The sequence below is a fragment of the Copadichromis virginalis genome, linkage group LG7, assembly GCF_057382275.1.
Source record: "Copadichromis virginalis isolate Kocher_CV1m ecotype Utaka linkage group LG7, C_Virginalis_male_GT1.1, whole genome shotgun sequence".
Lineage (NCBI taxonomy): Eukaryota > Metazoa > Chordata > Actinopteri > Cichliformes > Cichlidae > Copadichromis > Copadichromis virginalis.
The window spans coordinates 40,789,513-40,933,691 of record NC_140624.1 but is presented as its reverse complement, the minus strand read 5'-3'; the positions used below and the strand labels follow the sequence as shown (position 1 = coordinate 40,933,691).

The window sequence follows — 144,179 nt, the reverse complement described above, 5'->3', positions numbered from 1 at the left end:
GACTACTGGTGCTAGATTTACTCTTACTTCTATAAACAACAATTATGTATTATCATAAAGAACAAGATAAAGGTTCATAAACAATAAAAGGAGTGTGTAAAAGTCTGTCAGAAGTGCCTATCTTGGTGCAACATAAAGACATTATCAAGTCAGTGTAAAATCTGAAATCAGGGTAATATATAAGGTGTTATTTCAATTAATCACCTCTAGGAGCTGCTCTAATATCATGTCGATTATGTTTACCATTGTATTACATGAAACTTGTTTTTATGAGATAAAAACACCACATAAAAAACTTTGTGAATTACAGTTAGAATATTTTAGGGGTATGTTGAAAACAGAATGAGTTACAAATCCAATAATCCACTTTTCTCCATATGATAGAAAATTGTCACCATCTCTGCTGCATGCTTTGATTAAAACTTAATCACTTTGTATCCTTAGTCTTAAATAGAAAAAGGCCTGGCGCTCCACCAAAGTGAACCTATGACATATGCTACTGAGACAACATTTTTAGTATTTTTCATTAAATTTAATGCTGGGAAGAGAAAATACACTGACAGACAAAGAGCTGACAAAGCAGGGGCATTGAGCTGCAGAGCTAACAGGAAAAGTAGATGCCTTGTGTCCTGAACAATCAAATTTATGATCCAGAGGAAATACAATAATCCAAAAATAGAATATTAATGGAACTCCAGGCATGAAGCCAACCTGCATCATGTGATCATGACATTGAGATTTTCTTCTATACAGAATATAAACTAATGAGAAGGACTGTGACAAGGAAGAAGAAAAGTCACTATTTTTTTTTTTCATTTTTATGGCTAGTACAAGATGTTTAACAGAGAATGATGAGTAGTCTTTCAACGAAAAATTCTCTGTGTGCTGCCTACCATCAAAAAACTGTCTGACAAGTCTTGCAGAATGGGAAAAGTTAAGTTGGAAAATAAATATAATATAAATACTTGCATTTAACAAATACACAATTGGTTATTATGTTAATTTAAGTTGTGTCTGGTGGTGGCTGGATAGATGAATGGATGGTATTTTTGGCCCTCTGGTGGTCAAGCTGGACTAATGCATCTTATTAGTTTATTTCACCAAGACAGCAGATGCTATCATGGATCACAAAATTGTTGCTCTAATCAGAAGTATGATGCTGGCATCGTTTTTTGTAAAATGCTAGCAATGTTGAGTGCGATAATACTGTCGTCTTCACATGTAGGCCGAGCTTTTATGTTAGTCAGCATCGTGAAGGCAAGAAGTACCAACCTGGAAATTAGCGCTGTAAGTGATCTAATGTGCTTGGGAAGAGAAGTTAATGATCTACTTTCTCTGTTTTATTTCCCCAGGTCCTGTAAGCGCCTTGTCTGCCAGAAATCGCCCCGATGCAGATTGTCATACTGCTGTTACGGTGGGAAAAAAAAGTGTACACAAGGGAGTTTATGTGATCACAACTGTTACGATGACTCAGCCAGCAGCGCAGCCTATGCAGCTCCCACAGAAGCCCCCCCACCTCCCACCACCTACCTCCTTTTTATTTGGGCACAGCACTGCCTATAGGCACCAGGGGCATTTGCTGCAAAGGCAAAGAACACCAGCCATACATGCTGTAGAGCTTTCCCATATACGACAATAGACAACTACACAAAACTGCACAATTCATGCTGCAAAACACTGCAATGCACTTCACTTATTCATAAAGCTGGAAAGAAAAATGAATCTTTGAACGGAAACTCTTTACTTCACACGCACACACGCACGCACGCACACACACACACACGCCATATATAGCAGTATGGATATGTTTTCTCCTGTTTCAAATCATGAGGGCAACACAATATGTAACTAGTCACTGAATATTTTAAATATCTTGTGTCGCTGTTATGGGCAATATGATGCTCTTGAGAATATTTGTTCTATATATATATAGCAGAAGGGGTATTTGGGTGAACACACAATTTTCAACTTCTGCAGAAAATGAAATCACAGTAAATATTCTTTAACTAAAGGATCAAAGAAGAGTATTAAACACACCCTGCATGTAAAAATTAATAACCTTTAACAGCAGACAGTTGAGAAACCTGTTGAGAAAAATGAAAATCAATTATGGTATTTTTGCAAGCTTTGCTATACCTGTTGATACCATTGATACATGTTGTATTTATTTATAGTTCAGACATTGTTTTAGCTGCACATTAACCCACTCTAAGTCATGCCTTTAATAGTGTTATGCCATCTGTTTGGGTGGGATTTTTATCATTGCAGGTGTTGAGGCCATGGCTGTAGTTCTGCTCCCCACCACACACAGAGATGCTGTGTCATGATTGTAAAATGAGGACACCCCGGCCCCACCCTCACCCTTTTTTCTGCAGTGAGTGAGGAGACAGAAAATGTGTTTGAGTGATATTTTGTCATTTTTACAACATAAAATTACTGTAAAAACTGTACAGTTTCTTAAAAAGATCAGGTTATGTGTTTAAAATGTGATAGACCATGTGATAGACTTTTTTAAAGTTTTGCTGTAGTCTTAAAAATTACTGTAAAAAGCTGTTTTTATATTCTAGTTTATTTAGAAACTGTTTTTCTTCCTCTCTGCTTTTAACCCTTGCTCATTTCCCTCCTCCGTGTATTCCCATGGCTCATATCTTTCTCATTTCTTGCCATTGCAGTGTAAACCTATCAAGCCTTCATTGTCAGAGGGTGCAGAAAGTGCTTGCGTCAGCCCCCACCTTCCAGCTATAAAAGCGCAGGCTGCTGCAGCAGCAAGCAAGCAGTCAAGACTTAAACCCAAGCCCTTCGCACTCCTCCACACGCACACATACAGCAAGAGGAGAGGAAGAGCAACTTTTCCTCCCAACACTCAACCATGAGTAGCATCGGATATGACCCTTACTACTCCACCTCATCATACAGACGCTATTTTGCCGAGCCTCCTGCACGTGTGGTGGTGACTAGAGGGAGGACCCTCTCTGGCTTCTCTACTCATGCATCCCCACTGTCTTCCTCCCGTCTGCAGTACTCCTCCCCTGGCCGTGTGCTCTACTCTTCTTCCTCACCAGCTTCTTCCCTGGAGCTGGAACTCAGCCAAGCGGCCCAGATCAGCTCCGAGTTTCGGGCTGTACGCACACAAGAGCGCAGCCAGCTGCAGGACCTTAATGACCGTTTTGCCGGTTTCATCGAGAGAGTGCGTGAGCTGGAGCAGCAGAACCGTGCCTTGGAGGCAGAACTGCTGCTGCTGAGGCAAAGGCACTCTGAGCCGTCCCGCCTGAGAGCTCTGTATGAGCAAGAGGCCCGGTCCCTGAGAGCAGCTGTGGATGAAGCTAGGGCAGAACAACAGGCTGTCCTAAGTCAGAGAGAGAGGCTGGAGCAAACCCTGAGTGCTCTGCAGGGTCGATATGAGCAGGAGGTGTTGGCTCGTGAAGAAGCTGAGGGCAAGCTGATGGAGGCTCGTCGGGAGGCCGACGAGGTTACCTTAGCAAAGGCTGAGCTGGAGAAAAGTGTGGAAATCCTGCTGGACGAGCTGACCTTCCTCAAGAGGATTCATGAGGGTGAAGTGGTTGAACTTCAGGCCCAAGTCCAGCTGGGTGTGCAGGTGGCTGTGGAATCTGAGGCTGCCGCTCCAGACCTCTCTGGGGCTCTCAGGGATATCCGGTCCCAGTATGAAAGGCTGGCTGCCAGGAACATGCAGGCAGCTGAGGAGTGGTTCAGAAGCAAGGTAGGCTCCCTGACTGAAACTGTGGCCCAGCACACTGATGCTGTGAGAAATTCCAAGGACGAAGCAGGAGAGTACCGACGCCAGCTACAAGCCCGCATACTGGAAATCGATGCATGCAGAGGCCTCAATGGATCCCTGGAAAAACAGCTGCATGACATGGAGGAGAAACAGAGTGCAGAGATAGCAGCTATGCAGGTCTGTAAATGTCGTCCAGATCTTTGAAGTATGTTACTTATGGTTTTCATTTGATCCTGCAGTATGTTATTTCCCTTTGTCTCATTGTATAAAATAACACTTAACTTTGATTTTTCTTTAGGATACCATTGCAGAACTGGAGAGTGAGCTGAGGGGCACTAAACAGGAAATGGCCCGCTACCTGAAGGAGTACCAGGACCTTCTGAATGTCAAGATGGCTCTGGACATCGAGATTGCTGCATACAGGTAATGGGTGAAACAGGGAGTGAGTCTGATAAATGATAAAGGGTTTATTTTTAGCGTTGCAAAATTATATAGAAACTCCTATTTAGAGGCACCTAGGAAACTGATGCTTTTGGATTTGTATCAGAGTCAGTGAAGTTTTTTTTTACATTTAATGTCTGAGACATGCAGGGGCGTAATTTCCAGGGGGGTTATGACCCCCCAATAATCAGACCCAACCAAAAACCCCTCCCAATAAAATTATGAATTGTCTTGCATAAATAGGCTGTTGATTTTCTTTACTCATTTCAGTTATTACCAGCAAAATAGTTTAATCATCTCAGAATTTGCCCAGATTTATTTATTTATTTAGACAGAGATCCTGACAATATAATTCTAAGAGTAAATAAATGACCACTTACTGTTACATTTAAGACCCATGCTTTTAACTGATCTCCCATCCTTTCTTTTCATTGTTTGACGCAGGAAGCTCCTGGAAGGGGAGGAGTCTCGCTTCAGTGTAGGTATGGCTGGGGGAGTGTCTCCGTTGTACAGCCACAGTTTGTCAGCACCCTCTTTCGCTAGGCCCGTCTTCTCCAGCCTGAGCTCTGGCACCTCCTACCTGATGACCTCACGCCTGCTCAGCTCCAGTGTCAGCACCACTGAAGGCATCATCTCTGCCAGCCACGCCCAGCAAGCAGAGGCCAGCCCACCTGGTGAGGAGGAGGTGGAAGAGGAGGAAAAGGAGGAAGAGGAAGCTAATGAAGAAGAGGTGGGAGAAGAAACAGAGGAGAAAAAGGATGAAGAGGAAGAGGAAGGTGAGGAGGAGGGTGAGAAAGAAGATGAAGCTAAGGAAGTAGAGGAAGAGGATAAGGAAGAAGGCGAGGGTTGGTTTAACTTGCTCAGTCATGTTCTATCAGTCAAATAAATATCAATTATTAGTGTCATGGTAACTAAATTGTCATCTCTTGATTCAGGTGGTGATGAAGAGGAGCAAAAGGAAGATGCAGCAGAAGCTGCCGAAGATGAAGGAGAGAAAGAGGGAAAAGATGAAGGGGAGGAAACTGAAGCACAAGAGGAGGCAAAAGCAGAAGGAGCTGATGACAAAGAAGATGATACAAAAGATGAAGCACAAGAGCAGGAGGAAGTTCAAAAGAGTGAGGAGAAAGAAGATAAAGCTGATGACAAAGACGTGAAAGCTGTTCCAAAAAAAGATGACAAAGCCGAAGTAAAAAAGGAGAAAGTTGAAGAGAAAGCTGCCCAACCTGAGCCAGCTGAAGAGAAGAGCACAAAGGATAAAAAGTAAACCGTTATGGTCAAGACTGTCCACAAAAAAACTGCAGCTTAAAGACAGGTAGAGGCAACAGTGCTGTCCTCTTAGATCTGCTTGTTAACATGGTGCTCAATAACACAGTCCAACAGCCATTTAAAGCAACAAATCAAGGTTAAATGCTTACCAATGTTCCGAATAGCCCATAAAGGTCTTGTTGCACAGTTCTGAGTGAATGTAATAGTGTATGTGTGTGAGAGTTCTGGTGGGTAAATAAATTATTCTTAAAGCCGTGCATCTCACTGATTTTGAGCCCTGATTTAAAGATTATGCTGACATGCATACAGATTTATGATATAGTCCTCATAGGCACTTGGAAATGTAGAGACATGTGTTGATTTATTATTTCCTTAACAGGCAGAGAGGTGAGCAGCCCAATCACTTACCACACTCACACTGACAAATGCAGACATTTAGAGTCACAACATTGCCTCTAAGATAATTGCTATCCTGCTGTGTTATAAACACTGTCACAAAAGATCCTGCTGTAGTTCAAGATTGATTTTGAACATCAAAGAATGTGGCTTAAAAAACCATAATCTTCATCTTACAAATAAAAAACTGTTTAGTAGTAAAATCAGATTAAAACTTTCATCTTCTATACTGTCTGAGATCACTTGCTGCTCACCATATACTGGGTTACAGAGCAAGTTTGTAACTTTTGAATGTTGCCAGGATCTATAGTGAGTATCTAAACTCATTGTGTAGTTTACTCAAAGTATCACATATTGCCTCTTTAAGAATAACATCCAATGATAGTCACTAGCCTAGTCCTTCAAAGATCTGAGATCATTATGCATTGGAATGAAGGGGAAATGACAAATGAATATGAGGAAGAAAAGAAGCATCAACGGGTGCGAAGTATTCATCTTTATTAAGCTAAGGTAATATGCTCAGTATGTTATGTATGTATCAGAAATATCACAGAAATATATGCTGGCATTTACACATAGCTAAATTTCATTTACCACATTACAACTGTTTAACAGCAATGAAGAACTGAAAAGAAAATCATCCCAATAACATCAAAAACGTGTTCCTCATGTCACCAATTACATTAAAGCATTGTGATCTAATTGAATTCCCTACAGAAGGAATTGAGAGTAGTGAAGTTCAGAGCATTAAAAGGCATGTTTTCAGACTATAACAGAGATATTTTTGGTGTTTATGGATAGTTACCACCTTCACCTGCTGAATCATTTGAATTGTGATTTAAGGGGTGGAGTTTGCTGACACAGGCTGCTGTTGTTGGTAGACTGGGAGTCACTGAACTGGAAATGTCGCCAATGTTTGTGATGTGAGTGCCTTGTAGGGCATTTTAGGTTTATTAGCATTGATTACTACCATTGATTAGCAGCAGGAGTGACAAAAGTACTGACTTTCTTTATTTAAGTAGAAGTACAGATGCCTTTACTCCAGTAAAAGTTGTAGTACTGAAGTGACTTTTTTACTCAAGTAAAAGCAAAAAAAAAGTACAGGCTCTGAATTTACTAACAATGGAAAAAGTAGCTACACAATTCTACTAGCCATTTTTGTACAAATGTAACTGAACCTTGTGCTATATTAATATAATAATAATTAAATATTAGTATATGAGAATATAGAAATTATTAACATTTTAACGTTCTAATTTCAATCAAACTGCTGTGTTTGAATCTATTATACAGGGCACATGCAGTGAAAGAAAATTTAAAACAAAAATGCTATTTTCTGTCACCTACGTTGCAGATGAGGACTTTCCCTCCACACCTAAACAGTAAAACAAGGCAGGGGTTAAAGTGGGTGGGATTCAGCAGGTCGGGAAACCCCGTGTAGTGATCTGTGTACTGGATCAGCATGGGGAAAATAATCACAACTCACAATAATTTCTAATATAAGCTTCAGTAGATATTCTTGGTGTACATGATGTGAACAGCTGACCTGTTGCTCTTTGTGGATTTATGCAACTGAACTGGCTGATGTCCATCCCCTACAGTGACACTACTTTGTTTATACTGTCTTTACACTAGACTGTATAAAGTTGGAAGTCAGTGAATGAATCTAAACATCATCAGCTTAAATGCAAAATTCATCTTTGCTTCGCTTGATGTAACATCCCTTCAGGCTTCCTCCTCTTCTGTAGTGCTAGTCACATTCTGAAGTACTGCAAACACAATTTAATATAAATATAATATAATAAAAACACTACAAGAAAGTGCAGATATTTGTTTAAAAATGAAGGGGAAATGTAGTTGAAAGTTGTCAGAAAAATAAATACTCATGTAAAAGTTCAGATACCTGAAAATTCTACTTAAGCACAGTAAAGAAGTATTTGTACGTAGTTACTTCCCACCTCTGATTAGCAGGTATTGTATGTATGCATCCATCTTTTATTTACAGTCTATAGCCATACTATAGTCTATAAGCGCAGTAGTGATATGCGGATCGATACTGAAATATCGATTCCTCCGATACCAGTCATTCATGTTCTTGAATCGATTCTCATATTAAAATATTGATATTTTAGTAATTTAGGGTAAATTTGTAGTTTATCATTAACAGGAACACAGTGGAAAGAAACTATAACATTCGGATTGTCTACATTCGAAGGAACTACTTCCTCTTCCGCCTTTCATAGTCATATGCGAAATATGGCTGTATAAATGTGTTGCAGCCCCTTGGCGTGCGCACTCACAACAATGGCTGAGCGTAAATGGAGTCATGTGTGGCCGTATTTTACCTCCACAAACAGCCGAGACTTGTGATACATGTGGCAAGAAAGTGAGGTGTTGTGGCCACACCACTAACCTCGTCAAACACCTCAGAGTAAATCATATCACAGAATATGACGTCTCTCGCGGAGTCCTTTAGTGCTGCAGGCAGGCAGCGTGTTCAAATAGCGCACAACTTCAGTTTTTTTATTTCTATGAATTCTGCATTATTAAGTGATAAGAACGAGTACTCTGATATCCTGTAATCATGTTGACGCTATAATTTGAGATACAATAAAAGATACAAACTCGCTTGTCCAGGACTTAATGTTTCTAAACTGGTGCAATGCGGAGAAGTGCGAGTACACTACGAGATACTTTATTTCCATGCATTTATTTTTAAATGAAATTCATGCTGATACTAATGATTAACCAGTGACACCCAACCAAGATCGCCCATGGCATTGTTTTCCCAATTATCTCAAATAGCTCCCTGTAGTTAATATTCTGTTATCTCTCCTAATGTGATTTTTTTTTGTTGTTGTTGTTGTTTAAAAATGCCATTTACACACAAACACACACTGGTCCACGTCATTAAATTAGGCTTTTGGAACCCTTGTGGTGGGTTTATAAAAAGACACTGATGCTATTTAATACTGATTTTCTGCACCCAGCCTGTTAGTGATCACATCTGTCGTCACTGCTGGGTTTATGTTGCTGTTGACAGGAAACAAACCACAGTAACTACATTCAATTGCTAATAAACTATGTAATATTCCGTAGCTGTAATGCTGTATTGCTGCAGTGCTGTATACAGTTGCAAAAAATATGATTAAAAGAATAATAAAGTGACAACAGACAGTTGGCGTTTTGAAGATCTTTATGACATTTATTGAGCAAATGCTGCTGGGAAATTGTTCATGATGAGTAAAGTCATGGGATTGCAAACAGTAGCACCTCATTAAATTCTGTATTTAAATTCAAGTCCATCCTATGCATACAGGAATGCATGTTTCTATCATTTACAGTATATATTTTTTTCAGTTGCAGTCAGGTAAACATAACAGACACTGATAAAAAGCATGTTTAAGGCTAGGAGTTTCTTTAGGTTTCTTAAGCTTTATCTGCTTCGGTAAATGGATGTATATGGTATTGTGTTTATCATATCACCGTCCATTTCTTCCGTCACTGTTGGCTGTGTATTTGTTGTTGTTAGTTTCTTTTTGGCTCAGTTGGTATCTTCACGTGTCAAGTAAGGCTTCGTCAGTAGAATACATATGTCTGCATCGAGGACCCTCCATCCGCCAGTCCCCCACTTTTGCTTCAACTCCAAAACCCTCTCCGCAGTAATATTGTTTATTGATTGCTTTCTAGTATTTACTCTTTTTAAGGTGTATTTCTACCATACAGAGAGGAAAGTATTCCGCTCCCCTGAGCTAACATGCAGAGACACCCCACCCACCCAAGCACCCACCCATTCGTGAGCTCACCCACTAACTGCAGAAAGGAAAAAAATATAAGGAAGAATAAAATATCTCAGTCACTTGCTCCTGTCCGCGTCTGCTGTGAAGCCCGTTTGAAGCTTTCACTCAACATGCATTTTTGAAATTTGTAGCGTTTAACTTTTGTCTTCTCGCTCTGACTTGTTTTGTATGTTTGAGAGTGGTTATCTTTATTACATCGCTCTAGCTGTATGATTTTCTTTGTTATGTTAGTTCTGGATTGATTGCTTGTGTTGTTCTCTCCCCTTCCTCCCCTCCTTCTCTGCTCGCTCACTCACTCTCCGTCACCTGCTTGATGGACTGAGTGGAGTGTTTCTCGGTCTTCTTAGTAGAGACCAGTTTCTCCTGCAGCATCTCTTCCGCCTCCTTCACTGTTTCGGTCACAGTGACGGACTTGATGACATGCTTTGACCCATCCTCTCCGGTGGTGATTGTCTCCACGGTCTTGGTGATCACAACCTTCTGGCTGCCGTCTTCCTTGACAGGACTCTCGTCTACGCCGTTGGTGATCACATCAGCTTCTTTTCCTTCATCCTTCTTCTCTTTCTCCTCAGGGCTACTCTTGTCTATGTCACCGTTCATGGCAACATCTTTCTTTTCAACTTTCTTCTCTTCTGTTGGCTCGCTCTTTTTCTCAGTCTTGTCTTCAGTGCTTTTAGGAGCCTCAGGCTTTGCGGTCTCGGTCTTTGGGGATTCAGCTTTTGGGGAGCTAGATTTTGGGGATGCTTCTTTTGGAGACTCTGCTTTAGGAGAAGCAGGCTTGGGAGATTCAGATTTAGGAGACTCTGGTTTTGGTGATTCAGACTTGGGGGAGGCAGGCTTAGGGGATTCAGATTTGGGGGAGGCAGGTCTAGGAGATTCAGACTTGGGGGAGGCAGGCTTAGGGGATTCAGACTTGGGGGAGGCAGGCCTAGGGGATTCAGATTTGGGAGACGCAGGCTTTGGGGAATCTGACTTTGGAGAGTCAGGTTTTGATCCCTCTGTTTTGGGAGCTTCTTCTTTCTTTGGAAATTCAGGTTTTGTTTCCTCAGATTTAGGAGCATCTTCTTTCTTGGCCTCGGCCTTTGTAGCTTCAGTTTTTGGAGCCTCTGTCTGGGTTACAGCTGGTTCTGAGTCTGGCTCATCTTTTCCCTTCTTCTCATCTCCCTTTTTGCCTGCATCCTCTTTTTCCTCCTTCTCATCTCCACTTTTGGATGCTTTGTCACTACCTGCATCTTCATCCTGATCTCCACTCTCTTCTTCAGCACCTGCTCCCTCCTCTTCTCCACTGCCCTCTTTGTCTCCAGCCTTCTCTTTGTCAGGAGAGGCTTTAGACTCTGGAGCTTTGGTGCACAACATTGTCTCCTCAACTTCTTCCTCCTCTCCTCCTCCCTCTCCTTCTTCATCACCTCCCTCTGCATCATCCCCCTTTTCTCCCTCATCCTCACCCTCACCACCTTCTCCCTCTGCTTCTTCTTCCTTCTCATCCTCACCACCTTCTCCCTCTCCCTCTTCTCCCTCATCACCACCTTTTTCATCCTCCTCTTCCTCCTTGCTGGGCGCACTTGAGCTAACTTTGGCTTCAGTGACAGCTACGACTTCTTCTTCTGCTTCTCCTCCCTCCTCTCCTTCTCCCTCTTCCACCTCACCCTCTGCTTCCTCTCCCTCTGCCTTCTCCTCCCCTTCTTCCTCTTCACCCTCCTCTCCTTCCTGTGTGGCAGAGAGCTCTTGCGCTAGCTCTGCCAGGGCCTCATCCATTTCAGCCTTCTCATCCTCAACCCTTGTCTCCTCAATGATCTCCTCCACAAACTTGTGCTGCACCTTAAGCTTTGTGGGCTCCGACTTAGGCTTAGAGATTTTAGTGGTGGTGACAGTCTGGCGGTAAGGAAAAGTGCTGAAGTGGGTCTCCTCACCCTCTAGGAGTTTCCTAGTGTAACAAATGCATAAATCAGATATTTAAAGTATGCTTCTATATGAAAAGGACTGCAAATATTGTTTCAAAATTAAATTTCAATTGTGCATGAGTGTATCCTGTACCTGTATGCAGCTATTTCAATGTCTAAGGCCATCTTGACATTGAGCAGGTCCTGGTACTCGCGCAGGTGACGAGCCATCTCCCATTTGGTGCTCTTGAGCTCATTATCCAGCTGGTGAATTGTTTCCTGAGTGAAATACACAAAAATCAGCTGTTGTTATAGGGTTGAATATGTTGAATAATTTAAATGCAATACGAGGTCCAGTGCTCAAAACCAGTCTTCATGTATTATGCAAATTTTTTTTGAAGCCTTAATAGTTTTTCCAAATTATCTGTTGCAGTGCTGCCCATGTCTTTCTGTAAACTCTGCAGACTCTGCGCAACAAGGCTGCTTGCTTTTTAATACATTCTGACGCAATACAGTATTCTAGAGATGTTGAATGCCTCTGTTTCAAGGGCAGCCTCCGCACTCTTTCAATACACCCCCACCCTCGCCCTAAAATCTCAGTGGTGTGATGCAAGGACAGAGCCAATCAAGGCATCGACCCATTGCCTCTGACTCAGCAAGAGAGAGAGAGAGAGCGGGAGAGAGAGAGTCTGCTGCAGCGATTCCCTTTTAACCATTTCGTGACTCTTGGAAATCTCTCCAGCTTGTGAATACAACCAGCCTGCTTAAGAGAAAAGTGTTTGTGCTGAACAGTCACAGTTAGGCAGAAGGGGACAAATGTTACAGAACCTGTCAAAGATAATAGAAACTAATATTTTATATTTGTGAATCTTTTTTTTATTTGATTTTAAAGGCTCACGCTTAAATGCTGCGTCAGTAAAACGTAAATGTGTCCTATTAAGAACATCAACTCTTTTATCAAGTTTTAAAAACAGGCTACACAATTCTTTAAGAATAATCTATGACATTTCAAAACAGAATTGCCTTGTTTTAGAGTTGAACGTCTGTTCTCAGCCCACTCACCGCTCTTACCGGGCTGCCTTCTTACCTGCAGGCTAACCAGGTCGCTGTTGTGGCGGTCCTCGATGTCATTAAGCTGTCTCTCCAGTGAGTCTCTTGTACCGCGGACGGACTCCAGCTCCACCGTCTTGGACTGCAGCTGACGGCGATAGTCGGCTATCTCGTCACGGGCGGACTTTATGGCGTCCTTGTTTTGCTCTGCAGCCTCGGTCAGCTTGACGTAGCGGCACATGAACCAGTTTTCCACCTGCTGCAGGTTCTGGTTGGAGTGGCCCTCCAGTTCGCTTCGAATCTCCCGGAGAGCCTCGGTGATGTCAGCCTTCTGGAGGTCTTTCCTTTCCACTGTCACCTGAGACGCCTGAATCTGGGCGATGAGGTCGCTGACTTCTTCCTCGTGATTGTTGCGGATGAAGGCGATTTCATCCTGCAGCGACTGAACTTTCTTCTCCAACTCAGACTTTACCAACTCCGAGTCGCTCATGTCCTTCTTCAGGACACGGATTATGGCCTCTGTCTCCTCTCGGATGCGAGCTTCTTCTTCAAAGCGGTCTCTGATCCGCTGGATGTCCTCGTCGATGTGGTCCGTGTCGAGCTGAATTTGTGCCTTGTCATGGTGGATTTGCTCCAGCAGCTCCCGTAGCTCCCGCAGCTCCTGGTCATAGAGGTCGTCCATCTGGGAGCGCGACACCTGTTTGTGCCGCAGTGCCTGGATCTCCGCCTCGATCTGCTTGTTCTGCTGCTCCAGGTAGTGCACCTTGTCAATGTAAACAACAAACCGGTCATTGAGCCCTTGAAGTTGCTCTTTCTCGTTAGAACGCTTGTAGTCTCCGTTCAGGATAGAGGTTTGACTATAATCAACGCTGTCGGCGGAGCTCAGCACAGCTGAGCTGTATGCCCGGGTTGCCGGCATATTCACGCTCCTCTTGTAAGACGTGGTCACGGTGGAGCCGGGACTGGCCCGGGACCAGGACTGGGACCGAAAGCCGCTGGAGGGGGTGCCGCTGGAGCGGCTGTAGCCATAGCTGGTCGTTCTGGTATCCATAGTTCTCCTGAAGGGACTCCCTACAGTGTCCACCGGGTAACTCATCCGGTTAGACCACAGAAGGGGATGTGCGCAAGAATGAAGGAGGACGGTGCAGGACGTGCAGGAGTGTGGCGAACGTTTATGTGGGTGTATGTGTGCGTGCAGGTGAGGGGTGTGTGGCTCTCACAGCGACTGAGACCTCCTCTGCGTGCTCCTTATATATCCGAGGCTCTGCAGTTGCCAAAGCAAGTATGAGGCAATTTTATTCCATCCACTGAAATAGGGGGAGGGGAGGGCGCATCCCTCTCGGGCCGTCTGCTAATGGTCCGGGGTCCCGTTCAGCCTGAACCACGTGGGCTATACGGGTTACGTGGGTGTCCGGCTTAAAGTAACCTGACAAAGTAGATAGATAGATAGATAGATAGATAGATAGATAGATAGATAGATAGATGTAGCCCCCTCTTAGTTCAGCACCATGGACAGCAACATGCAGTTCAACAGCAGTATCAGTTGCATTTATTCTCGGTTGAAAAAATAAACATTCTTATCCTTCTTGTCAATAATACGGTATAAAGAAGGTAAAAGGGAGTGCCCACCCAGTGATCCACAGCGTGTGTGTGTGTGTGTGTGTGTGTGTGTGTGTGTGTGTGTGTGTGTGTGTGTGTGTGTGCGTGCGTTCCTGTCTGCATGCTGTATTTTTGTGTTTACATTAATATTGTCCATAGTTTGTCTTTTTGGATCACTGCTGCACAGGGTAGTCAAAAACAAGCCATTTTTTGAGGGGGTGGGATTTTTAGTCTTTGTTGGACAGAGCAGTAAAGAGCTTATATTAAAGTAGGAGGAGATCAAGGTGGAATGACTTGCAGGAAATGGCCCAGGGTGGAATAAAGCCTGTGCCTTCCTTAGAAGCCTTTTGGCATATAGGCAACCTGCTCAACCAAGTGAGTTATAGTGGCACTCCATCCCAAATAAATAGCTTACCTTATCAAACATCTATGGCCACACATACAGATAATTCAAACTTTAAAGTTGAGTGTTTTTTCTGTTTACCAACACTTCTAACCATTAATTGATTTCCAAACTTCCGTGAAAAGAAAAATATCATCATAAAGAAGCTGGATTAATTTTCATGAAGAGAAGTCTGTTTAGGTTAAGGCACAGCTACAAAGTACACTGAATTTTCCAACTCCTGACACAGTCTGTTCTTACAATTGAATGTCTAAACATCAGGTATTCATTCAATAACTTGGTTAACCGACTTTTGTTTTCTTTTTAATCTCCATCATGACAAAATATAATCTTTGTTAATTTACAGAACTGTTTAGAAATTAGTCTGTACAACCTACACGGAAATGTGTTTTAGCTACAACACTGTAATAGTCAGTGTTTATATTTGTACATGCTGCACGTAAACTTTCTTCCAAGTTAGTAGGATTTTTGCATGGGATTTGTGAGTTATCGAAGCATTTGATAAGGACATTTCACCCTCAACAAATGAAGCCTCACTGTGTAGGTTGGCTGCATTGTGGCTTGGGCCATCAGGGTATTGATCTTCTGTCAATCTTGAAGCTTCACTCAAATATCGTGTGACTTTGATCAATGTGAAAATGATTGTTGAAGGTAATGCACCACAAACAGCTGCATCCGCCTTTTTTCCCCTCCACTGCTTATTTAATTCTGTCAAAATTCTCAAACCTCTCCTCTGCAAGTGCAACCATATTTAAAATCCTGCAAAGCCAGTGCGGACATAAGGAGCAAGACAGATACTTTATTGCACATCTGGAGATTGCACTTTAAATTTAAAGCTTTTCAAATAATAATAATAATAATTATCACCTTGATCTACAGTTTATGTCCCCCCCCCCCCCCCCCCTCATTTCCTTCTGCTGAAAGGTTTAGTCAGGCAGTACAAATGCATCAAGCTTGGCCAATTTTAGATTGCTCCAGAGACAGAAAGGCAGACAGCGAGAGAAGAAGACAGAGAGGGATACAGAGAAAGTCACAATGACTTTCTCGCCCTGTTTATGCATGTCTGCCTATTCTAAGCGCCATCGTGTATTGTAAGTAATTATACTCCAGGAGCCACACCCCAGTCTCTCTGTATGCAGACTTTACTGTGCCCTTGATCACTGTCCCATGACGTTCTCTTCGGGCCCTGATACTGGCTGCAGGATTTCAGACAGATATATTTGCTGTAGGGCTGTCGACTCAGAACCTTGAGGTGCTTTTGGATGCCCTATGAGGGCGGTGGTGGTGTGATGTACAACTTAGAGTGAGTGTGGGTGGGTTGGGCAGAAAAAGGGGAGTCATTCAACATCAGTTTTGGGCTCCAGCGCACTGCAGAAGGGTTGGAGTGTTTTCAAATAGCACTGCAGTAGAAACAGGCTCTAACAAGGAGACAAGCCCATCCCAGTCAGCCCCAGTCTGTCCCAGCCTGCAACCTGCAGTGAGCCCTCCACAGTATTGAAGTGTACCCGCGTGGGGTCAAGGTGTGGACAACCTTAAGTTGCATAGTGTAGAGGTGTACTGTTACATATTCACAGTAAGCTGCAAGGTCAGCGTGACCTTTTATTAAACCGATACGAGTGGATCATAAAAATGAGCAGCAGCATAGCAATCTTTTGTAATAACAGAATAACACAAATATGTAAGACATTCACCTGTAAACTTAACACATAAACATCCTTGCATCAACTGACTAATAATGAAACTAGTCGTTCAACTACAGTTTATAATACCTTGACTGTGTTTGCTTCACATTCATGTGTAAACTATATACACATGAACATACATGCAGTTCATTTGTTTTGCCATTTTGTGTAGAGCCAGAGGTGGTCATTTGCAAAAGTAGTTCACTAATGAAAAAAAAATTGTGCTTAAAGGTGTATTACTGTTGATCAACAAATATCAACAGATGTTGCTGCATCCTGTATCAGAGGTTACCTGAATAATCTTACTTTCTTCAATACTCCCATCTAAAAGTGTCATGAAATACAAAACTAAGATGAAAGTTTCATCTTTCCCATGGGTAGTGGGTCATAATTATTTATTTATTATTTATTTATGTGTTTATGGTTTATATGATTGGTGAACACACGCTCACTTTCTGCATTACATTCAGTTGAGTGATATTTTATGCTTAAAAATGTCCTATGAAATAATTTCATACTCCATATTCTACACGCTAAGTGTGTATTGAAAATGATATATTTGCACTAATGATGACTCTGTAGACTTCCATGTAGTTATAGCTATAGACTTTCAAAGTTATACATACATTTCACTAATAGAAATATTGCCTTTACCTTTAAAATAAAATCTATCTATCTATCTATCTATCTATCTATCTATCTATCTATCTATCTGTATGCATATCTATACATACGTATGCATATCTATATATATATGTATATATCAGTTTTGTACTTTGGTACAACTACACTGAATAAAAAATGAGAGAGTCAATAGCTTCAAGCACAGAGCACATATACCAAAGTCCAAACAACCGTTTAATTGTCAAATCTAAACCTGGTTCTCCCAGAGGTTTCTTCCTGTTACAGTTTTTCTCCATTAGTTTGGCTCATTTCTTGAAACAGAAATTACATTCTCAAAACTCTAAGATCATTTGGCAAAACACTCTTACAGTTTAGCACAACACTATAGCTCACCCGCAAAAGCTCATATCTCTTCCAAAACTGTTCACACAGGCTTCAATCTAAATCCCTTTCGCATTTAAACAGTCAGTGTCTCCAAAATGGCAAAGATCCTTCTCAATAGCTTTGGCTCATTTCTCGACACAGATGGGACATTCTCATCATTCTTGGTGCTTTTGTCAAAATAAACCTGGATGGTTGATCACAAGAACATGGTCCACCTGCAAAAGCTCATATCTCTCCTAAAACTGTTCACTCATGTGTCAAAACTACATTTCTTTCTAATCTGAATAGTCAGTGCCCCCAAAATGCATCATCCCTTTGGCATTGTGTGAGTACTGCCATACAAAATGTTTAGATGTTTTGTCACTATGGCAGAGGACCAACAATATACGACAGAAAAGAGTAGCCTCCAAGGTTTGACATCACAGATTGCACTCACACTACCAAGGAAGTTATAACCATTTTTTATTCACACGCAAAGAAAGTTTCATACATATGTAAAAAGAAAATGTACATTACAGTAGTAAATTGTATGAACACAAAATCAAAAAACAAGGACTTATTCAGTGGTCGCTGTACTCATTCTCCCGCTCTTGTCCACTGTCTTCACCCTCCTGATTATTTACACGCTGTTGTCCGTCTGGCCACAGATTCTCGTCCACATCACAGCGGATACTTTCTCTAGCAATGCAACGAGGGAAGACACTGCGTGCATGCCGCAACCATCCCCTGCATTGATCTCCTGTAATGTCGTCACACGCTGCGTCCATAGCATGGAGCAGGAACGGCTGATCCTGAGCATGATGCTCATACACTCTCCAGCTCCAAGCAGAGAAAAACTCCTCTATCGGATTGAGGAAAGGAGAGTAAGGTGGTAGGAACCCCATGACCATCCTTGGATGCGTTGCAAACCAGCCCCTAATGAGTGGGCTATGGTGGAAATTGACATTGTCCCACACAATTACATGAATGGGTAGGTGAGGCCCTATGAGACCTCTCTCATTTTCAGGGATAAAATCGGTATAAAGGCGATCCAAGAAGATGAGGAGCTTGTGTGTGTTGTATGGGCCAAGACTGGGGATGTGAGTGGCCACACCATTCTCAGAAATGGCAGCACACATAGTTATATTGCCCCCTCGCTGACCTGGGACATCCACTGTGGCCCGGTGGCCAATAATATTACGGCCACGTCTTCGGCCCTTGGCCAGGTTGAAGCCAGCTTCATCCACGAACACCAGGATGTGAGGGGTCTCATGTCCTTCCAATGCCATTATTCTCTAAAATAGAGTAAAGAACATAAAATCAGTCATACAGAAGAGTCATATACTACAGTTAGACAATTACATGTTCTCCCCCACAGGTTCAATATACTACAGGCCACTGCTCCAGTGGTTCTAAACTAGTGATAGGCCTATGAGGAAGTACTGCAGGGTATTTGATAGAAAGGGGAGTGGGAAATACTGATGACTTACTGAGATGTTACAGTAAAACCTACAGTATTAGATAGATTTGATTGGGAGACAACAAAATAAGGATTATAATGAGAATCGTATCATACAGTAAACTGCAGTTTTCTGTTGAAATTCTTAAAGTCAGATGAAGAAAATACTTATTCTGAAATCAGGTAAAGGAGGTATTGAAACCAAATAAGTGAACTACTGCTTACTGTGATTACAGGTAAGGTTATAATGAGAGACAACCAGTAACTGACTTACATTTACATACTGGTAGCGCAGATCCTTCACTCGGTCAGAGTTCCTCTCAAATGGTACCCTGTAGATTTGTTTCATTGTCATCTGATGCTTCTTGAAAACCCAGTCTATTGTGGAGATGCTTAATGTGTTTATATTCTGGAATATGATTGTCCTGAAGGATGGCATCACAGATCTGTCTCAATGTGATGGCATTATTTGCGGCCTCTTTCCCCTATTCCTCCACCACGCATTCTCAGTCCTCCTCCTCTTCTTCTTCCTCCTCTTCCTTGAGGAAGAACTTCCCCTTGTCCGTTTGCTTGGCCTTGTCTATCCATGTTCAAAGATCGGACTGGCTCTGGTCAAGCTCTATATATCTGTGTTTGGCAGCACACAATCATGGAACACACCTGTGTGTGACACTACCCCTTCGTTAGTCTAGTTTCACCTGACTGTCAATGACTGTCATCAATTTATCAAATATTCAAAGAAGTTCATATATGGTATTCATGGTATTATGTTCTTGACCAATTTTGACAATTGAACAGACAGTTGTGCATGCGAGTACTTATACAATGAAATCATGCTGACATGTTTTGGAGGGAATGATCATTAGACTGAGAATCAACTAATCAGTTTAGATCTACAAGATCTATTCATTTGGAAAATGTGCTAAATGTGGGCTAACTGTATAACTGTAGGCTACTTGTACTTAATCATTTGCAAAGATGCACTGAGACAATTGAGACATGTACTAAGGCATTTTCCATTTGATAAAATGAATGAGAAATGCCATTCTGTTGTGAACATTTGCCAAGAGGTTTGGAGGTTTGTCCATGTTATTTTGAGAATGTAATTTCTGTTTCAAGAAATGAGCCAAACCAATGGAGAAAAACTGTAAAATGGAGTTTCTCCTTCCCACTGTCGCTTGCTCATAGGTGGTCATCTGATTCTTGGGGTTTTGTCTTTTTTCTCTGTATTATTTTAGGATTATCTACAACATAAAGCTCCTTGAGGCAACTGTGTTTTGTGATTTGTTGCTATACAAATAAAACTGAATTGAATTAAATAACTGGATAATGACAAATGCTTCGTGTTTGTGAAGTCAATAAGTCAGACTACTTCCAGATTCAACCATGGCATAGTATTAAAATTTACAATTTATTAGTACATTTGTCAAACTAAAGCCCAGTTTCTGGTTGAAAATAGGTAACCATCAATTAGCAGGAGTTAAGACTGCTTTTTACAAAATACATATATTTTGATTCAAAGTGAGACTTTACGAGTGTTAGTTGGTGTAGTCACCAAGTTTAGTCATCTCTAATTGTAGTATTATATTTAGAGCTTAATCTACCTAATGTTAGGGTTCCTGGGTCGGTGACCCAGTGTTTTGTGTTTTTGGTTATTTGATTTTGTTATTTCTTTATATTCTAGCTTTGCTTTACGGGTTTTTCTTAAGTTAAGGTCCTCTGGGTGGGGTTTGGTTAGAGTTTTAGTGTTTTGGTTTTCTGTCTGTGTTCCTTTGTTGCTGTCTTCCCTGTCTGCTGTATTTCCACGTCCAGTCAGTGTCTGTGTCTGCCCTGGTCCCACGTCTCTGTTCCCTTTGTTTTAGTGCTTGCCTGTGAGTCTGTGTTATGTTTCCTGTTTTACTTTGGAAGTCTATGTCTGATGTTAATGTGTCTGGTTTTGCTTCCCCTGGTCTCGTTAGGCCTGATTTGCCCCAGCTGTTTTTCCCTCCTGTTACTCATTCCCTGATTGCTCCCTCTGTGTATTTAAGCCCTGTGTTTCTCTGTGTCCATGTCGCGATCTACTGTTTAGTTTGCTGTGTGTTTTGCCAGTCCACCGGTGTTAGTTTATTTTGAGTTTTTTCCAGTTGTGTTATGTTTGCGTTCAGCATTAAAGCTGTTTTGGTTTAAGTTTGTCTCTGGAGTCTGCATCTTGGGTCCTATCCCTGTCCGCACACAGCCGTCACCTAACACCTAAAGGTTTGAATGTAGCCTTCTTGTAATAGTATTCAAGAGGACTGGGAATCTATAGTTTAACTAAATAATTGTAATACTTACCACAATGATGCTTCGATCTTTCATGCAATTAACAAGGCTGCCTGTTGCCTTTCTGTCACTTATTTATTCATGAGGTGAAGCAGTATGTCATGAGCCAGAGGAGAGAAAGAATGACACTGAGACATAAACAGACAGACATAAACACAGGGAGATTAATTAAGACGTCTGCTGATAATTCTCAGCTCCTCAGTACAGAGAGACTTCACAGGTACACTTATATTACATTGTAGGTCCATATATGAAAATAGGACATTTGATTAACCCTTTCATGCATGAATTATGACCAGTGTTGGTCAAGTTACTTGAAAAAAGTCATCAGTAACTAATTACTGATTACTTCCCCAAAAAAGTAATCCCGTTACTTTATTGATTACTTATTTTCAAAAGTAATTAATTACTTAGTTACTTAGTCACTTAGTTACTTTTTAAAAACACAATTTACAACCTGAATAGGTGATAAAGCGATAGATCTTTCAGCCCAATTCTACTTTTTCTGCATAATCCATCATACAAAATGTAATCAAATGGAAAAGTCTCTTTTTTTAACTTGTTTTATCAGTTTTATTCTTTTAACTTTATGCATCAAGCAAAAATTAAACTATAAGCAACATTCTCTGACTTGAATAAATTAGTTTAACATTTAAACCTATTTTCTGCACATTCCAGCACATAAAATAAAATATTTTTTGTGTTTACACTCAGTCTTTCAAATAGATGCAAGTAAAACACAGCAGAAAATAAATAAAGTCAAAGACTCAGCGGTCCTGTTGCTCTATTTTCACCTGTAAAGCAGGACTGCGGTAGGCGGAGGTTTACCCTGGTGCAGGTGTGCTGCGGTCAGTGGAAGAATCCGCGAGTTTCTCTGTGAATTTCCCATTACGTGGTAGCGCACTCGGTGCTTGCTTGGAAGTTTAGGGGTTTTTTTTCGCTGTAAAAAGAAGTTTTCTTCCCACGCACAACGGACACTAATGTTTTTGTCACTTTTTATGGAATCAAACTCAAAGTAAGGTCAGTACTTCCACGCTGCACGCTCATACTCTCTCCTGCACTCGATATGTGATCCATTGTTGATCTGCACACAGCTGTTGTCACTAACGGCGCACTCGCTTACGTCACTGTCGTGAGACATTCTTGCAAAAAATCACGGTTTTAGTAACGCAGTAACGCAGCGTTCCTACGTGAAAGTAACAGTAAACTAATTACCGTTTTTGCAATAGTAATCCCTTACTTTACTCGTTACTTGAAAAAAGTAATCAGATTACAGTAACGCGTTACTTGTAACGCGTTACTGCCCATCTCTGATTATGACAACTTCAATCAGGACTTTTTTAAAAGTATTTTTATTCATCTTTAGGCATGAAAAAAAAGATTTTTGAACTTCATTTTCTTTTTAAGCATGCACTTTTCAAAGAATTGTTTACATGTCCACTTAGGTGGACAACTGATGTGTATGGAGTGACACATCAGTGGTTTATGTGCAAGTATACCATCAACACTGACACAAATACAAGAAAACGGCCTTTGAATAGCTGTTCACTGTAGTGACCTCTATGTGTGAAAGGGTCAATGATCAAATGTCACATCTTTGACTGTCTTCTTTCTGTTAGGAGACCTCGGTCATCAACCCAGAGTTTTGGGTTTTCATTATTATTGTACTTTGATTTTGCCTTAATTTATCATTTCTAGTGTTTTGGTTTCTTTGTTCGTGTTCTACTTTCTGGTTTCTGTCTGTGTTTCTTAGTTGCAGTATCCCCTTGTCAAGTCCGCGTCTCTGTGTTATGTTTCCTGTTTTACTTTGAAGTCTGTGTCTCAGGTTATTGTATCAAGTTTTGCTTCCCCTGTCTCGTTAGCCCTGATTTGCCCCAGCTGTGTTTCCCTTCTGTCTCTCATTCACTGATTGCTCCTCTGTGTATTTAAGCTCTGTGTTTTCCTTTGTCTGATCGCCATCGTCCCATGCTGTGTAGTCTGTCCATCTGCTTGCCAGTATAAGTTTCCTGTATTTCCAGTCAGCCATCCACCAGTAAAGTTGCATTTGAGTTTATCTTTTTGCTCCTTGTGTCTGCGCTTTGGGTCCACCACTCCTGCCTGCACACAGCCACACATGACACTTTCATCCACCTTGGTAACCTTGTCAAATTCATCTACAGTACTAGCAGTTGTAACACTGGTGTCCTTCAAAGCACCAGACTGTAAAAATGTCATACATAGGTTAAAACTCTGTACTGATGCATATATATGCGTGCTTGTTTTTCTGAAGTGATGCATTAAAGACTGTGTTACAGTTATTTTATTTTAAACCTTTGGTTTAAAATGAATAACATAATTTCTATAACAATGTCAAAATATTTGACCGTATCACTTGTTTTCTTCATTTGAATTTGTGTACGTGTGTGCATACATTGCACTTCACAGGCACATGGTCTGTCAGTGATGAATTTACATTATTGCTTCATCAGCTCCCCTTCGAGGTGCCCTGTACATTGATTAACATATTTTTTCCCCGGTGGGTTTCAAAGCTGCTCTGATGCACGCACCAGGGAAGAAAATCTATTTGTACATTGTCTTTTAGGTTGAGTGAAAATAATTGAGAAAAATACAAAACAATTTCAGTTCTGTGTAAATTTTTTAGGGTTTTGATGATATTCTGCAACTAAAATCATTTGAATCCACTCCTATAACTTACCAGACTTCACTGTCCTGGTGGTGGCGGCGACAAATCGTCAATTTTCATATAAATGAACACCTTAATTACACTTCCAGAACATTTTATTTGTCCACAGATTTCTTAGGTGGGGTAACAATTCACTTTTAAAATAACAAGAGCCAGAGTCTGCATAACCATGGATTTTTGGCTCAAGGCCAAATCAATAATGATTTGTTAAACAATCTTATGTTGTAGTGGATCTGAAAACTTTCGTCTTCAGTGTTCTGCAAAGGTCAAAGATTGGCTGTACGCCTCCTGAGATGGATGGTTGAGAGGTGGAAGGGTAAGAGCATCTTGTGGGGAGGTAAGCAGGGTGTGACAGCTTGTAGATAGCTGGACTGGGTGGTGCTGGTGGGAGGTGGGGAGCAAGTGATGTCATGGATACTGCGAGGGCAAAAAAAAAAGAAAGATGAACAACAGTAGAAGGGGTTTGCAAAGGAGAACAGAAAGGGAGGGGTGACACAAGGATCTGCAGTTTATCTGCAATGCATCAGTAGCTCTCTCTCTCTCTCTCTCTCTCTCTCTCTCTCTCTCTCTCTCTCTCTCTCTCTCTCTCTCTCTCTCTCTCTCTCTCTGTGTGTGTGTGTGTATGTCCATGTTAACATCGAGCAGAGTTTTTTTTCTCATAGGCGATCCTCTGTGGATGGCTAAGTAGCCACAGACAGAAATAAAACTGTTCCACATCTTCCTCACACAGGGAAAAGGATTGGCAAAAGCCCAAGACAGGCCTGTCACTTCACACACACACACACACACACACACACACACACACACACACACCGATCGTATGGAGCAGGCATCAGCAGGGAAAATGCTAATATTCAGTCCTTCGAGTTTCTAAATCAGTTTGATTTTTTCCACAAATCAGTAGGGGAAAACGGGTATATGTGAAATGCACAAATACGCAAATCACTTGTTCCGCTAGAAAATGTTTGAAAAGCAACCTGAAAAAAGTGATTCCCTTCAACATACTTCTTCAGCAGGGAAGCCATCAAACCTTTAATAAATTCAACATGAGATTCAATCACTCACCTAAAGTTACATAACAAAATATATGACAAACAAACTGGGGAGTGTTGTATCAATCTGTCAGCTCGCTGAGAAAATTGCAAAACTAATCTGAAGCATAAATACACACATACAAACACGTTATATCCCACTAAGCATGTTTTCTCGTTTCCCTGTGATGAAGGGAAATTCACAGTGTTGCCTAGGCAGTGATTTATTTTGTTGTTGCCATTTATCTGTAGCATTTGGTGCTCCAGATAAATTATTTAGAGCTCAGACTAATGATGAGATTGCCTATTTATGCTATATATTATGATAATATTTGCCTAGACCGCCTGTCAGACCACCATTAGTCACTGAAAGTGTTGGACTCCAGATATAGAATAGAATAGAATAGAATTCAACTTTATTGTCATTGCACATGCACAGGTACAGGGCAACGAAATGCAGTTTGCATCCATCCAGAAGTGCTTTAGTGATATAGATATATTACAATATATATTAGCAATAATATAGATATGTGAGTATATTACAGAAATGGGTCTATTATGGTATGTTATAATGTACACGGTATGAAGTATGTTGTGAATATTCTATAACTATAAGTATGTACAGTAACTGGCTGTAGTGAGTACAAGCTATGTAAATGGTAAATGGCCTGTATTTATATAGCGCTTTACTAGTCCCTAAGGACCCCAAGGTGCTTTACATATCCAGTCATCCACCCATTCACACACTGGTGATGGCAAGCTACATTGTAGCCACAGCCACCCTGGGGCACACTGACAGAGGCGAGGCTGCCGGGCACTGGCGCCACCGGGCCCTCTGACCACCACCAGTAGGCAACGGGTGAAGTGTCTTGCCCAAGGACACAACGACCGAGACTGTCCGAGCCGGGGCTCGAACCGGCAACCTTCTGATTACAAGGCGAACTCCCAACTCTTGAGCCACGATCGCCCCAGGCTATGAACAGGATATAAATATGAAAAACTCTACAGAATATGAAATAAATAACTTTACAGAATCTGAGATATACAGTTATACAGAAATGGGAACTATGCAAGTTGTAAACAGTTGTAAGATTAAAAATTATCAAATGTACAGAATGATTATTTACACAGAACTATACAGTAGTGCAGTTAAGATAAGTGAGATATAATTCCTACAGAGGCTATATAAAGTGCTAGTGGTTGTGAGTGGTGGTTCACTCCATGTTATTATTGTGTGTTTGAGGGTACAGTTGTCCATTGTGGGTGTGTGTATGTTCAGTCCATGTGTTAACGTGGGTCAGATGTCAGGAGGCAGAGTTCAGGAGTCTGACGGCTGTGGGGAAGAAGCTGTTCCGGTACCTGGTGGTCTTAGTCCGGAGGCTCCTGTAGCGCCTCCCAGAGGGCAGGAGGGTGAAGAGTCCATGTGATGGGTGACTGGGGTCTTTGATGATTTTCCCAGCCCTTTTCAGACACCGCTTCCTGTAGATGTCTTTCATGGCAGGAAGTGGTGCTCCGGCGATGCGCTGGGCAGTTTTCACGACCCTCTGCAACGCCTTCCGGTCCGAGGCAGAGCAGTTCCCGTACCAGACTGTTATACAGTTGGTCAGGATGCTCTCGATGGTGCAGCGATAGAAGTTCACCAGGATGTCTGAGGACAGGTGGTTCTTCCTCAGAGTCCTCAAGAAGAAGAGGCGCTGGTGAGCCTTCTTGACCAGCTTGGAGCAGTTGGTCGTCCAGGTGAGATCCTCGGAGATGTGGACTCCCAGGAACTTGAAGCTGCTCACACGCTCCACAGCCGTCCCCTTAATGTGGATGGGTGGATGTGGGTCAGCATTCCTCCTGTAGTCCACGATGAGCTCCTTGGTCTTCTCAGTGTTAAGCAGCAGGTTGTTTGTGTCGCACCACTCAGCCAGATGATCCACCTTCTCCCTGTAGGCGGCCTCAGATAATATCCAGATATTACACTCTTAATACTCACACTACAGCAAGCAGTATGATTAGTGAAAGTGAAAACCTTACAATTACTATGAGAAAACAACGCTGAATAATTATTTGCTGTTGCTGATAGAAGTGTCACTATTACTTGTCTTCCAGTATTAGAAGTACAAAGAGCCATGCAACTTATGGTGTACAACAACCACTCAGCATGTGATGGTGTCATACTGGGTTGTGTGCTTTAAATGATTCATTACTTTTTTTTAGGCATAGGGATACAATAATGATTGTGCTGGGAAAAATCAGTACTCACATTCACCTTCATTATAAAAGGGAAAAGGGAAGAAAGGAAACATAAAAAAATAAAGAAGAGCAAAATAAGAAAAACAGCAAATAAAAAATTAAATTACAAGTAAAACAAAGTATTTGAAAAGTATTCAGAACTAATTGTTATGTTTATTTTTAATTGTTGCAATTGTGTTTGTGTGTTTAATTATAAGTAAAAAACTAATTATTCTACATGAGTCTTTTATTCATTAACATTAATCCAGTTTCTTTTTGTTTTTTACAGTCTTTGGTCAATACCCGAACAGTGTTTGTGAAACAAGAAATCAATTATTGTGCTGCTGACTCACTATCACACCGTCATCCTCAAAGGACACTTGATTAGAACAGAGCCATTGATACTGCGATTAATTCCACTCCAGCAATGACAAATCAAAAGTTTATGCTGTGAAGACAGCCTATGTCTATGAGGCCACTCCTGATTTCTTTATATTTTGCTCCCAAGGAATCACAATTTCTTGGAATTTTTTTAATGTGGTCTCCAGTAACAGTTCTCCAGGCTTTTGAATGTTTTCTTTTATTTAACACTGACATGAAAAATTGACAAAAAAAATTGGAGCTAAATCAAGGGATGAACCAGTGTTGTGTCTACACAGAACGAACAACTCTGACTGACGAATGTGAAATTTTGGTTTAAATTATGATTATCTGGAGGAGTCCAGGACAGAGGTACAACGGTGAGTCTCTACAGGCATCTGGAAAACATGGTGGAGACTTTGTCACAGTCTGGGGCTTTATTAAAAAAAAAAAAAAACAGAAAAAGAAAAGAAAAGAAACAAGAAATCAAGTTAGATTAGTGGTAAAATAAATAAATAAATAATAATAATAATAATAATGATAATAATAAAAGATGATGATGATGATGACAATACATACAAATTCAGCTTTGTATTACAAAATGTCATATGATAAAAAAGTACTTTAGTACAATAAAGTGTTACTTTATTGTACTAAATAGTATTTTAGGGTGGTTATTTCAACAAATTCTTTGACTGACAGAACAAACCTATTCACAACCATATTTCTGAGAACTATTTAAAGTATCAGAAGCTTTGCTTACTACCACAGTATTTTAGTAAAATCCATTAAAATATTCTAAATATACCATAGCAGGAATAGCGTGATCTCAGTTACTTATGAACTGCCATTTGAAGTCACAAGCAAAGTAGAATTAAACTAAAATGTCATATTCATCTAATAAACTTCACAGATAGCTAAATAAATTTCAATCAAATTAAATTAAATCAGATTTTTGAATTTTATTAATTTAATATTGATCCTGACTCTTATGTCACGGTACTGGGTCCGTGACCCAGTCTTGTGTTTCTTTAACTTATATCCCTTGATTGTTTGTTATTCATGGCTTTGGTTTTCTGTTTATATTATATCTGTAGTTCTAGCTCCTAGTTTCAGTCACTTCATGTCTTCCCTGTGTTCCATGTTGCATATCCAGTCAGTCATGTCTCAGCGTCAAGTCTGTTTCTCAGTCTTCATCTTTGCAAATGTCTCGTGCTTCCTGTTTTACTTTGATAGTCCTTGTCTTATGTCAGCGTATTCTGCTTTGCTTCCTTTGTCTTGTTATGTCTATTTAAGCCCTGTGTTTACCTTTGCCCTTTGTCATGTCGTGCACCCTCACAGCTGTGTGTTTCCCTTGTCCTTGTGCGCCTGTTTAGTTTCTTAGCTTCTCAGTTCCAGGTTTGTTTTCTTGTGCTCCTGCTTAAGTTCCAGTTTTCCGGTGTTTCAGGCCTTAGTTCCCACGTTCCCGTGTTGTTTATTTGGGTTTTTTTTGTAAGGTAATGTTATTGTGGATTTCCCAGCAATAAAGCTGCCATTTTCAGTTAAACTCCCATGCCCAAACGAGTCCTGCATTTGGGCCCTCATCCTGCCTGCCACACAGCAACATTACAGCTATGACAGCTGGGATCAGTGTGCATTGACCCAAAATGAGCTATGCTTGTTACAATATTTAAATCAATTACTATCTTACTATAATACTGTCAAAATAACTAATTTGATTAATATTTCATATGTTTGTAACAATTGTTCTTTCATTTTATTGTATGATAGCATTGTGACCCCAGGAAGAATAGCTGCTGCACTGCTAAACTTAATGTGGACCTTGATAAGCTAAAAGGTCTATGCATAAAAACTACCTTCAGGATGTATAGAACATTTATTGCTGAAGATCTTTCCTCTGCCTTCAGCAGTGTTGCTCCTGGATATGTGAGCCCTTGTTGTCCCTGAACCATGTGTGTCAGCATGTACTGGCTGTGCCAGTTGTCGATGTGTCCCGGCACCAATGTCATTGAGACAAATTCGTTTACACATGTTGCAGTTTGCTAATAGGTCCACAGAGTCCCCCACAGACCCGATGTCTGTAGAGGATGCCATTCTTCAGGGTCAAGGCAGTCACGGAGAGCACATCTTTTCCTGCCTCGATGCATCACACACGCTGATGGGGCAATGCCTCATATTGAGTCTTTAAAGGTATTTAAAGCTGAAGTCAGCAGCTTTGGATGTCTAGAGGAGGAAGTGAACGATCAGCTGAAGCAGAGCAGACTAAACCCAATTACCCCACTGAGGGAAAATGCTCTGAGACCCTTACTTAATTGTTTCATCAGTGTCAGTTTTTCCTTCCCTTCTCTCCTTCTCTTATCTTGTCACAAAATCAGCCTCTTACATTCATAATACATTAGGCTTCATTCTGAAATGCCTTTGATCTGACAGCTTTTTAGCAGTTATAAACAAAGAAGAAACATTCATCCAAAAGAACAATCTAGTAACCAGGTGCGTCCCTAAGGTCCCAAAGACCTGACTCATGCTCACGATCTGCAGAGGCTATAAAAATACCAGTGCACAAGATGAAAGAGGAAAATGTTAATACTTCCTTCTCTGTGTAAAGTCACTGATATTATCAATCCCGTTAATCTGTGTTGATGTTTTTATTCCATTCTATTTTAATCTACAAAAGTTAATTGTGTTTGTCTTAAAGTGCATTCCCGTTAATTTTTTTTCTCTGTTCAGGGCTCTCAGCAAAGCAAGCAGATATTATTTTCTAAAAATGTCAGTTGCTTGCAAACAGCATGGCTCCATGCAGTTCTAGCCATCTACCTCCAATATCCTGGATCATCTGTAGTGCTCTGACATTATGGTTTTAATCTGCAGAGTCACTCATCAGCCTCCTTCACTGCAGCCCTCCTCCCTCCTCTGTTGTCTCCACCTACACAGTAGCAGATTCACTGTCTCTCTTTTTATGTCTCCATCCTCCACCTCCATCATTTTTGAGACATTTTAGTGTTATGCCCTCTGTGGATTGTCTATTCAGTACCCATGCATGAGGAAATTACCTCAGTGCGTATTTTCTGTTGCGGCAAATGAAGAAACCAGAAAAGTTTAAAAAAAAATAAGACAATGTAGTTGTTAATTAACTCACATTGAAGTTCTCTTTTGAAAGGAAGACTTGAGAATAGATTACAGTATGTGTACTCACAATAATGGAAATGAAAATGACGCCCACACATGACCACGCTGAATTAAACGGTCAGAAATATTAGACATAAAAGGTAATGAGACTTAAAGGTTTCTTGGGGGTAAATGTCTTTAATGTTTTTGCTTTAATGTTTTTTGCTGTGATGAACTTTCAATGCCATTTTCTCCTATAAAATAATGTTGTAGCTCTTTAGCTTTTTATAATTAGGTTATAGTACTTAGTATAGCTGATGCTCATGAACTAACTGGATATAACTGTGCAAATAGCATCTCAACAGCATCATGACGATGCATAATATATTCTTTATGAAATGTACACAGCATGGGGGATTGTATAATGTGTTTTCTGGTACATTTTTCTGGTCAACTCAAATGTCCACTGTGTATGAAGGCGTGACTTCACTCATACCCATTAGATTGTATCCATGTCCGCACCTGGCAGCAAAACAGGCAGATCAGGTTGGGACGAGATTGCCCTGAGGTGCTGAGGACTGTAGACACTGTTGGTTGTCTTAAAGTGGGTTTGTGGCTCTCATTTGTAAGCAAAAAAAAAGACTTGAGGGTGTGTTGACAGGTGCTAACAGGGTGCTAGAAGGCACTGTCAAATCCACAAACTGTACATAAAAGATGAACATAGCCACAGTGACTTCACAGATTGGTTTGAGAGGCTCTGTTTTGAAACTTCATAGTTAGCATTTTAGCTGCAGTCATGTTTTCTTTGCGAGTACAGTGGGACAATAAGGCAATAAGAAATAAGTCCCAAGGTATCAGCAAATGCAAGTATGTTTGAATAACATGCAAACTTATTGCATGGGTTGTATGCACAAAAGCATGTACCCACAAATAAGTGCAAAGTAACATAGTAATAACATAAGCGCAATCTGATATCCCCGTGTCAGTGAATGGTCAACATTGCAACTGACCAGTTACGTTATTTGAGTATTCAGTTAGCATTAGCCAAGAAGTTACTGTACCTAATGTTATCAAAAACTATCACAAGCAAACAAAAATAGCTAACAGCAAATCCAACCTTACAAACCTTATTTGTTGTATTGCTTTAAAAACAAACAAACAAAAAAAATCACCATAAATTATGATGAACGACAACAACACAAGATAATTAGATATTCCGATGACATGCTATAACCCAGTAAGACAAACATTTTTAGTACAAATTAACATGGCCAGTCAAATTATTTGTCTGAAAAATCCCCTCAAAAAGTTGATTTGGGAAAATATATGCAGATTTGAGTTCACGCAGAACAGTCAACCACATCTTTACAAATCACAAGATTATGGGAGTTCCTGTCCTGTTTACAGATGGGGAACCAAAACTCTTAAAACTTCTAGAGACAAAATGTTTAAAATATGTCACACTTCCTGTGATATCGCATTACAAACACTTGATGTCAGATATAAAATTACATTTTCTGAAAATTTTGCAACTATAAGATTAGGGAAAAAAATAGAAAACTGCAGATACCTGAAGATTTCTTACAAACAAATAAAAACAAAGTTTTTTATTTTTAGGAAATAATGGTTTAAAAATGTGTTCAAAAACTTTTTAATGCTTTAACTGTATTAAAAAACTGTTCAAATCTGTACTTTTTCCTTTGCTTTCATGCCAAAAATGAATAGAATTCAGCTTTTGTGTCATAAGGGGTTTGTCTCTGTGTAAAGAATACAGACAAAGGTGGAGGTTTTTCTCCTCTAAATAAGAGCTGCAGGGAGGATGGAGCTCTTTATGTAGTGTTGAAGGATTATTATTATAAGGTCTACATTATAAGTACATTATAGACCTACATTACATAGCTATGTATTGTTATATCTCAGTCTGCCGATAACCACATTAGGAAAGATTAAAGTGTCTGTGAAGCTTAAAGTAACACTCAGTATGACGTGTGCTGTCTGTGATGTTTGTGTGTATACAAGAATTTGTGGTCATGCTGCAAGTCTGCAGTATGAGTGCTTGTATGTACGACAAAGAGAGGACAGTGATATTTGTGTGTAAGTGTGAAAGTACTATAGTTCTACCTCCAGTTATTTTAAGCCATTTCTGTTTCTCCTGGACTCGTCAACAAATAGAGGGGGGCTGAGGTGCAGAGAGGAAAGTGGAGTCATGCTGCAGAGGTTGAGCTGCAGAATCATGATACAGCTGAATGAGGGAGGAGGGAGAAGGGGCGGGTGCAAGGAAGGGGTGGGGGGGGGTGATAACCGAGGTGCTGAGGTTTAACAAAGTCGGATTTGGTGTCTGTGTGTGCGTGTGTGTGCGCTCGAGTGTGTGTGTGTGTGTTAGGAATGTTAACTATTGCTTTGAAACTCATTACGTAACTGTATCTGTTGCTGCAGCAGAGCAGAACACTGTTGCAGTGGAGAGGACCTGTCTACACTGTTGAGCTGTTGCATTCAACAAGCTCGCTTCTCTAAATGGCGACATTTGTCACAGCCTTGTTAAAAACTCATAAGACCATTTTTTTTCTTCTGCCACCTCCCTAGATAATGATAGCTGGCAGTTAAAACTAGTTTACCAGAGTTAGAGAAAGCTCAAGGTCAACACTGAGAGTCATAAATTAGCTTGTCCCCTGTGACACTAGAGAAAACAATGAGCATAAATGTGACATGAACTTGCAATCTTGTTGCCTTTGAAATGGCTACTTCAGCAAGGGACCAGGTCTTGTCTTCAAAGTGACTTTGGTGCATCAAGATGGAAATAAAGCTCCAATAAGACAGAGTCCGTTTGCTGCCAGTTCGTTATCAGTTTGTGACTGAATGGGATCAAGTTGACAATTAAATGCAATCTGTCTTTGGTAATACAGCCATTAACTGTGATAATTCTGGAAAAATCTCAGCAACCAAATGCAAAAAATAATGTAGTAGCTAATATCAACATTAGTAAAAATAAAATGATTGTGAATATGACACCACAATAAAAATCTAATTGATTATCTTATCTACTTGAATATAAATTTATCAGAACAAAGAATATTAGAAAAATCACAGGCACATCACAATCACAGTCAATGGCAAAAGTCAAAAAATTCATACATTAATATCATATTATCTAAAGTATATCCAATAAATATATAAATTATATTTATTATTACTACAAGGTATAACGTTAGTTAGATTATGTTAGCTTGCTAACAGTTTAGCCTACAGAACATGGTTTATTTCAAAATAGCGTGTATTTGAGGATGACATAAGAAGGCTGACACTTTGGATGTTGATAATATTAACTGAGACTTACTCAATTTAAATTTTGTTAATAGATCTTGAGCCCGGTCTTTTAGGCACTTCAGTAAATTGGACTGCCTTCCTTATGATGAGTTGTGACAGAGTTATTGCATCAGCTGAACTGGTCACCGTCTTCCATGTGTAGTTTTCTGTAATTTTGTCTTTCTTCTTCAGCAGATAGACTAGAACACTTACAGTTGTATGCTGTTACCCTCATTTCCACACAATTTGCAGCCTTGGTACATATGCTACATACCTAAAAAAAAAATCAAATACCACTGAATTTTGAGAATTTAGTAATTGAAAAATATATTGGCTTGCAAAAGTATTCGGCCCGCTTGAACCTTTCCACATTTTGTCACATTACAGCCACAAACATGAATCAATTTTATTGGAATTCCACGTGAAAGACCAACACAAAGTGGTGTACACGTGAGAAGTGGAACGAAAATCATACATGATTCCAAACATTTTTTACAAATAAATAACTGCAAAGTGGGGTGTGCGTAATTATTCAGCCCCCTGAGTCAATACTTTGTAGAACCTCCTTTTGCTGCAATTACAGCTGCCAGTCTTTTAGGGTATGTCTCTACCAGCTTTGCACATATAGCGACTGAAATTCTTGCCCATTATTCTTTGCAAAACAGCTCCAGCTCAGTCAGATTAGATGGACAGTAGTTGTGAACAGCAGTTTTCAGATCTTGCCACAGATTCTCGATTGGATTTAGATCTGGACTTTGACTGGGCCAGATCGGATGGCCCATTTGACTGGGCCATCTGCACACTGATCCGAAACAGATCAAGACTTATACTAATCTGAAGCTAGGGCAAGTTTGCAAAACCTAAAGAGCTCAAGATTATTAACTAAATACTTCAAACTACCAAGACAACTCATAAAAACATATGACTTAGTCAGCTAAGCAAGCAACACCAGTAACACTAAAAAGATGTGTCGAAAAAGAATGTACGGTTACTGTGTAACCTTGGTTCTCTTAGTCTCTTATATTGAGACTATCTCTCCACACCGTTACATATTCCATATGTACGGGGTACGACCCCCCTTTGTCGTGGCGCGTGGATACTTCTTTAAGACACTCAGGCACGCCCTACAGCTCACGTATAAAACAGCTGTGCAGACATGACACCGGTGATAGTTTGATTGGAAAGCATCTCTGAGCGGCCTGACGGTTGAGAGATAGTCTCTCAGTAAGAGAACCAAGGTTACACAGTAACCGTACATTCTCTAGCATATCGAGGCTATCTCTCCACACCGTTATATATTCAATATGTACGGGTAACTCTGTAAGACACCCCACGAGGAGACAATGCAACTGAACCACCAAGAGTGAAGGTGCCAATGAACCATTGACCATTGAAGTACACATAAGTAGACCACCCCGGTCAGGGCTTCACCAGACGCGAAGGCCAAGCCGGGGGGGTGGAGGCAGCAGTCTGCAGATGCCAGACTGGCCCGAACCGGTCATGCAGGACCGCAAGTGATCGGCCGCTCAAGGTCAGCCCAGGAACCGCGAGACAGACCACCAAGGAGTGCAGCACACCGAGCTGCTAAGTAGTATCCCGCTGGTCGCATAGGCCTATGACATGCGGGCAATGCCAGACAGAGAGTCGGCACTACAGGCTGGAGAACTCTCACTCACCACAGCGAGGTCCAAATGGTGTGTAAGCTAGCGAAGCAGGCAGTATGCCAGGGGAGCACAGCCTACAGTAGCAGGTCAAGCTAGGGATGAGACCTGTCTATCCACAGAGCCGAAGCTGCCCCATGCTGTCGACAGACAGGGAGGGGGACTGGCAGCTTAACCTACTAAAGTGGAGGGCTGAGCAAGGCGACGACCCGAAGGTCCACCCCCAGCACCATCACTACGTGCTGTCCACAGACAGATGAGCCTCAAGAGTGAAATCGAATGAGACACTTGAGGTCAGTCATAAAGTCCCAGCTCACTGAGCGGGCCTGTGCTGGCCTTGTAAGCCCGTGACACACAGCCAATGCACGAGACAGGGAGCCAGCGTTGCAGACTGGAGAGCTCTCACTCACTGGCTGAAGAGCCAGACACAGCGAGGTCTGACAAGCGTGTAAACCCGCAGAATGCGTGAAGAGGAGGAGAAGAAGGGTAGCTCGCCGAGCCGCTGAGTGGGGACCCTATTGGCCGCACAACCCTGCAAGAAGCGGGCAACGCCAGGCAGGGAGCCAGCGCTGCGGGCTGGAGAACACTCATTCGCTGGCCGAGGTACCAGACACAGTGAGGTCCGACTGGCATGTAAGCCAGCGAAGCTCAGAAAATACGCCAGTGGAGAACAGCCTGCAATGTCAGCACGGCCGCTGAAAGCGGAGGACCGAGGCCGCAACACCACCCCGTGCCATCCACAGACTGGCAAGGGTGCTGGGGGTCCAGCGAGCTGAAAGGCTAAGTGGGGACACAACCGGAAGGTGTGCCCCAACGCCAGTCGGCCACTAAGTGCTGTCACAGCAGGGGAGCCACAAGGGCGAACTTGCTACTTGTGCACAGTTGGCGCTGCAGGCTGGAGAACACTCACTCACTGGCTGACGTATCCGGAACTGGCGAAGCTTGGGCAAGACGCCACACCTGCAGCTGCAGTAGCAACAGTAGCAGCAGCAGCTCAAGCTGCAGTCAGAGCCGAGAAGCCTCCCCGTTCAAGCAATGACAGGAACCCCGCTGGTCGTGTGAACCGCGCACGGCGGGCAACATGCCAGAAAGAAAACTGGCTACACTAGCCTGAAGAATTTGCACTCCGTGCAGCGAGGTCCAACTGGCGTATGAGCCAGCGAACGCGGGCAATACGCCAGGGGAGCGTAGCCACCAAGCCACTCGAGCACAGCAGCTGGCTATCGCCATGACAGAAACCCAGGGCATAGCAGCCACTTTGCGCCGTCCGTACGTAGGCCAGCAATAGTGGGCCCAACGAGACACTTGCAGACAGTCGGAAAGTGTCAGCACACTGAGCGGGCACCTGCTGGCCATGTGACCCGTAACACAGGGGCAATGCACTAGACAGAGAGCCAGCGCTGTGTGCTGGAGAACACTCACTCGCTGGCTGACGAATCATACACAGCGAACCGCGGGCAATACGCCAGGGGAACACAGTCCGCAGCAGTAGTACAACTGCGAAGATGAAGGGCCAAGGCAGGGATGCGACCCGAAGGGTCCATCCCCACAGCCGTGAAGCCGCCCAGCCATCCGCAGATGGGGGGGCACTGGCAGTCTAGGCCACTGAAAGCCAAGTGGGGACTTAACCCGAAGGTCTGCCCCAGGGCCAAGCAGTCGCTATCGCTGTCTGCATACAGGGGGGCAGCAAAAGTGAACTCGAGAAGGAGACACTCGTGCACAGCGCTGCAGGCTGGAGAATCAGACACAGCGAGGTCCAGCTGGCGCATAAATCGGCGAATGCGGGCAGTACGCCAGGGGAACACGGCTAAAATAGGCTGGAGAATGCTTACTCGCCGCAGCGAGGTCCAACTGGCCTGTAAGCTGGTGAAATGCGGGCAACACGCCAGGAAAGGGATGTGAGGAGCCCTTTCCTGTGGCGACTGCTTATCGGGGCCTGGAGCCTGGGGCTCGCTTGGGCCACTTTGGAGGTGGGGTGCCCTCAGCCTCTCGGCCTGGGGCTCGGTCACTCAGGCACAGCTGGCTGCCGGCGGAGCTCACGGGCGCGTCACTGCAACTCCCCCTGGCTTCTGCTCCACGGCTGCTGAGTGAGCCCTCATCTGGGACTCTCCTCAGCTCTTTCTGGGACAGTGGCGCGGCTGCCCCTCTGTTGGTCTTCCTTGGTCTCTTGTGTTCTGGGGGCCTCTGGATGTCTGGAGTTTTGATCTCCTCCATACCTGCTTCATGCCCTGGAGGACGGGGCAGTGGCTCCCCCACACCCTCTAGCAGATCATTACATGAAGGAACCTTTTAAATACAAGCGCGTCCATGCTCACAGGTGTACACACGGATGATCACACCCACAAACTACACCCTTTTTGGCTCCTACCTCAAAGCACACTGTGCTCTGTTGATCTTATGTGCTGCACAATAATGTTTAATATTTAGTATTTACTGTCATATTCCCATATATCATTGTGATGCTGTTTATTCTATTACTCTTGTTTTCTTCTGCTTGTTTTCTTTTTTCTTTCTCAACAGGTGATCCAGGTGATCGATATATGTATTTTTTTTTTTCTCTGCTTATTCTGTTGGTTTTTGTTTTTTGCCCTTCTCCCCGTCCCTCTTCTAAGCTGTTTTTCTTTCCCTCTTTCTTTCTCCCCTTCTTTCCCCCAGTCAAGTCTGTCCCGTATTCAGCAAGTGAAAATAAAATAAACAATAAAAGGTGAATCAAATGGACCATTACGGCAAGGCTGGGATGGTCAGTTTGGTAAAGTAAATCCGTTGGGCATCTTTCTTCGCCTTTAGACAATAATTCTGATGGCAAAAGAGCCAAACGGGACAGGCAAAAAAAAAAAAAAAAAAAAGGAAAGGGATGTGACTTGCCGGGGGTGTCAGCTCACTGAACGGGCCCTGCTGGCCACGTAAGCCACAACATGTGGGCAATCTGCCAGACAGAGAGCCAGTGCCACAGGCTGGAGAACTCTCAACTGCTGGCCCAGGCACCAGATGCAGCGAAGCCCAACTGGGGTTTAAACGGTCGAAGCGCGGGCAATATGCCAGGGGAACACAGCCTGCAGCAGTGCTGGCCACTAGGCCCAACTTAAAGGATGTCAGTTGGGCCTAGACAAACGCCAGACAGGCTAACAGACCGGAGAATGATCACTCGCCGGCCGTGGCACAGCAAAGTCCCAGCGGCGTGAAGCCTGCAAAGCGGGCAAGACGCCGAGGGAACACAGCCCGATACACACAGACTCTAGCTCGATCGGCGAGGGAACCGGGCCACGGGAGACCGGGGCCGAGGGAAAGCTAAGGGGAACCAAGCTAAGGGGAACCGGGGCTGAGGAAAACCAGCTAAGGGAGACCAAGCTAAGGGATACCAGAGCATACCAGGGGAATACCAGGGGAGAGGCAGTGCCCATGGAGGCTGCCGAAACAGGCTCCAACAGATGCAACACACACACACAGAACTCTCAAGGTAAACACACACACAACCCAAGTGGAGATCAAACGATCACCAGTGTCACGCCTGCACAGCTGTTTTATACGTGAGCTGTGGGGCGTAGCCGGGCGTGCCTGAGTGTCTTAAAGAAGTATCCACGCGCCACGACCAAGGGGGGTCGTACCCCGTACATATGGAATATGTAACGGTGTGGAGACATAGTCTCGATATACTAGAGAACTGCCCATAAGGATGATAACCTAATACAATCTATTGTCAGGTGCAGAGTAGAGATGGTGGATAGATGGGAGACAGAGGAGGTGGAGGCTTCTTCCTTTTAATCGTGATGACTCATGGCTGTAAGAGTAGGGGGCAGGGATAGCTCAGTAGGTAGAGTGGTGGCCCCATGATCGGAAGGTCGGGGGTTCGACTCCACTGAACGGCTACCCTGAGGTACCCCTGAGCAAGGTACCGTCCCTACACACTGCTCCCCGGGCGCTGCACTGGTGGCTGCCCACTGCTTCACTGGGTGAATGGGTTAAATGCAGAGGAACTATTTCCCTATGGGGACTAACAAGCTCACTTTACACACTTTAAGAGTCATACATCAGCTTTATGCCTCAGCTTTGCTTTTACATCAAAATCATTGACTCTGCTGCTTTCTTCTTCTTCAGCAGTTCCTCTTTACAATGTGAACTAAGCATTGCATGTGTAATTTACATTTACTCTTAAATGTTTAAATGATTGTCAGATTGGCCCTAACTTGTTTGCATAATCAAAGCAGATCTTCTACTTTACTGTAGGTGCAGAAATATTATATACAGTTTGGCAGAAAATGTAATATGCCTGTTATAGTACTACCTACTAGTCTGTGACACAAGCACTCTATTCACAGTAAGAGTAGTATCATGGCTGAGTAAGCCGTCTCTTTGGTTTGGATCATGGAACTCAGAGTCACGCAACCCTAACTGGTGAATGGCTTAACTCTGCATATTTCATGAGACTTAGGCTGCAGAAAACCAGTGCACATCAGCAAAATGTGAGTGTTTGTTGATGTGTAGCACATCTATGCCAAAAATAAATAAATTCTTCCCAGGTCAAATATCCCATATCCCGTTTTCAAATGTGTTTTCTTTCCAAAAAGGTCTTTGATTCACTTCTTGTCCAATTAGTTATTTGCCTAATGCAGTCTCACAAATCATTTTGGCTTTAAGCAATACATTTAGTAGCTAAAATTAATTTGATAACACTGATGTCTGCTGTAATATTTACAATAAAAATTATGCAGACACAATAATTATAGTTACACTAATTCATCAAAAACAATGCTTATACGGAAAAACTCAGGGAATGGGCATCTTAAAAAGTATTATGTAGGCTCAGAGACAAAAGATTTAGACAAGCCATTAAGAGATACATCACAAGATTTTTAAGAGGATGCACTGCAAGAAAGAGCGCAACAAGAAGACTGACAAAGATTAGAGATCTTAGACCCCTCTTCCCCCAAATCCCGGGGCAGGCTGACTCACTCTGATGGCTCTGAAGTGCTAAAATGCTTTGTCTTAGCCATGAGAGACCCTTCATCAGCATATTTCATTCCCTCTGAACAAGAAGAGAGGAACGATAGGATGTGTTGTGCGCGTTGTTGGATGTTTTGAATTTTGAATGTAGCAAGTTTTCCCTTGTGCCTGACAAGCAAGTCTCTTCTCTGCAGAGTACCCGAAACTCTTTCTTCTTTTTTTGCATCTTTGTTAACTCTGTTCCATCCTCAAATCCTCAAATTGGTGTTTTCTTTGAAATAACTCTTTAAATTCAAACAGAAGCTTCAACTAGAATAGGATGCTCAAAAATAATTTGTATTAATATATATAACCAAAAAGGTTGAAACATGAAACCAAAAGCCTTTTCCTTCATTATGTTTCTCTAGGAACAAACGTATGTGATTGTGTATGTTTTATGTACTCTGACAATATGTAGGCACAGGTGTGTACATTCACACACATGCACTGACATTTTTGTTATAATTCTAACCTGAGGCCACTGAGTTCACGAGAGTAGCCAAGAAGATGTCATTAATAATTAATAAGCACGTTCAGTGTAGTAAAGCAGGTCTGACAGAGTCATTCACTCGAGCTACAAATCCTGAATTGCAAATGACGCTGCCAGCTACGGCAGTGCCACACCTTTAATAAGGTTGTTTAAAAAATAAATAAATAAAAAACATGCTGAATTTAAAAGTCTTATTTAATGTGTCTGACACTGCCGGCTTTTATCGATATAAAGTTAAAAATAACTGGCAAGATGTACAAATGAATCTGTGCTCTTTTTCACTGCTGGATCAGATTTAGTGTCATATATCAGACTTCCTTTTGTTTGCCATTGCTGCATTGATTTTTTTTCCTGTTTTACATCTGAAATGCAACAGTCATGGGAACAGTGTCAGTATTACTGTAACACACTGTGTGCAAGTGTTCTGAAGGCTATTCAAGTCTGCATAACCCCAGAATCGGGGAGGGAAATGGGGGCATACAGTGTGGGTATTTTATATAATATATATACTGACCACATGATTTTTTTTCAAAGGGCTTGTCTGATATAGTCACTTAAAATGGGCAGTGAGACAGACAAGAAGTGGGCTGACTTCATCTAAAGTAGACTTACCTACACCGAAGTTATAATATGCCAAAGAATGACATCCAAAAAGTGCCTCTTAAATACTTCACTACGTGCTGTTTTTTTATGTGTTGTTTTATGCAGACATCTACATGAGAAGAATGCAAGAGTCATTAAGCAGGATTACAGTTTACCAGTTAAAACAACAAAATGAAATGGTTTCTGTCACGGGTAGGGAGAGGACTCAGGCGCAGACTGGAATTCAAAGTTAAATACCACAGTTTATTTACACAACACCAAGTGCATGATATATACATGTGGGGGCAGTGGTGATCCCCTAACTCAGGGATCACCACAACATAACCTAATAAACCTACACCTTAGTTCACTTCAGGGGCGATTTTAGCCCATTTTTGGGGGTGCTTAAGCAAAAATGAATCAAAGCACCCCCAAAGATTTCTTACTTTTTTTTTGACAATATTTGCTGTTTGTGTGACACACTACTAAAAATATAAAAACCATACAGTACTGTACTTGTTTGAGACGTAACATTTTAACAACAAAATTATAGATAACCTCCCCCCTTCCCAAAATGGTTTGTTCCAGCTCGCCTCTCCCCTGCTCTGGCTCTAGCGCTCTTGCTGCCAGAGCGATGGTGGCTGAGACGCAGCAGAGCGGAGGTGTAAGTGCCTGACTTAAAACAGGACATATTAGCTGCATTTAACCTTCAGTTACTCTTATATAGTTAGGTAGGAGTCATACCATGTTTCTTTTTAGCTGAAAAGCATTACACCAGGTAGCCTGCAGTGTTAAAAACGTGTTTTCCGACAATGTTTGCTACCCTACAATCTGTCCTGCTCTGTAGTAAATTCAGCGACATTTGACCGTCCTGTTGCTCCCATCGAAATGTATACAGCCTATTTAAAATCTAAAACTTAAAATTGTCCGTAGCCCGCTGCTGTTACCACTGTCCTGTTTGAAATGGATACTAACTAGCTAACTGACTGAATGCCCATTAACCTTATAATCTATTTGTGTATGATTGTCAGTCTAAAGAGGGAGAGAGGAAAGAGGGGAACGTGAGGAGAAAGTACAAGGTCAGGAAGAACCAGGTAAGAAAACAGAGAGGGAACAGTGACAGGCAAAACAGAAACTGTTAAACTGACAAAGAGAAAAAAACCCTGATTTTACTCACACAATCTGGAAGTTGTGTTCTCCCTATATTAATGCTGCTATACAGAATCTGCTAAACAAACTGGGTTGAAACATTTTTGACCCTCTTTAACAACATTCCAACATACCATTATAATGGATCGCGGAGATTAAAATTACTGATATATTTTTTAGGGGTGTCAAATTATCGCGTTAATTGCGATTAATTAATTACAATGCTATTTAGCGCGTTATGGTTTTTAATCTCGTTAATCTAATTTTTAATCTCTTGACGTCATTGATTTTGTATGAGAGTTGCTATGTTATAAAATCCGTTTTTATGTGCTGGGCTCCTTGTGCTTGACTTGTTGGGGGTGGAGTCACGTCGTGAGGTCAAGGTGAGAAGTGGTGATTAGCTTACAGTGTGGATATGGAGGCGCATCTGAGAGTTGTTGGCCCAATGAACGGGAAATTTGTATTTCATAAACGCCCCGACGGCACCATTGACAAAGGTAAAGTGGTCTGCCTAGAGTGTAAGAAGGAGTTTGCTTACCACCGAAGCAGCTCAAGTTTGGCCTATCACCTCAACGCAAAGCACCCAGCCGCGAGTGCAGCAACAGCTAGCAGTGAAGACGTTAGCAATATAGCAAGCCAGAGCAAAGCTTTTCGCCAAACAAAACTAGAGAATACCCCTCGTATGAGCAAGTCTGCAACCGACAGGCTGACTAATGTTATTGCCAAGTGGATAGCGATGAACTGTAGGCCGATAAATATAGTAGAGGACGAAGGATTGACAGAGGTGTTGCAAATTGCGTCCAGTGACCCGTCATACAAGCCGCCGTGCAGGACTACAGTAACGACCAAAATCAGCAAAATGTACGACGGCGAAAAGAAAAACAAACTTGAGATTTTGGCGGAGGATTCTCCCAACTGTGTTGCTATAACCGGAGATCACTGGACCTCAGCTGGCAACCACAGCTATTTTGGGGTGACTGGACACTTTATTGATAGTGAGTGGAACCTCAACTCATTTGCACTGACCGTCATGAGAACAGAAACCAGGCACTTTGCTGATAAATGCGCCGAACAGTTCCTCAAGGTAGCAAATGACTGGGGTATTGAAAACAAGATATCCACCATTGGCACAGACAGTGCAGCAAACATGCTGGCTGCTATGAGAGCACTTCCATATGAGCACATCGCCTGCAATGCTCACATTCTCCAGAGGACCATCACGGTATGTCTCGATAGCAGTGGTTTTGTCGGTGTACTGGCAAAGTGCCGCAAGATTGTTGGTCATTTTAAACAAAGCCCTGCGAGTACCACAGAACTTAACCAACAACAAGTAGCACTCGGAAAGAAGAGCGATCAACTTATACAGGATGTACCCACCAGGTGGAACTCGACTCTCGCAATGGTCTCACGCCTCCTATGTAACCGAGAGGCTGTCCAGGCTACGTTGGACCAACAGAACCACAGGTTGGTCTTGCCAACCGAAGCTGAGTGGGCGAAACTGCAGAGGCTGGAGCTCCTGCTTGAACCATGCAAGTAAGTTCAAATAAACACCTTCCCATTTTAATTATATAAACTACTGTTACATGTGTAAAATCAAAATTAATGAACATAACAAGGAACTTTTAAGGACAATTAAATTGGAAATCAGTTACACTTTGATTTAAATGAATCCAGCTAGGTTTATTTAGCAAACCTCTCCACCTCTGCAGGTATGTGACAGAGCTGCTGGGTGGTGAGGCCTACGTCTCTTGCTCTGTAGTGCTGCCTGCTTTTCGCCATCTGTACCGTGTCATGGACATTACTGATGATGATCCTGCCTACGTGGTGAAGTTCAAGAATGCCTTCCAGAAGGATCTGGCAGCACGACGAGCTAATGGCAACGAGATATGGTTCGAGGTGGCCACAGCATTGGATCCACGGTTTAAGGATTTGAAATGTCTTCCAAGAGAAAAGAGGGAACAGGTAGGACAATAAGGTTAAGCTGGACTAATGAGTCCAATTCATTATCAAATCAAACTTTTATTTATTATATGGAACACAAAGTTCTTTACAAGATTAAATAAAATAAAAAAAAAGCACTTAGTTTTAATCACAATCATTCATTCATTCATTCAGGTGTGGACCATTCTGGAGAATATGCTCCAGGCAGCAGAGCCCAGAAGAGCAGATAGTCTCCAGCCCTCCACAGAGGATGATGGACCAGCTCAGAAGAAGAGGAGGAGCGAACTCCTTCTGGGGTCTGACTCTGACTCAGAAGATGGAATTGAGTCTGGAGAGCTGCAGCGCTACAGAGCAGAACCCAGCATCAGTATTGATGACTGTCCCCTGCAGTGGTGGTATGCTCACTCAGGAGTCTATGAAAAGCTGTCAGTCCTAGCACAAAAGTACCTGGCCTCCCCAGCTACCTCTGTACCCTGTGAGAGACTCTTTAGCCTTGCAGGCCACATAGTGCAAAAGAAAAGGGCAGCCTTGCTTCCAGAAAATGTTACCAGGCTGGTGTGTCTTAGCGACTGGCTGAGGAAGAAGAAATGAGACACATGTGGTCAGCATAGCTGCTGTGTCATTTGTAGCCTACTAGAATAGATTGCTTGATGTTCAGCACTTTTTTTTGTGATGGAAGAATACTTTGATGTGCTAACTTGCAGCACTGCAATGTCAGTTTTATTTTTCATTATCTGAAGCAGAGGAATTTCAGTGCTGTATTGCTCAGAAAAGAGCAACTCTGATGTGCTAACTTGCAGCACTTAATTTATTTGATTTTATTTGTATTTATTTTTCCACTTATTTTACAAAAGAATACAACAGTATGTAAATGGTTGCATCTGTTTAACGTTTGTTAAACAATAAATGACTTTATAAAGTCACTTTCTTTGTTATATCAGTCTTTTGGTCTGCCACAATAAGTTGAGGGCTTTCCTCAGCTATTTTTAGGTGAGATTAAAAAAGAGATTAATTAGATCAATTAATTAAAAATCATAATTAATTAATCTCTATTTTTTTTTAATCTCTTGACAGCACTAATATTTTTATGTGGTTCAGCCACAACTGTACTAAAACCTCAGTCGCAGGACGTACATCACATTTGCACACTATCAGAAAGTGCCAAACAGCCCTGGTGGAGTGAGGAGCTGTAAAGAGAAGCAGAGTTCTCTGTTTATATTCTAAAAATGTTTTAAGCTTGTTTCAAAGATTCTGTACAGCAGCTTTAAATGTTTTCCAATAGCACACATACTACTTATCAGTGTTTCTTAAACTTTTTACAGTGTGTACCATCTGATAAAAATGTCAAGCTCTCCTAAGCACCACTATGAATGCATGAAAGTCATAAATCTTACAACGCAAAATTATTATTATTAAATTAGTAAAATTAGTATCTGCAATAAAGGTTTTTTCATACATTGTATACATTCTACCACAGGCAAAGTTGCCTCCATTTTTATAGTTTTTATTAATATTTTGTAATAATTTATTTGTAATAATTTATTCTGTTTTGGGAGTGTTTTTTATGTATCTGTATTATATTATACATACACTTTAAAAGTGAATCTCTGTCCAAAAAATGCACTCAGTTTACTTTTTACTCACTATGAGCATCACTCATTATTCTCCCGCAGTAATTAAGGTTAGTATATGTATTTTTTCTATTCCAATCCATTCTTCTTTTGCAGCATTTAAGACAACAGACGATGAGGACAGGGAGGAACAGGGGGTTAAATGCACCAAAGTGACAGTCAGAGAGAACTCGGGACAACATTTAAGGATGCAGGGACTGACAGAGACAGGTTTATCTTGCCTGGCTGGGCAGCTCTCTGGGTGCTCAGCACCCCCAAAGCTCTGATCCTAGAATCGCCCCTGGTTCACTTTGTCTAGGGTTTATTTCGAGGATTTCACACAACCCAGGATTCAAATCATGAATACATAATGAGCTTGGATTTACAACATTATGAATGAAATGTGGTCTACTTGGAAGCAGCAGGGCTCTCCTCCCCTTTCGATGGTTTGTGTGTGAGACTTTAAATCATCAAACTGTAAATTAGGAATTTTAAATTGTTATTGATCCCTGTACCCCTGGTCCTAAAGTGTATATTTATTTTCTTACTCTTCTTATATATATTGTTTGTTTAATTGCACTGCTGTAACTGGAGCCTCGTCGTCTCGTCTCTCTATATACTCTACTGCAGGGGTGCCCAATCCCGGTCCTCGAGAGCTACCGTCCTGCAGCTTTTAGATGCATCCTTGTTCCCACACACCCGAATCAAATGAATGGCTTGTTATCAGGCCTTTGCCAAACATGATGGCATGCTGAAGAGGTAATCAAACCATTTGATTCAGCTGTGTTGGAGTAGGGATGCATCTAAAAGCTGCAGGATAGTAGCTCTTGAGGACTGGGATTGGGCAGCCCTGCTCTACTGTATGTAGCGGAGATGACAATAAAGTTTACTTTGACTTCAGCCGCGAGCAGGCGCACCGAGGGCTCTCGCGCTCACTTTTCGCGTATAGAATTTCGAAAAAAACATCAGTGCAAATTATAAGTCTGTATCATGATGTCTGGTGTTTTCATGTTTGTTAGTTTGTTTTTATTTTGTTTTATTTTGCAAGTTGGTTATTAGACGCTGCTCCAGCCAGCCAGAGAATCCCGCCTCGCCCTCTCCTCCCTGTGCCGCAAGCAGCAGGCGCACCTCACAAACGGAGGGCGCCCTTACTCCCAGCAAATGGGCGGCAGAAAACTGATTGGTGCCTATGCCATTCCCAATATGCGCTGTCATGACATCGGGGCAGCATGGCGTGATGCCGCCCCGCTACTGTGTGGGGGGAAAGATCCAGGGGTCCAGGGAGTCCAGGGGTGATTCGGGAAAGGTCCTCTCACACACTTGAACTCCACCACATGAATCCACACACCAACACGCTTGTAATCCAAAGCAGAGACAGGGACCATGACAGTTACCTTGAATTCTGTGGGTGACTTTATGGGTGGGTGACAGACTTCATCCAACATTTATTGTGGCTGTAACAAAGACACATTTGCATCGCTTAACTCAGGAAGGCAAAGTAGTAAGGTAACTAATTAGAGCTTCTGGTTATAAAAACAAACAAACAAACACAAAAACAATGGGACAAAAAACAACTTGCAAACATGGAAATACCAAAATCAAATTTAGAAAAACTGTCTGTATCTTCTTTTATTCGTAACCTCACTGCCTTCTTCTCTAACTTTTCTAAATCTCTGTCTTTTTCCTCATTTTTTTCAGCATTATTTTTCCCTGTTTTTTTACACTTTCCTTCTTCAGTCTTATTTCCTTTGAATGCAAACACAGCTCTCCTGATGGCAAAAGCAGCACCGTTATCAATTACTCCCCGTCTCCTGCAGCAAAAACCTCTCTGCAGACACAGCACATTTCCCTGGCCTAGAGAGAGAATGAAAGTGGGAAGAGGAGTTGAAAAAAAAGAGGGGCAAAGTTAAGAGACAGAGAGACTGAGTAAAAAGAGAAGGAGCACAGGGGAAAAGAGGAGGTAGGTGGGCACATACCGTGAAGGGGTAAAAATGATCTGGACAGCACAAAACATTCGAAGATTATGGTAGGCTGGGAGATGAAGGGAGCACTTGCACCTTATGGCTTAATATATCATGACAGCCTGCTGTGTGTACGTGTGTGTGTGTGTTGGATGGCCTAATATGACCTGTGTAGCTAGTACACTCAAAGATACACAGTATGAAAGAAGATAGCAGCAGGATATCAGGATATGCAGGTTTCTAAGCAATAATATTGGCATAGAAATCAAAACACTGCAGAGTAAATAAAAAATAATAAACATCGACAGTAACATATACTGGAATTGTTTGCTTTGCGACAATCCCACTAACTGCATCACCTGACATACCCAAGTGCAAATTAAAAGAGTAATGTCCCATTCTTTTCCGATATAGGATTCTAGCTGCTCAACAGTCCAGGGTCTGCTTTCATCTTCAAATGTTTTTAATTAGTGAAAGTCTGGAAAGGCAGGCAGGTTCAGCACCCGGATTCTTCTACTATGAAGCCATGCTGTTGTAATAGATGCCGTATGTAGTTTAACATGGTCTTGCTGACAAATACAAGGCTTTCCCTGAAAAAGACATCTGGATTGGAGCATATGTTGCTCTCAAACCTGTATATACAATTTATCACTGATGGGGCCTTTCCAGATGTGCAAACTACCAATGCACTCCCATATCAGATGCAGGCTTTTGAATTTAGAAATGATAACAGGCTGGATGGTTCCTCTACTCTTTAGTCCAGAGGATATGGCCTCCATATCCACAGAACAGTTTTCCACTTAGCTTAAGTCCATTTTAAATGAGCATTGGCCCAAAGAAGACATCTGCATTTCTAGATCATGTAGAAAGCTGCGTTAGTAGATGGCATGGTTCACAATAATTTCTGGAAGTGTTCCTGAGCCCATGCAGTGATTTCCATGATGAATCATTCCTGCTTTTAGTGCAGTTCTAGCTGATCACATACAAATACCAAGCAGCCAGTATTGATTTTTGGCTTTGTCCACTAAGCAAAAAGATTTCTCTAGATTATCTGAATCTTTAGATGATGAGATACTCAAAAATCTTTGCAGTTTTATTTTGAGAAACACAATATGCAGATTGGTGAACATCCGCCCATATTTACTTCTGAGAAACTCTGCTTTTCTAAGAGCCTCTTTTTATTCCCAGTCTTGTTACTGACTTGTTATTACCACATACTTTCCCAGCCTTTTATTTCCCCTTATTTGCATTCTGTTTTCATTTACATTTAACACAGGATCCTAACTTTTTTGGAACTGGGCTTGTACATTTAGCCATTGTAGGAAAATAATTCAGGGTAGTCATGGGGAGAAAATAGTAATTGTTATATATTTTAGTAACAGTATAAAATAGTTTAAAACTATTAAGAGTAGAAATGACACACTGAAAAAGGTACTAAAACAAAACGTGTGCTGTGTAATTCAAATTCAAATTCAAATTTTATTTGTCACACACACACAACCATACACAGTATGACATGGGGGTGAAATGCTTGTAGCTGTACAATGCCCGACCATTAAATGACAGAAGAAAAGTTTTACAATATTTACAATTTACTACAAAAATGTACAAATTAACTTAGGAATTTACAGTAAAGAATGTGCAAATAGCAGAAGAGATTATAAAGATAAGGATTATAAATTATAGGAATTATAGGATTATAGGAAATGTGTGGTGGTGCGTGTGGTGACATGTGTGAGAGTCCAGTCCTACACCGTGTGTACGTGCTGTATGCTTAATAGCCCATAGCTCTGACTCCATTAATAAGTATTGATATTATTTGCATTATTTCCAAGTTTTATGTGATGATGGATCCTCGTTTATTAGCTTTTTTAATGTTTTGCATGAAAAATCTGAAACCAAAGAGTAGCCACGAAGTTTAGCTGGCAAGTGGAGCTGGAGAGTTTAACAAAGTTATCTAAGAAAAACGTTCACACGTTGAAGGAAATTCTGTCTGGATAAAGACTACGTCTTGCTGCTGCACATAGCAATGCAATACACCTCCTCCAGACCTCTCATCTCTCTTCTGCCTTTTTCTGTCTCCTCCCGTGGGCTGAGCCAACGCCCAGTTGCTGCAGTGCAGCTCACTTTCCCATTTCAAAAAACTCTCCCCCCTCCCTCTCCTGATCTCTCCCTCACTCTACATCTTTGCCTGTGTCTCTCTGCAGTGAGGCAGCGAGCAACACAAACTGACAGTACAAAAAAGTGTTTTTTGTACGACTAATCAGCTTAGAATTGCACTATCCTACGAGCAAAAGTAAAAATTAGTGCACATCTACATTTTGCATAAATGGTGACTCGGTTTATTTTCAAGAAATTCTCAATAAGTTTATTTGAAGGATGTTTGATTGCTCCTTGGATATTGTGTAATGTACATGAACTATTGTATAGATTTGTTTTCCCCATTAATATCTAACACAAAATTTAAAAAAAAAAGGGGGGGGGGGGGATGTGGAGTTTTATTTATCTCCAAACACTGCAGCAGACACAAATTTCACTTACATTGATCCTTCCTCCCGGCCTTCATTTCCTCTACCCTTGGTAAACTTAATGACCCAAACAGACTCATCAGATCACCCGATGTCTACTTAATCTGTTAAAAGTTCAAAATGATTTGGGACTTAAATAACTTTAATGACTAACTTTAAACCACTTTGAATGTTGTTATCGCAGAAGCACTGCTGATAAAGTCATAAAGCTGTGTTATTGGAGTGCCACTACTGAACCTTTGGGAGTAATTGAGAAACATAAGACATATGGCTTAGACTGCATCCTCTACAATGAATGGGGCCATCGGAAAGACTGATTAAAAGTTCGCGCAATTAATTCTGGAAAAGGAAAATATAGAAACATAACACAGAGGAACTCTTTCCCTTAGCTCTAACAATATTCTAAAGTATTGTATGCATTTATGAAGCCATGATAATTTCATATTTTATAACTGGCACAACATATCCTACTTAGGAGCATGTATATTCTAAATGTCATATATATAGCTAAGCAGACTTAGTAACGTCAGCTTAGTTTTATCGAAAAGAGATATAATGTGATAGAAGACTGTGATACATGCTTATATCAATTCTAGATTAGATTACTGCAATTCATTACGCATTTGCCTGAGCTAGCAAAGCTATAGCTGATCCACAATATAGAAACCATACTTTTTATTAAAACCTGAAAAATAGAGCACATCACTCCCATTTGAGGTTTTCTTCATTGGCTATCTACTAATTTTGGAATTGATTTTAAGACATTTTTTTTTCAACTTTTAAGACCAAAGCATATTTCAGATCACCTGACACCGTACACCCTTAATTCTACCCTGAGGTCCTCAGCCAAGGCTCTGCTCGTACAATCCTGACTAAGAACTTGGGAGTGATCAAGCTTTTTCTGTCAGGGCACCTTCTTTGGAGTAATCTCCCTGAGGAGATCAGATAAGCAAACTCAATTTTATCTTTTAAATCCCTCTTAAAGACATATTTTCATAAGCAGGCTTTTTTCTGTTCATTTGTTTTAAGTTATTTCTATATTGCCCTTCCTGTCCTAATTGTTTTAACACCTTCTCCTAGTGATCATTTTATAGCTGCTTATATTTTGCTTTTAATTTTCTTAATTTACCTGTTTAACCTGTTTTTATTATAATTTTCTTTATTTCTTGCTTTTAATCTCCTTGTGCTGACAGTATTTACCTCCTCTTAAATCTTTTATTTGCTGTTTATTTCCTATCTTATCTTGTGAAGCACTTTGTAAAGGTGCTATATGAATAAATTGTATTATTATTATTATTATTATTATTATTATTATTATTAGTATTATTATTATTATTATTATCATGTCTTTGTAATTTTAGTAACTTTGAAACAGACTGCACATGTATCTATTCATATGTGCATTCTTGTTATTGACTGTTTCATTGCTTGGGTTTGGTTTAAGAAATGCATTCTTTTTCCAGCATATCATATAAATCTCTTGTAGAGTTAACGGCCCCATTGTTTTTGTAGCTTGTGCACATTTTGTCATGTGGCTTTCAATTAAGTCACAACTTGCCCTGCCTTTTCTTGTCATGTCCTATCATACCCCACTCCATCAAACCACATCCATTCCTATCACTTTGTGCCACGTCACAGCATGCATGACATTATATGCAGCTTTTAGAGCTGCAAGAAAGACAAACCCACACTTTGCTGTACTTTGCCACTGGACAAGGATCAGACTTCTATATCTAGCTTGTACCTCCTAATCTATGGAACAAGCTATTTGCCATTGCAATTTGCAGAACCACTGCAAAGCAAACACATTTACTGTAATGTAACTCTTGTTAAAAAAAAAGAAGAAGCCAGGATCAATAAGTATTGATTGTGATCTGTCCACGTCCTCAGCTCTAGTGCTTGGACTGCTCTCTCAGGCACTGTAATCCAAGCCTCGGAGGTCAGCAAAATTCCCGGCAGGTTGAGGCTGCAGCTCTAGAGTAAACGAGAGACAACATAATCTGTCACTGATCTGGTCTGTCTTCTTTTTTTTCAAAAAAGCAATATATATGTTTCAATACATCTCATATTTTCTTTCCCAAAAACTAACAACAGAAACCTTTTGGGAAGGCATGGATATTTCATGGAAAATGTTGTAAATATGGAACCTGCACCATCATCAGTTGCTTGCTGAAAAGGCTTTGACAATGGAAAAAGGAGACATTATAACCAATGCAGATCAGCCATGTGTGCAAGTCTACTCATCAGCATTTCAAATGCAAAGACAGAAAGTCTGCATAATTCTTCTCCTGGACAGGAAGCTGGTCTGCAGTACTGTGGGATCTTGGCTTCAACAGGGGTGACTCTGAGATAATTTCTGGATGTCTGCCAAGTGCTTTTCACCCCCGACCACTTTGATTCTCAGAGTGTTTCCAGCATACCCAGCTCCAATGATCAATGGTTCCTAATGGAGGCACGGTCGTGGACAGCATGAAATTTAAAAAGAACATTTAGCTCTTATACCTTTTTTCCCCCAAAGCCATTCTCATTATGGCAGCATAAATGAATTGTACCAATCTAATTTTGATGATCCATCATCATCCCAAGAATATGTTGTCGAGCTTTTGAAACTCTGACTGTACTTTATTCTTCAAAGGAAAAGTTTGACATTTTGTTGTCTGTCATTGTCATGGCTGAACGCTAATATGGAAATGAAGTGACATTTGTATAGCACTATTGTACTCTTACTGACCTGATAAATCCCTTACTGTGAAGCCAAATGTAAGCTAAAGTCACCACTTAAATAACATGGCATATTTCTACTATTCTGTGTCCTAGCAGTAGCTTAATATCTAACAAATTATAAAGGCAGTACTGACCTTCCAATCTAACATTGTGCAAAAACAAAAACGTGCTCCCTAAAAAAGTTTATATATACCAACTTCAAAAGTACTTTTCGTGGCTTTAATTGTTCATATGTGTTGACATAAACCAGTTTACTGCAGCATAAGATGCTTCAAAGAGTGTCCTGAACTTGATGTATGCATGCAACAAAAAGGGTTCACATAAGCCTTATATTTGAATTCTGGTTAATAAAAAAAAAAAAGTCATTTGCAAAGTTTAGGATCTTTTGTTCCTATAGGATTCTTCCTTTCAAGTCGTGGTTAACACACCATCCCATTGTTCTCTGACGAAGTAACTGAACTGCTGAGCAGGCTATAATTCTGTGTTTTGTTGCACCATGTATCTGCATGCTGTTTCTACCCTGGTGAGCATTATATATCAGAGCCAGCACAGCAAAAAGCATTGATACTCTTTGCTCTATTGCAGAGATTACTTAATTAATTATTTTATGTATCTTAATATTTGGTCTTTTCTATGCTGCAGTTTCGATTAAGGAACACACCACAGTACAGAAAGTGAGGAAAGACAAGAACGAGATTAAGAAAAACTGAGATATTACACTTTGTACATATCATACAAATGACCATATCATATTTTGTGTGTGATAACAGCAGATTTGTATGTGGTCTTTTATAGTGTGTACCTCTTCAGCAATTAAATGGTTTCTTAATATCCTGTTTGGCTTTTTCTTGCTGAAACTTTGAAGTTTGCTGACATCTAGTGTTTCAAGTGTGAAAATATGTTATGTGCCATTTCTGGTATTACTGCAGTGGAAGATGGTAAAATCAGTAGTAGAGGTAACAGTAGCTTCATCAAAAAGGAGAGAAGATAAAAGTCTTCTTAACTGAAGACATAACACTTTTCTGTTAATCCCTTTATAAATTAAATTGTCCTGTTAGTATACTGTGTGGTTTAAACTGTAATGCCATAACAGTAATAACACATATTAATTGTTATTGTGAAAGAGTTACTATTGATGTTAACAGGAACAGAAATACTTTAACATAAAGCAAAAGAGACTTGCACAAGATTTTTAACTCAAGTGGTAATTGTTAAACCCTTTAAGAAAGATAATACATAAAATCATATGATGAAGCAGGATGAAGGTGTCCGTACTAAGAACAATATGGATTCATTACATCAAGGTGAAAACAAAGACATGTCCTTTGTTTCAGCGTTCCCTGCCTCTTCTTATTTCTGAGGTGGATGTAGTTTGTAATGGACACAGCAGCACTGGCTGAGTCCCAAAATGCTTTTTTTGCTGAGGGAAGTGCAAGTCCTCGCCAAGGGCAAAGGACTGGCGGATGCACATTCTACATTGGAAGAAAGCCAGATGGCATGTGGCAGAGCTGGAAAGACAGTGAAACATTAGGGCATTTCAGGGGCATTACCCAAAACACATGAGTCATATTTATTATTATTTGTGCGTAAGAAAAACAATTAGAAAAACTTCAAATACGGATTGAAAGAATACTTTTAAAGAGCAGAAACAGATGGCGATAAGGCGTTTGGTAGCAATAACATCCACTTGCCACCTGATGGTGCAACAACACAGTGAAAGCCAGATGACCAAAGACGCTGCAGTGATATGTGAGACTTTAAATAGTAGTGATGGAAATCTCTCAGCAATGCAGAATCATGAATCACCATTCACTGGAAACCATCCAATCTACTCGGGAATGTAGAGCGTGACATGCTGACATTAAATCACACTTTCTCGCTACACCATATGCTGACTGTTGAACCAAGACTTCACTTTTGCAACTACAAATTACAACGATCCATAACTCATCCTCCTCGCCAGCGCTCCACTACTTAATTTACTGAAAAAGTGTTAAACTGTTTAATCGCGGTCGTGCACTGACCTTGGGAATCTTATACTGCAGGCAAAATATTGCCCAAAGCACAGAGGCCTATAGTCACATTGAGCTGATAGGAAGGCAACAGTAAGACAAATACCAACTTGTTACAACCAAGGTATGCAGAAGAGCATCTCATTGAAGTAAATGGCCTATGGGAGCAGAAGACCTCACCTGGCCTCTTTGGGATTCGGTGGAACAGAAGATTTACAACAATAAACATATCTGCATCAACTGTGTGATGCTGTAATGTCAGTATGGACCAAAATCTCTGAAATCACCTTGTTGAATCTATGCCACGAAAGCTCTCCAGCGAGTAGTGCGGTGCTCTGAACGGATAATTGGAGGTGAGCTTCCCTCCCTCCAAGACATCTACAGGAAGCGCTGCCTGAGGAAAGCGGGGAGGATCATCAAGGACTCCAGTCACCCCAGCCATAAACTGTTCAGACTGCTTCCATCAGGAAGGAGGTTCTGCAGCATCCGGTCCCGTACCAGCAGACTGAGAGACAGCTTTTTCCATCAGGCCATCAGACTGCTGAACACGTCATAGACACCTCAGCTTCACTACTGGAACTTCAACATTATGCACTCCATACTGTATATAAATGCCACTTGTTTTGCACATATTCAACTCTGTATATTTTATATATTTTATTATTATTATTATTATTATTATTATTATTTTTTTTTTTACTATTTAATTTGTAAAAATGTGTATACACACACACACACACACACACACGTAGGAAAATATTTAGTATACACATCCAGAAATGCATACACTATTATATATTGTACATATATTTATTAGTTTCAGGTTGGCCATTCTTGTATTTTGCTCGTTTGTGTTGTAGTGTTTGCACATCTCTGTTGCTTGTGGGGCTCGCACACAAGAATTTCACTCGCATGTGCTGTGCCAGTGTGCCTGCACATGTGATGTGACAATAAAAGTGATTTGATTTGATTTGAAAAAACAGCTCTCAAGGCCAAAGGGGATCCAAGCTAATATGAGTAAGATGTAACTAATGAAGTGACCAGTGGCTACATGATGCATATCTTTTTGATGTCTTAAAGAAAACAAAAAGTCAGTGATCTGTTATGTTCATGTTCAGGTATATGAAAAACTGTACCCCTGCTCGTCTTCATCAACTGCCCATTCTCTTTATATGCCCAGAAATTAAAAGTGTAGATTTTATTAGCAGCAGACATCCCTGTGTCTGCTTCATGTCTGAATTATGTGTGCAACTGTCACTGAAATAAGTTTAGAGCTGACTTTCCCCAAAATTGCATTAAACGCTGGGAAAGACTAGTTTACCATGGCTTTGGCTTGTTTCTTTTCTCCACAGCTACACTGATTACTTACACTGATTAAGTGACTGATCTCATTAATTAAGCTAGAAAATTGCAGTGCCAGATCTTCAGGTAACAAAATATGCAGCTTCATCATTTTCTATATTTAGCACACACCATACTGGCTCAGGAGCTAATGGACCCAGCAAATGTATTTTTATTTTTTTTCATCAGTGATGGATTCATGCACAATATGCTCTTTCTAACGCAAATACATCTCAGACCATGCAAGCAAATTAAAACACACCATTTATTCATTTTATGGATCAATATATGTTTTTATATTAAATTCTAGTTGTATAGTATATAGTGTATAGCTTAGTGTATAGCTTATAGGTGCAAGATCCAGCTAATGTGATACACACTTGTAGGTTAACTAAGCTATCTTTCATGGGTGGCAGCTGGCATGTACGCAGTGGGCTTCATAGAACACAGCAGGAGAGCGCAACTTCGGCAACAGTGAGTTTGTATTTAAGAACAGTACATTAAGTAGAAAAACAAACAAATAAAATACAATGCAATACATGAGCTACGTTTATGAGTTAATTCATGAAGTCTGTACTTTGGCGGTTGGCACAATAGCTAGCAGTATACCCTTTCCTGAAAAATGTCGACTTATAAAAATGTTATTATAGTTATGGGGGAAAAAACAGCGACTGCATCGGCATTCTTTTTTTTTTTTTTTTTTTTAATCAGTAGCAAATATTGGACTATGCCTGTAAATGTTAGCCCAACTTTAGCTAGGCCAAGATTTTTTTGTTTTTTCTTAAAAGTATATTGCAACAGAAATGTTATGAGTAGGTATCAAGGGCTATCATATATCATAGCCTCATATATCTTAGTTAATATAGTGGTTGTATTGCTAGCTGGCTAACTACTGGGATACCAACCTAGTTCTGCTGGCCAGTAGAAGCCCTGTAAACTAGCTACCCTGGGTTTTCTTAAGTTATCTGTAACCAAATTATAAAATATCAGAAACATACATTATGGGAGTAGTAATGGCTTTAACTTCAAATACACACTACCACAATGTAATAGAGAGAAATCTGCAGGTTATGATCTATTTTTATCTTGTCATTTAAGTTATTATCTAATAGAATACATTTCTAGCTGCTCCTGATTTCTTTAGAGACTCCTAGTAAATATTGGAAACAGGTGTAAACAAACATTATATATGGCAAAAACAGCAGTTACAATGAGCTTGAAAGTCAGTATTTGGTACGACTATTTGACCTTTATTTTTCAACACAGTCTGAACTCTCTAAAGCTTTCTTATAAATTCTTTAAGAAGTCTTCAGGAATAGTTCTTCAGGCTTCTTGAAGGGCATTCAGCGCTCTCTTTTGTTCTATTCTCTGTCACAAAGATACAATTTAAAATTGGTTCTGTGTTATTTGTGATGTGTAGTCAGTGTCCAGAGAAGAAAGAAAGACAGTAAGAATAGGACTGGCTCCATGAAAACATAAAGAAATTGGGGGTGGCATAAAACTTTTACAATACTGTATTCTAACCATCAAAATGTTCCTGCTGATGACAATCCTGTGTCTAAAGAAAAAAGGTCAATGGATATTTTTTACGTTGATCTTAAAGTTGTTTAGAGTTCTGTTCATTACATATTGGTTTTGTGTGCTGAAAGCTGTCAAAGACCGTTTTTGTAGTAAATTGCAAAAGTGTGAATACAACAGTAACCTACAATTGCCTAAACCTGCTCCTGTGCTTCACCCTGCTCAGGCTGAAGTAGAGTGTTTTGGCTGTTGCTATCTAAGCCTTTGGAAAGAGTCCAGAGCACAGGTCAGCATTTTCAGAAATAACTATGCCTTTGTTCACTAACTTGAAACTAGAGATTGAGGCTATAAACCAATCAGAAAAGTGTTTACTGAGGTCATAGAGCAAGGAAGCTCACAGTCATTTACATTTGTCCTTCAGTTCAACTAAGTCTTTTTGCAACAAGAGGAATCGCCCCCTGCTGCCATTTAGAAAGAATGCGGGTTAGAGGCGCTTCCACTTTGGCTTCAGTTTTCAGTAATGAAAGTTCTGTTAATTAAAAAAAAATTACATAAAGTTAATGCATGAAAAGAGCAACAGCAACAACAATGCTTTCCTTCCCACAGGTGAATAAATGACGCCATAAAGAGGTAAAGACAGGCACAAACTGGACTAATGTTCCCGTTGTGCTTTATTTACTAGAAAGTCTAAATAGCTGCTCATCTGAGATATTTGCACTAGAGTCCTATAGCCACACTGTTGCATAAACTATTACCTATTTAGTCTGTATTTTATGCACATGGCTTTCAGAGGGCACATGGATCACTCTGAGGGGAGTTTTTATGCAGGATTTGCAACAATTAGTCTGGTTGCTTTGATGGTGAGTCCAAGGCAAGCTCTGGCATACATTTTGTTGCTAGATCTATTAAGCTAGATCCATTAGCCTGATACTAATGGATCTAGCTTAATAGATCCATTAGTATCCGTATAAAATGTCACTCAGATGTGATGCATACAAAGAAGCAAGAAGTTGCATAGAGTCACACAAACACAGAAGGCATCTATGAATATAAAATGTATGCATTCCTATGCTGCACTTTACGTTGCTACATCATTCTGCAGAAAGATGATGTTGCAGGGGCGGATGGGGGAATAAATGAGAGGAAGAAAGAAAGAAAGAAAGAAAGAAAGAAAGAAAGAAAGAAAGAAAGAAAGAAAGAAAGAAAGAAAGAAAGAGAGAGAGGGGGGGGGGTTGGTAGACCTACACTCTGGTGATGAACAGTGTGTACAGAATGCAAATGTGTTATATTAATGAATTAATAATAGCTAAAGAAATAATTCATTTTGGAAATAAGATGCAACTGTTGATAAGACAACAAACAAATAAACAAACAGATATTGTCATGTCTGTTGAATATAATGGATTTTATAGTTTGAAAATTGGTTTCCGGATTTGACTCACAATAGGAAAATAAGAAGGATTTTAAGTTAAACCTGGATGTTAGCTTATTAGAACCAAATAAAACAAATTTTATAATCATATGAAGGCACAGCAAGTCAATTTTCCATTAGATGGTGACACAGTCAAAATCAGTTGGAGATTACCTGCAAAAACTGTTAGTAGTTTTTCAAAAATGAATGGTAATGTTGTTTTTTGTTGCACCAAACATCTGTGCATACCCTCTTGATTTGATGGAAAAAGGAAAAGTGGTGGAATGAAGGGGAAGGGAGAGGAGCATGCAGTTTTTATGAGGCGTTCACATCGTTGATGCTTTTCTTCTGTTCTGCTTCTGACAAAACATGAGAGAAACAGGCAGGTCTAATACTTATCACACGGCATACTGTTTCCATGCCACCTTAAAATCGACTTTTGGCCAAGCTGTGCAAAGACTGATCGTAAAAGCATGATGCTGCATATTAGAAACCCGTTTCTGTTTCACAAGCTCCCATTTTTCTCACTTCTGTTCTTCTTCTCTGTCTGTTTCCAGGAGGGAGGTGCCATAGAAAAGCTATTGGCAGAGAGAGGGAAAAAAGACGTGAGAAAAAAATTATTTGAAGGCATTCAGCAGCTTTAGCGCCCTCATCTTTTGTACCTCACTTATGCAAAAACAGCTATTCTGAAAAAAAAAGCCTTTAACAAAGAAGAAAACTGGAGAAAGATGCAGAGCAGCAGGAAGAGGAGGGCATCTGACAGATAAAACGAGGGAGCTCTGCAGCAGGATCCCTACAGTGCTGTACACAGAACTACATGACTGGTCTCTGCAAGCAGAGGGAGGAGAGAGGAGAGAAGGGAGGAAGGTAGGAGAGAAAGAAAGGGGGAGGGGAGGCAATTCAGTGCAGTGCTAGCAGACTGGATGAGTAGCAGCCGCGGCATAAGAAGCAACATCAGCACCACTAGCTGTAGCATCTTTCTTTGTGGCTGCTGGAGGCTGTCTTGTGGCTGCTCTACCATCAACAGCCACAAGACATACACACACACACACACAAAAATATTTGGACACAGACGCTCCTCGTGCTTGCATCATACACACACATGTCGTGGTGGCCACCAGAGAAGAGGTAGTAAGTGACGGGGCTCGGGGGACAGAGGGACACAGGAAGAGGAAACCGGGACGACTGGTGGTAGTGCAAACAGGAGGAGGGCTGGAGCGACCGTGACTGGAGCAGCAGCAACAGTAGCAGCGGCACCATGGCGCAAGCCGCCAAGCAGCTCCGCAAGACCAAGGACCTTGCGGAGGCCGCCGCCCAGGAGCAGAGGGAGAAGGAGGAGGAAAAGATAAAAAAGAGGAATCGATCCAGGGACCGCAGGCGCAAGGTATGGCTGATTATCTCAAGAGACAGGGGAAATGGCAGTTATTCTTACATCCACCTGCCTTTCTCTATCTCCAGCAGTCTTTCTCTCTCACTGTGCTTGATTGGTTAGGGTGCAATTACACATGTATAATTACACAGTTGGTCTTATGGCCTCAGCTGGTACGTGTGCCTGTGTGTGTGTGTGTGTGTGTGTGTGTGTGTGTGTGTGTGTGTGTGTGTGAGTGTAGGCTAGCCAGTCAAGCACATTTGCTCTGGTACAGGTTGTGTCAGCTCTGTCAGATATTTAACCATGGGGAAAGAAAATTAGGCTTACGATGACTGTTATGCCACTAGAGGTGTGAATAATATGCGCTGCCGGTCAAATAACACGAGCTGTCTTTTTGTTTTTCTTTCACGACATGCGTTTTAGGGGATTTCAGCCTTACAGTGTGTGCACTATATGTATTTGAAGGAAATGCAAGTTAGAGGTACTGCCCAAGCTTATATTTCAATGCAGATTTTTGTCACCACTTACATGGTTTGCATGCTCTACTCTCTCCTTTATATTTGGTGTCTTCCCCCATATTACAGTTTTTTTGTTTTGTTTTTTCATTGGAGGAAATGTAAAATGGAGGGGGAAAATGGAGGTACACTCTAATAATAGATGCAATTTTAATGCATCTGTGTATCTTTTGGGGCATGTTTGTGCTCCGTGTAATGTTCGAAGGAGAGATTGATGGGGATGATTATTTGTAAAGATTTTCAGCACGTAATATTTTTGGTTTAGAAAATGAATATTTTTTGTGTGACAAAGTGTGCACACAGAATATCATCCTTTAGGCACGAGAGCACTCATTCACCCCCTTTCACTTCTCTCCTGGACTCTTCCGCTCTCGCTGTGCCACTGGGTGCAGATTTTATTGGGGTTGTGCCTCCTTGCACTCATGCTTGGCAGCGGTGAAATGATTTATGGAAACACATATTACATTTTAGAGATGTTTATTGAATGATTAAAAAAATATATTTTTATCCATTTCTACATCTGATAACATTATTCCATGATCATAGCCTTTGTATTTAATATTATGCAGTATGCAAGTTTTCTCTCCCTCTTTCAATATTTCTGTAATGTAAAGTTCCTGGATAATGTAAAGGTCTTTGCGTATTCACTGCACAAGAGCTGTGTGTTGTGTGTGTGTATGTGAGAGACAGAGTGTGAAGCAGGGAAAATAGATTTGTCAGACAGACAGAAACAATTATAATACAATTATTTAATATTATTTTAAGTATGAAACTGATTCTTCTGAATGGAAATATGTGTAGTTTCTGAAGCTGTACAAAATATTTTAATTTTATGATCGGCTTATTTTGCTGGTTTAGTTTTTGTTAATGGTATTGGAAGAATATTGGAATGGGTAAATGGCATAAACATGGTGATGTGTTGAGGTGTCAATTTATGTGATATCGTGACACTGACAACCTATATAAATGTACTTATATAGGATAAACATATGGATTGTTCTGCAAAATGACACCCCAGCTTGGTGTTTTACCTCAGGCCTCTCCTTCAGGGAATACAAGTTAACGTCATAATACTTTGTTCGGTTTCACACATTTCCCCTTGTGGGACAATTAAAGGATTATTCTATTCTACATATAGTAATACACATACAGTATAGGACATACATATACACACCCTACAGAACAGCCACCAAACTGGGGCTGGTCCACCGGCACCCTAGTCCATAGAAGACCCAGCAGGAAGGACATAATGAGCCACCAGAGTGTGTGGCGATGATCAGCTAGCCAAAGCATATATCATTTACAGACACCCCTTTAAATAGTACCCATGAGGTTCTCATTCCCCTGATGAAATGTGTTCTTACACTCTGAGGCAAAGAGAGAGCTTTGTTGCTGTAAGCTAGGAACATAGCCTCCACTAGCCTGTGGGAGACCCTCTGTTCAGACAGAGAGCTTTACCTTTGGTGGGATTAGCAAGGCACACAAGCAACTGGTCACATAAACACACATTCTGAGTGCGGTGAATTTGGGTACATAGTACACGCTCCAGGCACAGGGAATGCAGCTCCTCAGATGCAAAAGGAGGGGGAAGCAAAAACTGTAACCATGAATTGTAGTAATAATCTGAAGGAATAAAAATCCCTCATTTGAGCATACTGACCATGAAGCCAACACAAGAGAACTGTCTGCAAAAGGATTCACAATGTATGAAGGTCACTCACTCATTTTGTAGAAGCTAACCTGAGAAACAATAGTCTTATATGAAAGAAGCTTCATATTTATTTATTTTTTCCTTTGGGGGGGGGGGGGGGGGGGGGGTGCACAAAGGGTCTGCAGCACCACAGCCAAATCTCAAAATGCTGGTGATGCCTAACTACAGATCTCGGGTGGTGGACCCCTTTCAAAAGAATTCGTGGCCGGAGGATTTACACCTGGCATCAACCTGTCAAAGTCGATATGACTGACCAAATATACTTTAATTATTAAAGAAGAAAGAAGATATAACAGCTCCCAGGGAATGTCAAAAAGATCTGCAATAGAGGACTGGAATAGGAGAACATGTCGGTTCTGGTAACATTGCTAAAAGGTTTACTATTTATGACCATGCAGTTTTCTGCTGCATGAAGCCCTAGGACTTTAGACAATCACACTGTGTTTGGACCAGACTGCGTATGGAAAGTGCTGCACCTGCTTGGACTGACAACCTGAGCAGAACTTAGGTGATTTCTTTGCTCTTTGCTCCAGACCAGTTGGTGCGGAACTCAACTTTGAGACTGGGCTCTCACCTGCCATGCTCTCTTGGGGATAGATAACAGAATGGCAACAAGTGATGGCACACATAAACCCTCAGCAGACACCGATTGATCCAAGTGGATGGTCCCTTTTCTATCCAGGACATGAGAGAGGTTCAGCCAGATGCTGCTGTTGTCCTACTCTTAAGGCCCTCAAAGGGCATAGGGGTACTGCTGTACAGCAGGGCCCACAGAGAATGCAATGCATGGTTCCTCTGATGTCATTAAGGAGAGGTGCCAGGGGGCTGTCAATGTGAACCAGTGACTTGAACTCCAGCAGGTGCATTGCAAGGTGACAAAGTTGAGCCCGATAAATCTGATATCCATAAAGCTGAGATACAGCGAATCTGCTGTGCTTAGAATAATTAAGAGGCCTATTACACCATGGTTGTGAGATGGGGCCAGATGAGCAGCCAAGTGTGGTTCCCGGAAAGGTTTAGATAGTGAATTATCTAAGCCAGCTTTCTCTGCATTGCCCAGCTCCAGAAATGGTCCGTAGCTGTTCACAGTAATGCAGGTAGACAGTGGTTAGCTTCATGAAGCTGTTAGCTCACAGACAAAATCAGGGAATATGGGCAGGTGTTTTTTTTCTGAGCCAGTACAGGATCCTAGCCGCAGCTTCTTGCCTGTATGGTGAAACAGCTCAAGCTGTAGCTAGCCAGTGACTTCACAACCTCAAGAACGAGCATCAACATACTCCAGTTGGTAAGCCCAACTAGTCTTGGGTTCATTGAATGGACACTCCTTACTAGGAGAAGGTCATGCTGTTCAACATCAGTCTTTTCTGGTCCTTTTCCACAAACATCACTTGTTTTTCTAGTGTTGAATGCTGGCAAGAAAACACATGTTTCTGGCTTAGTCAGTGCTCTCCTAGCATGGACAGTCCCCAAGCAGATCGGACATGCTTTGTGCTGGTCTTCATCATGCAAAGAGAAACCACTTCCATAAGGACATGGGTGAATAGAAGATTTCTTCTTCACTTGCTTTGGTTTGGTACTCATATCTAAATGCAAATAAAAAAATGCTTGGAAACATGGAAATTAGTCCACATGAGGACTACACCACTGGTAATCAAATTCAAATTCAAATTCAAATTTTATTTGTCACGTACACAGTCATACACAGTACGATATGTAGTGAAATGCTTGGACAACTGCTCGTGACCTAAAGAAAACAAAAAAGGAAAAGGCTATGAATGAGATAGGAAATAAATATGAAAAATTAAAAAGGGTAAATTTAACTAGGAAGGAATAAAATATAAATTAAGGTTAAAAATGAAATAACTGTACAACACAAATTAGAATGAAGGGTAAATTTAACTGGGAAAGAATAAGATAAAATATATAAATTAAAGTTGAAAATAAAATAACTGTACAACAAAATACACAATATAGAACTATATAAGAATGTATGAAGAAATATAAATAAATATATACACAATAACAGCAGCTGTATAAGTATTAACTGGAAATGAAGAATATAATGTCCAGTGTTGTGCAATCCACATTATGTCTTCTGCAGTGCAAATATGCTTAAAGTGATTTAAGTGATGAAGTGAAAACAAAGTCCAGAAAGTCCAGTGTGTGTGTAAGAACTATATGTGTGGGTCAGTACTGTGTGGTGGTGTGATTAAGAGACCGTATCGCCTGCGGGAAGAAGCTCCTCCTCAGTCTCTCTGTGTTGGTCTTCAGGGAGCGGAATCGCTTTCCTGACCTCAACAGAGAGAACAGTCTGTTGTTGGGATGGCCGAGGTCCTTCACGATCTTCCTGGCCTTGGTCCAGCACCGCCTGCTGTAGATTGAGTGCAGGTCAGGGAGCTCGGAGCGGATGGTGCGCTCAGCTGATCGCACAACCCTCTGTAGAGCTCGTCTGTCCTGCATGGTGCTGTTCCCGAACCAGGTTAAGATGTTTCCCGTCAGGATGCTCTCTATGGTGCACGAGTAAAAGTTCCTGAGCACCTTGGAGGGCAGTTGGAAGTCTCTCAAGCGTCTGAGGTGGTAGAGACGCTGACGGGCCTTTTTCACCACGGTGTTGATGTGACAGGACCATGACAGGTCCTGCGTGATGTGAACTCCGAGGTATTTGAAGCTGTCCACTCTCTCCACTGGGCACTCGTTGATGACGGGGGTCTGGTAGTTCCTCTCCTGCTTAGTGCTGAAGTCCACTATCAGCTCCTTTGTCTTACTGACGTTTAGAAGGAGGTTGTTCCTCTGGCACCAGTTCTCCAGATTCCTAATCTCCTTCAGGTAGGCCGTCTCGTTGTTATCAGAGATCAGGCCCACCACGACGGTGTCGTCAGCAAACTTGATGATGGTGGTGGAGCTGGTAGTGGCCACACAGTCATATGTGTACAGAGAGTACAGCAGGGGGCTCAGAACACACCCCTGGGGGGCTCCAGTGCTGAGAGTGGTGGAGGCTGAGACATGTCTGCCCATCCTTACTGCCTGTGGTCTGCCAGTTAGGAAGTTGGAGATCCACTGACACATAGATGAGCTGAATCGTAAACTCTTTTCGAGTCGGCAGGCAAAAGAGCTAACTAGCAGTAGCTAGCTCGCCCGACTCAATAGAGGTGTTCTTAGTGATGTGAGGAGTGTTAGAACTGAGGAATGATTGTGATGTGTGATGTTGACAACCCCACTCTGTAGTTTTATGTGGTCTGCCATCTGAACACCCTAAACACTTCCACTTTGTGATTATACTGTTCACATTTAATCACTGAATATCTAGGAGGGAATAAATCTCATAAATCAACTTGTTGCATTGGTGGCATCCTATTATAGTTCCACACTCAAATTCAGTGAGCTCTTTTAAAAATATTTGTAAAGATAGAATTCACGGCTAAGTGCTTCATTGTCACAATGTAGCAATGGGACAGAAAAAAACCTGAATTAATAGGTGTGGCCCAATGCTTTTGTGTATATTCTGCAGAATAAGCCTAATTCAAAGACTTTTAGTTGTCATTTATATATTGTTTTTAATAAAAACACATCAGACAAACCCTTCCAGGTTTGTGCAATGTCCTCCTTATTAATGCTATAATATATTCATAATTATCGTCAAATATAAGACAACTTCTACTGTTTCATACATTGTGAGTGAAAACCTAATATGGAAATCAGAGTGTGCAAAGGATTGTGTAGTATAGTGGAGATGTGCCAACCCCCCTGCTCCCCAAAAAAGTGAAACCTGGTCCTTTACAATACTGTTCTTATGAATACTTTTCTACAGGAGTTGTATAAAAACAGTGCTTCAATTTGTTTAAAACTAAAAATGAAAGATGTTGAAAAGTATTTAGAATCATTATTTGCATTTAATTATTTGTAGAGAACAAAAATGGTTGAATTGACTGTTCTTTTAGACTATGTACAACATAAGTGTTACCGTAGTCTGCTGGATTTCATAGGCCGTTTGGCCTTTCCCTCTCACCTTCACCTCAACAATCACCCATGCCACATCAATATATGTCACTATCTGTATCTGTCTTATTTCCTCTTTTGCTATAATCTCTGAAGACATGAAGGAAGGAAGATCAGGCACAGGCAGGCCTTAATGTTCTTGGGATTTTAATTGGCCCCATTCGATGTAAATCAAACTCGGCAGGATGGCATCTCTCCTCCCTATTCCTCCCCTCGCACAAAGGTTATCCACTCCAGTGCCAACAGAGATCCTATCACAGCTATGGACAGACTGGACAGCAATCCAGTTAGGGAGTCTGCAAAGGAAGTAGCCGTGCTGGCTAAGGTACATGCGTTACAACTGCCCAGTAGTTTTTGAACAGACTTCTGCCATGTACATTTCGGGAAACTAAATAACTAAACACTAAGTGTAGAAATGTCTTTGAATCACTGAATATGCTTTTATGTTCTAAATACAGATTTTAGTTTGATTGTATTGGAAAAGTGTTGACATGTTCATGCAAAGCACTTTTATCAGATTAGATTGGAAAAACATTAACCTAGCTGAAATAATCGTGTGCTCTTTACTATTCATAATACTCGCATGACTGTTAATGATTTCTGCACATCCTAATTACCAAGTGAGTGATTCCAAAATATGTCAGCAAAAATAATGATTGAATTATGTGTGACAGACTCAATACAACCAAACTGCATTACGTGAGCATCTTAAATTATAAATGAATGTTTTACAAGGTAGATCTTCTTATGACATAAATGATTGCTTGCAGAAAATTCAGTTTTAACCTCTTGAAATCTTACATCTAGACATTAAATGTGCCCTATTAGATTTTTCTTTAAATCATGCCATCAACAAGATGACTGCATTTCCACGATCATTACACACTTGTGAGGTTAGTTCTTTTGCGTTTTGCTTTGTGTTGTTTATATTTTCTTTATTACTTTTTAAAATTGTTTCTCTAAATTCTGGGCTTCTAACTCACTGTTGCTCAAATTCTACACTTGAATATAGGGTGGCATTTTTCACATTAAGCCCTTGCTGTGGAAAAGAGGTACAAGCATGCAAAAGTGGAGAACACATTACACAGTAAAGCTTGGCAAAGATACAGTCATTTCTGGCCACTGGTAAAAGGATAGCTCATGAATTGCAGTATCAAACATTTGAAGTCCTGCTTAGTACGTGTCTAATAGTTTTAGTGCATGATATATACCTATTCTTTAATAGGGTACATAATTATATGCCTTTATTATTAGCACAACAAATGCTAAGAGTGGAGTAATGCGATTTAGGAAGTACATGGTAATGCTTGTCCTTCTTCAAATTGCACTTTTTGCTCATTTTCTGTAACCAACCTGTTATGTGAAACCCTTTTACTCTAGTAGCTCAACACAAAGCTCCTCAGGTCCGTGCATGTCCCTGCTTCCTTCGGGCCTGCACTTAATACAATGAATCTAGAGACCTTTTAATGGATACTGTGTGTCTTTTGTTTGCCTTTTACTCCTGTTTTCCAAAAGAGCTTTATTTGTGCACATGTGAGGACATACAGTGTGTGTGTGTGTGTGTGTGTGTGTGTGTGTGTGTGTGTGTGTGTGTGTGTGTGTGTGTGTGTGTGTGTGTGTGTGTTACATGTCAGGCCTTCGGGTTATATCATTTCACTTTTATGTAACCTTATGGACACCCAACACTAATTAGCCAAAGCTGTCTTCCAGCTCTCTACTCACTTTCTTGGCCACTCTTCCATTTTTACAAGATGCCCCATGGGATAATAACACTAGAAATTCTTCTTAGTGATGCCTAATTTTGGTAATTAGAAGTTTTACATCTGCAAAAATAATTTCGTCCAAATATTTTAGATGGGGAAAATGTATCCTTATCTGGCTGTTTTTTGCCCGCCAAAAAGTTGGATGAATGCAGTGAACAGGAGAAGTGCTTTTATCCAGTCTGCAAGAAAGCAACCTAATCACACCAAATCATTCACAAAGGCCTTAGCCATTACTCCACTTTGAACTCTATGAACATATTGATTTATATGGATTTACTTCAGGCCAGACGACTTACAGTAAAACTGCTCCCGACAGGAAAATTTGCAGTGCTTGCATATTTTAATAAAAATATAGATATCTGGTGTCAGCGAACTGATGCTATGGATTGTTGTATCAATATTTTGTCCTATCCCTAGTGGTCTGATGCCTTTCCATCCCCTTTGAGAAATGGGAAGGCAGGATAAGCCAAGGTCAAGCAGAGCAGAGCAAAGCAGCACTTTGCCCAGCCCTAAGCATCTGCATGCTATATTTACCAGGCAGCCTAGGATTACACTGCATCTGAGACCAGCTACCCATCTATCTACAAACCTCTACCGTGTTCTAACTGAGCACCTGCTCCGTGCTCAGTACTGTGTCTGATGTTACCCCAGATGCATACCTGCTCAAACGTGATTCCAGAACAGAAGCATGATGGCCGATATTTATCGGATCTCTCTGAGGGCTTATCTTGTACTCAGTTTGACTGGCACGTATTTTGATCTGGAGATCAAACTGACTTTAGATGAGTACTCCTTGTCAGACACCTTTGATAAATATCAGAATCATTTTGCTCAAGTATTGTGAATCTTCAGTGGCTGTTTACCTTGAATTCAGGTACTTGGATTTATGGATTTAATGCTTTAGCGCATGAATAGGAAAAAAAAGTATCATAACACAGTTGCCACATTGCAGTTAAAGGTATGGCCAGTTGCATTTTGACATTGTATGATCAATCTGTAGTCTGATTTTGTGTGAATCCCTCAAGTGTCACAGCTCATCTGCCGGCCTGAATCTGTTAATCAGCGCATCCATCATCATAGTTAGCAAGGCCACTCAATGTGAAGTATGCAGTGCGAGGGGTAACAGCTGTAAATCTTTTGGCAAAATTTAATGTGACCCTGAGGTCATCCTACCAGCGGTCAGAAGTGATGGATGTTGCCATAGTGATTAAGGTTTGACACTGCATGTGGTGGGATGATGAAGAGATGAGTTGATGGACGAGGATATGCTTTGGCTGGTGATGGGAATTCTAACTTATGCCCTAGGCACAAAATCCCAGGGGGAAAAACCTTGTTGATTGATTTTTACTCCCAAACTGGCTGTATTTGGTCCTGGCTCCATTAGGATGTGTGATGATTATAATTTCTCACAGCACAACTGAACTCACTAAACTAAATCAATAACATGAGTTAGAGAGCTGTTGGCGTCTAGATTTTTTTATGAAACAAGACTTGCATTCCACTAACTTCTAGTTTAAATCAAAAGTTACATCTAAAATATACAACACAACATCTAATTGTTACAGCTGACCTACCTACATGCATACCTAATGCTCATGATACATTTATCAAATCAAATCAAATCACTTTTATTGTCACATCACATGTGCAGGTACATTGGTACAGCACATGTGAGTGAAATTCTTGTGTGCGAGCTTCACAAGCAACAGAGTTGTGCAAAATACAATAATGTAAACAAGCAAGCAAGCAAGCATTTACATCATCATAGTTCATTAGTGAAATTGTGTGAGGACAGCCAATTACAAAGAATAATTAGAGGAAAAGTGAAAGTGATGCAGAGTGGCACAATGCCACACACACATGCACATTCACACACACTTAGAGCTGTAGCTGGGCATTATGTAATGGAATTACTGCTCCTGAAGGTCTGCGTGGATCATGTGGCTCGCAGGAGCCCACTAATGCACTGAAGCAGCCACTCTCAGGCACGCCCTGACTCCGTCACTTTCCTTCGCTGACCTAAAGACACTTTACAGTGCACGTGCTAGCTAATGCACGTAATGCTTGATCAGAAAGAAAGAACTGTATATAGTGATGATGGTGGAGATATTTTCAGTATTTCTTATATATTTAAAATTCTTGTGCAAATGTACATTTCTCACAAGCTCCAAACTGTTGTGAGAATGATTTTAAGGTTTGAACACAAGAACAGACTACCACGGAGAATGGTTCATGGTGGACAAGGTGGACACTTATAGCAGTGTAAAGATGAAAAAAGCCTTAGTGATGCATAGCACCAGTTAAATGTTCCTCAACTTTGTCGTGAGTGATTGAAGCAGCTACCAAAGTGGAACGAAACTGCTTGACATTTGAAAGGTGGTGAAATAAAGTAGTGGGTTTTATGTGGATGGGATTAAGGCAATGAGCAAAGCTAGAACTGATAAATAATGAATCTAATAAGAAACAACTGATGTACACAACCAATAACATAGCTATTAAAAGTAGCCAAGTGTTAATCTACCATGTTTTAACTGCGCCTGTTATAAAAACAGAAGATTTTAGGTCATTGCCAAAGCTTTTCAAGACTTCTTGCTGTCTATGGTCATATTATTTTCTTTGAAGTAGATCCTTGAAGTAACCAAAACATGTCATGCTGTTTTGGGGCACCAGCTGTATTTCGTGTAGTATGGTTAAAAACACATCATTCCAAATGGAATGAACAAATGCTTTTTTCACATCAATTTAAGGGGGAATTTGTGGTGGTGGTGACGTAATTGCTTTGTGTGTTCGTGTGGTTTGTGTGTGCATGATGAGAAGGGGTGTCATGTGTCTCTGGGATTGCTGTCTGATGTCAGGTGGTATGGCTCCCCTCTCTCTTCAGCCTCATCAGTCAACAGCCAACCATGGCTGGTGGGCAGCACTCTTGAACACATTAAAAACAAGTTTACTTACTGTAAACACTATTGGTTTTCAAGGTGTGAAACTACCAGAAAAAGAGCTGAAATATTACATCAGCAGTTTCCAGTGCATCCCTGACAGAACCAGCTGCCATTCATTCACTGATATCACTTCACACTCTCTGATCAGAGCGCTTGCATCAGCACCCACTGATGGCAGCTGGACTGGGAAGGAGATAGCTGGGGGAGAGAGCTAGAAGCAAACTGAGAGTGGTTCTCCTCAGTCAGCTTTAAATCCTTGTCAGCCCTCAGCCATTTCCCCCTCTAGAGCTATAATTCTTTTTTTCTTCCTCTCCCCCAGTGAGGAATCCTGTATTTCTGACTTTAAACATATCATCAAATCCCTAATATGGACGTAGGACACTTATCAACACTGCTCTGTTTCCCTGCACTATCCTCCGCTGTCTGCTGTACAAAGGCATTGAGTTGGAAAACCCACACCACATTTGTATAAATACTTCATTGCTAATTCAATTTTAAACTCTAGATGGGAGGAGGGGAACTGTAGCAACTGTTCGTTCATCCATCTGTTCATCAGTGCTTTCCTGCGTTAGATATCTTTCGGTTTCTCTGCTTATTCTTGTTTGCTTTATGTTGCATCTGTTTCTCTACAACTTCCCATCTTATCCTGTTCACCTTCTCCTCTACCTCTCTCTCCATCTATGACTTCCCCACCCTCTTCCATCCTGTCTCATAGCTGCGCTCTTGGTTGTTTTTTTAGAAGGCTTACTCCTGATTTTTTTTCTGTAGTTTTCAATGATTGAAAATAAGAATATACAGTGAAATGAATGACTTTAACCGTAAAGCTAAGTAGACAAATTTTTGTTGCATAACTTGACTACAGAAGTCACTACAGACAACAAAAAACAAGGCTGATAATATTGCACCTTTTATCCTCTCAGCTGTGTGATTCGATTTTGTTGTGCCTCTAATCTTAAATTCCAGACATTTATTGCTCCATTTCAAAATCTAAAGCTAACAGAGAAACAACCCCAATACAGTACAACAATCTTGAGCCACATCTCATTTCTTTATATTTTGTTGGGTAAATGGGAAATGGGTTCAGTGATTTATTGAAAGGTCCAAACATGGTAAGGCCAAAACAGAGTTTGTACAATTCTGACAAGATTGAAAGTCTGGTATGAGCACTGTTATTCTTCAGCACAGCCTGAACTCTCCTGGGCAGTTTTCTTGTAATTTCTCTAAGTAGTTTTCAGGAATCGTTCTCCAGACCTCTTGAAGGACATTCAAAACTCTTCTTTGGATGTTGGCTGCCTTTGATTCTGATCTCTGTCAAGATGATACTATACTGCTTTCAGGCTCGGGCTCTGTGGAGTCCAGTCCATGACTGATTGTGTTTCATGATTGTGAACAATGGCTCAAGACCACTTTAAAAAATAATTGTGTGCTCCTTGGAAATATTACTCAAGTCAGTAAAGAATATAGTGTGTATCAAAGTAAAGTGCACACACATGGCAGTGAAAGCAAGATGTCTTTGTAAAACAGAGTTCATCAACTTCCTGTAGTCTTCCTCCCCAAAAGTCCGGCAAATGTTTGTATATCTAAAATTCAGAAACAGCTCTCTCTCTGGAATCCCCTGCATGCTGCTGTCAACTAAACAGACTCTCCTCATGTCATTTATATATTTTGTGTTTGTAATATTTTGTGTCTCAACCAATGCTCCCATAAAAAAGTCCAGCAAAATCAAATGCTAGAAAATGCCATAATTACTGCTTACAATACAAATAGTCAACCATATAATTTATTTATCATTGACATCTGTGCTGCCTGTTATGGCAACTCTAGTGAACAACAAGGTTGCGCATCCATAAGAAAAGTATCCATTAGCAGTCTGGGATCGAGGATGAGAACACTAAATAAATAAATGTTAACACGGTCCTGTGCCAGAACAGCCTGTGAGTCATTAAATATGATTTCCTAGCATCGAGTGAGCAGGAACGGATGAATAGACAGAAATCTCTATGAAGGCACTGCAGTGGTTATTATTTTGTCTATTTCAATCCTTCAACCTTTCGCTTTTACTGTTTACAAAATAACCGCAAAGCCAAAGAAGAACTCATTGTGAAGCCTGACCAAAATGACAACTGTAATAGATAACAAATGTGTTGATATACATATGTGCTAATATTAAAACTTCAGCAAAAGAGGCTTGAAATAAGTCACGTATTGTGCCATCACATATCTAGATCATAGCAGCTCTGACTCCACTATTTACAGTACTCTTGAGACTGTTTAAGGGGATGGTGATGTAGAGTAAGGCAGCATTTTCATGATAATTTGCTAACTGGTTCTTAATTTACATTGCTGGAAGGTGTAAAAAAAACAATAACTCCACCCCTTTCCCCTTCAGCATACCTTGAGCATACTCTCTTTATATGCATGCACATAAAGAATAATATTAGCCTATATGCAGTATATTGACAGTGAGGTTTTTTTTACTCCCTAAATGCTCAGCTTAAATAAATACATAAATAAATAAATTACACAGAAATGTATAATCTAAATATACTTCATATAGTTGCTTCTGCTTATCTATTTGAATATAACATTATAATTCTGAAGCACTCTCCTCGGAAACGATGCATCACATCCAACTTCATAAATTCATATTTAATCAGATGTTACACAATGCACTAGCATATGTTTTGTGTTTTTGAGCTGTTAAGGTGTTAAGTGGGCACCTGTGACTTTGCAAGATGCTCTGAATTGATTGATTGTCATTTTCTTTTTAATCACATTCTTTGTCTCACTTTATTTTGCGCTACTTCCTGTTTTTGCTTAATTTCTTCCACTTTCTGCCACACCTGTGTCCAATCGACTAATTACTCAACTGGGTGTGCATGTTTGTGTGTATACATGCAATTCCCTTGATCCCTGCCAGGCTGTCTTGCTATTCCCATTAGTCAAGGATTCCAGCTTTTTCCCAGTGTTCTCTGCACATGTTCTTTCGCTTTAATATTTTCCCTTGTGCATTTCTTGTTTCCTTCTGTTTCTAATTAGCTCTTATTATGAATGACCTGCTTGATTGTTTTGGGTGGTTTGTGCCTTTAGCAGTTATGTTGCCTCTCTCACTGCCTCCGTGTGTATGACCCTATAATGATGAATGGAAGATCTGGATATTGGAATTTGCCCCCTTCTTTCTGAACTTCCTCTGGAGGGTTTAGTAGCACACCAAACAACCGAATATTACTCTTTATGATGCAGCAATAGTACACTTAAATTATTGATTTCCTCCCTCCCTCAAACACACACTTTTGACACTGTTGTGCCATCTTGCATCTATGACTCACAAAAATGCGCACAGGCTAAAATATTTGTGGATCGTGGCCTGATTGTAATGAAGCAGCAAGACTGACTCAGCGGTTTTAAGCCTGTGTGACGGATGGACAGGGTGACAGGGTGTGTGTTGCTGGCTCTACATCAGCAATCCCATGGGGAAGGCCAAGGTGAGAGGAAAAACTCACAGGCCTTTAAATATGCACATAACATACATTAAAATTACAGTTTATCTGAGGCTTCTTCTTCGCCAATGCCATTCAGAGGGCACTCACATGGGAGCGTGCAAAAAGTCTAAAGTGATTGATTACACTGTAATTTGCATCACCCACTGGCAATAAAGACAAAACAACCCTTGCTACTGTAAATAAAGCATTATAATACTTATATCAGTTTACACATCTCCCTGTGGCTGCTGTATATGTTAGTGTAAACTGGATATATTTCTGGTTTAGAAACAAGTGCAGACAAACCTACTCTGTTAGTTTACCTTCTGAAATAATGAAAGCGGTAACTTATATCTTGACCCAATAATAAAGCTTGGGAAGACTTTGCTTTTCATACTTTTAACACCAACATGAACGGCTAATCTTAATATGTAAGATTATTCATTTTTCCAGCATCTATCGGGGAATAGCTTATCACGTAATTGAATTTAGTTTCTTTTTTCCCTAGTGAAAACCTCATATTCTGGGGCATGTGTAAACGTTTTTAGGAATGCCAGTGTGCATGGACATGTCATAGAGAGCACAGACAACAAGCATCAGCAACTGTTGAAGGGTGATTGATGGTGCTCTGAATGAAGTGCAGCTTTCTGCAAATGCAGTGTGTCAGCTTGTCTAGCCCATATTTTTAGCCTTCCCTGGTGCATAAGGTTTATTATAGCACGAGGTTTGGAAGGAGCTCAGTGACTTCTCATTCTGAGATCATGTGACATAGTCATGCTGCTACCCAATTTGGATCATTGTTCGCCAGCTTTTGAATTTGGATAAAGCTTGCATTTTTAGTTGGGATGCAGTATGTTGTCTTTTGGTTATATTAGGAGTTTGATGTAAGTGAAGATGAAAAGCTGCAGATTTGGAGGTGCAAACAGCAAACGTTTGCTATACGGCTGCAGATTTTGTGCCATTTAGCTGTCTAGCTGAGCTGCCTTGAGTGCTAGACTAATCCAGGCATTTGGGTAATCCCGTAGTTTATGTTACAGTGGTCACCTTAATGTCTGCTTTTTTTAAGATTTACTTACTTTCTTTGATTTTCTTACTCAGTGTATCTCACCCTGTGACTCTCTTTCCTGATGTATACTTTATGGAAAACTGCATTTGGCTATCATCTTGGGAGACAAGACATTTGATTTCAGTGCTACTTTAGCGGTGCTTTAACCCCTAGCAGACCTTGTGCTTCAGGCCTGACCCTGATATCAGGAGTGTGCCTCATTGATGAATAGCTCCTTATGTGTTGAAACGCCCCTTGTGATCCTGCACAGAATGCTGAATCATGAGGTGAAGGCTTTATCGACTGGCCTCGGGGAGCAGTCACAGTCCCTCCATCGCACCAGTAGCAATTTGTGGCTGAGAATAATGCCCTTTTTTTCTTAACAGTGGGATGCTAAAATGATTTGCCACTACTGTGAGCCTCTTTTCCAATACATTTTCAGTATATTTCATCTCATCTGTGTTTCCTTATGAGTGTAAGCTTTAAATTATTAGAATACCAGATTTAATCTTTTGGGTTAAAACGCTAATTTCCTTTGTCTCATAATAGATAATCAACTCAGAGCGTGGCACTGTAGTCATTAATGGTATTGCTGTATGACTGCTATTTTTAGAAGCAGCAGTGGTCCTCGTAGTCATAGAGGTGGTTGCTACCTTACAGCTGAAGGTAACCATGCCCTCCTGTGATCTCGTCCTCTAATGTATCTTGTGTTTGTCCTCCATGACTTTTCTTTCTTTATCCTCCATCCGCCCCTCTGTGCCTACATCACTCTTTCAGCATGTTGCTCACTGGTATGATGACTCTATACCCACTGGGTGATTAGCAGTGACCCGCTGTCACTAACACAGACTGCACAGTAGGGACACCTCAGTGTGCTCAGAGTAGAGGGCGAGTACAGAGGTGTCAAACATATGGTTTGCAGCCCAAAAAAAGGCCCAACAAAGTGTCCAGAGCAGCACTATATAGCTTTGCAGAGTGAAAAATTGCAGAACATTTATTGATAATTACAGATTTTTAATTAAAACACATACATATTCTTACATTAATATATTAATATGAATAAAATATTGTGTTTTTTGTTCTCCAAAACACTACGGTTTAATGTTTTTTGGCTTTGTAAATGTGGTTTTGAAAATGTGCTCATTTTTCTCAAGACATCAACATGTGTTTGTACAGTAACGAAGGGGAATTTTGAGTGTAATTTGGGGTTGGATCAGGAAGGGCATCTGGTGTAAAAATCTGCCAAATGAAACATGCTGAGCTGCCCACTGGGGTGAGCCCGTGTGAAGAAGGGGGCAGCTGAAAGTAGCTCATTATGCAACTGTTTTAGTGGCTCAGCCCACTTGAGATCAAGTGGAGCTGTTTGTATGAACTGTAAATCAAAATGAGTTTGACACCCCTAGGTTAGAGCTTACAGTTGCCACATCTGTGCACAGGTATGCAAACACATAAGCATAAACATGTCACTTTGGATTTTGATCAACAAGATATTACAAGACATTACTCATTATCTCATTAACCCTGTAATCTCTCTTTTTTCTTTTACATACTATGTCAAGTCTTTCACACTATTTTTTCACATTGTAATAAAACTACTTACAGTAGGTAGACACTATGTCAGGGGTCCCCAATCCCAGTCCACGAGGGCCGGTGTCCCTGCAGGTTTTAGATGTGTCCTTGATCCATCGCAGCTGATTTAAATGGAGAAATTACCTCCTCAACATGTCTTGAAGTTCTCCAGAGGCCTGGTAATGAACTAATCATGTGATCCAGGTGTGTTGACCCAGGGTGAGATCTAAAACCTGCAGGGACACCGGCCCTCGTGGACTGGGATTGGGGACCCCTGCACTATGTTATTGTAGTGAGTGCTTAGACAGCCAAACATTTGTGTTTAAATTGCTCCATGCCATTCTTTGTACTGTAGGAACATGGTCACAAATATAGTTTGGTCAGATTGAGTAGGGTGTATGGAATACACAGATACATTTTCTTATATTATGTTCAGTGTATTTGATTTGTGCTGTCTTTTGTGAAAGCCTAATCTAATTCTCAGGTCCATCAATCTCCATCCATCCATTGCATGTGTGTGTATGTATGCCAACCTGACAAAGGAGGGAAATGATATCAAAGAGATTTCTATCCCCAGTGGTCCTGCAAAAGTGTGCAGGAGATTAGCTTTTAGTGTTGGGTGCAGCTTGCTCTGGAGACATTGCAGTGGAAGAAAGACATTTATGAAGATGAATACGAGTGTGGAACATTTTGAATAAACTGTCTAGGCTAGGAGGTGGTCAGGGCGCTGAACAGCTTTTGGCCACTGCTCTTGTGACGTGATTTTTGTCAGCTTAGATGCATATTGCAAACATTCAGCTGACACGTGCGGGCTCGTATGTGTTGGACTCTCTACATCCTGCAGTGAGGAACATATGTCAGCTACTGTGACTGGTTGCTGACAGCAGGGCTGACAATGATGCAGCATGTTGCACTCTGTGTATATACTGACATGTGTGCACATAAAATTGAGCGCACATCGCTGCATTTGTGTGTCTACATTACGTGTGTGTGTGTGTGTGCGTGTGTGTGTGTGTGTATGTGTGTGTCAACCTGAGGATCCAGATTATTAGGATTTCACATGCATCCACATACATGTGAACTGTGAATATTTATCTTGTGCCTGTCAGGACGCTTGTGTGTCTTAGTATGTGTCACCTCCAGAGCCCTCTACAGAACTGATTCCTGACATTGGTAATTTGATAGTCAGTCTGTCAACGTCGCGTTGGAGGCGGGAGAACCTGCCCCCCACCCCTCTTCTCATCTATCTCTCCCTCCCAGGCCACAGCCATGATACTCTGACATGTAACATCCAACTGTGCCTTCAGACAACTGAGTCATAAAGCAGTGACTGCACAGTGACTGTTGAGTTTGGTGGTTTTGTTCATATATATATTATATATCCTTTGCTCTAAATACCATTAATGCCAGTCACTTCTGTCATAACATGTCATTATGACTCAGGATTGAAGAGAATATTGGATAACAATAATTTCCATCTTTATGTTAAGATATTGTAAAATTGTTAAAGTTTTTCATGTCTCACTTGTCAGTTGTTCTGCCATTCCTCTTAGTTTCCAGACTTGCTTGTGGCGCACTGATGCTCACATACAGATATTTATGAATAGATGAAGGTGAGTGTTTTCTAGCAGCTCAGTTAAAGCAGCCTTTCCGTGCTGCTTCACAGTTCAAGAGTTTCACATATGTTTACAGAGGTATGCCTGAATAATCCTCTTTTATTATATTTTGCCCTGCACTTGATTTAAAATACTGACTCCCAATTTAGAGAGCATCTAATGCGGATAAACACTAAACTTTGCATTCATTGAGGTTTATGCGTGTACTGGAATATATACACATGTGAGTCCATGAATCAGTGTAAATAAAATAAACTGAATACACTGAGATGGTCACAAAAAACATACCTTTTACTTTTTACTGCAATTTTGCTAGTTTTATTAATAAAACCATCTAAGGTTTATAAGCGAGGTAGGGTACGGATAAGACATCTGTGCTCCTGTGAAAATGCAAAAATGCTGTCATACAATAAAATACTTATAAAAAAGTTCAAGGGCTGTGGCAGCAACCTCGGCCTTTGCCTAAGATAACCTCAAAATGAGCAAATGACAGATGGATCAGGGAGGTTGGAGTGATAAACTAACAACTCTGAGACTAAAAGTATTTTAGGTGCACAGTTCTGTGGTGCTATATATATATTTAAGAATAAATAATGATTTTATGCTCGTATTAAATATTGCACAGTAATGATGATCAAAATGTAGTGGGCAGAGGATAGACTGATATCAACTGATGCACAAGTAGATAGATGGACCATACATGGGTAGACAGACAAACAGATACAGCTGTACTTAATGTAATTGATGTAATTCTCAGATTTTTTAGTTTAACCAGTGCATCAGTGAGGTGTAACGATTATGCAAATCCGCCTTCTTTTCTTTGTCAGTGACTCACTGACACTCACTGACACTGCATCCCATAAGCACCAGAGGTGCTGCTCTGTATGTGACCGTGACCTCTGATTTCTCTATTTCTGAGAAAATTCACAGTGGTGATTCATCAATGACCCTAAAATGGATATGTTTCTTTAACTCTTGACTCTTTTCTTACACTCTTCTTTCCTTCTTTCTTTCCTGCTTCAATTCTCCTCAATCTCATTTCTTGTCTACAAGACACTGCATATTTATTTCTATTTTGACATTTTTTAACTTTGCTATTGAAGCTCAGAATTTGTAAGAGTCTGGGAGTATCATCTAATATGCTGTGTGATCTCTAATGTCGCCAGTGTCCATGGTTCTCATTCTTCCTCCTTCATGCTCCTCGCTACCATTTTTCTATATCCATTTTTTTCCTTCACTTATTCATTCTGCCATGACTATTTTATATCCTTTATACCATCGTTTATCAGAGGCACAGTCCTCGTTTTTGTACCATGTGTACTTTCTTTCCTCCTCCTCCTTCCTGTCATTTGTAACTTCTCCTCCCTTTGCCGACTGCTTCTTCCTGTCATCGTGATTGCATAGTGCCCTTACGGGAGTCACTGGTCGTCTGCAGCTGAGTGCTTTGCATTAGTTATGTGCACATGATTTTCAGACATAATGGCTCCCAGCTTCTCTGTGTGTGTGTGTGTGTTCCCCCCCCCCCCTTTTCCTCATAGTTTTTTCTTCTACTTTTCCCTTTTCAAGTTCATGTGTGTTGTCAGTTTTGGCTGTGGGAAAGCTGGCCTCACATTTGATTCTACAAAGCTCTGGTATACAGAAGATTTTGTGGTTTGCTCAGTAACTGCGAAGCACCCTGGTCCATCACTGCCCGACCACTGTGCTTGGGATATATGTTTAATTGTTTTGTGGAGCAGAATTTGTTTGGAAGAGTGATTGATCGGATGTTTGCTAATTATTAGTTGACAACCTGCAGCTAATATTTAGCTTAGTTTAAAATAAAGACTTGTGCTAAGATAAAATAAATGGTAAATGGACTGCTACAGGTACTTTGACTGAGTGCTTTCATGCTACAAGATAAACCCTTTTGGACCTTAAGTACATGCATTTCATTTTTACTATATACTGCAAGGAGTAACTTAATATTCATGGAGAGATAAGAGAGTGACAGAGAGAGTGTTCTTTTCACTTAAATCTCTGCAAGAAGGAAAACAGGTGCATGTCCCAAGATATCAAACTTTTATTTAAATGAGTGATTTAGATGTTCAAGGTAGTGGCACTAGTGAAGCAAATTAAACAGAGCAGCAATTAAGCAGCAATAAGCTCAGCATGGGCTTCTGTGTGAGGGAGTACTGAGTTAAAGGCACACTGCTTCCTTGTGTCAGATTTAAGATTGGTCACTTGAGGTAATCAAATACAGCTGTAATCAACTTCTAAATCATGCTGTGCTTATTTTAAAGCATCAGCCTCTCAAAGCTTGGCAGTCACAGATTGCTTTGCACTGAGGAAAGTTAATGTCAATTTGGCCAATTAGATGTGAGTAGAAATACAAGAATGTCTAAACATTCAAAGTTATATTTTTTCCCCATTTATTTAGTGGTCTGTTTTCTAATTTAGTAATGTTGGTTCTGTGGATATGAAGCTTATATATAAAACATGCATTATTTAGTCTTAACAATTATATAGGCTCAAATCATATATATAAGCTTTTCATTAGCGGTCCTGTCAACAAAAGTCTTGTTCCTATGGTGGTTAAGCCATTTCTCTTCATTTCAATGATATTTTATCTATATGGCACCAAATGACAACAACCGTTGCCTCAAGGTGCTGTTTTTAAACAGTTTCTATGACTCTGTATTTTCTGTGTGCCAGTAAAATACATTTTCAGATTCAGTTTTGCTGGCAGAGAACTTGGAACTTGACTTTGATACTGGTGGGGAGCCCAGAATGCCAGTGATGACGTCAGGAAGAGACTCTGAGGGACAGCTGTACCCAGCATGCTTTGCTCCTAGCATTTCTGCAGTCCTCATAAATATTAAAAGGTTATGAAAAGAGAGAGAGAGAGGAGGCACATTGAGGGTGGGGATAGTCTTCACAAAGCTGAGAGAGCCTGGGATGGGGAGAGAGAGGTTAAAGGAGCGATGACAAGAAATGAGTGGAAATGACGGATAGCTGAGCAAATGAAGAAGTGCTTGTGAATTCAGGAGTTCGGGGCCTCCTTGCCATGTCACTTTATTGTCTCTTTCTGTCTGTCTTCTTTTCTGTGCTGTAGGCAGAAATGCCTAATGGGGTAGTAAAATGAAAGCAGAAATCATCCAGTGGCAGGTAGAAATGCAAGTTAAAAGGGAAAAAAAATCACTAATACGTCTGTCACCTGAACAGATCTTTCTTGAAATGTCCAGTAAAACACAGTACAGTAGCTGAATTCTTACAGTGTGCACATGCAACACAGCCACGCAAAGGATTATTCTCAAGAGGTAGTAGATTATGAATATAGAGTGCAGACTGAAATGAAGAACAATAAATTATTTAACTTAGAAGACGTGGTAACAGTGTTTCTTCTTTATTTTAGTGCATTTTTGCCTTTCTTTGATGATAGTAGAAGAGCTATAGAGACACGTTTTCTGTGCTGGTAGCTCCAATGTTGTTATACATGTCCTTGCAAAATAATAAAATGTATTTTATTGTTTGTTTCTTTGTAATGAATTCTTGATATAAAAAAAGAGGAATGGACCAGAACCTTGCTGATACAAAAAGCCCCCTGTCACAACGGATAGATCCCCTCAATGTATGAGTCAAAGGTCAAGGTTTTTCTTTCATTTCTGTATGGCTGTATCCCTTATTAGCATTTTCACAAATGTAAGCAGATTGCATAAGGTTGAAATATTAATCATGGCCTGGACAAAAAATGTCTGTGTATAGTTTATAAACCATAAGCCATCTTTGCCACATTTTCTTTTTCCTTGTCTGTGCTTTTGTGTTGTGTGCATTTATATGCTAGCCCCACTACCTACATGCGCTACATGCACATGTGATGTGCATGCATTTAGACATCAAGATAGATATATAAAAAATAAGAAGAAGCATGCTTTGATTGTAATGGGCTGCAGAAGCAGTGGCCTGACAGAAGCTATAAATATTTCAGAAGCTCTGTTTTAGCACAGAGATAGAGAAGACAACAGGAATATCCTGGTTTTGATGTGGCTCTTCATTTTGGAGGAAGGAAGAATTTGGTGCACAGCTAAAGTTATTAATCTCAACAAACCATCTAATCATTTATTCAGTCATTAACTGCTGTCTTTATTTTTAAAGATACATGTCAGCTAAGCTTCAGATGAGCATATGAACATGGAGCTGTGTAGTTGTGGTTGTGGAGCTGTTTGCTCAAGTTGATGGAGGTCAGTCCTTAACTGGAGCTATTTTATTTTTTTCTGTTTCCTTACTTTCTGTCATATATGTAATGTTACAATTCAGCATATTCATATATTAAACATGTCCAAAGTTTGAAGTATGAGGTCAGTAGGGAGGCCATGAAGAGGGAAATAACACAAAATACAGACACTAAGAACTGAGAGACTGCACCATTAGCACAGTATATATAGCACAGTTATAAATAAAAATGATTTTGAATTGTCAATAATTCAAAGCTCCTAATAGATTTCAAGAAAAAAAATATATCTGGAAATGAAAAGGATGGGTCCGCTTTAGATTTGTTAATCATCACCACAAAATGTGGTACCTTGAAATGAACTTAGCAATGTGCTAACAACATGACTTTAGTAGGTACAGTCAGTAAATGGTAAATGGGCTGATTCTTATATAGTGCACTTTATACAATGTGTCATTCACTTGGTTATGTTCATTCACACTATAGCACTTTTTTCTATACCCAAGTGCTTTCTGTCTAACGTTAACATGCATTCCTATTCCAGTGAACACAACTGAGAGCTACTTGGGGTTCACTATCTTGCCCGAGGATACTTTGGCATGCAGAGAGAAGGCAGCCAAAAATCATCTACTTCCTACTTCCTGAACTACAGCCACCTCCCAATACTAGTGTGCCCACTATTCTTGCCAGTCTCTTATTTTGCAGTCATTACTGTGAATAGCATGAACCTTTCTCAATCTTTCTTAATCTGAAGTCTCAGTCTTTGTGCTTTTACCTACATTTAGATCCAGGATGAGTCACTTTCATGCTCACATCCATTGTATTAGTGTTCAGATCAAAGCCTATATGTTGCACGACACCATCTCATACTCTGAAACTCTCCATCCATCAGTAATAGATCAGCTCACACACCGTAGAGCCTGCAGGACTCAATCGATTTTTAATTCTCGGGGCTGTGACTTCATCTTGCCAACCATAAGCACACGCTTGAAGTGATGTCCATTTTCCTTGGCGAAAATGTTAAATTATGGCAGCCTAATTATGAGTTAATGCTTTCAATATCATTAGTATGTTAAATTGTTTACATGTTAAGCATTTTATTTAGATACTTCTTAGCTGATGTAAAATCTTTTGGAGTGACATAAAGACTACAAATATAGCAGCTTTAAGATGATGGATAGCATCTGTATCTACTTACCTGACAAATACAACTTAACTAAATAACTAAAAACAACTTTCATGTATTTATTTTAAAATCTATCTTATTTTTTGTGTTTTAGCCCGTCTCACTTGTATGTCACAAAATAACAATTAACAAATTGAAATTTTTATTCAAATATATTCCAGTTTATTTGATTTAATATTGACATAATATGAGATGAGAGGATAATTTATGTATCTGTTCTTATTTACACAGATGTAGATGTCATGAGTATGTAAAGCAATAGAAAATATATCTTCAGATTAGACTTTTTTAATGTGATTATTCCAATCATTGCTTTTATGAGCTTGTGCGTATTCTCGTGAAAATATTTTATGCTATCAGACCTACAGGGACTTGAAAACTGTGGAAACATGGAAAATAAGAAACTGTGCCAGTAATAATATAAATGATAAGCTAGGTGACCTGTTTTATGTACCTGTACTGTGCAGCATACCTCTCACCAGTGATACTGCCATGTGTGGGGGTTTCTTTCTGTTAGGATGGATTGGCTCAGCCTTAGTGTGAGGAGCTTGGACATCTGCTGCTCCTTTGTGTCAAAAGGAGCCAGTTGAGATGCTTATTGCATCTTATTAGGATACCTCCTGGCCACCGTCCTTTGGAGGTTTTCTGGGCATGTCCAACTTGGAGACCTGCTGGATAGATTACACATCTCCAGCCTAGGAATGCTTTGAGATCCATCAGGAGGAACTTGAACGCTTTGCTGGCGAGACAGATGTTTAGAGTTCCCTGCTTGGTGTGTTGCTGTCACGACTCAACTTTGGATAAGCAGAAGCTAATGCCCTGATAGATACATCTGTTTATGGTATTTACAGTATGTTGTACTCATGACTGTGAGATGCACTTGACAGCTGGAGTCTGCAGGGCTTGATCTGTTTTTGTCCTGCTGTCAGAGCATGAAAACCATGTGTAACCATACCTTTGTGTGTTAATCTACACTCAGTCGTGTCTCTGTGGTTTTTTATATTTCTTTTCTGTTCCTATTTTATGTGTGTGTAAGTTTGCCTGGGAATCTGTCTTCTGTGGTAGAAGTGGGTCTTTGTTTAAACCCAAGAGGATTCATTACTGTGATCTATCTCCCTCCCTGTTGGTGCTAACACTAACATACTGTGGCGTCTGTGCAGCTATTTTTAGTTTTGGTTTGTGTGTTTGAAGGTAATTTGTCTTGGTATGCTTTTTTTATCATTATATGAATGAACGTCTTGTTCGTGCTCACTATTATTCCATCTACAACAGATATTTGTGTCCAGTATTTATCACAATAGACCCCAAATATGCTGCTTAAGATCATCCATGATTGGTTTTGAATATTTTTCTTGATTATTGAGCTTCTACACCTACCCTCCTATGCCTTTGTTTCTTTCCATCTTAATTTTTATCTCTCCATATTTGCACAGAAATTAGGGCTTGTTGTATTATGTTTAAATTATGTTGTCTTGCTCTTATTAAAGGACCATAGTTTTACATTTTTGTTCTTATTTGATTTTGTTTTCAATTTTGTCTAGGTTCAGTTACTTTCCAGAACAGATTTGCTAGCTTCAGTTTAGTTCTTTACTGTTTGAGAATGTTTTGTTTAGGTTACAGTGATACAGTGGCTTTTATACGGTGGCCCTGCAACTGGTCCGTCGGGTTATTGTCTCCCCAGAAACACTTCCCTTGTGCTTTTGGAAATCTGTTTTTTCCTATTTCCGTTGTGTTTTGTGTGCTTTTGCCGTGTTTTTCTTATTGCTGGTGTTTTCTTAGGTTGCAGTCCGTTTGGCCTCTCAGGGCCACTGTACTTTTCAGCCTGTAAAGACGAAGTGATTGAAGTGCAGAACTTCAGTTTTAATTTTTAAGGTGTCTAATGTAAGTGGTCAACTGACATGGTAAATGGACTGATTCTTATATAGCACTTTTCTACTCAAAGCGCTCTATACAACATGCCACATTCACCCAATTGCGCCCATTCACACAAGCACTGTCTTCTAAGTTTCTTAGTGCTGCCTAACTACTCAAGTATGAATTCATACACATTCATACTCCGATGGACACATCGGAGAGCAGTGTGGGGTTAGTATCTTAGTATCGAACTGCTATCGAACCACTAACTTCACAACATCTAACCAAGTCAAGAACACTTTCAAGGAGGTAGATACTTCATTATCAAGATCTACATTTAAGAAATACCATCAAAAATTGAAATACCAGAAAGTACAAACCATTGGTTATGCTCAAGAATAAGAAGACCAGATTAGACTTTACAAGAAAACATCTAAAAGAACCTGCTCAGTCCTGGAAAAATGTCTTTGGATAGATGAAAGCCAAATTAGCTTTACTAGAATGATGGGAAAAGAAGGGTATGAACTAGGAAAGGGATGCCTCATGATCCAAAGCAGATCACATTATCTGACTAACAGGATGAAGGCAATGCTATGGCATGAGCATGTAAGGCAGCCCGGTGAACCGGGTTGCTAGTGGTTATTGGTGATGTGAATCCTGAAAGGTAACAGGATGAATTCTGAAGTGTATGGGCCTATACTCTGAGACGAATGCTGCAAAATGGATCACAAAGAGCTTCAAAGTGCAAATAAATAGTAATACAAAGCATAAATGCAACCCAAGAGGTTTTCAAGGCAAAGAAAACATATTTTTCAATAACAAAGTCAGTGACCTGATCTCAACCCAACAGAACATGTCGTTCAGTTTCTGCAGGCAAAACTGAAACCAGAAAGATCCACAAACAAGCAGCAACTGAAGATGATTGTAGCCAAGGCTTAGCAGGGCGTCTCAAGGTTTGGAAAAACAGCATTTGAATGTCCATTTGGAGTTCTAGTCTTCAGGCAGGCACTGACTGCAAAGGATTTTCATACAAAAAAATATTATTAAAAAAAAATGTTAGTTTGTCCAATTAATTTTGCACATCTAAAAATAGCTGTAATTCCTGAGGACTTAATGCAGTAATTTCATCAAATTACGGTCAAATAACTGCTGAAAGTCTGAAATTCAATCCCAAATGCTTAATTTTCTAAAAAAAAAAATATGTATCTAACACATCCATGCACATGCAAAAGTTCCAGTGTGGAAGAGACGAGATGCATGTTTAACTGTTGGAAGAAGTCTCAACTTTAAGTGACACAAGAACTCATTTCAAAATTAGATGTGACAGGCGCTGTCACTACGATAAGTACAGACATCCAGTGTTCTGCCAGTGACTAATGTCAAATACCCACAGCACAGAAAGTCAACAAAACGCTTCCAGTACAGACTTTGTGATATTTAAAGTTTCATGATCTATATCTTCCCTCTCAAAATCACCTGGGGAAAAGCTAAATGCTAGAATTGTGCACTTGATACTGTAAAACTTTATTTGGCATTTACACCGCTGTCTCAGAACATTAATTTAGTCACATAGATGTCAAACTAAGACCAGCAACAGCTTATTTAGCAGATTATATTTTTCTCTCCCCATGCTCCATGACTCATTGCCATACGTGTCTTAACATTTCTCATCTTGTAGGAAATGAGGTGTTACTCATGCAGTTCCTGTCCCTTCTAATAGACTATTCCTGCATATTTGCATTAGTGTGTATGCATATATTTATCTTGCATGGGTGCCTTCTTGCTTTCATTTCCATGTGTGTGAAGTCATGGGACTTTAGCTTCAGTTTTCTCTGCTTCTGTATTTTCTTTCTGAAGTCTTTGCTTTCATAGCTTTTGTCATGCAAAATTTGGCTACAGTACTTTTTTGGGAGCGTAGGTTGATGAAAGTAGGTTTGATGTGATGGCAAGATTTGGTGTGTTTAAGAACCCTGACAGAAGAGCTTTTCACACGTTGCATCCTACCAAGAACTTTGCTCAGCATTGAGCTCTGTATCAGGTCCTGTTTTGGCTTCTGAGAGGTTAGCAAAACCCTGGGGAGTAAATAAGAAAGTTGTATTCAAAGTACACTTGTTTCTTTCATACTTTGTATGTGTTTGTCCATAAGTTGTTGTGGGATTCCTTGAGGTTTTGCAAAGATCATCTTTCTGCCTCCCCTAAGTCACCAGTTAGTATTTCAGGTGAAGATATTGAAATTTCAGCATATCAGCGCCCGAGGAATATTGTAGTATTTAAGTTCATTCAAAATTCAGATTTTAAGACAAACTAATTGGATTTATTGTTTTGTAGTATATTGTGCAATGACTGTGTGTTATTGTGCCTTTTGTAATGAATTTAAAACTGCCGTCAAATGCCTGCACATACTTGTCGTAGACTTGCGACATGCATAGACAGTGGAGTGGGAGATAAAGGCTCCTATTTTATCATTTTTCTAGAATATTTGTGATTATTATATTTCTAATGACAGATAAAAAAAAATACTCAATGTTTTATTAATTTTTGCAGCTTGCAGGCAGCAGCATTTATAAGTATAAAAGTAAATAAAGCATTTGCAATCCTCCTTTTCGAGGGGTGGACCTTGAGGCTTCATAATATCACTTGGTGATGTCACAGTGGCTACATTCTTACTTTAAATTGCGAGCTTTAAAAACAATGAAAATGTATAATTTAGAAAATAATTAGTCGCATAACTATTTGTTTTTATATATAAATTAGTAAAAAATTGTGTATTTTATGACCTTCAAAAATTAAAGAAGAAGAAGCCTCCCACAAATGATTGTTTCCTCCTGACAAACTTATCTCCAGATGTTTAGCTTGATAAAGCTGAAAACTAAGAGGTGAACAAGCAAACTTACTGTAAGAGACAGTTTTCTGATATTAATATTTCTTGACCTTGACAATACAAATTATGTCTGAAATATAAATCTGAAATCACTTGCATAGCATCAAATTATATTCATTTACTGGGTGATAATAAGCTTACTACATATCACACTACATATCACTACATTTTGATTAAAACTTGAATATATGGAATTGAACCTTGAATATATTGAATGAACCTGAAACAGTGACATTTGTCAGTAACTGCAAACTTTTAAGCAGTAGTGCAGCTATCACCATGTCTCTTCTTAAGTACATCATGGAGTTCAGTACCTTTTTAACTGTCACTTCTACTGTGTCTACTTCTACATCTACTGTTTATCTAGAAGGATGTGCAGGATAAAGTGTGAAATTAAAAAAGCTAACAAAACAATAACAAAGAAGAATAACTGGCACTAGTAAATGTGTTGCAGAGCAACAGCAACACAAACAGCATAAAACACAATGGGGAACACATGAATATGGGGAAAATACTGTAGAATGTGAGGAGGGAAGCAGAAGCGAAGTGGTGCAGAATGGGTTTCTGGATTTTTCATTTTCAGCTAAATGTGGTCAGCTCATGCCTCATGTTGTGGCTGGGTCTATTCACCTGACCAACACTCATTAACAAAATAATTTGCCACATGAAAAATGCACATAGAAAATGGCTTCATTTAACAATGGTGCAGAGTCATTGGGAAGAAGAGAGGGGATGCAGGTGTAGACTGTGATCAGTAATATTATGACACCAAGATAAATGAGGCAAAGGACCGAGATCTGAAATGGCTTTTGGTTGTAGAATAAATCATAGCGTAATATACGCATGATAAATAAATTTAGCTGAACACCAGCAGGGTTCAGGACCACATTTTTTTGTGATGAGTCTTTGCTAGAACCCATTTGATCGTGACAGCAATTGTGTAAAATAATGTGACAAGCGACCTTGATCAGCTTGATAAGCAGGTATTATGAGGTTATAAAACTGGAGGATTATATACCAGTTTTGGTGTATAATTTGCGACCGTGGTTCAGGTGGTTGAAAAGTTCATCTTTAACCGGAAGGTTGCCGGTTCAATACCCCAGCTCTCTCTGTCCTGGTCGTTGTATCTTTGGGCAAGACACTTCATCCTACCGCCTACTGGTGTTGGCCAGAGGGGCCAACACCAGGAAAGCGCGATATAAATGCAATCCATTATTATTATTTTTATTATTAATAACAGCCACGCCTTTTCAAACTTGATGCAGGTTAATCACCGTCCCCTGTTCTCACAGGATATTTGCATTGCTCAGATATTATCTATGCTGGCACAGTAAAATAATCAAGATTTAAATAGCTGGGCCCTACACTGCTGCTTGAAAAGCTGAACTTCTCCCTGAAGACATGTAAAGGAAAAACAGCAAAGCTACAGAACCAAAATTCAGCATGCATAAATTGCCTCACAAGCTTCACAAGCTGCAGTGTGGAGTTGAAAAGAGCAACTGTAATTGTTTGTATTAGAAAAAAAACTCATCTGGAAAAACAGGTTACCACATTCTGTAAAGACAGAGTAATTATCATGTACTGTTTAAAATATCTTCTCTGCTCACTTGCCAGTTCCTAAAGATAGAATATTCATAAGAGACTCTCCATAATGTGACAGACACCTACAATGTACACAGTAGCAGCACACTGGATTGTTAAGTAGGAAGGCTCCTGTCACTGATAGTGAGTCTTTGAGGTCCTGTCTCTCATCTCTGCTGTGCACAACTGCTGTCTAGCTCTTATGTTCAAAGTAAAGAGACCAGATGCTGAATAGATAATACAATATTATCCTTCAAATACGCACGCAGGAAGATAAGAGTAACAGGTAACATGTATGATATTTATAGTATCGTCAAATGTATTTACACAAATCACGTACCAGTTAAACAATAGATTGGTGCCAAGATAGATGCCTGTGCTGACTTCAGGAAAGAGCACTTAGAGTAACATGAACAAATCGAGCTCCTCTAAGAGTTGATGTCTTTCCTCCTTGGTATTATGTTAAAACGCACCTGAATGCTCCAGACCTGCAAACTGACAAAACATCTGCTTTTTTACCCACTTATTTGCTGATGATCAGTCAATGAAGCGCATTCAATTAGCAGCACCTGGCTGCCACATTCCCTCTTAATTCTTATGGAAGCAGTCAAGGTGTACCTTTTCACAGGACTGCATGGAATCCTGTAAAAGTGTTATTTTTCACATGAGCTGTGAGGAGAGAAGAAAAGATGACTCAGTGACTTGAAAAGGGCAAGCATATCTTTAAGCAGTTCAGCCTAATTAAAGTACTTGGGAATAACAGCTCAAACTGGTGGTGACAAGGGTGGAGAGAGGGTCAAGAGTGCAGTACACTGCATAACATTTCTCTTTCACAGCGTTGAATCATTTCATTGTGCAGGTCAGTTGTATTACATTATTTGCTGATAAATGAAATCGGGGTGGGCGTACAAACACTGACACACAATGAGATACAAACCACAGGAGCTTTCCTGCCTGAGATCAGACAGGCAGACAGCGGAGCTTGTGATGAAGCGTGCTATGAATGCCAGCCCAATGCAGAGTGTGGGCGAAACACAAATGGAAGGAGTCTGACATTTTAAGCCTCTTACAGAGGGCAGAGAAGCAGTGAATGTGCAGTAGTATCATATTCCTGCATATTGCCCTGTGTCTTGCCTTGAAGGGTAGTTATGTTATTATAATGGATTAAGATGTGTAACCTGACTGAGGCTCTTAGTGTAACTACAACTTGATAGCAAGGATAATGTTGGAGGAACAGTTAATATTGAAGGATCTTTGCATATTGTTGCTCTTTTTACAATTTCACAAATAAGCAATTTTGTCATCAGTCATCGCTGTTATGTGAAAGTTTTTAAATGCACAGAAACACAGTGATTTGTATTCACCTGCGTGCTCGCTTCCTCCTCTCCTCCACCTTCTGCAGGCCGATGCAGCCACCAGCTTTCTGCGCGCAGCTCGTTCAGGGAACCTGGACAAGGCGCTCGATCACATCAAGAATGGAATCGACATCAACACAGCTAATCAAGTAAGACAGTTTCAGTCAATTCACTGGAACAGCCATCAAAAATCTGCTTACGTTTGTGCCTGTGTGTGTGTGTTTAAGAAAAAATGGCAGCCACTGGTTTCTATAAACAAAAAAGGCAAAACAGGGCTCATATCAAAATCTGTTACAACATTTAAATAAGAATTGTGGTACAAAAATGGTTACATTGCAGCATTACTCTATTTGGTTTTGCTTTTTGAAATGTAAAGAAATTAAAAATTAGCCAGAAATACATAATGGCTCAACTTATCTTGGTGACCGCACCGTATATAAATATATAAATGTATAAATATACCAACACAAGTGATTTGATTGGAAGAAAAACAAAATAAAATAAACATCTGAAAACTGGGCCTAAAGAAACAAAAACAAGAAAGGGTGCTGGGCCAGTCATGCAATGGGCTGTAGGACCCAGAACTTTCCTTACTAAACTAATGAAGTAAGAAGGCTAAAATAACAAGTAAAGCCACAAAAAACAGACTACTAGCTCATCCATTACTCCACGTGGTGTACCTAGGTGAAAATGAGGAACAGAGGAGACAGGGGAGCAGGAAAGAGAAAAGGAGGCGAGAGAAAGCAAATAAAAGAGGAGGGTGTATAACAAAGTCTCAGTGCCAAGCCTTTTTCTCAGTGAGATCTTCCCTAGATCAGTCATCATGCATTCTGGAAAAATGGACAACCTATAGCAATCTATTATCGGTACAAGTGAATTAGCTTTGACTGATCTAATAATCATACCTTTCTTTTTCCAAATCCACCATGGAGTTAGTATTGGAGTAATAAACATTTCAGTGCACTGTTAAAAGTGAAAGAGTACCACTGAACAAGAGCACATAATAGGAGCAGACCAAGCTTTATTGTTTGGTCTCTTAATGTTTCTCAGGAGAAATTTCTACCAGTGCAGTAAAGAAATTTGTGACACTTAATGTGCCCTTGCACATCTCTTGCCCTCCTGTTCATTTATTACTTGCTCTAGGGCAGCATGTTGGGAACGAGTTTTGTCTGCTTGTACTGTTTCCTTTAATCACTTCTTGCAAGATACCTTTTATAAAATATCACACCATTATACTATTTTTGGGATAAATGGGACCTGTAATTACACCATTGAGCCAAACCTTTAGGAAGATCCATCCTTGATATGATAAAACCCTGATAACTCATTTAAAAAAAATCTTTAAACCATCATTAAAGTATTCTCAGCAAGATTATGGATAAAAGTAGAATATATACACATGAGTGAATGGTGAAGTTTTTACACCAGGGCAAATCCTACTAGTAAAATATACTCACTAACTACTGTCGCAGGTATGCTATGCTGGTAGTAGGTTGGACTCCCTTTTGCCTGCAGAACCTTAAATATTCATGTTAGAGATTCAAAACATTGCTGGAAAGATTCCTCAGAGCCTTTAGTCCATATTGACATGATGAGCATCACACAGTTTTGAGCTTTCTGCGACTGTGAGTTATCATGCTGGATGCAGCCATCACAAGACGGTCATAAGGGGACAGACATGATCAGCAATAATACTCAGGCAGGCTGTGGTATATAATCATTCCTAAGTTATTTCTTATGAAGCCCAAAGTGTGACAAGAAAATATCCTTAACACCATCACACTACTGAAAAACGGGACGATTGCATTTTTTACACCGTTTACTCCAAATTTTGACCCTGCCATCTGAATATCTCAGCAGAAAATGAAACTCATCAGACCAGCCAATGTTTTTCCAATATTCTTGCACGTGCCTGTGCACGGTAGCTAACAAGAGCGGCACTGAGTGTGGTCTTTTGCCACTATACCCCATCTGCTTCAAAGTTTGATGTGTTGTAACTTCATACATGGTTCTCAGCACACACTGGCTGTAATGAGGGGCTATTTGAGTTGCTGTTGCCATCTTATAAAATCAAAGCATACTGTCCATTCTCCCCTTACCTTTGACATCAACAACTGGATTTTCTCTTTTTCTGATCATTTTCTGCGAACCCTAAAGTTGGTTGTGTGGGAAAGTCCCAATAGATCATGTGTCTTGGTAGCTTTTCAGTCATCCAGCTAATGTTGAGTGCTTTCACGTGTCATCCAAGAGGTTTCTTCAGTTCTAAACTACGGATAAAGAGTCCGAGGTATGCAACCCCCCTTGAAAATGGTGTTGAAGGTCATTGGCCCACTATTATCCTCGTAAGTCGTCACATGAGGCAAGCTGTGAAAAAAAGCATCGAACATTAGCATCGCAGGGGCCAAGGTCTGAAACCTCTGCAAAATATTTTGAGCTACTAAGGTCACCTGAGGAACGCAGGATGGGCTGAAACGCAATGAATCAGCAGTTTCTGTAATACTTAAATCAGCCAGTCTGGCACCAACAACCATGCAACATTCAAAGTCACTTCAGTTAATTTTCTTCCCGATTCTGAGCCTCTGAACTTCAGCAGGTCATCTTGACCATGTCTAAATGCACTGAGCTACTGCCTTGTGATTTGCTGATTTTATATTTACATTAACAAGCAGTTGAACAGGCATACTTAATCAAGTAGCCAGTGAGTATATGTACTCAAATCTGTACTGTAAGTACTTTGCCTTGATGATTAATGTTTCACTAGCTTAAAGAATTAAATTATAAATAAAAAAGTGGAAAGATTGATTTCCCTACAACATATATAGTACTGTAGCTCTTTAGCACTAAACTGTAGGAAAGAAAGGTTTTCCCTTGCTAAGAATATCAGGATTAAAAAACAAGCTAAATAGATAATTGCAGTTTATTTTCATTCTATTTTGCCATTAAACAAACTGCATAGATTTTTGTCATTAGAGGAATACTTAATGCCATACCATTATTTCAGTGTTATCAGTAGAGTGCTATTTTGCAAAATCAGCAAAGGATTTAAATATAAACCAAAAAGAAAATTAACTATTCATGACTCCTAGACCCCCCTGGGTTTCTTTCATTTTGTAAAGTAGGGTATATTAATATTTAAGTACAGTTGTGGTCAAAAGTTTACATATGCTCATCATGGTCATGAATGCCATGATAATTTGGGATTTTTAATGATTTTGTTGAACTGTTCTTTTTCCGGGGTGGAATGACTACATAACACATCTTTAATGACTAGAAAATACGAATTGGATGCACAAGGTTGAATTTTGGGGCGGGTGGTTATAATCCACACACAGTCAGATATATATAAATATACACCCCAACTAATATTTGGTTACATTTCCCACTTTAGATAGCCATCAGCATAAGCCTGGCTGGATATTTGACCACTCTACTTGGAAGATGGGGTTGGTGGGGTTAATTTACAGTTGGGGAAATAATTATTTGAACCCCTGCTAAATTTGTAAGTTTGATCAATTACAAAGAAATGAACAGTATCTAATTTTATGGTAGTTTTGTTTTACTGGAGAGAGAGAGAATACCAACCAAAAATCCAGGAAAAAAACATAGTACATAAAAGTTTGTTTAGGCTGGCTGTGGCATGGGAGGATTTTTAGTGACTGACGAATGCTTTTATACATGGATAAAACACCGCTACTGAAATGTAAGTCATTTTTGACAGTTAATGTTTACTCTCAGTATATGATGCACTACTGATGGAAGTAATGCAATTCAATTGTATTTTATATAGCACCAAATCACAACAACAGCTGCCTCAAGGTGCTTTATATAAGGTAAAGACAATAATACAAAAGAGACAGAAAAACCCAACAATTATAAGACCTCCTATGGTCAAGTGCTTTGGTGACAGTGGGAAGGAAAAACTCACTTTTACCAGGAAGATACCGCAAACAGAACCAGCCTTAGGGACTGGTGGCCATCTGTCGTGACCATTTGGGGTGAGGGAAGGAAGAGTAACACACAAATAAAATAACAGTGGATGTGCAGTGGATTTCACTAATCACTGTGGGTCACACTTCAAAATGAGAATTGCATCAGTACATATTACACATTACATTACACAGAGTTTGTAATTGCAGAGACAACTCCATTCATTTTGGGCATGTCATTTTCAAGCAGGAAGCTCAGAAAGCCCTTTGGTTTGCTTTGGTTTGGTAGTGTGGGGCATTTAATAAACTCAGATTTATTTCACAGGATTGGAAGAGTTAAGTAAAAAAAAGTAAAAGAAAAGTTAGATGTCTTTGATTATGATGGTTTCCTGGTACCATATTGCCTAGAATTCTGCCATAAAATTGGCCCTATACAATGGCATCACTTTTTTCCCTTTATATTCTTTGAAAACAAAGAATATGTCAATAAAAGATGCATACTCGGGCCAGTGTGAAATTGTCAGTCTTCAGTATTTAGAATATTTGCATTTCATCGTTATTGGCTGGTTAGCTTACAGGTGTGGTAGAGGAGCACTTGGTGATTTCATGGGCAGAAATCTCTATGCAGACCTACAGCCACACCAGAGAGCAGGATTTGACCTGGAAGCCTTGGTTTCTCAGTAGTTACTATTGTTAATAGAATTTAAAAAACTTGGATTTAATACCCACAATTCTGATATTTTTTAAGTTATTAAATATTGTTTTTATCTTATGTTTATTTGTTTACTGTTACATTGATGTCTTTTTGCTCATGATGAAAGCAAGGGCAGACATGGTATATTTATATATGATATATATTATATGTGATTCTGCAGCAATGATCTGGCCTTGCTACAGAAATACAGGCTGTTCTTGGTTTACCTGTACCTACCTAACTAATTTCCATAGCTATTCCATTATTCGTGTGTTATGATGAAAAAAGAAAAGAAATCTCACCCTGTAGCTGCTTCAATCACATCTACACACAGCAGACATTCACACGTTACAGTGTGTGTAATTGCCTTTGATACAAAGTGTGTTTCCCATCAGAGCGCATGCTCGCAGAGATGCTCTGTTACCCATTTGAATTGAGTGACACTGCAGTATGATCAGAAGTCTGAGAGTTTGTGGATCACTGAGACTCCTGGTGGCCAGATTGTTTACTACAGGCAGACTGCATCTTCTACAAACATCAGTAATTCACTGTGCAACTAAGCTGCCACAAAAAAGACAGATAATCACAAAGAGAGACAAACCATGCTGAGATAAAACAGCTGTCTCATCAGAAAGTTCATTTTTTCAGAACTGAGCCCTCGTGCTGTCACAGTGGGTTTATCCGTTATTTTTAGAGACACTCTAACTAGACAAGTGATGTTCTGCACAGCTAGAGAAAGTGAGCATATGTTGCTGCACTCACAGGGGTATAGGAGTGAAGAATACCATTTCTATCCTCTCCTCTTGTGGCTTCCTAATTACCTGTCAATGAAGTGGGTGGAGTTAGAACCGATGGAGAACTGTATAAGCTTTGGAGTCTGATTATGTTCAGCAGCAAGTCCTACACATTATACTCAAACCACAGCATGGATAGCATATTGTTTCCTTTTCTCAAAGGTCATAAAATGCTTTCATGTCTAAGCTTTACTATTATAGCTTTGGTGGGAGTTGTTTGTGTAACTAAATCTCTCCATTTCCTCCTTAAGAATGGTCTTAACGGGTTACACCTCGCCTCTAAAGAAGGCCACGTCAAAATGGTCTTGGAATTACTCCATTCTGGCATTGAGCTGGAAGCAACTACAAAGGTACATTTTTTTCTGTTCTCCCTGTTTCTATGTTTCCAACTTGAAGTGAGTGAACCGTGGTAACTGCCACACTTTCCCAAAACTTGTCTTATTTTACTATTTTAACTCAGGGTTTGTTTAGTTGAGTTGAGTTGTAAATACTGGGACCAATGGAAAACTACACTTACAATACAGATACACAACATTTTTTTAATGTAATACTTTTGTATTTAAACACAGTTTAAATAGACAGTTTAAGTGTTTCTCATTTATACCAAAGGTATTTATTGATGAACAACTAAATAAACTAAAACAAAGTTTTCCTGCTTTTAGTCGGTATAGCTTTTTTAATCTTATACACACTACACAGACTAGATTTCACTGTTGAGTTCTCAGTGTAGCGATCTAGGCCATTAGGCTGTAATAATTGCCCTCTCACTCACTTTAATTTTCTTTTCTCGCCTTCTCTGTGGTTTTTTTATGTGACCTCAAGAAAGGGAACACTGCTCTCCATATCGCAGCGCTGGCAGGGCAGGAGAAGGTGGTGGCTGAGCTCGTCAACTATGGTGCCAATGTTAATGCCCAGTCACATGTGAGTCGCCCCAAGCTGCGTAGAAGGGTTGAACGTATGAGCCAAGTGTGTCGAGTGTGTATGTGCATTTGTGCGTGTTTTGTTCCTGTTGAATATGTGTCACAGCAGCTGATAAATCATTTCTCTGCATATTTATATATAGTATCTGTACTCATAAACATGTGTGCGTCTGTGTCCTCGGAAAGATAAGCACCTGTTTTGTATCCAGTACTTTACCCATAAAGGTAAAGGTAGGATGCTTTTAAAAACTGATACAATTTTTTATTTTTGCAATTTTTATTCATCATTAACCTTTTAAAAAAGTGCAGTACAAAATTTTCTGACGCCTCTTTGCTTTAAAGACAGAACCAATTCTGCTGGATGCAGTTAATAATTAATAGGCAGGATTGTTTGGGGCAAAGTTTGTTACCAAACTTTAGCTGTATCAGTGTCCTCTGTCCATTCATGTAATCTAAGGCTAACTGCATAATGTTTGGATTAGGCCTCTATGAAAATATGGGTGCTTTGAAAATAGTTCTTCATGACTCAGGCTTTACCTTTGGATTGTTGTTCATAACTGCTCTAACTTTTGCATAGTAGTATACATGTGTATGCATATGTGTGTTTGTTTTCTGACATCACCACTTGCAGTATAGGTGGATGTCCATTTCTTGTGTGTTTTTTCTACAAAATGTATTTATGTCCCAACAGAAAGGGTTCAGTCCTCTCTACATGGCAGCACAGGAGAACCATTTAGAAGTGGTCAAATTTCTGCTTGAAAATGGTGCCAATCAAAGTCTCCCAACTGAGGTATGTGTCTTTCAACAGCCTGTTTATTGTTGGGTGTTTCCTGACAAACCACACTGATGATGGGTCTTTATTATAAGAAACTGTAGGATGTGTAAAGTAGTCAACAATTGTGCCAATGCGAGAGGGTTTACCAAATGGAAATTTCCTTAATTAACAACAACAAAACTTTAATTGTCAACAAACATTGCGGGATCATGTAAATACAATTAACAATAGAAAATAAATAGGAACATATTTAGTGGTTTTAATTGATAGAACAAACAGAAATTGTCGGGCAAGAGGATATAATTTGAAATCACATTGTCTCTAACATGCTAACATCTAACATCTCCCTTTATTATGCCTGCTCTCATTCCATTTTGTTTTGGCCTACCTTTTCTGTCACCTATCAATGTACATACTTGAATTGGTGTGTTGCACAGTTTTCATTGTAAGAGTCCTACAAAAAAAAAAATAGTTGCAGTCTATTTTTAGTGACAAAAAAGTGGTTCGTCCTTTAATTAACCTCCTCTTCTTCTTCTCTCCTCTCTGTTTCTCTTCTGCTTATTGTCCCCTCCCTCAGGATGGCTTCACTCCCCTTGCAGTGGCCCTACAGCAGGGCCACGAAAACGTAGTGGCACTGCTCATCAACTATGGCACCAAGGGCAAAGTCCGCCTCCCTGCCCTGCACATTGCTGCAAGAAACGATGACACGCGCACTGCTGCAGTTCTCCTGCAGAACGACCCCAACCCTGATGTTCTTAGCAAGGTATGCATTCACTGAGTATGGGTAAACTAAACTGTCAATAAGTCAGTCAAAAAGAAAAGATGTTGCATGAGCACAAAAATGCAGCTGATAAGGAAGTTCTTTCAATTAATTATACACATTTAAGGAAAATTCTGTAATCTCCTTCCTTCTTTTATCTGTAAACCTTTCACATTGTCCTTATTTAGTAAATATTTTTAAACTGTTGCTTGCTAATGCCCATTGTGTGTCTGTCTCTCTCTTTCTCTTTAGACTGGTTTCACACCTCTGCATATTGCAGCTCACTATGAAAATATGAGTGTAGCCCAGCTGCTGCTGAACAGAGGAGCGAATGTAAACTTTACCCCCAAGGTCAGTTTAATATTATAAAACATAACGATTTGCTTTTCTACATATATATCTACATGCAGAAGCTTTTAATGTAAATATAGCTGGGATATAAATTATACTATAAGCATAAAATTGACTTGATTTATTGACTTTGATTGTTTAGAATGGCATCACACCCCTTCATATAGCCTCTAGGAGGGGCAACGTAATGATGGTCAGACTATTGCTGGACAGAGGAGCACAGATTGATGCCAAAACTAAGGTACTAAGCTGCAATTTAACATCTTCTACATTTCCCAGCCTGATTTTGGAGTTTGTTAGTCTGCACTTCATGGTGTTTATTTCTTGTCTAATTTGCTTCACTTCTCTCTTTGTAGGATGAGCTGACTCCTCTCCACTGTGCAGCTAGGAATGGTCATGTTCGCATTATTGAGATCCTGCTAGAACACGGTGCTCCCATCCAGGCTAAAACCAAGGTAGGTGGATTTTGTGAAATATTGCACTATGGCTGATCTATGGAGGTATGCTCTGTGGAAAAGAGGACTGAAAGTCGTTAGAAGCAAGACGAACTACAAGCTGCAAGAACCAGAAGTGGTGAAGTTAGATGAGTTCTAATACCTGGAGTCAACCATCCAAACCATCCAAAGTAACAGACAGTGAACAAGAGATGTGAAGAACAGAGTGCAAACAGGGTGGACAGAAGAATAGCAGCAAGAGTGAAAGGGAAGGTTTTAAAGTTGTGAGACCAGCCATGATGTTTGTTTGGAGAAAAGGGTAAGTGACAAAAAGACTGGAGGCAGATACGGAGGCGGCAGAGTTGAAGATGCTTAGATTTTCATTGTCCATAACAAAAGTTTGTCTATTAGAGTGACAGCTCAGGTTCAACAGTTTGGAGACACAGTTAGAGAGGCAAGCCTGAGGTGATTTGGCCATGTGAAGAGGAGGTATAGTGGATATATTGGACGATGTTGGACATAGGTTAAATATAGAGCTGCCAGACAGGATGACAAGAGGAACACTCCAGAGGAAGTTCATGGATGAAGTGAAGGAGAAGTTTGGTGTGACAGATGAGCATACTACAAATAGGGTGAGATTCCTGACAGAAGGAGAAGCAATCACCATGGCTGCATGTTTCATTAATGTGGAGTCTTTTCCACATTTAGCTACTGAGAAAATCCCATGATGACTCAGTCAGTGTCAACTCTCCAACCTGCTCTGCCTCCATATAGCCTACAGTTGATCGCTGGAGTCCCTATCGTATTGTTCTTTCCTACAGAACGGTCTATCCCCCATCCACATGGCAGCTCAGGGGGATCACATGGACTGTGTCAGGCAGCTACTCCAGTACAATGCTGAGATTGATGATATCACACTCGACCATTTAACTCCTCTTCATGTAGCAGCCCACTGCGGTCACCATCGCATGGCCAAAGTTCTCCTGGACAAGGGGGCCAAAGCCAATGCACGGGCTCTGGTGAGTAACTGTTTTCTTTTGAGATAATTTCTATTAAGTTACTGTGGAAAGTTTTAGGCAATGAATGTGATCTCTATGGCATTCATACATTCTAGGATCTTGTGTTAATGAGGAACTAACTGTAGCAGTAATTTGATATTCTCCGTTTCTCAAAGTTGGCATAAACTCAGCTCACATTGCTTTGTCTTCTGCCCTTAAATGAGTTATAGTTGTGTTCAGTTCAGCAAACTTCTAAATTAGTAAAGAAAAAAAAAATCTTTATATTAAGTCCTTTAAAAATAACGTTTTCTGTAATTTTGAGTTGAAAATGTACAACCCATTTTTAAACTGAAAAGTCAAAAATCTTCAGCACTGTGATTTATTTCTGAGCTGTTTTTTTACTATTTTTTTATGTTTGCAGAATGGCTTCACACCTTTGCATATTGCTTGCAAGAAGAACCACATGCGGTCTATGGACCTGCTGCTTAAGCACTCTGCTTCCTTAGAGGCTGTCACAGAGGTAGGATGGTGTGACCACGAGGAAAAGGGTCTAAAAATTAACAAATCCTTATCCCGATGTGCAAGCCCTCACCCTGACAGTTGTATGGTACTTGACAGAGCTAATCACAGCTCTCTAAATCGCTGCCACCATCATTGATAGTAATCCACATAGGCCAGACAGACGTGGCTAATGAGGTTAAATGTAATTTAGCCTATTTATAATGCATGAGTTTGATGTGCTTTTCTTTTCTGTTTTTTGTTCACAGTCTGGTCTCACTCCTCTTCATGTAGCAGCTTTCATGGGGCATCTGAACATAGTGAAAAACCTGCTCCAAAGAGGGGCTTCACCCAATGCTTCCAATGTGGTGAGCACTGCTTTTCTCATCCCAGAACAGAACAAATTGAATCTGACTGAAAGGGGAATAAAGTCACTCCTTTGGAGATCTGTTTTGTGGAATGCATATTAAATAATAATTAACTACTGGATTACTGAAATTAAAAGGCCAATCTGAACCATGGCCTTTAATACTACGATAGAGGATTAAAACAAGATTTACTCTAAATTTTAAAAAATATGTGTGTTTGAACTTTATCAGAAAGTTTTAAAACTCAAAATAAATAAATATAGAAACTTTTCATTGTAGGTTGTTACAGATGGATGAACTGCAAATGTCAGTATACATATGGACCCTTATATACACATTTGGGGTGCTATTTTGTCATTTGAGTAACTACCTGTATTTATCTACATCAGAAAGTGGAGACTCCTCTTCATATGGCCTCCAGAGCAGGACACTGTGAAGTTGCTCAGTTCCTGCTCCAGAACTCAGCACAAGTGGATGCCAAGGCTAAGGTATGAGCTGAGTAGTAGTACTAGTAGTACTACCAATGCTTCCAAGCAGAACACGGAGGGTCAGCCTGTCCATGCCACTAAATAAACAAAACAAAACACAAAACAAATATTTCTACAAGCTCCTCTGGGTGCAAAGACCGCCTTTTATCATTTGAGGAATATAGCCAGAATCAGACAAGTTTTGTCAAGCGACACTGCAGAGGTTCTTGTCCATGCATTTGTGTCTTCACGTATTGATTATTGTAATGCTCTTCTTTCTGGGCTACCAAAGAAAAGTTTTAGAGGTCTACAGATGGTGCAAAATGTAGCTGCTCGCATTTTAACAAGAACTGGGAAAGTTGAGCACATTAGCCCTGTACTGAGATCTCTTCATTGGCTACCTTGTCAGGTTCGAGCAGATTTTAAGGTCCTGCTGCTCACCTACAAGGCTTTAAACGGACTGGCACCTTCATACCTCTCTGACCTTTTACACCATTATGTCCCATCCCGTGCTCAGGACTCAGGACTCTGGCCTTCTAAAGGTTCCTAGAGCCAGAAAAAAGACAATTGGAGAGCGTGCTTTTTCTTTCCATGCCCCGTTTCTGTGGAACAACCTCCCTCGAGATATTAGGCAGGCATGCTCTTTGGAGGTTTTAAAAACTAAGCTGAAGACACATTTGTTCACCCTATCTTACATGTCTTAATTCTACGGCTTTTCGTTTTTGAATTCTTACTGTTTTAACTTATTATTATTATTATTGCTGTGTATCGCTTTTATTTATTTATCTTTTCAGTTTCAAATAGCTGTACAGCACTTTGTTTGAAAGCGCTTTATAAATAAAATTATTATTATTATTATTATTACTAGTAATAGTACCTTATTCAGCACCCAAAACAAACTTACAAATGATCGTGCAGCAATTATCAGTCAATCACTGATCTTTTTAAGTTGTCACAAACAATGCATAAAGGCTGTTTCATGTACACAGTGGCAGGTTTTATTAGGCATGATGTTTAATTTCCCGATGCTCAGCTGTATCTGTTTTCCAACTTGAACTAAACTCATTGTCCTCTGTGTCCAGGATGACCAGACACCTTTACACTGTGCAGCCCGTATGGGCCACAAGGAGCTTGTCAAGCTGCTCCTTGAGCACAAGGCCAGCCCTGACTCAGCTACAACTGCAGGTCACACACCTTTACACATTGCAGCACGTGAAGGACATGTCCAGACTATTCGAATATTATTGGATGCTGGAGCGGAGCAAATAAAGATGACAAAGGTAAAATCAGAATTAAGATTAAATGCTCAGTTAGTGCAGACCGCGTTTTATTGCTAACTGAACCGCTTCTGGCAAAAGATGACCGTTGAGGTTATTTGAGTATGTCTTATGCTAAATTAAATAATTTAAAATAATTTTATCAGCTAAATATAAGCACAGATAGCCACAAATAGTTACATATAGTAAAACCCCATATTCAGAAACATTGTGGTGTACAGATGCAACTGAATCTTTGACAAACATCTTAGTCTTTTCTTCTTCTTCTTCATTTGAGTAGAAAGGTTTCACTCCCCTCCACGTGGCCTCCAAATATGGAAAGGTAGATGTGGCTGAACTCCTTCTGGAAAGAGGAGCAAACCCAAATGCAGCTGGGAAGGTGAGCCAGTCTGTACTTTTGTTGACAGGCAGTGAGGAGCAGTTCATTCTGCAAGTTTGACCCCACCCCGAGATAATTTTGTTTTCAGCTAATTGATTGATTACCATGGTATGTGTTTCATATATACATGTTTCTGTGTGGTTTTTTTGCATATGTGTGTGCATCTGTGGGTTATATATATGTTCATGCGTATGTGTGTGTGTGTGTGTGTGTGTTTGTGGTTAACAGAATGGTCTGACACCCCTTCATGTGGCCGTCCATCACAACAACCTGGATGTTGTTAGACTCCTGGTCAGCAAGGGAGGATCTGCACACAGCACTGCCCGAGTAAGATGTTCACACATATGTGTGTGCACATTAGAGGCAGGCCAGCATAACCTGCCAATCCATGACTGACAATCATACAAAACAGGCTAAATTAGAGTGATTCTCAAGCATACATTGACTTGCATAGCAAACTTTGTACTGGCAAGTGCTCTCTCACAGCAGCGTTTAAGTTATATGCTGGAAGAATAGCAATGTCCACTTTTTTATTTCTGTTTTGTCCTTGTTTCTTTCTGCAGAATGGATACACTCCCCTTCACATAGCAGCCAAGCAGAACCAGATGGAGGTGGCCAGCTGTCTTCTTCAGAATGGGGCATCGCCCAATTCTGAGTCCCTCCAAGGCATCACGCCCCTACACCTGGCTTCACAGGAGGGACGGCCTGACATGGTGGCTCTGCTCATTTCCAAACAGGCCAACGTAAATCTTGGAAACAAGGTATAATATTAGAATGGAGAGAATTGATCATGTTCTAAAGAGTAAAGTTTAATTCCTGTAGTTTTATATGTGCTTTTTTAAAATTATTATTAGATTAATATACTGTGCAAACAATAGATAAACTATGATGCTCATTCCTCTGGTCGTTCTTTGTAGAATGGACTGACTCCTCTGCATCTTGTGGCCCAGGAGGGTCATGTGGGCATCGCAGACACTTTGGTCAAACAGGGGGCATCTGTTTATGCTGCTTCACGTGTAAGCTACATCGATTCCACTGAATACACATAGACATAAAATACCATGTGTGTGTGATGAACTGAAGAGATGGCATCTTTTGTCTTTATACAGTCTTGTGCGCCAAATGACTAAGCACATATTTGCCCGATATTTAGACTGACAATTAATGGGTATCACTAAAGCAACTAAACAACAGCTTGCTGTCTTTCTCTCTTTGGCTCAGATGGGCTACACACCCCTTCACGTGGCCTGTCATTATGGCAACATCAAGATGGTGAAGTTCCTTCTGCAGCAGCAAGCTCATGTGAACGCCAAGACAAGGGTAAAATTCCTTGTCAGCACCCCCCCCTTTTTTTATCATATTTAGTTTCTTCTTTTGTCCGTCAAAACTTTTTTATCGCTTTCTTTTTTGCTGCAGATGGGCTACACCCCTCTGCACCAGGCAGCCCAGCAGGGCCACACAGATATTGTCACACTCTTGCTGAAACATGGAGCCCAACCCAATGAGATCACCTCGGTGAGAAACCTTTACTAAACCCTTCCTTGTGCAGCAGTTTTTCTGAAGGAACAAACATGTGATAACAAATAAAGAAATTGCCTTCAGTAGAATAGTTAGCACTAGATTAGATTCAGATCACAGATCATCATCATCATCATCATCGCTCTCTTGACTGATAAACATTCCTATCCTGTTAAATATTTCTCTGTAAACATTTTTCCACATGCACAATGTATGTGTGTTCACTGTCAGGACTATTATTTACTTTTTTAGTTGCTGCGACTACGTTGCAATGAAACTTTTTTTTTTCAGTGTGTACTCTGGAGCTAGAGTTCCCCAACTAAAATAGATGTTGCATCCTATTTTGTCTATCCATTTATTTTACATCAGTATTTTTAATTTTTGATACTTTGTTCAGAGATTATTTTTACATCACTACATACACCTGACAGCCCTAATTGGTTAGTTAGATTTTAAATTAAGATTTTGACAGGCACAATTTATGAAAGGCCTGAAAGATGCAGTTTAAGACCTAGTAATTAAACCGCAAAATTTAATAGCTTTTTTTTGTCTTTCCATTCACTAGTTTTGATATATTAGAAGTTTGGACATGTGTATAACTATGGTGGATACTGTCCAGTATATGTTTGTTGCAGCCTGTAGGATATATCAGTTCACCTTTTGCCTTCATTTTTCATATTTTTTTATTTATGTTGTAGATGTGTACCGTAATTCTAAAAACTATATTTCTTACAGGACTCCATGCAGTCATGATAAACTAAGTATACCTTGTAGCTTGTAAAACAACCTTTAGCTGCAACAACTTGAAATAATGATTTGCTGTATGACTTTATAATTTACAACATTGCATTAGTTTATGGAGGTTTGCAGGCATTCATTTAGATACAGATCTCTTATGGTCCCATCACAGCATTACAGTCAGGCTAAGGTCTGCACTTTGACACTGTGACACCTTGATTCCTTTCTTTTGCGGCCATGCTGTTGTATACCAGCCAACCTTTAGCTCTTGGACAGATGGCCTCAAATGTGACAGATTTCATGGTCAACTCAATGAATACAAGGCGCCCAAGCTGCAAAACAAACCCAAATCATCACCCGTCCAGTACCAGCATGCTTGGCAGTTGACATGAGGTATTTGTTTTTGCCAAACATGGTGCTGAGCAGTATGGCCAAACATCTCCTCTTTGGCCTTGTTTGTCCAAAAACCTCTTGTGGTTTCTTCAGATGCAACTTGGCAAACTTCAGCCATACTGTCCTGTTCTTTTGAAGGAGAAGAGGCTTCTTCCCGGAAACCCCATCAAATAAACCATACTTGTTGAAGTTGATTTTAATAGTCAACATGCTAGCAGAGACCTGTAGAATCAGAGCTGTAGCTCTTGGGTTTTTTGCACTTTCTGAGAATTGTAGAGAATCTGTTGGGATGTTGACTCCTGGCAAGATTGTGGTATTTTGTCTACAAACACCTGAATGCTTTGAGATCTTCTACTTTTGTTTTTCACAGGACACTAAAATACTTCTTTTTCCCAAGAGTATATGTTTTCTACAGGAAAGAATAAAGTTCTTAAAATCTGTGGAAATGATTTTAGTAATTTTAATTATCTGTCTCCGTGTAGAACGGCACGTCTCCCCTGGGCATTGCTAAGAGGCTGGGTTACATCTCTGTCATCGATGTGCTCAAGCTGGTAACCGAGGAGTCCGTTTCTGCGGTGAGCATGGTTCACCTAGTTACACCAGTACATGAAGAAGAAACGTTGACCCACCATGATCAGATGTTCACTGAGCAAACTCTGTTTTCCTAATTACATTCAGCTCCCTCACTGCTTGCAAATTAACTCCCACCCTGGTTCTCCACAGATCACGACAGAGAAGCATCGGATGAGTTTCCCCGAAACTGTAGATGAGATTTTGGATGTTTCAGAGGATGAAGGTAGGCTGTCTTATTTGATTATGTTAAAAGCATCAACTGTGCAGCTTTGATAATTAACTTTCAGCTCTGATTTTGGTAGAAGACGAGCGCATGGGAAGTACACTGACATGTCGAAGTACCAGCATGAATTTGACTGTATATGTGCGACTGTTTATAACACCCTTTTCCATTTGTCTTGTAGGGGTTGCCCAGCTAACGTTAGGTAGGACTGTGTCTGTATCTCTGCCTTGTCCGGTCCGGTGACTCGTAAACTTGTGCCTTCATTGCAGTTGCACTTTCTCATTTTCTCTGTGTCACTAAATGTCTTTCTAATCAGTTCTACTTTCGACTCCAGCCCTGTTTGTTATCCTCTATTTTCTCTGTCTTATCTTTGATCTCTCCTGTTCTCCCTCTTGTTCAGAGATTTGCTTTTTCTTTAAAAAGTCTGTTTGTCATCAGCATGTAGTCACAACATTTTCCTTTTACCAGCACATATCTGGTCATGGATCTATCATTGACAGAACTCCAATATTTCTGTATTTAAATTTAAATGGCTCCCTTGCAGTGCAGCGTTGCTGTTCCTCCTGATTTTTACAGTGTAATTGATCCATAAACGGATAAAACACATACTGTGGCAAAGCTGTGACACTTTCCAGCAAACAGCTCCAGTTTATACAGTCATCGGCCTGCCTTAAAAATCTAGAAAAAATAAACCAAATTCGAATCTTTTCAACACGTTTTGGAAGCATTTTTTCCTTTTGCAATGTGTTTTCTTGTTTTTATACTTGTTTAATTTTCTCACTTTTTACTTCTTTAACATTTTTTTGCTTTGTTTTCCTGAACAGCTTATACGAATGGGTGCTAAAGTGTCTGTCTTGTGAAGCGGTTTAAAGTTGTTGTTATAATTATTATTTTAGTATCATTCCTATTTAATAATTAAGGTGTTTTCTCCTACACAGAAACAACCATCACCACATGTGATTTCATCTTTAATGGGCATGCTCACTAAAAAAGCTGTCACCAGGTGCCTTGCAGTTTGCTGTCCATGCAGTGTCCTAAACTGTGTTGATATTCACTGTCTTACCAATCCTCTTCTTTCACTACTTTGGTTTCCATCGGCTCTGGTTGTTGTTGGTTTGACTCCATTGCTTGGACTAAAATGTTTGGAACTGCTTTGTGGCCATTTTTTTCTGTGGTTTGGTGAAGGGATGGGAAGGATGGTGGAGTAGTAATTACAGATTTCATCTGGGGATTATATCAAAATTGATTTTACTCGAATTTGAAGAGAGTTCAAGGTTTTGAGAGCATTTCTCATAAAATACATTTTGAAACAACTTGAAATGTATTGAGATAAACTGATATTTATTGGGAGAACTTGTCCTTAATTTAAAGTTTACTCCGTATCCCCCTGGTGTCATCCTTTTCTCTCTTACTTCCTTATGTGTTCCTTGCAACCTGTTCCTTACCACTTATTTTTCTCTGTGTTCATTTTCCATGTTCTTTCTAAACATTTCTTTTACATTTTTACCACAGGAGACGAGTTGCTGGGGATGGACGGAGCTCGCTATTTGAAGCTTGATGATTTTAAGGACCAGGATGATGACTTTCTCTCCCCAAAGAAGACCCTCAGAGACTTTGAGGGCGGCATGGGCACCACGTAAGTCAGTGTGAGGTGGTGTGACGAGGAGTCTTTATGTGAAGAATGCCTAATATGATATAATTGAAAATGAAATTTGAGCTGGCGATTAAATTACTGACATAGCTCATTTATCCTTACCTTAGATTATGAGAAGCAGCAGAGTGAGCTCATATGATTTTATTAGAATTTTGATAGCGGTGTCATATTCAGCGATGGTTTCTTGTCTTACCTTATTCCTACCTCCTCTTCGACAGTCCATATTCTCCTGCTATTCCCAGGATCCCCTGTGTGTCACCAGAGACAGTTATGCTGGATCAGGTATGCTTAGCTCGTGACTAAGAGTGGCTTTGTAAGCATTTGTTACTTTATCTTATCCTCCTGAGACCTGAGCTCCCATTTGAATACTTTTCTAATTTCTTCTAGCTATTTGGGATTAGTTGGATCTGATAAGTATATAAACTAAGCTTCCTCTTTGAATAGGAAGCCATTGATTTGTTACGTAGTTGTTACATACTTGTATGTACTCGTAAAGGGACACTTAATTTAAGTTAACATTGCTTGACAATCACTTTCTTGTGCAGAATGAAGTTTTTAAGGTGCAAAAAAGAGGCTATAGAAGACATATATTCAAATGGAAATATCACTAACTTATATTATTGAACCAGATTCTGACTTTTATTCATACCTCTTCCTTTATTATGGTCTTCTCTCTGCTTCATGTTTTATATCACCTCTTTCTCTTTTCATATCAGTCTTTCCCTCCTACTTTTCTCTGGTTTAATCTTCTCAGTCATAGCTGTTTTACGGCCTCAATTTCTCACCGTTTTCCATTTTCATTTCTCCCTCTCTGACCTCAGCACACCCCCGTCCCTTTGCCAAAAGAATATGATGAAGATTCTCTTATCCCAAGCAGTCCAGCTACTGAGACTTCAGACAATGTCAGCCCTGTAGCCAGCCCTATTCACACTGGGTGAGTTATTAAAATGTTTTTCTTCCCCGTTAAACCAAATTTTTAAAATTGCTTTTATGTTAAACAGTATCAGTCGTCGATGCTTCTTGTCAGGATTCTTATTATAGTGTTTTGGCAGACTGAAATTTCTGGCTTTACAAAAAAGTAAATAGAAAAAAAAAGTGCAGATAGTGCAGACTTGTTAAAAGCCTATGATGATAGTCAAAAGCATATTATATTTATCATCTATTTTTCTCTTAACCTGATTATAATTAACAAAATTGTTTAAACTCTAATGTCATTAACATTTAAAACTGGCAACCGATTCCATCAATTCATCTACTGAGGTGATAGTTTATGTGACAATAGCATCCTTTACTTATATACAATCTAAAGTGCTCTGTAAACTGCTACGAAAAAGGGCCTAGGTAAATGCAGTCCATTTATGTTTTAATGTTATTGCATAGAGGTATGATACCAAAAGATAAATGGTGGTTGTAATGATTATCAGTGATGATCACGATGATCACAATCCAAATTTACAGATATCTTATATTTAAAGGAACTGTATTCCAGCAATAAACACTTTAATTTATCAATTATGCAAAGTCATAATTTACTGTAACTGTACCTCCATGAGTCAGCTTTTGAAATAGTGAGTATGAAAAGATGACCTCAGACATAGAGACACCTGTATTAAGCCACCGGTATAATGCAGGAGAAGCAGAATCGGGATCTCTTTCAAATCTTTTCACATCATTCTTGCTGAGCATTGCTGCAGATCACTCGTTCTTTCCTGTCATATCCAGACAAGCAAATGAAAAGAGCGCCTACACAGTCAATTGATGTCTTCTTTATGAATAGCATAAACCATGAGCGGGCAAACCAGATCAATTCAAAACACTGCTGAACAAACAGCACATGAATAATCTGTTCCCATCTCGTAGAGCTGGAGGATTTCCCTGACGAAAGTCCAGTCTTTGTGTTTTTTTTCTTTCTGTCGTGTTTTATTAATGTTTAAATGTGTGTTGATAAAGTAAAGTTTACATGTTCTTAATTTATGGCACCATGTAACTCAGCTTCCTGGTGAGTTTCATGGTGGATGCTCGAGGGGGCTCCATGCGAGGCAGCAGGCACCATGGACTACGAGTGATCATCCCTCCCCGAACCTGCGCTGCACCGACGCGCATCACTTGCCGTCTCGTTAAACCCCAGAAACTGACCACGCCTCCTCCACTAGTGGAGGGCGAGGGCCTCGCTAGCCGGATCATCTCCCTGGGGCCGTCCAGTATGCAGTTCCTTGGGTAAATCAGACCTTTCTTTGGTTTATTAACTGTATTTGATCGTATTTGACTGTGCATTTACAGTCAAAGCAAAATACTTTTGTGTGTATTTGAGTGCCTATATGTGCATGTATTTGCGTGGCTCTTAATAGACATGACATGTCCAAGACAAGTTCAGTGATTGTGCCATTTAATGGACAAGACTAGATCATGATGGGGTATTTATAGGAAAATAGTCATTTAAGCAGTTTAAAACTAACCTATCACAGTGTAAAATTACAGAGAATATGGGGATCATCTACGGTACAAATTATCTTAAAAATATTTTTAAAAATCTTCAGAAAGTATTGTACACAAAGGACTAGGTTGAAAACCAATGCTGAAAGGTCCAGAGTCATGCTGGGATGATGTATCAAGCATTTCTGAAAACCATTGTGCGTGAGCACTGGTCATTTTTATTGTACAATATTAAAATTCTAACCATGCAAGGAGAAACATAAAAAGCATTCATAAACATGTCGTCTCTGGACATCAGCTCATTTAAAGAGGACCAGGTCTGACCAATCAAGTGGCAGAGGTTTTTTAGAAGTCACACATGTTGCATCTTCTAAGCTGTGAACATGCACTTCAAAAGGCTGTGTATTAGTGCAAATGACATTGATAACTTGTACTGTTAATGTTAGTCTGGGCTCTGAACCAGCTGGCCTGTAGTTCAGAGTCATCAATTAGAATGTTTTGGCACACTGTGAAATAAAATAATACCGCAGAGCAGACCTCAGTCTGATGAGTACCAAACCAGGCAAGTAGGGAAATGCATTTGACTTTCAAAACTACAGCATTTAGTCTTCTCTGTTCCCCAAAACCTATAGATTGTCATTAAAAGACGAAGAAAAAGAAGATAAAATATGCACCTCTCCTACCTTTTTCTAAAAACCTTTCTGACATTTCATTCACAGACCAGTGATAGTAGAAATCCCTCACTTTGCCTCACTGGGACGAGGAGACAGAGAGCTTGTGGTGCTCCGCAGTGAGAACGGCTCGGTCTGGAAGGAACATCGTAATCGCTATGGCGACGAAGTACTGGAAACTATTCTGAATGGCATGGATGAAGGTTAGTGGGATTGTAATGGATGTCGCCTGTCAGGGAAACCTTGAGGGGTTGTATTAATCTTGATGTATGTCCCTGGAGTTACAGAAGACAAGCATAGGAAGGTTTTTTTTAAACACAGAAGCTGCCTCCGCAGCATCAGACAGGCTTTATTCCCACAAAGTGTTCATTTAAGACTGAAATTTTCAGCTAGACATGTATCCTAACACCTACCATTACCCTCTTTTTCTTTCCTCTTTATCTCTTTTCTCTGCTTATCTCCACTATTTCACCTAATATAGACTTGGAGAGCCAAGAGGAGCTGGAGAAGAAGAGAATCCGTCGAATGATCTCCACTGACTTCCCCCTCTACTTTGCAGTAGTGTCTCGCATACAGCAGGAGAGTGATCTCATTGGTCCAGAGGGCGGTCGGCTGACCAGTAAGCTGGTCCCCCAAGTTGAAGCCATCTTCCCTGAGACTGCTGTCACCAAAAGAGTGAGGCTGGGACTGCAGGTGAGAATATGAATTGAAAAGAGGCTTTGCACATGTACACTTTTCATAATTGCTTGATTGTTCAACACAAAAACAGATGTTCAAATGAGAAAACAACCAAGACTGTGCCAACATGTTTACCTCTGGCCTCATTTTCTGTTTGTGCTGCTTTCAGTCTACGAGTTCAGATTTGACAGATTTCATGCCATGAAGTTGATGTTATGTGTGTTTGACCAATGAGTCTGAAAATGCTTGAGTTTTGCTATCAGTCATGGAGACCTGATGCGAGACGTGAAGAGGCAGACTGATTTATTTCAGTACTATAAACCTTAATGCTAGAAGAAAGGTCATCACTTGTCATTTGAGATATCCCATCAAATAGTAAATCTATATTTCATTCAGTGTTTTGTGATGTAGCATCAGTTATTATTGGTATTACTGTAAATCATGTACATTTTTTAAAGTAAATTTCTCTTGCCTTGCACTTCATTGTGATAAATTTGCTTTGGTTTATTCAATGAAAATGTAAAAAAAATACATCTACTTCACAAAATAGAGCTGTAACAAACAGTGATATCAAACCGATAGGAAGAAGATTTTCTCAGTTTTTAAACACTGTCAATAAGAATTTCATTGATAGAATAGGTTAATATAGAAAAATTATATACTTTATTAGAACATTTTCAAAATTTGCCTGACCTTTAAGAAGCATCTCTGGTGTTTGCAACACGTGGTGTCTGCCCTGCCAAACAGGAGCTTCTGGCAAATGTATGACTGGCTGTTACTCATCCAGACCTCTGCAGACACCCGTCTGGGAACTTGGCACACACTCATGCTGACTGATCTCTTTTCACACTACACCTACATTTGGCTTTGTTTTCCACAGCAGAAAGATTATGAAGGATTATGGCTTCTTCATTTCTGTTGCTTGGTCACTTGAGTGTACATCGTTTACGTTCTTTGTCATGGCACTAATGTTATGTACGTAAGAAGATTGCATGAGTTTTACTTTGGCTACGCTCGTCTGTTTTCCTTTTTATCCAGCCATTCGTCACTCCTCAGTTCCCCGATTTAAGTTGTGAGCCACAGTGACCAAGCTGATGCACTGATCTGAGTTTATGAATTTGTTGCATGTGTGAGTATGATTGGGAATTTGAAGTTTTAGCCTATTGCACATTTGCTTTTATGGTTTATGGTTTGTTTTCCTTTTTTAAACATTTTGTTTTAATTGTTTGTTGATCCTTGTGGAGTTTCTGTTATGTTTTATTTGTGCTTGAGTTTATCTTTTCCATTCTCCATGTATGCAGCCTTCTCCTCCTGTCTTTTCGTCATGTCCTCAGTGTCCCTTTTTTGCCATTAACACTTTAACATCAGGCACAACCAATCCCTGATGAACTGCTGACCAGGCAGCTTGGTAACCAGGCCACCTTCAGCCCAGTGGTTACCATCGAACCTCGGCGACGCAAATTTCACCGTCCAATCGGATTGCGGATTCCTTTACCACCGTCGTGGAGGGAGAGCCCTCGTGATGCTGGCGAGGGTGATACCACCAGCTTGCGTCTTCTCTGCAGTGTCATTGGTAGGAATAACTTTACAGAGTAATCCCTTTTTATATTTTGTTTTTTCTTGTAACAAACATGAGATACCTAGGATTGTATTCAGGAATTATTACCTTTCTCATTAGGGTACAAACAAAATGATCTGCCACCAGATTATATATTTTTTTGTGTTAAGCAGTTTTATTTACCAATTTGACTTTTTAGAGTAACCTTAAAATGACTCTTTATGGTGGTGAAGGGGAAAATTTGAAATACTGGGGCAAAGAAAATCAGAGCACCAATTCACTAAAATGGACCCTAACAAAACTGATTGATGGCAGTGGACACGTGGGTGTACTTCTGACTCAAACATCACAATATAAAAGGCTCTAATCTCCTGTTTTAATATGCAAAGCAGGGGTCATACATGGAGATGCACTTCTCAAAACAAACATGGCAGCAAAAGAGGAAAGTCGAAAAAATACCATACCAGTCTAAATTCGACTTAAACTGTATTTACATTATGTGAGTTTGAGCCGTCTCTGGAGAAAGACGACCAACATAAAAGGATATTTCTGAGTACTCAACTGGTAATCAAGTAAAAGCAAAAGCAGCATAAAATTACGTGCAAAGAATCTTGTCAGACGGAAATAAACATGCACATTAACAAAATGATTGAGATTCCAATCATGTCTCTGTGTAAGTTGTGTCCTCCATCTGTTAAAGCTGAGCCAAGGAGGACACAGGAAGCAGACAAACAGCAGAGGAACAACAGCTGTCTGTCTTAGCCTTGATTCAGTTGCTTTTATCATTGTAAGACAATTAAATTTTCATGCAGCAGACTAGAAATATTTCTCAAGTTTATCAGATCAATGTCATATAGTGTGGACTTCAGTGTGTGGGAGTCATTACAGGGAGTAGTGAAAAAATGACCAACAAAACTGCCTGGAAGTCATACAAAAGGGACGCTAAACAAATGATGCAAAAAGGAGAAGCCAGGATACTGGATGTATATATTCAAAAAGACAGTCACTAGATAATCGATAATAGGTGGGAGACCTAACAAAGAAAGGAAATAAAACTGATGAAGGTCCAACTTAGACAACATAATGGGACAGTTTTTCCAACACTTGCACATCAATCCAGGTGGAACAGCACCAGCTCAGTGGGAGGACATCACTGGAACCACCAAGCTGATGTACGCCAACAACTGTGCCAATTTTACCACCAATGTGTCTGCAAGGTGAGCTCAGTAAACACCTGTGCAAGCATGTTCCCAGTCAACTTTTTTTCCTGCACTCTTGCACACGTCTGGATTTAGATCCAGCTGGTTTGTTTAATTCTTCTCTGTTCTCCTGCTATATCCAGATTCTGGCTGGCAGACTGTCCACGTACGGCGGAGGTGGTCACCTTTGCCAACCTGCTGTACAGGGAGCTAATGGCAGTCCCATATATGGCCAAGTTTGTTATTTTTGCAAAGATGAATGAGGCACGTGAGGGACGCCTGCGTTGTTACTGCATGACAGATGACAAGATGGACAAAACTCTGGAGCTGCACGAAAACTTCACCGAGGTGGCCCGTAGTCGAGACATTGAGGTGCGCACAGGGGCAAGGCCACAGAAAGCCAGCTTATTAAGGAGCGCAGTTGAACATGTGATTCGTTTTAAGTTCTCTAAAAAGTGGCGGCATCGTGGTGTGGTGGTTAGCACTGGTTCCTCAGACCAAGAAGGTCCTGGGTTTGAATGATGCTGTGTAAAGCAGGGGTCCCCAACTAAAATAACAGGAGGTTCACTACCTCCATCATCCAATCAATCTGGGTTCCGAACACTTTAAATGACCCAACAAAATTATTTTCTTTCATTTCTATTTAACATTTAATTAACAATATAGACTTTTGCCTTGTAACTACTGATCAATTATTCATATGCCATTAAATCATCTGCTGAACCGAAAAGTGTAATCCAGTTCAAGTACTAATATTAAACAAAAAACTATTTAACAATAAAATCATGCAATAATCTTTACCACATCTATTGCACATAACCCAACATTAAGGTGTCTTGATGCATGCTCAATCATCCAGGTAAATCCAAATCAAAAAAGTTGTTTCTGTTCATCTGGACGAACCGTTTTCAGTGGGAGAAACATTTCATTACTCATCCAAGTGACTTTTGAAGAAGAATGGGAAAAGGGAAAGACCACCTTTGAATCGATGAGCGAGCCTAAGGGTACATCTTTCGCTATCTTACAACGCTGTGATTGCAGCCATTCCCCAACTCTCTGTGAATGGTACTCATGGCCATTGATCAATGGTCTTTGATCAATGGGCTTTGATCAGTGGTTGTTAATCAATGGTCATGACAATTTGGATTTTAATGATTAAGAAACTGACCTCACAGCCCATTGTTCATTCAGTGGGCTAGTCATTGTGCAAAGGTACTGTTTGTAACGTTGGGGAAACCTGCAGTCAGCTGACACTAAAAAAATCAGTTGGATGACTGAAAACACTACATCCAGATGAACAGAATAAACTTTTTGGGACAACATTAAGGTGCAAACAATTCACCTAAAAAAACCCTCAATTTTCAGGAAAATTAAGAAGTGCTTTAAAACGGTGCAGTAAATATGTTTGACAAACTCAACACCATGTAACTTAAAACATACTGCAAAACAGTGCTGGCTCTCACTTCAGTGAGAGAAATTTGCATGTACATTTGCAGCTAGCATTTTAAAATTTGGGTGAAATGGGGTCAATGCAGTTCTTAAGCATGCATGCAAATGTTCATTAGTCAGCTGTGAGCGAATTTTGTCCATTCATCTTTAAATGTCAGATAGTCCACTATACATGCTTTTGATAAAGCCATCTTTTTTTACTCATTCAACTGTGCACCGCCAAGTCATCATTCTACTGTCGGCAAGTGCAAGCTCCCAAGCTGTAACTTAGCAACCTGTGTTGAAGGGCCCGCATTGGTTGTTCTTCTTTAGCGTTTTTTTTGGTGGTTGGTGGTGCAATACCGCCACCAGCTGGCTTGGAGTGTGGACTAGAAAGTCACTGATCCACATAGCTGCCCATCACGCCTGTTCAAAAGTTAGCCATGGCAGCCGGCAGGAATAAAATATCTAGCTACATAGTAAATGAGGAAATGCTTTGCGGTCTGAGGGAAAACCCTCTCGGGGTCCGGTTTGGGTCTGGAGACCGGGGGATGGAGACCCCTGGTGTAAAGTTTGCATGTTCTTCCTCCCACGGTCTGAAGACATGAATATGTTGAATTGTCCTAAAGTATGGGTGTCTGTCTCTGTGTGTTAGCCCTGAGATGGATCGGTGACCTGTCCAGGGTATACCTGTGTTGTTCCAAAAAGTGATTGCCTGCCAAAAACTGATTTCCAATGTTTCCGTGTATTTTTAATGTGTAATATCTTTACGCATGTTGGTAAATAGACTACAAAGGGGTTATATATAGAATTAAAAAATTATCTGTTTTTTCAAGTATCTTTATAACTCTGTGTTATTGTACTTACCGGTACATTATAACCAATCCGGTCCTTTATCCCCACTTAAAGTATTTTTACAGAACTATTGTAATATTTGCTGCCATTTCTGCTGTCCAACTTAATCTTACAAAATACATTTTTAATGTTAATGAGATTTTTTTTAACTGCATAAATAAAGGTTCTATAAAAGTCGCTGCCAAAAACTGATTGCGGCTTCTACCTTGTTACACGAATGTTGTTTGTGGTCATCCATGAGGGATGCATTTGACATACTGTATGTTTCACATATTATAGCCCAACAAGTTACTTAAAGCAGTTTAAATACGAGCAATCAGTTTTTGGCAAATACCAGAAATCAGTTTTTGGCAGACAATCACTTTTTGGCACAACACCTGCTTCTTGCCCTTGTTTTTGCCATTTTTGTTATAGATTGCATTTGCTGCACCTAGAAAGACAATGGATCATTCTTTTGTTTGGGTTTTTTGGGTACAGCGTATTGTATCATGAGAAATCTGCATAAATTCCCTATGAACGAGTGCTTGTGAAATGTTATTAGAAAAAAAGCAGTTCCATTTTTCCCTTTTATGTTATATTTTCCACAGCTAATGGAGGGCATGCCTCTCTACCTGGAGTGTTCCGGGAACTTGGTGCCCATTCGGAAGGCCACTCAGCAGCCTCGTAGCTTCAGCTTCCAGGCCTTCCGAGATAACAGACTGCCTGTCTCTGTCAAGGTCTGTCCCTAGCTGCTTGTTCATATGCCTGCTTCTTTATCACTTGCTACGTGTTGCTACAGTATTGTGTGTTTGTTTGTGTGTGTGTGTATACATGTGCAAAAGTGTGTGTTGTTTAGTTTTTGGATACAGTATGTCAAGGACCTTCTCACCAGTTATTTACACTCATGAGCACCTGCCGATGACTCAAACACTGCGTTCATATGGTGGTTTTTGTGTTTGCTTTTCACTCTCATATCAGTGATGTAAACACGTAGGTAATAGTACAGTCCTGTGCTCACTCTGCAATCATTGCATATTAAACACAGCAGTATAATTGGTGCACTATAATTGCAATATGCTACCTTTTTTCATAGAGTTGAGAGATATTCCAGGCAGTAAAGTTAAGATAAACATTAGAAATATTGGAATGTCAGGTTGTTCATCGGATCTCGGGATTCTCAGTTTCTTCAGTTAGCTTTTGGCATGGTGTGTCATTGTGAGTCCTTTTGTTCTTTTTTCATTTTCATTGTGCTTTGTTTGTTTGAAATGTAAAGGTAATAAAAACCAGCAATCTGATTTGATAGGGTGTTTTTGTTTTGTGTTTAAGTTCTTTATCAAATGCATCATAATTTCATCTCTTTTTATTCCACATTACATTGATGACTTGTGTATTTGTTCTTCTATTGATCGTATATGTTATATATTGTGTGTACGAGCCGTTCCATGCCTGTCCCGTGACCATATTTATGTAATTTCCATATCACTGTTTTTCCGTTCATCTGTGTCTGTCGATGTGATAAGTCAAGTATTGTTCAGAATCAGCTTGATGAATACTGGTAGCCAAGCAACAAACAACTTACCTGTCTAGCTGTCAACTCTCTTGGGTAATTGTTTGCATGTCCTGTGACTCCTTCACTTTCTTTGCCTGCCTTCCTATCTTGCGGCCTTGCCTGTCTGTATGTGTCTGTCTCACTGTCTCTCTTTCTCTCTCTCACGGTCACTCTGTAACTGTCTGGTCTGACAGATGTCCAGGTAAAATGTGCAGGTAAATCTCTCCCTCTTGCCTGCCTGTGGACTGCTTCCATCCCTGTTTCCCCCTGCTTCTCGTCCCATGTTACTGCGCCACATGCTCAGGACAACTGTTAAGGGATCTAGTGCTCTTTTTGATTTTTTTTTCTTCTTCTTGCCCATCTTATCTTCCTCTATTCTGTCTTTTCTGCTCAATTTCTCTTCCCGCTCTTCTCTGCTCATCCTTTTCTGTCTTTCCATTCTCCTCCTTTCCCTCACTCCACATTATTCTATTCTATTTTTCTTTCTTCGTCTCTGTCTACCTGTTTTCTGTCTATGTTTAGGTCAGAGACAGTAACAAGGATGCCTCCGGGTTTTTGTCTTTTCTGCGGAAGTGCACCAAGTATGAGGACACACAACACGTACTGTGTAACCTTAATATAACCATGCCACCTTGTGTCAAGGTAAGAATTTGGTAGCAAACATGCACACATAATAAATAGAGATGATAAAAAGAAAGATCACGCACTGTGACCTTATCTCGATAGATGGTCATTTTTTTCAGGTTGTTCTATCAGACTGGGGCTTGTCCAAAATATATGTGTGTGTTACATATATTATTATGTATTATATGTAATATTTGCGCTTATTAATTTTGTATAGACAAAAAGAGATTCCATTAAAAAAAATAAATGTACAATAATACAACTGAAGCAGTATAACATTACACAGTATCAGTTAATCCTTTTGACAAAGGGTTTACTCTTGGACTGACAGGCTACCTTAAAGGTATGGAGACTCCTTATTTTAAAGGTTTAAAGTGTTTTAATCTAGTCTACTGCATTTTACCTGGATTACTATTTTAATATCAACCATTACTTTGCCAGGAGTCTGTCTGAAGTGCTACATCTGTCTAATGTTACATGGGTCAAACATGGTGACATGGGTGTTTGTTAAAAGTTCAAAAGTTCTGTGTAAGGCGATTAATTATTGTAATTCTTTCAATTTTTTAGGTTGTTGGAAGTGAGGAGCGCAGACGAACTTTAACCCCTCTTGCTTTGAGAGAACGCTACAGTGCACTGAACGAGCCCAGCGTGGGTAAGTCCTTCAATGCTTGACCGTCAGCCCTCTCCGAATATACACACAGTGGAGATGGGCACTGAATGTTGCACTGCCACTTTACCCACAACCCTGCTTCTTACTCTGCCCTCTCTATTTTCCTGTCTCGTGTGCACGCATGGCACAACAACTGAGCCTTGGATGCAATGTACTGCTCTACAGTATCCCACTAAGTTTTTTGCAGTGCAGTTAGTGGAAACATATTGAATGTGCAGCCACAAGATGAGCAGTCGCCCCCAACATGACCTGAAATGGCTCCATGGCACATGGCAATTTAGCCTTTTTCTGTCCTGAGTGTCCTGGTAGCTGTGACAATCAATGAATGACTTCTGTGGTTGGTTTTGCATGGCGCTGGTGTCTCCACTGCGATTTCCAATGGCATGGCAGCAGATACTGTTAGCATTAGCACTATAGCTTAGCACTGAGAATGGGCAGGACCTCGCAGTGGAGCAAGACAGATGAGCCCTTATACTGGCCTGTGGTAACTAAAGAGAGTCAAGATGACCATTCTGATTGGTTTAAATGGTGCTGATGGCGAGTGAGGGTGAATGGATAAAGGCCTTTTCTGTCTATCAAATACACAGCGCTGCTATATTGCACCTCAGTCTCTATTTAATGGTTACTGAATGCTACTGTGGTTAGCAGGAATAGCACCTGAATGAACCCCAAATTATGACCTTTCCTTGTCAAATGATGTCCTAACCCTGAGAATTATATGGGTAAAAAAACACTGTTGTTGGTATTGCTTATTTCCTCCAACAGAGCAGTGCTTTTGTCAAGGTACGTATTGAAACTTAACTGTCTTTTAGGTACAGATGATGAATTGGAATAACAAGAAGAAAATGAGTCAATACTAGCCACCTCTTAATAACATTTGCTTCAACACTATCAAGTCTAAAAAGAGTCTTAAAAAAGTCATAAAAAGTCTAAAAAATTCATCCCAATTAAAAAAAATTTTTTTTTCCACACATCAATATCTGTTTGACTTCCCAAATACGTTTTTGTGTAAAACAGTATACTATTAGGTCATTGAAACATCTTTTACTTGTGTGCTGTATTACATGTTTCTAAACTGTCTGTGTGTTTTTTTTCTCATTAGCCACAGTGAATGCCATGGAGAGGACTGAGCTCAAAATCAACATCATATCCGAACAGCTGGGTTTAAGCTGGGCAGGTTAGTCACACTGGATACTGTACAATCTGTATATAAAATGGATATATAGCCATTTGAAAAAGAAATTCAAAGCCACATTGTGAAAAACTAAATGCACCCTGATTGCTTCAATAGAAAATAGCTACAAAGTTGGACCATGCAATGCTTATAAAAACTGCAAAAAAAAAAACCCCAAGAGCACCATCTCAAACTCTACAGGCCTCAGTTGGCAGTTGTTAAATGTTAAAGTTCATAATAACACAATTAGAAAAACACCAACGGGCTCAGGTTTGCAAAGTTACATTTGAATAAATGTCCTTTAGACAAATGAAACCAAAATGGAGACATTTGACCGTAATGTACAAAGCTACGTTTGGTTGAAACCGACCACAACAGATCAGCACTAACACCTTATAGCAGCTGTTATAACTCCTCTATATGCCTATATGCCTATATGCCTATATATATATATATATATTCACACCAGTGTGTGAATGCGAGAGTGAATGAATAGTGGCATTGTAAAGCGCTTTGTGTGCCTTGAAAAGCGCTATATAAATCCAATCCATTATTATTATATGTATATGAATCACATATGAGGCTATCAATGGTTCCTGTTAGTTTAGAAAATTAGGAAAAACACGTATAAGGGCAGGATTATGTTGTAACAGACACATCACTACTGTATTAGTGTACAGAGTTCCTCGGTTTCTCAGACGGATCAAAGAGTCGCTTATCACATACTGTTTGAAAACATCAAGATGGCAACTGAGAAAAGAACAGTTATTAACCAGTGGGTTAATGAGTCCTGGCTAGGTACATCTTTTAGATCCGGTCTATGATGTAGACCACTAAACCGAATATTAAGGAAACCCCTGCCAGTTGTTATTCGTCCAGATCAGAGATCCTACTTATGTTTGTCCTTCCCGTAGACCACACCACCGATGACCAGCAGGAGCCCACGTCTTGCTGTTTTGTGTTATGCTCCAACCCAATTATTTGGATTTAGCAAGTTTCTCATTATCAAAGTCTCCCATCCAAGTTGGTGACTAAGAACGAGCAACAGCTTTTACTAATATATCACAAATCTGCAGGTGTGCCATTATACTTAGATTATTCACTTCATCTGTGAGTGGTTATACAGTAGTATTTTGGACTTAGTTGTATAAATATGTGCTTTATGTTTCTTTCTATTCTTAACTGTGTCCATTAGAGTTAGCACGAGAGCTTCAGTTTGGTGTGGACGACATCAATAGGATCCGTGTGGAGAATCCAAACTCCTTGCTGGACCAGAGCTCTGCCCTGCTCAACCTGTGGGCCAGCAGAGAGGGCAAAAGGGCCAAGAGTAAGTTAGCACTATATCCCTTTAAAATTCAGACCAAACGATTAAAACTTTGACTAGTGCAAATATTTCTGTGTCGGGGCATCCTTATCTGTGCATGTGACAGATATTTAAAAAGAAAAGTTGAGTGATAAATCGTGGAACCTTTGCCTCTCAGTGGAGAGCCTCTACTTTGCTCTGAAGAACATCGATCGTGCAGATATTGTAACCTCTTTGGAGGGTCAGGCTCCGCAACCAGCACCTGGTTCTTCAGAGGAGGGCGCCTGTCGGCTTGGTGACCGCGACTCCACTCTGTTGTCCCCCAGTGTCATTAATGGTAAGATACAGGAACACATTAAACATCCTACACACAGGACATATAAGAAGGGTCAGTTCAACATTTTTTTTAACAAATTACCTCTTTACGGTTAATTAGCAAAGATATGCTGTGCCTTAATTTTGTATTTTGTATTGTTAAATAGATTGACTTCTCTAGCTACATGTGTTGTAATTACAGAAAACAAAGGGTTCAATACTTTTTATGTTTATTGCAAGACTGATGTTCTCATGATGGTTTGTAACCGTCAGAAATGGAAAGTTTTCAGGAATTTCCTGTTCAAGAAGACTTTAGAGGCAACAATAATGAGAGGCTCAATTTACTGTGCAAGTGCAGTATCTGGTGTACTTGGTCATTTCCAAATAGATACATCCACAAAATATCAGGAAATGCAGATGTAAATGGAAAAAACACGGTGGGACCCCACAAAAAGTTGCAGAAAGCATAGAGCGGAAATTATTTCCTAAAAAAAAGTCTTCACTGCCAAAAATCAGAGACTAAATTCTTCAGCCCAAGAAGGTGAGGCTTTTATTCTCATTTACTTTCCACCTCTGAAAACCCCTCCTTGCCTTCTCTGAGTCTGGGTAACAGCCACTTTACCTTGTCTCTGTTGCCCCACAAGAGATCACGGACACAAGGCCATCGCGCCTAGTGCGCAAGCCACGTGTTATTAGACCCCCGTTTTTCAGAAGGGGTAAGTTGAAGGGAACTTGGGTTGCATGGTGGTTTGCTGCTCATGACCTGTAGTGCACATGATGATGATGATGATGATGAAACCAATGATAATGATTCTCAAATACCATTTTTGAGGTCTCAGGAATGGTGTCATTCTTCCACCATGAAGCAAGCTTTTTGCAGCATGCAGTAACACCGCCTCTCCTCACTGGGGCACACATCATTTTATTTTCATTTTTTTAATTTATTTTTTACTTTTTCTTTTTACGTTACACTTTTTCACACCTCATACTTGAGCCCTAAACATGATGCCATTTATTCTTCTGACTCAATATGAGAAACGAGGATAAGTCACTTTTTCTGACAGGGGTTTAAGTCGTCTGCAAAACAGCCAACAGTTAACGTATGGGTAACGTTCGAGATTTTATAGATTACATGTGGGTGTATGTGTGGCTCTGCGCGCGTGTGTGTACACATACATGCACGTGTGTGTGCATACACGCCCTTATGTGTCCTGTCTGGGATGGATACACTAGTCAAAAGTGGCGCTGGTGCACAGATGACAGTGTGCTCTGGGCCTCCATACCTTGTTTCTGTCCCTGCCTCTTTCTTTCTCTTTCTTCTGTCTGAGAACAAGATAAAATTTCACCTGTCACGTTGTGCTTGATCGACAGCAGACATTGGTCCCCAGCGACAATGTCTTCTTGCAGTCTTGAAATTTTGTCTTTTCCTCGGGATCCTGTCCTACTTTCTGTCTTTTTTTTTCTCTGAACCTGTAACATGTCATATCTGCTGCCCAGCTGCCCCGCTCCTCCTCGTCCTCCTCCCTTCTCTTGCTCTTCTTCCTCCTCACAGCTCTTCCTGTCCGACCTCTGACCTCATATGACCTCATGTTGACCTCTGGGCCTCCTCTTCTCTTGTCATCTTATTTTCCCGCGCTCCTCCCTCGTTCAGTCGAGTGGGGACCCTCTCCTCCTCTTTAAAACAGCTCTGTGTGTGTACTACAGTTTGTGCATGTGCATGTGTGTCTGTGCATGTGTGCACGTGTGTGTGTGTGTTTCAGACTTATTTATTCAAAGTAAGTCAAGTAAAAATGACATCATATAGCCGAGCTTGAAATTTATTCATACTTTTTCTAGTTTTCTTCCAAGATTATAGAGAGTAAGTTCAATATTTTAGTTACACAAAAATATTTTAAAATTCATTTTAACCCCAACACAAGATGGCCATTTGTAAAGGTGTGCGTGGGTGGGTGTGTGTGTTTGTGCGTTTGAGCACAGAGTTTCTTGAACAGAATAACGTTTGCTGTTTGTGACATCTTTTATGTGCATGGCATGCTTTCAATGTATGACGTTTTCTTCACAGTGTAAAATATTTTCTCTGTTCATGGATGTATTTCAGTCTTTTATTTAACGCTATATTAACAAACAAATGTTTTCTTTTTCTTTTTCCTGTAAAATAAATGGTGTGTGTTTTTTAATGCTACGCTATAACACATGGTCAGCTGCATAGCACATAATGCTCAACATACAATGTTGCTGTGGTGGTCTTCATTCATGGGCAAAATAATCACATGTTTGGTAAGTTACAATTTGAGTGGTTTAACACTTAACCATTGTGTAGTTGGTTTGGCAGTTACTATATGTAAAATTAAAAGAGCTAAATCCAGTAACCAATGAAAAAAAATGCCATGAATTATCTATAACTAAATTTTCTATGCAGTATTTTTTTGCCCAAGTCTGATGATGGCCTTGCTGCTAACATTGTGTGAACGTTATTTGCCAGCAGGGATTTTACTGTGAGGTGTGTGTTGATTCTGGTGTGTATGGTTTTTTTGTACATCCGAGCGTCACCTGTGAGCTAAAAGTGTGTGTCCTCCTTGTGTGTTTTTAAATGAATGCAGTGTTGTGCGTTTATACATGTATGTGTGCGTGTGAGTGTGTGTTTGCTGTGGTAAAGTGTGCTGTGTAGTGCTCTTCTCTTCTGTTTCTTGTACCATGAGATTCTCCGTGGAGTTTATTTGTGCTTCACTACATTTTGTGCCTTTGACACCTGTGTGAGTGTGTCTGTGTTTCAGCAGCAGGAGTGAAGGGAAGGGCTAGCCCACATTCATCTAACTCATTCTAACTCTCATTCTAATTTTGATTCATTCCCTCCTTGCTCACCTCATTCTGATGCCACCTCTGATCATTCTGGCCCTGTACCATCCCAGAAACACACACATGTGTACCCACACAATGGACCATTGTTGCATAAACTCTGAGAGACAATTACTTTACACAGTAAAGGTGTATTTTACCCATTACAGTGTTGTGGATCACATCAGAAAAGGTTTAGATTTTTAGCTCCATAGATGTGCGTACTGTGATAATTAGTATTAGTGTGTCATTGAAATATACAGAAGTAGATTTACTGATAGTACAACAAGGTAGAATTGCTATGTTGCTTTACTCAGTCGTTTCTTGCCCATAGCCTCATTACTACATTAAATTATGGTTAAATGAACAAAAGTAGCGGTGCATGAAGGTCTAAGAAACTTTCTGTGGTAACTTTCAGATACGTCTCACTTTAAACTGTGTTTTGTTTCCACAGATGAACGTCAGAGCATTTTCCATTTAGTACAAAGAGATATCAGGATGCCTTCTTGGTGGGCATAAATTCATGACTGATTCTGTTAAAAGTGTATTTAAAAAGATATTACACATTAAATGCTAATAGGGTTTACACACTTTTTTTGTATTTAGTTCATGTGTACTGTCCCTGATGCCAGGATATAGTGAGGATCAGGAATTAACATGTTTCATTGCACAAAGACATTTGAACTAAAAGTATTATTTTGAGTTTAACCTCATACTATACTCATTCTGTGGGTTGTCTATTCGGCCTGCAACCTCACATTACAGCACAGCCTCTACTTTGTGCTTTACAGTGGTTTATCATTGTGATCTGTCAGTGTGCCGTTCTTTGTTTCATATGGGTGAAATACAACTTTACTGTTAAGTCTCTATTCATCTGAACTCACTGACACACTAGTTTATTAAAAATATTTTGTTAACGGAATTAACTAATCCAGATTTGTGTCAAAATATAAGTGTTACCATGTTCAAGTATCACCAAAGATCAACATATGGGTTATAAGCTTCGAGTTAAATGAAATGTGAAAAATATGAAAAATTTTACATTCAGAATGTTTTATTATTATTATTATTATTATCATTATTATTATTAGATATTATTATTAGTAGTAATATAAAGTAAATGTAAAAATAGTCTTAAAAAATAAACAATGAAAAAAGACATTAAAATGCCACTTCCTCAAAATATATTTTTAAATGTATATTTAATAATTTTTAATTATTTATCAAAGAAAATAAAACAAGCTTTGAAACGAAAATCTCAGATCATGTCAAATCTCAATGAGATTACATAAAGATTCTAACAAAAATTTGAATTTTCTTTTTAAAATATGTATGATATAAATTAGAACCAACTACAGTGTGTGATTGTGAATTTGACTGTGTGCTTTTGTGCGTCTTTTTGTCAAGTAGTCCAACAAGCTGCATAATAAGTGTCATCCTGGAACTAATAATAGAAATGTGTAAACCAATCTAATTGGATCTAATATAATCAACGACTTAGTCAACGACTTATGATTTAGCAGGATAAGATTAAACAACACATCATGCAGTGATTCTATTTTTTTTAGTTACCCTTAGATTAAAAGTTGTGTGTGTCTTTGTGTGTGTGTGTGCGCGTGTGTGTGTGTGTGTGCGCGTGTGTGTGTCTGTGTGTGTGTGTGTGTGTGTGTGTGTGTGTGTGTGTGTGTGTGTGTGTGTGTGTGACTTGTTTTATTTGTTTATTTTTCTGAGTGGGTGCTGGGCAGGGGATCTTTTGCGTACAGACACATGAATGCATGACTCTGAGTTGCAGCTGCAGTCGGGGAGAATGCGGCAGTAACTTGCATTTTCTTTTCCAGAATTTGCAAGATGCTGCTGATTCCCCCGCAGAGACTTGTGACAAGGGTTGGAACGATAAGCGATGTTTCATTACATGTTTGGCAATTGTATCACAGCTGCTACTTTAGCACCGGAAACAAAATTTGTGCAATCCTCTATGTGGAAAATCCAGGCTTTACCCCAATTAAACCTACCTTGAAAAAAAAATTATAATAAAATGTTGATGTAAAGCAAAAAAGGATGAAAATTTATACTAAAGAGAGTAAAGCCTTAAATTATTAAAAAAGAATATCGTGCCAACCCCACAATCAATTAAAGAACCCTACACTCATCTTTCTTTTCTCTTATCGAGAAACAGTTTCTGTTCTGCAGATTCACTTTCCGAAAGTGGGAGCAAGCTAGAGCCCAGCATCACTCACCTCACAAACAATGGATGACTCACCAAATTCTTTTATCTCTCACCTCACAAATTGCTGTGTCCCAATGACAGTTACCTGAATAGCTCTGCAAACTTGAAAAGAAATTTTTTTTTATTCGATTAGCCAAAGTAACAGTTTTTGAGTAATATCATTGTGTTCTGCCTTTTAGATCGAAAGCGTGAAAGCAACATGTTGGCTGGGATTAACTGAGAGTCAAGTCAGAATTACTGGCTTAGCATCAAGGCATCTTAATCCTAAATTAGAATTCTAAATTGTGATTGATAAGTAATTGATTAAGAGAAAGTCTTTTGTCTTGGTATATTGGGACAGAGCTGAGCCCCACTGTTTCCCTGGTAGGTTGGAGAAACAGTTGTCCCACCACCTCCCCATCCTCTCAGTGGCTGTGCCTGCTTGGTGTTAGTCTATCTCTTGTCTCGCTCCTGTTTTCCCTCCAGGTTATGGGCTGGTGCAGGAGGAGCTTCTGTCCCCGGCCTCCATGCAGTACAGCTTGCCATCTCCACTGGGCGTGGAGCCCTACTGGCAAGAGGTCTCCAGCCTCGAGTGCGCCCCCATTGCCACCACAGAGGAAGATACATTAATGGAGATGTCGGACGTTCAGGTGTGGCCAGCAGGGGTCAGCCCCTCTCTGGTTACAGTGGAGGACTCATCACTAGAGGGAAGCAGTCGGGCTGACGACTCAGAGGGCGCCACACTCTCCTTACCCTGCAGCTTGGGTCGCCCAAGCAGTGGAGCCAGCGGGGCCAGCGGCTCCATCATGGAGCTGGAGGAAGAGGAGGAGGAGGAGGAGGAAGGGGAGGTTGAGGAGGAGGAGGCACCACAGGAGCCAGCAAGTGCACTGGCGGAAAGGGACAGGGTGAGAGCCAGTGGTGCCGTTCCCAAGGTCAATCTAAATGGCCAGCTGGGAGGTCAGAGGTCGGACGTGAGGAGAGTGGAGAGTGTGGCTGTAGGAGGAGGAACAAAAGGAGGAGGTGGAATGGTAGGGCTGGGCTCAGTGGAAGGGATTTCTGTTGTTTCAGGCCAACAGGTGTACTCCCAGAGGTGTGAGATAACGGGGCTGGGTCGAGCTACAGAGCACAACGGCGACAACCGGTAAGTCAACTGTGTGTGATCGCCATCACTCTATATTTGTTTCTTTTCCACTGCCTGTACTCAGAATTAACATATGTGCTTTCTTTGTTTCCCTTCCCTCTGGTCTATTCACATTCTGCTTTTCAGGATGGTGGGAGGAGGAGCATTTCAACCCTACATGCCAGACAAGGACTCCCTACAAGGCTGGGTGGGCTCGGTGTCATCAACGCGTGACGGCAACGTGCCAGGCTTGCACGTGGCCCAGGAGGCTCTGCTGACTCCGGTGTGTGACACTGGTTACTCTCATGTGCTGCGTGGGCGCCTCCTGCAGGGCACGCAGCCCTTTGACAAGGGGCTGGGCTTCTCTCATCAGGAGGCAGGCCAGCGAGCTTGGGAACAGGAGCAGAGGCGGGGACAGGTCAGGTTGCAACGCCGACCACCTGCCGCTCCCTGCGCCTGGAGGGGGAACATCTTTTCCATGTTTTCTTTTTTTAATGATCAACCGAGAAGATCGTCATTCAGTTTGATTTTTTTTAAAAAAATCATCAACAGCTTAATCTCACTGAACGATCATCAGAACAGATGATTGACCACAATCAGTCACAGAACCAGAGCAGAATGATGTGTTGCACAGCTCAACACATCTAATGAAAAGCTGCCCATTAATATGATTTAACATTTGTGATTGAGAACACCTTGTTAAGAATTAGAAATGGATTTTATAAATATATATAAATTGTGGCCTTTTTTTTCTTAACAGAGAGAGGAGAAGGAGGAGTATGTTGCTGAGGCACAGTTTGTTGAAGAACGTGGAAATGCACTTGCTAGAAAGGTGAGTCACTTTGTGGGTATTTTTCATTTGCAGTGAATCATGGTCATACCAACATTATAATTGTTGTTTATTTGTTATGAGTTTTGTGTAATTTTATTTATTCACTTATTTTGAGTTCAGCTTTCATGGTGGATTTGCTCATTTCAGTCTAGTTTTGATTGTTCAGTTGCTTTTTTTGAGTTTACCTATTTTTCATGGTGACATTTGGGTGCTTGTCATGGGCAAAATGTAAGTAATTCCAAGAGACATTACAATGCAAAACCTTGACTCACAGCAGTGAAATGTCTTTGTGCATATTGCGTTGACATATTTGACCAAACTGACAAATACTAAAACATTTGCCAAAGGTCTTTGGCTGCACAAAGGGAAGGATTGTGACTCTGCAACCAGTGCAGATGTGCTTGCCTGCAAAGCTCCAAAATTCAACAGCACATAGCCTGCCGGACTTTCTGAAAAGTTGCACAGGGAAGTTGCAATGGAGTTCACTATGAACAGGAAGAATTGGGGAAGTATAGTGAAAGATCAGAAAAGCAGCAAATGAAATTGGACATAAAGGGATGGAGGTGGTCATCAACTACACTAAGTAGGCTGTTGGTCAGTCAGTATTCACCGGCTGAAGGTGTCCCAAGAAAATATCCCTGCACCATTACACCATCGACTCAAACCTGAACCACTGATGTATGGCAGGATGGAGCCATGCTTTCACGTTATTTGCATAAAATGTGGTCCCTGCCATTTTATCTTGTGTTCGAAAGACTTATGAGACCAGACATTTTTCCAATGTTCTTTCATCCAGTTTTGATGAGCCTGCAAAGACAGTAGCGTCAGTTAGCTGCTGGTGCGGTCTTCTACTGATGTAATCAGTCTGCTTAAAGATTCAATATGCTATACATTCAGCACTTCTGCATACTTTGGCTGTAATGAGCCACCTTTCCCCCTTATATAAGTTTGAAGGACTCTGGCCATTCAGACCATTGGAATAGGACAATCATCGCTCTATTCTATTATTATTTTTTTTAATTGAATTTATTTATTTTCTGTATATTTTCAGTTCTAGTTCATTTGGTAAAAATTCTCACTTGTTTTAGTTTTAATTTGAACTTTAGTTGAAACCTTCTTCACACCTACTTTCAGTTTTAGTTAACACTGATAACCTTTTGTCACACCCAAGCACTGCAAACCCCGTGCTTTTTACTGTGAGTTATTCACAAAGCCTGGCCAACAGGGTGGGAAATTAACAGCAGCCACAAGGCAAATGTTGACAGCAGATATGAACTTAAACCAATTATGATTCAGAGATCATCATTAAAAAAAAGCTTTTTAAAAATGACATTATAAAAACGGGCATTTGTATGGCATGAAATCTTTTGTGACTGATTGGCTGATTAACTGTGAAATGATGGTAAATTTGTGAGCCACAGCGGCCAGGTGGGCAGACAAGTTAGTTTCCTGCTCTGGTTTCACATGGAGGCTTCAGCCGTTAACTGGTCCAAGTGTTGTTTCCTTCCTTCCTTCCTTCCTTCCTCCCTGCCTCCTTGCTCCAGGTGGCGGTGGATGTGAGAAAGGGCGCTCAGTCAGTGCAGCGCAGCAGTCTGCGGAGAGTTAAACACTGAAATACACTTTCTGCCCATCCCTTCAGGTATGGGACACAAGCACTAGTGCATCCCAGTGCTTGGATAGATGCCTTCTACGGCACCCTGTTGGAGCCTGTTAGAGCCTAATCATCTCTCATACGTCGTTTTGTCTCATTCGTTAAACTTTGGCAGTGATTTTATAGAAGCTAAGACTAATTTAGCCCATGTGATGCATATCTACTGGTGTACTCCTTGTCTCTGTTTTGTAGGACCGGAAAGCCACTGCCAAACCATCCTCCACGAAAACACGACCGGACCGCAGAGGAAAATGAGCATGGAGGAAGTGCAGACTATTTAAAAAAACAAAAAAACAAACAGAATCATCCTCAACCTGTGACCATGGAGCACCACAAAACAAAATAGAAGAGGAGAAAAAAAAACAGGAATTAAACTTGTAGTTTTATAATATTTGTAAAAAAAAAAATCAACTAGACTAAGGCATGACGATACCGTTTCTTTTTCTTTTTTATACAAAAAAACATAAATGTTAGTTAAACAACTAAGAAAAAAAAAAAGCAACAAAGTGCTTCCTGTGAACTGTAATCGCATGATGACTGCTGGTGCATGCCCTTTTGAACTGTCATTATCTACAAACTGAAGGGGTACAAGGTACGGGGGCGGACCCACATAAGGGTTACAGGCTTTTTTTAAGGGCCTTCTTTCCCCCAACTGGAGTGGTTTGTTTCAGCAAGTTGAGTCTAATAACACTACAGCCAAAAAAAAGAAGTCCCTCAATGGATGGTTCTCTATACAGCTAAGCCTCTGCTGAGCCTCCCAACGCTTCTTTCACTGGACCCTTTGCCCTGTTATTCTAAATGTGATATATGCACTCTATGCTACGTGGACATGTGTCAGTGTGTGTATGTGTGTGTGCGTGTATTTTTCTCTACCGCATGTGTTTCTTGCTTCCGGCTTGGCGCTGAGCCCTTCCCCATGATTGGCTTGTTGTCCCTGTAATGTCACGGCGTGCTCAGCGCTGGAATGAGAAAGCCGCCGTGCTGCCCTGCTCGTGACTTCTTGTCCGCGTGCGTTTTTTTACATTTTTAATTTTTTTTCCTTTGTGGATGAAGATCGCTCCTCATTGTTTCTTTGGGACTCGTCCACTTTGGGTTTCAGCTTTGTTTGACTGCGGATGAGAAATGAACCTCTAGCTCCCCTCGTGTTTTCAGGGGGAATGTTTTCAGACAGCGGGAATGTTTTCTTTGGAAAAAGCGTGGGTGCTCGATTGCATTGTACAGCAGCTCTGAGGGCACAAAGCTTGACTTTCTATTCCCTCAAGCTTTTCTGTGCTCTTCCATTGCTTTTTTTGTTTTCTTTTTTTTCCCCAGTAGCGTACTTTACCTTCACCCATAATCTATCAGTAGCCTCAGTCTATATGCAGTCAAATCACAGTCCTCTCCCATCAGCATCTAAAGGTCCTCCAAACCCTCTGTGCTCCCTCTTTTATCTGCTTGCAGTGGCTGTAGCGCATCACTGTTGAATTTTTGAGTCAATATTTCAAATTGTGGTGAAGAAAACATGAAGGATCTCATTCGTGTGACGATGCCGTGATTTGAGGATTTCTAAGCGAGAGTGAAATGGCAGACAGGTAGCACTGTGATCGTCTTATTAACACTGACCCCAGACTCGTGAACTGTCAAGACCCACATTCATATATAGCACAGGCAAAAGCACAGAAACATATATGAACACATTTCCAGAAACACACAAACATAGATCACACGGTTAAATAATTATTGCCTGGTCAGTGTTGTTGTTGTTGTTTTTTTTCTTGTTTTCTTTGGAGTTTGCCACAGCAATAATACACAGAAACAAAAAAAAACATGAAGATGGAACGGCAACTGTAAAAGACTGGTTTCCTCAGAGAAGACACAAACTGTATCTGGATGAACAGCATTTGGCATTGAAGCTCGCCCTTGAAGTGAGTGAGTCAGGACGTACTGATGCAAGATGAGATGACTCAGCTGTAGCAGTGCGAGACCTTGGAGGCCGGAGAGTGTTTGTGTTTCAGCACTTAACGTAGCAAAATATAAACCAGGATATCTTCATTTAATATCTGTTAAGAAGCTTGCTGCTGCCATGAGGCGGAATCCACCGAACTCTGTTTTCCTTCTTTTTTTCCCTGGATAATTCAACTTGTGTTTCTGTAAATCATCAGCTCATCACCTCTGAAACACTTTATGCAGAAACTGGTTGGCAGCAGCATGAAGGAGTTACATCATAGTAGCACGCATTTCCTTAAAATCACCTATATCTCCCATAAGTACTGTAAATGCTACTGTAGCCTGAATGAGTGAGACCGGATGAATGAACACATTGGTTATACATCACGCAAATGCACTTACTTTCCACGCCCAGTCCATGCACGAGAACCTCATGGGATAATAGCACGTTTTCCACTGTTACTTCACTCAGGTTTTCAGTTCTGCTCTATCAGAAAGAACAAAAGATGTTTGTTTCTAAGTTCTGAGTCATCCTCTCAAAGACAAATGTGGGACACAAGTGAGCGATTTAGAGTTTTCTGTTGGGGCTGTTTGAGGTGGGATGGTGATGCGTGGGCTTTTTTTGGTTTGGTTTTTTACTTTTTCTTGGTGGAGCAGGGTGGTTTGGTGCAAGTGTGTGTGTAGTTTAGTTGTGTGATTCACATTAGACCAAAAAACACTGAGTGTGTGGTCAGTGCCAGCATGTCTACTTAACCTCGCTGGTGCGCTGCTCCTGCTGTGACACCACTGTTGGTTATTTTTGTCTTTACTCATTTTTTGTTTGTTGGTTGGTTGTTTTTTTGTCACAGATTGGAAAAAAAAAAAAAGCCAAATAAATTTTGTTGAAGCACAGGCAAAAGATTTTCCTTTCACCAGATAAATATAAAACAATTATCTTCTCATATGTATACCTTCAATTGTCGATGCACGTTATTGTGTAATCTTACCTAATCGGCCATTATGCTGAAGATAAAGTCAACAAATGACAAACAAGACGCCCACTCGACTTCACAGCTCCCACAATCACTCTGTTAGTCTTTTACTTTTACTGTATCAGCACAAGAATGGGGGTTGGATCCAGATGTTTTATTTCTGTGTTGAGGTTTTAATCCTTAAGATTAATACTCTAAAAAATGTATTTTGATGCTGTTAAAGGTCAGAGGTTTTTCAATTTGCATCCCTTAGTAGATTAGTTTTATTATCAGCAGCAAGAAACTGGTTCATGAAAAAACTGTGTGACCGTAGTGGATGTAAAATGGTGGATGCATGCAACAGTCCTAAAGTTTAGTGCTAATCCCATGATTTTGTTGGAGCTCTGATTGAACTGTTGCTTTTCTTTTGTATGTGAAGAAACTTTGGAAAAATGTTTGCACTTAATTGATATACTATATTTTTGAAGTGACTGCAAATCTGGTCACTGACATTTTATAAAAGAAATTGGCCATAGCTCCCATAATCTCACAGTATGTCTCACCCACTGATTTGTAGAGACCCACTTTGAAGCTTCAATTTCAGCATTTTGGTTGTTAATTTGTGTTTCCTTGGAACCAGATGGCACAAGCAAGGTTTGGATCTGGCAGGAAAAACCAAGGGACACTGCACACGTTATCGTTTATTTATTTATCCACAATCTGTCTGGTTTGCAGTGTGTAATTAGAGTTAGGTTAATTGGTGATTCTAAATTACCCATGACTGTAAGTGCAAATGATTGTTTGTCTCTATGAAATCATCAACCCCCATATTGGTTCATTAAGCAAGACTAGCAGTAATTGCCTTCACTAACAGTGTAGTTGTTCAAACAACAAGATTTCATTGTGTTTTCCTAAAGTTTTTAACTTGTGTAGCATGAATTAAAACAAATTTCACTCTACAAATTTAAATAAATCACTTCAAGTCAATGTAAGTATACTACGTTGATCCAACGTAATCTGATTACATTAAACCACCAAATGCCAAATGTGTTGGTTTGACATGGTCAAAAATGGGTTATTGTACTTGGTTAAATCACATGGAAATAGGTGCCATGATTAAAATGTGTTCATCCCACAACAGATTTTTTTTGAGTGTAGTCAGTACTCTTAAAACATGCTTACTTCCCCCAGAGGCATCAGCCAAGACTAAAATCTTAAGGATCATAACTTTGACTTTAAGGAGCTGTCTTCCTGCTTAACTTCCTGCTTAGTCACATTTGAAATCCTGAAAAAAAAAAGTCTCCACAAAGCAAAATGATGTATGAAGTAGTTTAATTATGTTTCCATACATAGATCATTTGGATTTGCCGTCTGAATTAAACTTGTCTGTGATCCTGTGCACTTCCCCAGTGTTTGTATGTACAGTATGCGAGTGTTTGTGAGTGTGTGTGTGTGTGTGTATGATGATGATGATAATGATCATGATGTTTGGTTCCAATTCTGGTTGGATCAGCGGGAAGAAGAGAGACCGCAATTTCCCAGGCATGTGATCTGAGAGGACGTGTAACCTACAGCAATGTATTTTAAAGAGTATTGTAAAATTTTAACTGTTGCAAAGAATAAAGATCACCTATACTCCTTTAGAATGGATACATGACAATGTAAACGCAATATCATATTACTCTATCCTAAGGAATGCAACTGCGCACATGCACAAAAAAAAGATGTTTTTATGAAAATATATGTATAAATATATGACAAAATATATTTAATTAGAATGCTATGCACCCTCATAGAGTTATTATGGATGTTCTTTAAGCATTATCTAGACTAGGCCGACGTCCACGTCATGGGGAATGTAGAGGCTTTGTAGCTATGACCACTTGTTTTCTTTTCTTTTGTATTGTCCCGGAGAGAGGATAAACCAACGTGAATATGTATACAAGCCTTTCAATCAGAGTCATTCTGACATGAAGATATGTATAGATCATCTTACCCTGTACACCAGCTCAAACCATTTACAAGAATTAATAAACAAAGATGTGACATAAATGTGGTGTGTTGTTTTCGCAGCAAGTGCATTTAAGTGCCGTCTTTTTACTCTGTGGATGTATCACTGAATTGGTACCGTCTCACACCTCAAGACACAGACGTGTGTCCTGGATGTCTGAGAAGTTACAAACATGCATCTTCTTAATGTTTTATTCGACAGATCCAATAATTTTATGCAATATTTATTCCCTTCTTATGCATCTGAAACCTTATTTTCGAGGAAAATGTCCCAAAGCAGTTGCACATACACAATACATACATACACGAGAACTTCAGATATCTCACATCTAAAATATATAAAAATTGTTCTTTTCCCCACAAAGTGGTGATTGAATAAACGGGATTGGCTTCAGCTTCTTTGAATCATTTGTTATATCAGTTTTTAGTGTTAAGAAAGAAGAAGGAAGAAAGATCCTTTTGGTCTGCCAAATGTACAAATATGCACAGACTGCTAATTTATTGTACTGTCATGTATGGTTAAAAGGCTGAAGAAAGAAACCCAAAAAGAGCATGATTAATATTTTTAACTGTCACAGTGTTTTCTCTTCATAAATATGTTTTTACTGTAGTTGATCATATACTGATTTGTGGAATGTGCTTAAGAATGCCATTTACGCTATCAGTGTATGAATGTGTGTGTGAATGGGTGGATGACTGGATATGTAAAGCGCTTTGGGGTCCTTAGGGACTAGTAAAGCGCTATATGAATACAGGCCATTTACCATCATCCACTGTAAGTATACAAACTGAACTTCTTTGTCATTGAAATCACTACATTTCCATCCCGTTGTAGAAATTTGCATGATTGTAGCCTACCTCTGTGTTGGTTTTGAAAATCTTTTGTACATTTTGAACAGTTGTGCATTTTAATCGCACGACAAATGTCTTATAAAATGTGTTTGCTGTATATTTTTATTGTTGCTGTTGCTGTAAAGTGTTCTTGCAGAAATGTACCATTGCATGTATTTGATTGCTGCAGATTAGGAGGGAGGAAAAAACTACAACATCCACTGTCAACATCAAGTGACGCCCCCTAGTTTCAGCCAATCATAGCCCACCGCCCCACGTGTCGTTTTGTAGGAAGTTCCTGGGATGTTGTTTTGGGTTTTCTCAGAGCACGTGGAGGCATAGTGTAGCTTTCCATGCTCAGTCTGCGGGCGTACATGCAGCTCTCCTCATCTGTGGAGTGTCATTAGCGCATAGAGTTGAGAGATGTCAGCGGGAGGCCAGGCCACCAGGAGCCGGGATATCCCCGCCGTCAGGCGGGTCGCTATCCACGACGCTGCGCATTTGCCAAACGACTACTCCACGACCCCGGGAGGAACTCTGTTCAGCACCACGCCTGGAGGTACTGATGTCCAGAATGAGGAAAGAGAGGGATTCAGAATAATCTGTATTTATTTTTACTCTTTATTTGCTTTTTTTTTTTTTTTTAAATAGGCAGTACACGCCTATTACAGAAAGTCTTAAGAAACTATACAAACTGTACTTGCAAAACTCAGTAATGCATATGTGCATATGACCTGAATGACACAACAGTGGGTGACAGCCTGAGCGGCTGGTTGAGTAAACAGCTCTCTGTAGCACCTACCTGAAAGCAGCAGTTTGAACAGTTTGTACATGTCAGGGGTATGCAGAGGGTTAAGGAGTTTAGAAAGCAGCAGCACCAACTTTTGTTTTGGTCTCAAAAGCCAAAAGGTTTGCTCACATGTGAATTATTTTCCTCTTCAGATGCTAATCGGAAAAAAAATTATAAAGACAGTTTATTTGCTTTTATATATCTCAGAATTTTAAACAAAAGTTCCAACACTGCAGTTTACTTAGTATCCCAAAATCATGATTAGCTTATCCATATGACTTAGAGACAGAGAAATAGAATAGAAATATCCTTTATAGTCCCCCACTGCGGAAATCCACGTATTCCAGCAGTAACGTGGCAGGCAGACGGGGCATGGAGATTCACATAAAAGTAAAGAATATAAAATAAAAAACAAGAAATAAGATCTTTTACAACAAATTTACAACATTAAAAAAAATACTGTACAGCTATTAAAAATAGTATACTCAAATTTAATAAATGTGCAGCCGAGTGGGATAATTTTTTTAAAAGATATCCAAAAAGTGCTGTATACTTGTGCCTGACAAAAACAAAAAGAGAGAGATATTTGGAGTTATGTTTGAAATCCAGCTCCAAAAACAGTTCGTGGTAATGGAGGTAACTGAGGTCCTGTCATGTTGTCTTGTTAATGTTTGACAGCGTTGGTGTGTCCCGAAGTATAACAACTAGCAGAAGCAGTACTTTATGGATCCACGTACTGCAGTTGTTTAACAAAACCAGAGATTATTTCAGCGTATTTTACATGGCTTTATTCCTCCGCCCTTAATTATTTTCCCATTTATGCTGATTGGAGACTTATAACTGCATGTGTCTGATGGCTCTGGTTACAAAATCTAGCATTTTGCCCCCTCTGCATGAGGTTTTTATGTGCATAAGCTTTAATCTAATGTGGAAGTCGTCACTTATGAATGGCAGCTTCAGTGTCATTATCCAAGAGTATGGGCAGTGTGCAGCCTATGTTTACTTGCATATACAGTTTACGACTGTAAGGTCAAATGTTGGCCTGTGCTCAGTCACATCCTATTTATAGTCCTGGTATTACAGCAGCCTGTTTTTGAGCTGCAATAGCAACATGTTTACTAAACATGGACACACTGGTTGTATTAATCATGAACAAGTGGGACTAATGATTGTGAGAGATCACAAAAAAAAATCCAAAAGCTTACTCACCAACCAACATAAAATGCCAACTGCTAATGTGAACATTTCAGAAAACTTTAAAGCTGTAGCCAAAAGAAAATATTTTAATCTAAACTGAATTGGTCAAGCTACACACAACAGAGATCATCTGAGGCCGTACTCAGGACCTGGACCAGCAGTAAGCTCAGTTTTGACCTTTTTTTTTTTTCTCATTTTGGGGGCTGCCATTGTTTTATTTTAAACATTGACAAGCTGGGGCCTTGGGAAGCTTCAACTGCAGAGATAAAAGTTAAAAAAGAAAATGTTTTCCCTCAGCGGTCGTGAGAAACCTGACTCAGAAGCACATGCCCACTACAACTGATACTGTGTCCTGTAACATTAGCAGGTGGGACACAGATAAAACACAAGTGAGTCACTGAATATGTACCAACATAGCTGATATGGGCTGCAAAATTGGGCTAAATGTCATGGGCGTGTATGGACCTGTGCATTGTTGGGTCACACTAGCAGAGAAAAGCAGGCAAGCTATTTGCGCACCAACATGTTTAAAGTTTAGATTAATAGTAGTAGTTTTAATCTTTATTTTATTTCATCATTGTTTACATTTGATTTATTCCATGTTATTTTTATTTTGAAATCTGTTTTAGTGTGTACAAGGATTATCTGCTGTACTGGAATTTTCCCAAATAGTCATCACTTTAAGAAAATGCTAACCCGCAGGTACCAGAATCATCTACGACAGGAAGTTCCTCCTGCAGTGTCGGACATCTCCCCTGACTCGCACGCCGCCCAACCTGCCTGACATCCCAGGCGTCACTCGGCCACTCAAGCCCGATGCCTCCAGCGACACAAACCAGTCCGATCAGTCGCTCAGCAACAACACGGACCACAGCGTGCATGCAGAGAGCGCAGGTAAACGTGTGCAGTGGAGACCAGTCTGTGACCATTTGGCAAAAATAAGGATTCCTTGACTGATTGAGTGGTTGTTGATGGCAGCAGGTGGGAAAACAATTTCTTAAGGGCCAATCATTTCAAAGTAAACTTTACACATTATGAAACTTTGCAGGCAAACATTCTTCATGTCCACTTTCTTTTGTTGACGACAAACATGGAAAACTGCAGGTAGCTGTGGTGATCTGCTAGCGACCAAATCAATCACTAGAAGGTTTTTGATGCAGCACCTTGCGTGCAACTAATTTTATTCAGCAACAGCCAACAGTGTCTAGGAACCACTGCCAACCAGTCGGGGATTACACGTTGTTTCATAGCAACCGATTGAATGTGATTGTATCACCTTCAATATGAGCAATGTGCACACGACGTTACATAGGAAACTTCATTAAACTCTTATTTCTATTAATTGTCCATTTTTTGTTGTTGTTGTTGTTTTTTCTTTTATAGGTGAAGATGCCCAGTTTGAGATGGACATCTAAAGCGGGTCAGCTTTAAGGATTAAAGCAACATAGTTTATAGTTTTTGTTTACCGGTATTAAAAAAGCATATCTTTTAAAACGATGAGCCTTTTTTCTGTGTAATCTGTGTTCAGAATTGCTCTGAAAACGTTTTGTAATGCCTCTCCTGTTCAAGTGTGCATGAACAGTTTCTTTTCTTTGTATGATTTGTGAAATATTTGACAAATAAGTCAAGGTTTTGTTACAATTAAATAATTAAAATTTTATGTAATTTCATTCATTTCTCAACTTTGATGACTTGTCTTTAATTTGTTTTTACCAATAAAAAAAGAGAGAGACCGATCTGTTTATAGTGAAGTCTTATTTCACACCTTGCAGTAAGTGACTCTGACCATTTGGTGTCAGCAGACAAACTGTTAACTGAAGTTCAACTTTAGAAATCATTTGCGACCATATTTCTGGAAGTCTGATGAATGTATTTGTTATCTTTAAGTTTTGGTCTGATCATCAGCAACTACTGAGGGAAACTTTCTTTTTCGTGCTATTGTTGGCTAGAGAATAAGAAGGCTTTGTTTGTGGAAAAACCAAAGTGACCCAAAGCTCTAACGACAGAAGCTATAACACTAAAACTAAGCTAAAATATACCCACAGTGCATCCTGTAGTGTTGCGGGTAGCTGCAGCCTCAGCTTAGGTGGTTTGGTGAGTGACAATGACTTTCTGGTGTAAAATCTAAAGAATATTTTGTGAAACTATTGTGAGGACAAGTTCATATTTATTTTAAATCTCCATTTTTTGGAAGGGTTACAATATAATGATAAACATATTTACATGCAGTAAGATGAGATGTTTTCTTCATTCACCTCTCCTGACCTTATCTGCATTTTTGGTCCCTTCATTTTATCTATCGGTAACTCCTCTCTTCAGATCTTAGTGCCTCCCATCAGAGGTGTGAGAAGAGGAAGCGATGAGGAGACGGAGGGGAAAGATGAAAACAGGCATTTAAACTTATTGGGCATCCTTACCTCGGGGTTGTTCATTTCAAGCAGTGTCAATGAAATATGATGTTTAACTGCATCATAAATAGTTGTCTAATAAAACTGGTAAATAGATGACTGCTGTATTTTATGACCTCAGATGTAAAGGTGCTTATGTTTTATATTTTAGGGCTGCTTTTAATGAGACTCACAACATGCAGCAATGTGATAAAAGATATTGGATACGGTCAGATGTTTGCACACAGTTCTCATCAGCATGAATACCCTGGTAATTTGGGACTTTTAATTATTTTTTTGAACTGTTCTTTTTTCAAGGTGTAGTTTTTTTTATCTGCACAAGTTTGAAATTATTTGGGTGATTATTGATTAACTCCTGGTAGTTTCTCTTTTCGTTTGTTTAACAGTGCTCATTGGAAACAACGACACTCAGAACAACGGGGAAGTCCGAGGAACTCAATAAAGAGATCTACACAAGTTAGGAAGGTTTCTTGAAGCCATTTCTAGACAACTGCCAACTCCACAGCCATCTGACAATTATATGTAAATACAGGATGAGAGGAAATTGTTTAGGATGTTCAAGAAAAACTCA

The 144,179-nt window shown here is 40.1% G+C and overlaps 5 protein-coding genes across 14 annotated transcripts; 4 read left to right on the top strand and 1 right to left on the bottom strand.

Moving 5' to 3' along the window:
• Window positions 1-2,784: 2,784 nt before the first annotated feature.
• LOC146705642 (neurofilament light polypeptide-like) lies at window positions 2,785-5,700 on the top strand. 2 transcript variants are annotated; one of them, XM_085463390.1, is made up of 4 exons: window positions 2,785-3,913; window positions 4,035-4,159; window positions 4,622-5,016; window positions 5,113-5,700. In XM_085463390.1, the coding sequence occupies exons 1-4, from the start codon at window positions 2,870-2,872 to the stop codon at window positions 5,439-5,441; spliced, it is 1,893 nt and encodes a 630-aa protein (XP_085319516.1). In that variant the 5' UTR covers window positions 2,785-2,869; the 3' UTR covers window positions 5,442-5,700. The 2 variants fall into 2 exon arrangements, with proteins under 2 accessions (XP_085319516.1, XP_085319515.1); XM_085463389.1 differs by having other exon boundaries at window positions 4,622-5,022.
• Window positions 5,701-9,017: 3,317 nt separating this feature from the next.
• On the bottom strand, window positions 9,018-13,846 carry nefma (neurofilament medium chain a). The gene is made up of 3 exons (XM_085463388.1): window positions 12,607-13,846; window positions 11,674-11,798; window positions 9,018-11,563 (listed from the first exon to the last, which is right to left on the bottom strand). Exons 1-3 carry the CDS (start codon window positions 13,663-13,665, stop codon window positions 9,928-9,930), a joined length of 2,820 nt encoding a protein of 939 aa, XP_085319514.1. The 5' UTR covers window positions 13,666-13,846; the 3' UTR covers window positions 9,018-9,927.
• Window positions 13,847-42,812: 28,966 nt separating this feature from the next.
• LOC146705640 (E3 SUMO-protein ligase ZBED1-like) lies at window positions 42,813-45,425 on the top strand. The gene is made up of 3 exons (XM_085463387.1): window positions 42,813-44,094; window positions 44,271-44,523; window positions 44,677-45,425. The coding sequence occupies exons 1-3, from the start codon at window positions 42,977-42,979 to the stop codon at window positions 45,091-45,093; spliced, it is 1,788 nt and encodes a 595-aa protein (XP_085319513.1). The 5' UTR covers window positions 42,813-42,976; the 3' UTR covers window positions 45,094-45,425.
• Window positions 45,426-60,497: 15,072 nt separating this feature from the next.
• ank1b (ankyrin 1, erythrocytic b) lies at window positions 60,498-138,424 on the top strand. 9 transcript variants are annotated; one of them, XM_085463381.1, is made up of 44 exons: window positions 60,498-60,991; window positions 92,724-92,825; window positions 98,342-98,440; window positions 98,913-99,011; window positions 99,702-99,800; window positions 100,363-100,548; window positions 100,798-100,896; window positions 101,039-101,137; window positions 101,253-101,351; window positions 102,152-102,349; window positions 102,750-102,848; window positions 103,096-103,194; window positions 103,584-103,682; window positions 104,744-104,941; window positions 105,219-105,317; window positions 105,546-105,644; window positions 105,881-106,078; window positions 106,235-106,333; window positions 106,539-106,637; window positions 106,734-106,832; window positions 108,449-108,541; window positions 108,690-108,762; window positions 108,944-108,964; window positions 110,275-110,398; window positions 110,635-110,698; window positions 111,238-111,350; window positions 112,409-112,633; window positions 113,569-113,723; window positions 114,002-114,213; window positions 115,567-115,771; window positions 116,877-116,973; window positions 117,099-117,327; window positions 119,826-119,954; window positions 121,289-121,408; window positions 121,958-122,042; window positions 123,163-123,237; window positions 124,430-124,561; window positions 124,716-124,874; window positions 125,497-125,568; window positions 130,380-131,034; window positions 131,161-131,296; window positions 131,774-131,845; window positions 133,390-133,484; window positions 133,689-133,747. In XM_085463381.1, the coding sequence occupies exons 1-43, from the start codon at window positions 60,866-60,868 to the stop codon at window positions 133,456-133,458; spliced, it is 5,709 nt and encodes a 1,902-aa protein (XP_085319507.1). In that variant the 5' UTR covers window positions 60,498-60,865; the 3' UTR covers window positions 133,459-133,484; window positions 133,689-133,747. The 9 variants fall into 9 exon arrangements, with proteins under 9 accessions (XP_085319507.1, XP_085319502.1, XP_085319508.1 ...); XM_085463376.1 differs by having other exon boundaries at window positions 131,161-131,431; XM_085463382.1 differs by lacking the exon at window positions 133,390-133,484 and having other exon boundaries at window positions 133,689-138,424.
• A 1,070-nt stretch (window positions 138,425-139,494) lies between these two features.
• LOC146705638 (eukaryotic translation initiation factor 4E-binding protein 1-like) lies at window positions 139,495-142,936 on the top strand. Its single transcript, XM_085463386.1, has 3 exons — window positions 139,495-139,772; window positions 141,903-142,094; window positions 142,584-142,936. The coding sequence occupies exons 1-3, from the start codon at window positions 139,637-139,639 to the stop codon at window positions 142,613-142,615; spliced, it is 360 nt and encodes a 119-aa protein (XP_085319512.1). The 5' UTR covers window positions 139,495-139,636; the 3' UTR covers window positions 142,616-142,936.
• Window positions 142,937-144,179: the final 1,243 nt, after the last annotated feature.

Excerpts from the sequence above, each read along its gene's own strand:
- LOC146705642 (XM_085463389.1), top strand. The coding sequence starts at position 2,870 with ATGAGTAGCATCGGATATGACCCTTACTACTCCACCTCATCATACAGA. Across the intron at positions 3,914-4,034 it reads CAGAGATAGCAGCTATGCAG|GATACCATTGCAGAACTGGA; the intron begins GTCTGTAAATGT and ends ATTTTTCTTTAG. Across the intron at positions 4,160-4,621 it reads ATCGAGATTGCTGCATACAG|GAAGCTCCTGGAAGGGGAGG; the intron begins GTAATGGGTGAA and ends TGTTTGACGCAG.
- nefma (XM_085463388.1), bottom strand. The coding sequence starts at position 13,665 with ATGAGTTACCCGGTGGACACTGTAGGGAGTCCCTTCAGGAGAACTATG. Across the intron at positions 11,799-12,606 it reads GCGACCTGGTTAGCCTGCAG|GAAACAATTCACCAGCTGGA; the intron begins GTAAGAAGGCAG and ends TATTTCACTCAG. Across the intron at positions 11,564-11,673 it reads ATTGAAATAGCTGCATACAG|GAAACTCCTAGAGGGTGAGG; the intron begins GTACAGGATACA and ends TTGTTACACTAG.
- LOC146705640 (XM_085463387.1), top strand. The coding sequence starts at position 42,977 with ATGGAGGCGCATCTGAGAGTTGTTGGCCCAATGAACGGGAAATTTGTA. Across the intron at positions 44,095-44,270 it reads CTCCTGCTTGAACCATGCAA|GTATGTGACAGAGCTGCTGG; the intron begins GTAAGTTCAAAT and ends CCACCTCTGCAG. Across the intron at positions 44,524-44,676 it reads CAAGAGAAAAGAGGGAACAG|GTGTGGACCATTCTGGAGAA; the intron begins GTAGGACAATAA and ends TCATTCATTCAG.
- ank1b (XM_085463376.1), top strand. The coding sequence starts at position 60,866 with ATGGCGCAAGCCGCCAAGCAGCTCCGCAAGACCAAGGACCTTGCGGAG. Across the intron at positions 106,079-106,234 it reads ACGTAAATCTTGGAAACAAG|AATGGACTGACTCCTCTGCA; the intron begins GTATAATATTAG and ends CGTTCTTTGTAG. Across the intron at positions 108,542-108,689 it reads CCGAGGAGTCCGTTTCTGCG|ATCACGACAGAGAAGCATCG; the intron begins GTGAGCATGGTT and ends GGTTCTCCACAG.
- LOC146705638 (XM_085463386.1), top strand. The coding sequence starts at position 139,637 with ATGTCAGCGGGAGGCCAGGCCACCAGGAGCCGGGATATCCCCGCCGTC. Across the intron at positions 139,773-141,902 it reads GTTCAGCACCACGCCTGGAG|GTACCAGAATCATCTACGAC; the intron begins GTACTGATGTCC and ends GCTAACCCGCAG. Across the intron at positions 142,095-142,583 it reads CGTGCATGCAGAGAGCGCAG|GTGAAGATGCCCAGTTTGAG; the intron begins GTAAACGTGTGC and ends TTTCTTTTATAG.